We start from the raw sequence: 144,179 nt of genomic DNA on the forward strand, positions 1-144,179 counted from the left end.
TGGCATATATTGAGGGCTTCCCTGATAGCTCAGTTGGTTTGGGCTTCCCTTGTGGCTCAGCTGGTGAAGAATCCGCCTGCAATGAGGGAGATCTGGATTTGATCCCTGAGTTGGGAAGATCCCCTGGAGAAGGGAAAGGCTACCCACTCCAATATTCTGACCAAGAGAATTCCATGGACTGTATAGTCCATGGAGTGGCAAAGAGTCGGACACGACTGAGCCGCTTTCACTTCACTTGGCATATATTGAAATTATGGGATCTTTCCAAGAGATTTGGTACCCAGTAAGAAAGAATAATTTGACATAGGATACATAGAGAAGAGGGCTTACAGGTGGCTCAGTGGTGGAGAATCCACCTGCCAATGCAGGAGATACAAGAGACATGGGTTCAATCCCTGGGTTGGAAAGATCCCCCTGGAATAGGAAATCACAACCCACTCCGGTATTCTAACCTGGAGAATTCCATGGACAGAGGAGCCTGGTGGGCTACAGTCCATGGGGTCGCAAAGAGTTGAACATGACTGAGCAATTGAGCACACATAGGGAAGAGACAATGGATAACAACACTGATTCATATTTATGTTTGAAGTTCACATTTGAATTCCAGTAAATAAAAGTCCTCAGTAAACCAGCTATATCAGCATTTTCAAAAGCATATACTACAGATTTCAGTTCCCCCAACTGGCAAAAGTCTCCATAATTAAACCATAAGTGTGGGAAACATTCTTAGAAAACAGTTAAGCACAATAAAATGTTAAAACATCTGAACACTATAGTAAACAAACCAGTTTAAATTTGTTTCGCTCACTACTTGATGTATTTATTTGATCATGGAAACATTTTTTTTCTGTGTGATTCCTCTTCATAGCCCTCAAAATACATTGAAAATTCTATTCAAAAAAAGTATCAAAGTCTGGCTATAGGTCTAAAATTGAAGTCATATGAATGCCAGTTGGGCAGTTAATGGAAAGAGACCAATTTTGGGGGGTGGAGGTTGTGTTCCTTGCTGTCTCTGTAAGTCCCTCCAGGACTGCAGGAGTTGTGCAAGTCTCAGCAGTATCATTTACATGGAAATCTGTGTGAGGGGTGCATGCCCTCAACAGTTGTTCACACCAACGAAGATCATATGAGAAAACCTGTACTTTATGAGTAGGTTGAAAAGCTGAACGAGGTCTTGTACACTTGAGAGGATTAAGTCCTTTTGGGGAGTATAAGGCTCATATCTGAAAATAAAGTTGGATGCCTGGAAGAAGAGGAAGGTGATCAATGCAATAGCCCCTGAGAGGCTTTTTTCATGTCTTTCCTACCCTGACTTTCATGATCAAGCTTCTACAGGCTGTAAAAAATTAATAAACAGAAACCTCAGTTAAAATGGGCTCAGGAAACCAGAAGAGAGAGCTCTCACACCCCATGGCACTTCTTGTTCAGTCGCTCAGTCCTTTGCAACTCTTTGTGACCGCATGGACTGCGGTACACCAGACACCTCTGTCCATCACTATGTCCCAGAGTTGGCTCAGACTCATGTCCATTGAATCAGTGATGCCATCGAACCATCTCATCCTCTGCCCCCCGCTTCTCCTCCTGCCTTCAATCTTTCCCAGCATCAGTGTCTCTTCCAATGAGTCAGCTCTTTGCATCAGGTAGCCAAAGTATTGGAGCTTCAGCTTCAAAATCAGTCCTTCCAATGAATATTCAGGGTTGATTGCCTTTAGGATTGACTGGTTTGATCTCCTTGCTGGCCCGGGGATTCTCAAGAGTCTTCTCCAGCTCCACAATTCAAAAGCATCAATTCTTTGGCGCTCAGCCTTCTTCATGGTCCAAATCTCACATTCATACATGACTACTGGGAAAACCATAGCTTTGACTATAGGGACGTTTGTTGGCAAAGCGATATCTCTGCTTTTTAATACGCTGTCTAGGTTTGTCATTGCTTTCCTTCCAAGGAGCAAGCGTCTTTTAATTTTATGGCTGTAGTCACCATCTGCAGTGATTTTGGAACCCAAGAAAATAAAATCTGCCACTGTTTCCACTTTTCCCCTTCTATTTGCCATGAAGTGATGGGACCAGATGCCATGATCTTAATTTTTTAACAGGAAGAAGAAAGACTCCTCTTCTTTCCTGAGAAGGACTCAGCCAAAGAATAGCCTTTGTTTACTGTAGTCCTTCCAAATTCCTTTTCCTCTATATGAAAGTGCTCTCTTTTCCTAGCTGTGGGGGACTTGCATGTGGCTCACCATGGTTGCCAGCCCTGAACTGCAATTCTCTGCTGACCCCGAATAAACCATCTTTGCTGGAAAAAGTATCTGCCAGTCTATTTGTTTTAGGTCAACAAAATAAAACAAAAATGGTACCAAAGCCCCGTGAAAGTTGACATATGTACAGTTGTATGAGGGAAGTGCCCAGACAAAGAAGTATGGCAGAAAGTGTTCACACACAGCTTCAGCAAGAGATGACTTCACATCTTCCCAAGAAATGATTTGGGCTTGAGGAAAGATTTAGTCTCGAGCCCTGGTTGGTTCTAGTTGGACAAGCTGGGGCTGCTGAAAGTTACTGCCCAGTAGTCAACTCAGAAGAGCCAACTATAAGAGGCTAAAGAACCAGTAGGAGCCATAGTCCCCGTATTTTCCTGTCTTACCAAAGCCTTTGGTTACCCTGGCTCACACCTGTTTACCAATTGTCTTAGCAGTTGTCTAGAGGTGACTCATTTGTCATGATTTATGACAATTATTTTGAAAACTCTAATGTGCCCTGTCAGAAACTTCTCTGTAATTGATTTGGTTCCTACAGAGATGAAGTATACAAGGAGTACATCCACGCTCAGCTGTGTCTGACTCTTTGCAACCCCATGAGAGTTGGGTCTGTAGCCGCCAGACTCCTCTGTCCATGGAATTTCCCAGGCAAGAAAACTGGAGTGGGTTGCCATTTGCTACTCCAGATCTTCTCAAACCAGGGACTGAACCCACTTCTCCTGTGTCCCCTGCATTGGCAGACAGATTCTTTACCACTGAGCCACCTGGGAAACCTGTACAAAGGGTCAGTTCACTTCAGTCGCTCAGTCGTGTCCGACTCTTTGCGACCCCATGAATCGCAGCAGGCCAGGCCTCCCTGTCCATCACCAACGCCCGGAGTTTACTCAAACTCATGTCCATCGAGTCAGTGATGCCATCCAACCATCTCATCCTCTGTCGTCCCTTTCTCCTCTTGCCCCTAATCCCTCCCAGCATCACGGTCTTTTCCAATGAGTCAACTCTTCTTATGAGGTGGCCAAAGTATTGGAGTGGTAGTTACTTTTTAATTTAAGAAGGAGATATTTGACAAGGTAGCAGTCAGCCCAGACCATCACAGATAACAGAAGCTAGGTGGCATGTTAGAATTTTAAATCAGAAATGTGATGCAGAAATAAATAAATAACAACATTAAAACTTACCTCTTGCTTTTTTCATGTAAAATTAACATTTCACTTTTTCTATACTTGGTTATATCTCCCTTTTCTAAGTTTCTCATAATCTCAGTACTTAATAAGCAAAATGTAAAGGATGAATTAACTGTGATTTTTATGTTGTACTACAAATTCTTTAAATCTTTACCTTCCTAAGTTAAAAATACTCTTCTTCTAAAAGTCCATTTACAGAACCTGATAGTTGAGATTTTATAAAATCAGTAACACAGTTTCTATTTCTAAAGGCATAGAAGAAGAAAAATAAAACTGTTTCTCCTAATTAGGTCAAGATGATGCCAAGAGATAATACAGCATAACTAGATTGAACCAACATAAATTTTATTAATCTTTGATACTTTTACTTTCCTTATGTGCAAAATGGAAGCTTTTACAATACCTTCTGCACAGACTTGTATGTGGATTGAAAGAGATAGTGAAGTGTGGTATACAGTAAGATTTCAATAACTGACAGAAAAACAGTGACATAAAATAAAAACAATGATTTCCTACTTTAGCTATATTTTAGATGCATCCGCTAAAATTTCTCTTGTGAGTTAAACAATCTAACATTGAAAGCACTACGATGGTAAATATACATTCACAATTTTATAAATTCATAGTTATGTATTTAAAAGCATTTTCACATTAAATTTTTAAAATAATTTCTTTTCATTGCTATGATGTGATAGCATCCTTTTTAAATATATCTGGGCACATTTTACACCAGTAAAAAAATATACATATAATTGCTAAGTAGTTCCATCAAATGAATATTAAGATCAAGTGTACATATCACCTTCTAACAAATAGTCTCATCTCCTTATAAATCTAAATATACACAGTAGTAGTATTTGGCTACATATATTGTATTTTATTTTTATTATGACCATATACAATATCTATTACATTATTTAGCAAAAGACAAATTAGGTACAACTTTATGTCCTGTAGAAAATATTTTAAAACTTTATCTTGCCAAGTTAAAAATATTTCTTCCTCAAGCAATGTTTACAAAACATTTACAGGAAATGCTCTGAGACTCTTTTTAGATTAAAAATAGTTTCCATTTTTTAATAAGAAACATGTCTTCGGGCTTTCCCATATGGCTCAGCGGGTAAAGAATCCACCTGCAATGCGGAAGCTTGTCTCAGAACAGCTTTCCTCATATTTTGAAAGGAATTTCCCCATAAATCGGATATGAATGTGTGTGGAATTTTTAATCCTTTAAGAACAGCTAATGAAACCTTTTTTCTTGGTTGCCTCTGGTTTGGCACGCTGTGTGTGGTACTTCCCGTGGTTTGTCATTTTGCTTTAATGACAGGGGGAAGAAACCAGCAAAGTTCAGGAACCACACTGCATATCAAAATGTCACCATGGCAGCATTTGTCCACTTGTCAGAGTCGTTCTGAAGTGACTCAGCCCTTCATTTTGTTGAATCAATATTGAAGCTTTTGAGATTTATTACTTGAGGTTTGGGAGCAGGCGAAGCAAACAAATCCTTCATTTCGATTATCAAATTCTAGTTGGATGTATGACAAAACCCACTGGAAAAAAAAAAAAAATTCTAGTTGGGACAAGATTATGATTTCTATTGATATTTTATTTATGAGCATAGACTATCAGGTTTCTACTCTTTGTATAATTATCTTGTAATAAGCTTGCATTTGCATGACTGATAAAACAGTGAAAAAGAATTTGAAGTTTCTGAAAACATTGTGTGAGCTGTGGTAAGCTTATCAAATGCTGAATTCCAATAGCTAATTTCCTGGGAGTTATGGGGGTGGAGGACAGGAAGGAGAGATTTCCTTGTGATAGAAAAATCTTTAAATCTGTGATATAAGATTCCTTAAATTCCATTTTTATTTTTATTTTTTTTTAATTCCATTTTTATATGTATCCCATCTAGAAGCATAATTACTAAGAATGAGGGTAAGCATTTTATGTACTAAGTCTGTTTAATAATGTTCACTTTCGACAAATACAAAATTATAAAACTTATCTTTTCTATTTTCAAATACTGAGATTTCTTCAAAGACTTTTTTATAATCACATAAGCTTCTAGTGGTTAGGTCACAAAATGAGTCTGCGTTCTCACTCTAAACACTCCCTGTGTGTATTTTCAGTTACCCCCATGCTGAATTCAGTGCAGAGCTCATCAGTACTGTCCAATGATGAAAGTATAAGAAATTTTTGTAACTGTGGGTCTGCCTGGGGAAACCTTGAAGTCTCTCTGAAGCTTCGCTGACACATAGGGCAGGTCTTTGGTATTCTTCCTTTACATCTCTTTCCAGGGCTGAGCAGTCTGCCACGTAGCATCTTCTGACCTAGGCCAGTCCTACAAGGATACGCACAGGATGATGTGATGCAATTATCCTCAACAGGGTGCGTCTACACCAGATAATGTGATGAAGTCATCTGTGTTGGGTCATAGAATCTGCTCTCCCAGGACCCCCTAGTTCTACTGAAGACTTCTTCAAACTGAAGTAATGTTTACTTTACCAATGAATGCAAGGAAACAAAGCCACTGCAAACAAAGCTCCCGCTGTCTATTTCTCACATGGGTGGGAAAAATCAAGCCCAGTGGGAAGAGAGGTTTGACCCATGGTATGTTTGGGGAACATTCAGGGCTTTGCAAAGTATACATATGTGTCAGTGATTGCCTACTGAAAACAGGTATCATGGCCAGGAGGTTTAAGTTCTGAGTGTGTTATCTTCCAGACATCCAGTTAGCTTTCTTTTTTCTTTTCTTTTTTTTTTTTAGAGCATGTTAGCTTTCTTAAACAATTTCATAGGAGTTGAATTCCATACAGCCATAGGAATTTCAACTCATACTGAAATATGTATGAATACTCTGCAATTTCTGGCTAAGGTGATTAAAAAGCTTTTAAAGTGAACCATAGAGATAGCTAACATCATGAATGTTATTAACAGCACTGAACTGCATACTTAAAAATTATTAAATTGGCACATTTTATATTTCTCTTACTACTATTCTTCAATCATAATAATGTTATATATCAAAAACCATTGAACTGTACATTTAAAATAAATGAATTGTGTGGTACTTGAATTACATGTCAAGAAAATGGTTTAAAGAAAGGAAAGAAAACAAGAGTATTCCGCAGAGAGCTTCATCGCTTTGTCTGTAGCTTGTATTGTAAATCAGGTCATAGCAGACATCTTACACTGGAATTGTCTAACTTTTCAGAAAATCTAACTTGTTTCAAGTTTTTCTCTTTGTAGGGTTCTGAACAAGATAAAAGGTTTTTAAGATTGTGCTTGAAAGAGTACTATGCAAAAGAAAAAAAAAAGTACTATGCAGGCAAGTATAGCCTTAGCATTGCATTAGAATAATCCCACATGGAATACTCCCAAACAAAATGGAATTCTCTAATACTCCTTAGTTTTTCTTTTTCCTTTTCTTTTTTCTTCTAAAAGCTGAGAAGTGAGTTGTGAATATTTCCTACAAGAAATGGTGAGCTGGTTAATTTTTTATAATTATAAAATCACGGGTGGTCACTAGTTCAAAGAAAGTCTTTCCCCCCCAAAAAAACCCAATTAAGAAAAGAGATTTTAACTGTGTCCCTTTATCCACTGCCAAAATGCAGTATCAATAGACCAGAATGTGAAAGCTGCAGCTTTGATATGAAAAGTACTGAAAGCATTCATCTTTTGGTAGTTGTTCTGCCACCATATGGAATGGAATAAAAGAAGAAAGAATTATGCAGCATAAACTTGAATTATGCAATTGGAGAAAAGGAAACACAAATCATAACCAGATGTGTCTAAGCATACTTTTTTATTATACAAATCTCCTTTGATATCACCAGGCACCCAACACACTCTACTGGCACCGTAAAGTAATTGAAAACAATATAAAGGAAAAAATTTAGATTCACATACATTATCATTCATTGACAGCAGAGAAATACTATCAGAAATGCCTTTAAAAACACCAGTATTAGGCTGAACCACATGAAACTGATATTTTCTTACATTAAAATGGTCAAATAATGGCAAAATTGTTGACTTATAGCCATTTTATATAACTTGAATACACAGTTTTCCTCCTCATTAAAATGGCAGCCCATTGTGTTCTTTATAATCATCATTCAATAGAATACAAAACAGTTATTTAATTTTATGCAGTTTATTTAATTTTAGACTATTTAACATTTTTAGTCCCTTCCCCTAAACACATGAGTAGATTAATGTTCCTTTTACCCTCCTTGATTAAGAAATATTTTATAAGTTGGATATACTTACAGTTACTTAAAATTTTCTACTTTTCTATTGGGGCTACCCTCAGGCAGTCATGAGACACTTTAATGGAGGCCTTTCTCTATTTGATATGATGGTTAAGAGGAGAAAACACTTTTTCAGATCCACTGTGCTCCTATAACCCTCTACAAAATGATGCCAGGCTTCCTCCATTTGCTACTTTGAGAGGCCCAGAAGCAGGTAGTGTGGGCACATTGAGGGGTTGGAGGAGCTGAGAGGGAGGTGTAGGGCTGCTGGAGTGAGAGTGAGTGAAACTTAATCCTAATGGAAAGTGAAAGTGAAAGTCGCTCAGTCGTGTCCAACTCTTTGGGGTATAGTCCATGGAATTCTCCAGGCCAGAATACTGGAGTGGGTTGCTTTTCTCTTCTCCAGGGGATCTTCCCAACCCAGGGATCGAACCCAGGTCTCCCGCATTGCAGGCGGATTCCTTACCAGCTGAGCCACAAGGGAAGCCCAATCCTAATGGAACTAGAGAGCAAAAGCCAGTCTCACTGTGGATGACCATCCTATCTCCACTCAGAAACACCATGTCTCCTCAAGGTCTCAAGAGAAAGCCTAGTGCTGGAAAGTGGAAGGTAAAGCCAAAGAGGAGAAGCCGGCTCATGTTAGGAGCAGTGTGGAAGGGAGAGAAGAAAGGGAGGCGAGAAAGGGGGCAGAATGGGATGAGTCGAAAGGGACAAAGAACTCTGCCACTGAGTGCTGCCTGAAAGACCTGGCTGAAAGATTTAGGACCAGAGGAGGAGGGGGGAGTGGACAGGCACTATCTATATTCCAGGTCTCAGCGGCCACAGCAGAATGGGGTTCCCAACAAACACCTGCCCCTTGCTCAGACAGCTGCGTTTGGCTCCCATTGTAGGGGCAATACTTGGGCGGTGGTACTATACCACGTTGTCTGTGATAACATCTTCCATTTGACAACTGGAAGAGTTCTGTTTGCAGTTCACACTGCTGGCAATTCACAAAATAGTGCTCAACCCACAATTCTGGACATTGCCCAGGAGAAGAATAACCATTAAACAACTCTTCCTAAATTAAAGTTGAAGATCAGAGGCAGTCCGGCAGTGATGGAGGAGGAAATTGTTTCCCAGAGTTTAATGTAAGACTAACCCGAGGGGAAACACTGGAAAGGAATACTTCCACCCGGAAGGAGCCAGTTTACTAAATGAAGTCACTTATGTTCTTGCTCACCGCTGACTCATTAAAGCTGCACTGCATTCTTTTCTGCCCCAGGATGAAATCTTGGGTGGATCCCATGTTTCACACTCATTTCAATTGCTAACAAATGGTTTTATTCTCAGGTAGTATAAGCAAAGTTTACTTCCCTCCCATTTACGCTTTGAGAGTCTGTCTGAGCTTGCTGGAGTCTGAGCCAGACTATAAAGCGTACAGTGGAGTTGGAAGGCATGGGCATTCTTTTTCTTGATTCCTCCCAACTCTTAAACTTATCCACTCTACTGTGCTCTTTTATGGCTCGTTCTGGGTTGAAAAAACCTGGGAAATAGATGTGTGTGTGTGTGTGTGTGAGTTGCACTATCATGCCCAACTCTTTGCAACCCCATGGACTGTAGCCTGCCAGGCTCTTCTGTCCATGGAATTCTCCAGGCAAGAATATGGAGTGGATAGCCATTCCCTTCTCCAGGGTATCTCCCCAACCCAAGGAAGTGGTTAATTTTGTAGAATCTAGTACAACTGTGTTCAGAACTCTGCTCTACTATTTACTAGTTAGCTGACCTTAGACAAGACACAATCTCTCAGCATCCTTACATACAAAGTATTGGAACCCATAAGAAAGAAAAGAAATACCTACAACATAAATTGTTTTGAAATTAAGTGTATTAAGTACTGAAAAAAGTGCCAGGTCACCAGTAGTGAGACAAAGCTACATTGTGTATCTTTTGATATGATGCCCTGAGAAGTACCCAACATGACCGGTGTAGAATTCTTGCCCCTCAACACTTAACTTGAATTTAATCATGAGAAAATAATCAAACAAATTCAAATCAAGTTACAGTCTACAAAACAATTGCAGGCTAGATTTCTCAATTCCTCTATTTCTTTGCATTGTTCAATTAAGAAAATGGAATTATTTTCTAAATTTTCTTTTCAAATTGCTCATTGCAGTATATAGAAATACTAGTGAATTTTATGCATTGATCTTGCATCCCACAACTTTACTAAAGCTATCTATTGGCACTGACAGGTAGATTTTTATATTTGCTCTGCATTCAGTCTGTTGCTATATATTGTTTTGGCTGAAGTATATGAAGAAAATCCAGCCTCTCAAAGATACTTAGTTAAGATAGGAAAAAAAGAACTCTAACAAGTTTTTTCAGATAATTGTAGGTATTTGTCTTTGATACTATATCAAGTCTCAACAAGTGATAGTTTCTCAAAGGTTAGTTGCAATGTGGCATGTGAAATCATATCAATATGCATTTTTTATTTAGTCACATTAAAATCCCTTGGGCTTACACTTTAAAAAGATCTCTTATCTACACATGGTTTTGTAATATGGTACATTTGGAAAATATTGGGTTTACTGAGTTATGAACATTTTCTAAGTGTTAATACTTTTCATTATGTGATATTTGAAAAATCACCTTATCAATATCATCACTAATTTATCATCACAAAATTGTATCAGTTTGGGGAAGTTGTCAAACCTATAGAGGCAATAAAAGTTTTCTAAAATCAAATTTTTGATTGATATAAAACTTGAATTTTATCAATGGTAGCAATACTGTCTTCTTTGACGTTACTGTCTTACTCAGCTCATTTTCAAGAAAATGTCCATGAAATATTCAAGTCTTGTTGACCATAAATTTGTGATTGATGATAAAAATAGCTCCAACTCAAACAAGGGCAGAAGAGCTTTCCCTCCAAGCAACCACTGTACTTTGATATATATAGTAGAAGAGCTTTGTAGAGCTTTAACATTTCATCAGAAAGAATAATAATAAAACCAAGAAGTCAAAGTTTGAAATATAATAATTAAGGAACATTTTCAAAGTAAATGTTTATTAAAAAAAAAATGAGTATGTGGAATTCCCTAGTGGTTCAGTGGTTAGGATTTGGCACTTTTACTGCTGCATGCCTGGCCGGGTTTGATCCCTATTTGGGGAACTAAGATCCTCCAAACTGCACAGTGCAGCCAAATAAATGAATGAAGAAATAAAATTTAAAAAATGAGTATGTATCAGTGAGCATTATAATATATTGTGCTGTGCTTGGTCACTCAGTCCTGTCCAACTCTGCAACCTCATGGACTGCAGCTTGCCAGGCTCCTCTGTCTATAGGGATTCTCCAGGCAAGGTTACCTGAGTAGGTTGCCATATCCTCCTCCAGGGGATCTTCCCAACCCAGGGATTGAACCCAGGTCTCCCACACTGCAGGCAGATTCTTTACCAACTGAGCCACCAGGGAAGCCCCATGCATTATCATAAGTACTAATACATTATTATTAATAGTTTGATGCCACTGTCTTGAGTGTCCGATTCTTTGTGACCCTGTGGACTGTAGCCTACTAGGCTCCCTCCGTCCATGGGATTCTCCAGGCAAGAATACTGGAGTGGGTTACCATTTCCTTCTCCAGGGGATCTTCCCAACCCAGGGATTGAACCTGGGTCTCCCGCATTGGAGACAGACGCTTTAACCTCTGAGCCACCAGAGAATTCCCTTGATTCATTCATATGAATATAAATGATAACACAGTGAGCCAGATAAATAACTTCTTAGTATTACTGCAAAAATAGTTTTGATCTTGAGGATTCCATGAAGGAGTCTTGGGGATTGACAAGACTACCCTTAGACAAGTTTGGCAGACTACACTTTGACAAAAGCTGGTATAGCTATTGAAATGTCAGTTTTGTATAGACTGCCTTAACTTCACAAATATTGAAAGACGTAGATGTCACCACTCTTATCATAATTTCTTTGTTGAAGCTTTCCAGTCTACTACCAATGTCTTTGGGTGCTCTCATTACACACACCCAACCAGCAGTAGTTGTCTCCACTTCCAATTATTATGAAATTTGAATTTTAATGAGTAAAGAATAGATATTTAGAGAAAGGTGAACATGGCTCGTTGACGGCAGGACAAGACAGGAAGAAAAAAGACTTACAAACACTTTCATGTATTCATATCACGTTCACCTCCAAACTATCCCTTCCAGTTGCTAAAACCAAATAAGATAGAAGAGCTAACACATCTATTTTACCAGACTATATTATGAAATGCTTTTAATGGCTTCATCCTATGAGCAATCATAATATTTTTATACAAAGAATCATTCTTTCTCAAGCTAATGCCTGATTTTGCTGTGGAATTAATTATAAAGTCTATATAAATTGTCTTTCACAAAGCCGAGAGTAACACTCCAGGAATTTTCTTCTGAAGACTGGCATAGTAAAGCAATAAGATTTAGAAATCTTTATACACCAATTATACCAATTATGAGTAATTATAATTATTCATTTATACTATGTTATGCTATAGATAACCAAGTCTGTAATGTGTCTTAAGGTCAAAGTAATGAAAGGGAAGTTAATCAATTTTCTGTTAATACAAATTGATTCTCCTATAAAATAACAGATTAGATTTAGAATATTCAGAAGGAATAAGTCCTTTGTAAAATAATATATTAAAAAAAGATGAGTTTCATGGTGTTTTTTCTTAACAGACTGCTTACCAGTCAACATATACCATTGCCAAACATGCAATTCTGTGGAAAGGAAGGTTCTACCACTCTCATTATATGCCCCAGTGAGTAAATCCAAGTGTGAAACACTCTTTGAAGTCAGCAGGCATTCTTTGCTTCAAACAATTCTGAAGGGATTTAGAAGCCAGATAGGATTAAAGCTTGGGAAAAAAAAAAAAGAAAGAAAAAAAAATCCTCTCAATCTTAACTGTAAATAAAAGAAAACATGGTGAAAAGGGAGAAGGGAAACTTTACTTAGATCAATCAATTGCCACAGTGGTAAATCTGGTTTATTTAGTATTAGCAGAGGAAATGAAGGTATACAAGAAGGAACTGGTGAAAAATATCTTAAAAACCAATATGGAGTAACTTCAGGAATTTGGGTGATTTGAAAAAATTATTTTAAGCCAAGTATTTCTAATACAAATCAATCTGATATTTTATGTGCTCTCTGACTAAAGTCAACCTCTTTCCTGCCCCCATTATGGCCATAGCCTCCTCAGTGATCTACCTGCTTCTATCCTGGCTCTACTAAACAATCCATTTTAAAAGGTATTTAATGTCCTCTTCTGCATCAATACTTAAGACCCTGGTGGCTCAGAGGGGTAAAGCATCTGCCTGCAGTGCAGGAGATCTGGGTTCGATCCCTAGGTTGGGAAGATCCCCTGGAGAAGTAAATGGCAACCCACTCCAGTACCCTTGCCTGGAAAATCCCATGGACTGAGGAGCCTGGTAGGCTAGTGTCCACGGGGTCTCCAAGAGTCGGACACAACTGAGCGACTTGACTTTACTTCTGCATCGAATCCTCCCGTGGTTTCCCACCTTGCTGGGAGTAAAAGCCCACGTCCTGGGAATGGCCTACACAGTCCTATTCTATTTGGTGCCCTCTAACCTCTTGTCCTGCTGCTCTCGGACCTGGCGCAATCCACTCCAGCCATCTGACCAGGCTCTGGGCTCTTCCTTCTGCCTGGCAAGTTCTCCTCCTAGGTGCCAGTGTAGCTCTCAAACAGATTCTCCTCAGACTGTTGTCTATCTACCTTTTCAATCAGTCCCTTTCCTGGGACTTCCCTGGTGATTCATGGCTAAAATTCCACGCCCGGAGTTCGATCCCTGGCCAAGGAACGAGATCCCATGTGCCACAACTAAGACCTGTCACAGCCAAATAAATAAATAAATACATGCTAAACCAAAATCAGGCCTTTCCTTAGCCACTCAATCCCAAAAGCAAACTGCCCCCCCAATCCAAACCCTGTCTATATCTGTAAAACTGAGTCACTTTGGGGTACAGCCGAGATTGGCACAACATTGTAAATCAACTATACTTCAATTAAAAACAACAAAACAACAAACCACTGCAAGCTTCTTTCCTACTCAATTTTTCTCCATGAAATTATCACTATCTAACATATTAATGTTCCATTTATTTCTCTCTCTTCTATCACAAGAATATGAGCTCCAAGAGAACAAGGATTTGGGCTTGACTGCTTACTACAGATCCCTAGTCCTTAAAACAGAGCCTGAAACACAATAGGTGCTTAATTTTTATTTATCAAATGAATAGATGTCATTTCTGTCTATATTTTGTCAGATGAGTACTACCTTCACTTTAGGTATATGCACCTCGCTATTCAATGATTCTTTATCTGGGAATGGAATTTCTATCTTGTTTTTTCAAATACTGTTGGTTAACATGAAGACTGCCATGGGAGTGGTCCTCTAACTATCTGAAAAGACCTAGGCTAGAACAGGAAAACACTTTTGTGTCTTCGTTTTGGAGATCTTTCCATGTACCTCTTCATTTTCTCTTCATGCTTCCATACCTCCTGATCTTCCTAACTCCATGAGTACACTATTGAATACTTAGAAATCTAACTGGATGTCTACTCTCTGGACTCTATTTTGACTTGCTCTCCAATTTTGTACGCTCTTATCCAATTCCATTGACAGGGTCATCTGTTGTGTTTTCCTTTGGTGAAAGTGGACTTAACCATCTATCGTAGGTGTTTGGAAGAGTAGGCAAGACAGCAAGCAGAATACATATTCTAGGGCATTTATCTGCCCCATTTATTTATGTAGCCAGAGTAATTGTAGAGATCACAGGAAACAAGGAATTTCAAATTACAGTCTACTTAATTGTAAACATACAACTATTCCTTTCTTTGTGTAATAACTTCCTAGCTAGAGAATCTAAGAATAGTATTTTGAGTCTAGTTTTCATCTAATAATATCTGTAGATAGAGACATTTGAAGTCATTCAAATCATATTCAATAGTTAATATCCCTAAATTATATTTACTTGCATTTGTAACCACTTACATCTGCATGTACAAATGCATTTATAATTGCATTTGTAAGCAACTCTGAATTCCCGAAGTACACTTGACTCTTCTTTTATACACATTATTGCAGAGCATTATGATAAGTGAAAGTGTTAGTCATGTCTGACTCTTTGTGACCCTATGGACTATAGCTTGACAGGCTCCTCTGTCCTTGGAATTCTCCAGGCAATTCTCCAGGAGTGGGTAGCCATTCCCTTCTCCAGGGGATCTTCTCAACCCAGGGATCAAACTTGGGTCTCCCGAATTCTTTACTGTCTGAGCCACCAGTGATTATGACAATCACTCTGCTTTAGCATCAGAGGAGGAACAGCAGCTAGGGGGTTCATCTGGCTTACCTCGAGTGGAACGTATCTAAATCATGCAGTCTGTTTGTTTTTTTAAAGACTTCTGGAGAAGAGACACAATCATTTTTTTTCTACATATAGATTGTTTGAAGATCAGAGATGAGGGGAGTTTTTTTAGGTCTCATCTCATAATCCAGTTTTAAAGTCCTTTAAGTATTTCCTTGATGTACTACAGTCTTTGCTTCTAGAAAGTAGAATGAGAAGGAACAGCTGATAAAAGGATACAAGAAGGAGCAGAGAGTCAAAAAGCAAGGGTGGGAAAAAAAAAAGCAAGGGTGAAAGAAATCTGGCAGAGGGAAATAAAGAAGAAATATAAAAACAATTAAATGTTCCATTACTCTTTTGTCTTTTGATTCCAAAGGACTTGATCTGGCTCTTTTTTTTATAGATACTCACTACTTGAATACAAAGCACAAAGAGACTCAGGAATGATTAAGTGGTGCATGGTTGACTACTGGCTAACTGTGGATAAAACAAGTCCAGTTATTCAACAATAAAAAGCAGGCTTCCCTGGTGGGTCAGTGGTAAAGAATTCACATGCCAATGCAGGAAGATCGCACATGCCACAGAGCAATGAAGCCCTTGTGCCACAACTATTAGGCCTATGCTCTAGAGCCCAGGAAACACAACTATTGAAGCCTGCATACCCTAAGGCCTGTGCTCAGCAAGAAGAGAAGGCACCGCAGTGAGAAGCCCAGACACTGCATTTAGAGAGTAGCCTCCACTCGCTGCAACTAGAGAAAAGCCCACACAGCAACAAAGACCCAGCAAGCACAGCCAATTAAAAAAAAAAAGTCTTCAGCCTTAATATTTTTCAATAATAATAAAAGCACATGGTAATAAAAATTCAATCTATGTAGAGAGGTCTAAGAAGAAAAGGCAAAGATTTCTACCACATCTAGTCCTTTCAACCACTGTTATAAATTTCTTTAGTAATATCCTAGAAAGAAAAATTAAACACATTTTCCTGTACAGATATATGAATGCGTGTGTGTGAGAGTGGGGAGGATGAGGGGTGTGCATTTAAAATTTTATTCCAAAGCAATGACATCAGACATTCTATGTGGCAACTTACTTTTTTTTTCTCTTTAAAATACATTCTGGAGAACTTTCTTTCCATGTGCCTAGTTATGGAAACCCCATTAATAAGGAAAATTTGGCTTTTTAAGCATTGTACCCCCAATGCCTAGAACAAAGGTTTCACGCATAATTCTTCTCCAGGAAAAACGTGTTAGGTAATTAAATGAATAAATCAGAAAATACGAAAAACAACTTCATTGTTTTGAGCAAAGGCATAATATTGCATTATTTAAAAGTACCAGAAGTTTTCAGTCTGCAATTGATGAACATTTAGCATATTTTCAGATTTTTGGCTATTACTGTAATAAACATTCCTGAACCTACCTATTAGATCTTATACATGTTTATCTGTAGGTGAATCCAAGGTAATTACTTTGCAAAGTAATAATTCAGTCAACTACATTTTTAACTTTCACATTTCCAAGTAACACTCTTAACTGGTTGCATCAATTTGCACTCTTATTAAAATACAGTTTTTATTCTGGGACATACCACAAAACCTAAATGTTTAATGACAGAAATACACATTCCTAGAAACTACATATTATTTTCTCTACAGCCTTTGAATGAAAACTGTCAGAGGAGGTCTAAAAAACTGAAAATCCTTTTAGCCTTGCTCAGTACTAGGGACATCCTTTTTCTCAGACAAAGTATTTGTTCCTACTGGCCAGTTTTTTGGAACTTAGCCAAACTTCATGGCTAACTGCCTCCTTTGTATATTTTTATAATAAAACATAATTCTATTATTGTCTTTTTGTAAAAAGTTCACTAACTGCACCTTTGTTAAATATAAATAATGGTTCAAGAGCATGCACATATCATTGAGAAAGTATTTATACAAAGGAAATAGGTAGCAGTCCTGTAGAAGCGCTTGAAATTCTATCTCCTGGACTTTCACATGGATTCCACTGCCTATTGACATTAAAATAAGAAAAGTAACCTATATGCAGAAAGAAGGTTGGATTCACATTAACATTCATGAAGGCTGAGCTGCTTGAGCCCTACACATCAAGTAGGGAAAATATCCTTTGTCTACTGATGAGAAAATGTCTCAGTGATAAATGGTTACAGACAGGGGTGTCAGAAGGGCGACAGCACACAGAACAGCTCCGACAAACTTAAAAAACGTGTTGTTGTTGTTGTTTTTTAAACTCTTCTACTCCAGTTCTTTTTGTTGCATTGTGGAGCAGAGTGCCTATCTCCAGAAATAAAAGAAAAAATATTGCAATTCAGAATTCCTAACCTTTACTGAGGCACTTCCCAGAAAACAGAAATCTTTGAAAACAATCTTTGAAAATAATCTAAAACAAAGCTTCAAAGACTTCATGATGCATAAATATTCAGACACTCTTCAAAGAAGTACACTGCACCCTGCCTGTTTGGGTCTAAAATGCATACTGTCATAAGAACAGGCTGGTCGTCAAAGTGTAAAGCCTAACGTCAACACTGGGAGACATTACGCACATCATCAAAAACGCTTTACACTTATTTACATAAATTCAAACACGTTATTACCCTCATTCAGTAAACTTCTGAGAAGCACCATGTATGATGTCATGAGTTTGTCATTTAACAAACTAAAATCTTATTGCCTCCAAAACAAACGTGGTAGGCTTTCAGTTAATTTTCCAAACAAATTAAGTTACCATTTGTAAACAGCCTTGTCTCATTGAGAAAAGGAGGCCTGAAAACCCCGGGCTCGAGGGCAAACATTTTCTGGGGCCTAACTCTAGGTGGCTCACTTTCCTCATCTAAGAATATAAAGGTTGAAACAATCGTCCGCCGCCGCCCAAGGGTTTTTTTTCCTCCAGTATTTTGTCTTTTCTGCAGGAGTCGAGAGGATTCAGTTCGAAGAGCAAGAAGCACGGAATAATTTAAAATATGGATGTCAATACTATGCTTTGGGGCGTCCTTCCCCACATCACAGAAACCTTCAGAGGCAAAGAGGAAATGCACAGCAGCCCCGGACAAACCCTCACAAACCCTCAGTACCTCCCCCACCCCTTCAGTGTTTTCCAGCCGGCCTTTGCCTACGCTGTGCGAAAGAAACAGACGACCACACGAAGTCCGCCCAAATAGCTGGATTAGACTGCGGATTTGGCCCCGAAGCTTTTATGTACTGGGGAAAATGAAGGGGCGGGGCCAAAGGGGAGGAGTCAGGGGCGGGGCTGGAACCCGCACCCGACTTCCGGGCTGCGGCGGAATCCCTGCGCCTGCGCGCCCGCGTCGGCTTGTAGTTAGGGATTCCCGGGTTCTTGGGCTCGCCCTCGCGCCCCCGCCCTCCGCCTCCTCCGGGTCCCATCCCACCTCCGCCCACTTGACGCGATGACGCACGGCAGGTTTGCGGACGTGGCGGCAGCGCACGGCACGAAAGGCGGAGACGTTGGTGGTGGTGGTGGTGGCGGTGGTGGCGGCGGCGGCGGCAGCGGCGACGACGGTGGAAGACAGGGCCAGTCAGAGACGGAGGCTCGGCCATGAACTGGCCCGGGACGGCGGCGGCGGACCTGGTGGCGGTCTCCTCGTTGAGTGCCCCCTGCTAACGGGACAGGTAAAGATGGCGGCCAGAGGTGGGTGCGGGGTAAGGGGGTGGCCGGGTCCGGCCGGCGGCGTTGGGGCCCCGGCTGCACCTTCGCTGGAGGCGGCGCGGACCCAGCGGCCGCAGATGTGGCGGGCCGGCTGTCGGGGGCTCGGACCCCGGCACCGCTTGAAAGAGACTTCGAGGCAGCGGAGACCTTCGAGACCAGCTCCACCAAAGCCCCTTGTTACACCCTCGGGGAAACTGAGGCTCAGAGGAAAGGCTTCTCCCTGCCCGAATCCCGGAGCAGCGGATTTCCCAACTAGACACCTTTCTCCCACAACCTCGTGTTTGTGTTGAATATTCGTTGACAGCATCTGGTCCACATCGTCCCAAGTGCGATGACAACATAGGGATCTGAGGTTTAATCTTCGCTAGGTGTAGAGAAAGAAAAAAGAACTAGATGTGTGGAGAGAAGGAGGAGGGAAGGTAAGTTTTTAGAAACTCGATTGACCCTGAGAAAACAGTCTCTCTGATACTGTCCCAGTGCTGAAGTAGCTTGTGACCTGTGGCCCTTTTATTGCTGCTTGCTTAAGGAATGTCAAAGCGAAAACACCCAACAGCATTTATAGAGCACGCAGGCATTGGGGAAATAATTTTCGGTTACCGAGTGAGCTGATGAGTGCTTTAACACGGGGTCCATTGGGTTACTTTTTTGCCAGTTCTTGTAATCTATGTAGCATGCAGGCTTGTTTCAGTTTTCTGAAGGAGGCATTTGTGCTTTCTGTCCTGCCTTGAGAGAACTGTAACAGGTGGAGCAAATTGAGCCAGATGACTTCACTACTGTGTACTTTGTAATCTTTTATATAGTTGGCTCAGATAATTACATGCCAGGGCCAGAGTCTAGCTTTTCATGTCAATTAGGGACACAACCAACTCTTGATTATTCAGAGACAAACTATCCAGTTTGTGGTATTCTACTGCCTGCGTTACTTCAGTACACGGGGAGTGGAGATCGTGAGACACGTACATTGTTTCGCAGTGTATCATGGAGTTGCTCCTGCTAAGTGACTTCAGTCGAGTCCGACTCTCTGCGACCCTGTGGACTGTAGCCCACCAGGCTGCTCTGTGCCTGGGATTCTCCAGGCAAGAATACCAGAGTGGGTTGCCATGCCCTCCTCCAGGGGATCTTCCCGACCAATGGATCGAACCTGCATCTCTTAGGTCTTCGGCGTTGGCAGACAGGTTCTTTACCACTGGCGCCACCTGTGTATTGCATATTATGGAGAGACACTGATATCAGTATCTAAAATGGTTTTGGGCCTTGCTCAGTGAATTTCAGCGGTACTAAGCCACTTTGGGGTTCTAAGAACAAATTATCAGGAGAAAAAGTCTTAAGTTGGCAGCATAACTGAGTTAGTATAGCCTAGTGTAAATTGCTGTATATTAAGTGGTTCATAACTTGTAAAACTTTTTGAGACTATGAAAACAATAAATGTTATCCCCAGAAAAGTGTGCATATGTATAAAATTTTGCTTAGGAATACACAGTATTCACAGATATTTCCGAGATTAAAGACAGTATTGAAAGACAGTTAAATAAGTGGAAATAAAATTATTATCTGTTTTAGGTGAAGGTGAGATACTCTTTCAACTTCTTTGAGAACAAAATAAAAATAAAGCATCCTTAATTTATTACGATATTAAAACAAGTTTCATCTTTAAGCTTGTTAGAGTTGTCACTTGTTAGAATTCCTTGAAGGGAATAGATGTGATTTTAAAACCGTTTTTGAGATGTAAAACGTGGGTAGCTTTCTTTAGTTTGGTGGCTGCTGAGTTAGGAGTTCCAGTTTATGGTAGTAAATAATGTAGCTTTTGGGGGAACAGGTGAAATATGTAGCTATTAGTTACTTATTGAGTAGAAACTTTTGAACTTTTAAAGCATTACCGTGTTGCCATAGAGCAGGGTCAGAAACTGGTTTTCTGGGGTTGGATTCAATGATATGAAATAGTTTCCAAAATTTTAAGTATGTCCCAACATAGTAGGTGATATATTGTGTATATTACAAATTCAGACTTTTGGAGTTGGTCTTTTCTGATTTTTTTCTTTTCCTTGTCCATAGTATTCACAACTGCTTTTGGGAAATCATTTAGTCTTGGCTTTCATTGCTCAGCATGGTCATGATTTCCTCCTCCTCTGATTACTTCTTTTCCATCTTTGCAGGCTGATCTTCCTTCATCTAAATACTAAATGTAGCAGTTCTCCAAGGGTCCGCATTGGACCCACTTTTCTTATTCTGCGTGCTCTCTCTCTAGGTAATCTCATCTATACAGCTTCAGTTTCTACCTGTGTGCAGACGAGTCATGAAATTATGTCACCCAGACCTTTCTGAATTTGACTACATAGTCCACTTGACTATTTGACATTCTTTTTGGTTGTCTTAAAGGAATTTATAATCAAAGTCACCCACTCTCACCATGCTCTTCCAGTGTTCCAAATCTTAGAGAATGGCATCAGTGTTTACTCAGGGACACAAATCAGAAATCTTGGTGTGACCTTTAACTAATTTCTTTTCTTCGTATCTGAGCCACATCGTTAAGCCCTAAGTATTTTACCTTCCCAATTCTTTTTACTACTTCTCTACTCTCTTTCACAATTATTGAAAATAACCTATCCTTCCTTATGTGAAAAATTACTATAAACTAAAACTGTGAGCGTGGAATTGGTTTTTTATGTTCTTTTTTGTTTTTAACACTGATAGACTTTGGTGGGGGAGGGCCTGGTTGCCACCTGGGATCCCACTCTCCTGACAGAGGTATGAAGGGATTTAGAAACCTTTGTGCAGTGTCTGTATTCTGGGGCCCCAGGGCAGGAAGTGGGTAATTGCTGGGTGGCCTGGAGGTGGGGAGGCAGTGCCCTTGCTACCTGCATGCCCACATCCACCCTGAACATGATGGTGGGGTGAGATGCTCTGGGTGGGATGAGCAAGTCCCCAGGCTAGGGCCAAGTTGGCCACAGGGGTTGTGGCAGGTGGCCACCACTTCAGCAGCACTAGGTACCACAGTTACTGGGCATCTTGTTGCTGGCATTGTCAGTGGTGAACCTGTAGTCACACGTGAGCTCCTCACCATGCGGGAGGCAATGCAGGGTAGGTAAAATGACGACGTGCCCTAGCCCTCCACGTGGATGACTGGAGAAAGCAGTTGGGTTCACAGGAGTGGGTGATGACGCAGATAGCATTGCCATACATCGTGGCACCCCTGTGTCAAAGTCATCCATTCGGAACACACAGCACCGAATGCCCCTCCCGTTGGAGAACTTATCCCACTTTTTTTAATGAGAATAGGTCAGCTTGATGAATGTGAGTTGTGAGTGAGTACACTTAAGTCAGCTCTCATCTCCGTCTTAAAATGTCTTTTCTGAAGTAGAAATGAATATAGTGTCTTAAAATCTGTTCACAGTCTCTGTGGACCATAAATTGAGTTTCATGGGGGCTTTGGTAAGCTAAAAGTTTGATGAAAAGCTGCCAGGGAAGAAAAATCTTTGGTGGGAAGAAAAATTCCTGGTTGAGAGCAAAATCATGACCTGTGTAGATGGCACATATTGTACTGAATATAAATAGTGAAATCAGCCTGATCCAGGGAAGTGGGAAGAGAGTCCAAAAGATAGTTCAATCTCGTGGAACTTAAAACTCAGGACAACTCAGAAAGTTTGGGGTTTATAAAAGTATTGTGTGTATATATGTAAAAACTATATATACTTTTTTGATTCCATCAGATCTATAAATTATATATATAATCACACGTTTTTAAGATGTGTGATTTAAAATTATTTTTTATATTTCTTATATCTTCTTCACATACTCAGAATGGGGAAACTTAATTTTTTGACCTGAAATAATATAGCAATTTGCCCTTATTAAAATGTAAGCATCACTATTGTGTGACATATGGTCTAAAAGAATGGATTACCTCTTCCTCCCATCCCATTGTCCCCATTGCCAGATATGCTCATTGTTCTTCAACAGCTACAAAACTTGAACCTAAGTTTTTAAATAACTCAAACCATTCTTTAAAAAATAAAATATAGAGTGTCTTGAATATAAGATTCATGTAAATCAGTCAAATGGATCAGCTACATTCCAAAGTTCTCTCTGCCTTCTTTCCCCACCAGATTTGGACATGGCAGGGAGGCATCAGAATCGTAGTTTTCCTCTTCCAGGAATTCATTCAAGTGCTCAAGTACATACATTTGGAAATTGTACAGACAGTGATATGCTGGAGGAAGATGCTGAAGTGTATGAGCTTCGATCCCGAGGAAAAGAAAAAATCCGAAGAAGTACATCAAAAGATAGACTTGATGACATTATAGTGTTAACAAAAGATATACAGGAAGGAGACACTTTAAATGCAATAGCCCTTCAATACTGTTGTACGGTAAGTTTTAACCTGATTTTGCATAATGCAGCCCCAATTACATTATTTGTTCACAGTACAAGTTGAAGTAAAGTCTGTGCCCTTTCATCTTTGTTCCTTCACCACCCCCCCTTTTTTTCCTCTTTCCACAGAAATCTCTTATCCTGTTGGTGGCTGTTAACTTCTTAAATTTTAAGTGAACACTTGAATTGTTTATTTCTAAATCATGATTCTGTTTTCAGATTGAAAACACTGAAATGTATTTATTTTTCTCCTTATTCAGGTTGTAAGAGAATGTAGAAATATATGAGGAAAATTTTTTTCCTGTCCCAATTCCCTAAGATAAAACACACTGGTGTATTTCTTTCCATGCCTTTTCTGGGGGGAGATGTATATGTATGTGGTGATGTTTTTAAAATTGGTTTATATTTTCCGTGTTACTGTGAAAGTTGCCTCTGACTTTTTCATTTCTTAGTATATCATGGACATCCCTCATAGCCATATAGGTCTAACTCACTATGTTATATAGCTTACGATGTTCCATAGTATGGATATACCACAATTATTAAATTGTTCTCTTATTCATGGGTAGTCAGGATTTCCTCCATGTTTTGCATTGGGCAGTGAATGTTGTCACTACTAATACTTTTGTTTCTGTGAAATAGATTCTCATAAGAGGGATTTATAGAGGAAAGGTATATTTTTTATTTTACTAGGTATTAAGCTTTGTTTAAATTCATTTTATATCTGTGTCATGTCCATCTTGCATCCATAGCATGGAATCTGTTTTCATGTAAACACATTCAAATCTTTTGTTATCAAAGTTTTTATTCTTATGCTCCCAAAAGAATTTTGAAATGTATGTACTAGGTAACACCTTGCACATTTTAAAGTGAACATCTTAAATACATCTTGACTTAAAATTGTCACAAAGAATTTAATTTCCAGAATGTTGTCAATATTGATATTTAAAAATAAGACTATTAGAATATTCTTTAAATGTATGCATGGAATTCTAAATACCACCAGGATTTGCTACCTAAAATCATTCATTTAAAATATAAGCTCTTTTTTTAGTAGCATGAAATTTTATATATTCCTTTTTCTCCTTGATTAATATTTTCATTCTCCCCCTCAAAATCTTTCATACTGTAAAATATATTTATGCTTGAAAACCTTTTATTGGTTACCTGTCACAGTTCCCTGCAGTAGAAACACACATATATTGATAAATTTATATATATATTTAAATTTAATTTTATAAAGTTTCCTATGACCATGAGGTTCTATGTGTTATTTTTTATGAATAAGTACTGCAGTTATTTATGATTGATCAAAACAAATATACATTTTAATTAATAAAATATTTTATTGAAATGCATTTCTTGATGGAGTAAGAAAAGCTGGGTTTGGGGTTTTTTTTGTGATTTGTTCATGTATGGGAACATTATTTATTGTTAGAAAATGATTTTATTCTTTAATGCAGATAAAATTGTTAATATGTATTCTGTAGCGAAATAAGACCATGGAGAAATAAACCTTAGAAGGTTGTTAATGGAAAATAATAAAGACTTTAAGATTGGGGCAAGGCTAAAAATATCAAGATGGAGATCCAAGAGAAGAGTGTGATCTAATAGCTTTATTAGAGAAAGACAGTAGTTTTCTAGAGCCTAGAAAGTTTTCTTAGAAGAAGAGAAATTTGAAATGCCATCTAAATGATCAAAAATAGGTTATATTTTTAATCAGTGAGGTTTTGAAAAGGACAAAGTATTTCAGACATATGACAGTGAAGTAGAAAAGATACCAAGGAGGAAATAAAGTAGACAACAGGAAGTTTATCAGGTGTTTCAGGAATGCGTGACGCCGACTAGGATAAAGCGCTTGAAGGGAACTGAGGGGAGCCTGACATGTAGTGAGAGAGCGCCATTTTACAGTTTTAGAGAGTGCTGCAAAAGGAGGGTGGGGGTGGGGGGTGGGCAGGAGAGCCTGCTGGTGCATTGGAGGGAATCTAAGAAAGAGGTTACTGGAATACCCAGTGAATGGAAGTGTGTGGGCTAAAATATTTATAGAAAGGGTAGAGAAGAAGCTGATAGAAAATGCATTGGGGGGGGGCAATCACAGGATGTGTCTGCTGTTTCCTTAATTAAATGCAGACTGATGAAAGGCATTTAGCTTAACAGAGAAGATGGCATTGGCCATAGTAATGGGAAAATTGATAAAGCGGAGTTAGGGAGGTAAACAGTGCTGTTTGACAGAGCTCAACTAGTGGGAAAAAAAAGATTAATCTTATAAAAAGGATTTATCATTTAAAAATTACGGAAATTAGTGCCATATTCTGCTTATAAATATTCAACCTTAGGAATTATTAAAATATGCCTGTATAAAACAGTGATAAGAGGAACAAAAAGTTCAGGGTTGGAATCCTAAATGTAACCAAGGAAGTTAGCATAACAGAGAAAACATTATAGGGATATTTAGAGAGGTAGAGGCTAAATCTTGGAAGCATGGTTCAGAAAGATTGCTGAGTAGTTATTAGTTGGAATATACAATACCAAACAAAGGAGCATTTAGAGAATAGGGTCAGGCTTTCAGTGAATCCTCATTTGTGTTAAGATTCCTAAGGTAGTAAAATGACGAAGCACCCTTTAACATTCCACTGTCTTCCACTGTCGTCTCCTCTCTTTTCCTTCCACACATGCACTTCAAAGGAATTCACTTTTTCTCATTCTGTATTACACTGGATCAGTAATATGCAATTAATCCAGGTCACTGCTGCTGCTTAAAACTGTTTGATAACCTGAATTCTGCAGGTTTCTGATTTTCTTACTATTAAAGTTTAATAGCTGCTGCTGCTGCTAAGTCACTTCAGTCGTGTCCGACTCTGTGCGACCCCATAGACAGCAGCCCACCAGGTACCCCATCTCTGGGATTCTCCAGGCAAGAACACTGGAGTGGGCTGCCATTTCCTTCTCTAATGCATGAAAGGGAAAAGCGAAAGTGAAGTCGCTCAGTCGTGTCCAACTCCTAGCGACTCCATGGACTGCAGCCCACCAGGCTCCTCCGTCCATGGGATTTTCCAGGCAACAGTACTGGAGTGGGGTGCCATTGTCTTCTCCTGATATCAGCTAACACTTGCATAATATATGTGTTTCACTGCTGTAGGTGTTCTTTGGACATTTTAATAATCTTCACAGTAACCGTATGTGGTAGGTAGTAGTATTACGGTCATTTTACATACATGAAACTGATTTGCAGAGAGGTTAAACAATCTGCCCCAAATCATACAGCTAGACAGTGTCATGGTCATGCTTCAAACCCAGGTAGCCTGTGCTTGTAACCACTATCATATAGTGCTTTCCTGCCTACTGTTTCTCAGTCTCCTTTGTGGCTTTCTCTTACTCAGCATGCACCTCACATGTTGGCATTCCTCAGGGATCTTTCCTGGTACCTTTTTCTAGCGAATCTACTCTTGTGACGTCAATGACCATTTCTGCTGGTAATCCACAAATCTCTCTCTTTAGCTGGGTTCATTCTTCTGAATTTCAGACATTCATCTCTAACTGCCTTTTGCACATCCTCCACTTTCATATTTCAGGCACGTCAAAGTCAACATGTGTGAAATCTGTGTTCATTCTCTCTTACCCCTCTACAGTGTTCCATATCTTAATGAGGGACGTGATTACCCATTGTTGGCCATGTCAGAAACCTAAGTTTTACCCTAGATTCACTTTAACCTCTCTGACATCAATCAGGTGATAAATGATCAGGGCTTAGTTTACAGCTTTGATGGACTAATAATTGAAAAGTAGTTGGAGAACCTGGCATAGTAATTGGTAGCCTGAGAAATACTCCCTTACTCTTGCCATTGTTGGCAGGTGGAACGGATATATAGACAAGTTGAGGACTATATAAAATATACAAGGAAAGCCTTTAAAAATGACTGATCTTGGGAGGAGCTGAATAATGCATTTACAGCAAGAAGTTTAGGGGGAAATGGCTTTCAGAAAACAAGTGAAGGAGATAAATTATCATTTTATTAATTCCAACGTGTATTTTTAAAAATAAAATATTTTAACATCTTTAAATCAGAATGGTGGCATCTTCAATATTTGGTGGGTTTTTTTTTACCCTTATGATACATAAAATAATGGGACACCCTAAGAGTGGATGGCATCTTAGTTTTGATAAAACGTGGTACTTTTTTTGGGTTAGGTTGACATTTGCCTATGCTCTAACTGCCACACAAGAAGAAAGAACTTAAGTCTGTAATCCCTCCTTCACAAATTGTTTACAGGCATCAGAAGTGTGATATTTGTACATGAGGTACAAAGAGAAATATCAGAAGATCCTAGAATCTATTTAAATAACTAGAATTAGTGTTAACAATATATGGGGTGATAGTAGAATATAACTGGTGATTTCTTAAGACTGGTAGATCAAGAGTGGTGTAGAACTGTTATCCACAAATAAAATCTCTCTGGATGTGATAACTCAATACTTCTAATATTAAGCTCATTTTTCCCCCTCTAAAAGTAACGGGTGAATGAATTGTTACTACTTTTATTTTGATTCAGAATTTAGTTGAATGTTGTTTTTTTTTTTTCTTTACAGGTAGCAGATATCAAGAGGGTTAACAATCTCATCAGTGACCAAGACTTTTTTGCCCTTAGGTCTATCAAAATTCCAGTAAAAAAGTTTAGTTCATTGACTGAAACACTTTATCCTCCAAAAGGAAGACAGGCTTCACGTCCTTCTACTGTTCAATACCTTCCAGAACAACAGGAAGTTTTGTCAGCTAATGACTCTCTTTCTTCCACTGAGTCAGCTGGTAGCTTTCTAAAAGAAGTAGACCGAGACATCGAACAAATAGTAAAGTGTACAGACACCAAAAGAGAGAACCTTAATGAGGTGGTGTCTGCCTTGACAGCACAACAGGTCCGTTTTGAACCTGATAACAAAAACATTCAACGGAAGGATCCTTACTATGGAGCAGACTGGGGAATAGGGTGGTGGACAGCTGTAGTGATAATGTTGATAGTAGGCATAATCACACCCGTGTTTTATTTGCTGTATTATGAAATTTTAGCTAAGGTGGATGTCAGTCACCATTCAACAGTGGATTCTTCACATTTGCATTCAGGAGTCACGCCCCCATCACAGCAGAGAGAAATGGAAAATGGAATTGCTCCAACTAAAGGACTGCCCTTTGGTGCACAAGATGATCATAAACTATATAGTCAAGATTCTCAGTTACCTGCTGCTCAACACAAAACGTAGCAGTTGGTTCACAGTTACAGTGTTCCAATCACATGTGCATTTGGAATGTGGTGAATCAGTTAGTCAGTAACCACTTCAAAGGCAGAATTTGGAGAGACTGAAGATGCTTTGTTTTTCACCTTTTGTTGTTATTTGGAGCCACTTACTAATGGGTTGAGTATAAAATCCCTACAGTTGCTAGTTGTTGATATTGAAAGCAGTGAATCTGTGTATCTGTTGTATCAATGCTTAAAGCAGAAATGAATTGTGTCTAGGAAGTTCTTGAAAAATGCATCATTTTTCTTAGTCAAGACTGGTTATGTTTAAATTTTATTTTTTAAGTATTTTTGTTTTGAGGTTGTTAATAATAAATTTAAGCAAATAATGATAGCATCAGATGTCTGCAACTGAGGAAAATTTTAATACTGTGAACCATCAAGATGTTCAGTTGCAAGAAAGTCTGATTCTAAAATTATTTGATAGCACTTAAAATTCTATTTTGAAATTTAAAAAAAACACATTTAGTTCATCCGCTATGAAAGCATAAATAGAACAGAAATGGGAAAGTTATCTATAATGTCTGTAATAGAGGGTGAGATATATCATTAAACCCCCCAAATAATGTGTTACTGTTGGGAAGTTGCTGTTTGGTCACTAGAACACTGGATTATGTCAGGATGTAAAGTTTATCTTTATTTCTTAAAGAATGCTGCCACTGCTTCTGTTTTTTAAGTAATTATATTTTCCTCTGATATTTGAAAGCACTTTTGTTGTTCTATAATGAAAGTGTTACACATGTAAAGATTACCATTATTTAGGAAATATTTCCTTACATACTGTGATACGTTGTTGCTGTATTACATGTAGTAACATGCCTTAATTACATTTAATGCCTTATATAATTTTTAGAATTAAGCATTGTTTCAGATAGTCCAATAGGATTCATAACATAGGCTGTATAAAATTAGCCTCCACCTTCACTATCAAGCACAAGTTGATGGGACGAAAACATTTTCACTGTCTGTCTCTGAGGTCTGTTGCAGAAAAGCAGGGGTAGAGAGACTGTTAGCATTAGCAGTAACAGACATATTGCTTTATTGATCCCTTAGCCTCTAGAGTTTTTCAAAGAGGAAATGTTCAACTTAAATCCTTTTTCCCTGGACTAGAGCATCACATTGGGGAGCAGGGGCCAGAGGTGTATGGTTTGGTCAGAAGGGGTTTATAGGGCCACATTTAAAAATCTACTGTGGATCAGACAGACTCTGGCTAAATAAGCATTTGCATATGGATTCCATCATTTAATTTTTAAAAGTATGTGTTTTTAAAATGTTATCAAAATAATTCATTAGAAGTAAGATTTGGTGGAGTCTGGCTTGCCTGTTTTGTGTATAATAAAGTATGCACCTTAAGATACATAATAACACCTCATTTTCTGGGCATTATTTCCTAACTTTTAATGTTTAAGCTTTTCGACCAGTTGTTCTATATTTCAGATTTCAATCTGGATACAAAGTGAGGTGAACAAATATATATATATATACACACACACACACACACACACACACACACACACACACACACACGAGGCTTCATGTACTTTCAGGAGCAATGTGTCAGATCTGGATACAAAGTGAGGTGAACAAATATATATACACACACACACACACACACACACACGAGGCTTCATGTACTTTCAGGAGCAATGTGTCAGATCTGGATACAAAGTGAGGTGAACAAATACACACACACACACACACACACACACACACACACATGTACTTTCAGGAGCAATGTGTCAGATCTGGATACAAAGTGAGGTGAACAAATACACACACACACACACACACACACACACACACACACACGAGGCTTCATGTACTTTCAGGAGCAATGTGTCAGAAAGATAGGACAAAGAAGTCAAACATTAACGCCCTTCCATACATCACAGGGCCTTAGACAATTACCAAAAAGTGTTAATATGGAAGTCTGTACAAATTGATTTTTAGAGCGACTCTATTAGTTTGAGATTTAAAAAATTGTTTTAATGTGCCTTGGGCATCTTTCTAATTTATGCTCAGTGTTAACTTGGTCAGTTTACATTGTATTTATTAAGTCTGCTGAAAATCAAGTTTTAGGGAAGAAAATAAAGATTATTTTAGGATAGAATGGGCTAGATGGCCTTTGAAGAACTTTTGTTTACATCAAATTGATGAAATTTCAGAGTGTCAAGGATTCCTTTTTGTTTGTGATACTTGGAAATTGACAAAGAGAAGTCTGATTTCCAAAATCATTAACATTTTAAAAAGTAGGTGTACTGTGTTGGTTAAAAACATTTTCTGTCTTGCAGAGTGTCCTGTTCCTTGAAGGAAGTGTAGCATATCCTTATGGCATAGTCAGGCAGTTTTCCTTTGTCCTTACGTTTGAATTATATGTTTTTTACTTGATTGAATATAGTTTGAATTACATATAATTCTATATATATGTTATATAGAGAGAGAATTCTATATGTTATATATATAGAATTCTAGATTTTAATCCTTGTCATTTGTTAAAACAATTTCCTAAGCATTTAATAGATACAATAATTTTAACTTTTAAAAAGTACTAAGTAGTACTACAAAATTTGTAGTAAATGCAGATTACTTTGTAAAACTTAATAAAACAAGAAAAGTTATCATTTGATATTGTGGCTTTTGTGTTGAAACCCTTATTTGAATTTACTTTGAGACTTTACATTAGAAGGTATATACACACACACGTATATACATACAGATGTAAAAGTAACAACTGTGAATCACTGCATTTGGTTCACTTAAAATGTTGGAGTTGCAAGTATTTAAGAAAAACTGCTTATTTTTAAAAAGGGCAGTTCTTTCTTAAAAGTTTGGGTACAAATGGTTAAACTTGTTTCAAACAATGGATGGTATTTAAATAATTTTTGCCATCCTATTCCTAGAAAATTACAGGCTTTGTGTCCTTAAAAGATATATTAAGATCAGTTATAGAGTCATTAGGAATTAGAAGACAGTAATGTTAACTTTGAAAACTTGTTTTTTAAAGCTTGTCTTTTTCTGAGCCCTACTTGTTCAATGGCCTGAAGAGTTCTTTAAATGAACAATTATTTAGTTATTAGTTTTACTAAAATTATCTACTTGGAATATGAAGAATACAATTAATTAGGTTTTAGAAATACCATGAAACAGGATCCAGTCAAAGTGTTAGAGAGTCAAGGTGGAGTTTTGGGAAGTCTGTATTTAAACGGTACATGATGGGAATCATTCTTATTTTGAATTACGTTGCTCAGGAAATCAGTATTTTTCTTCCAAGTATGTGCATATTGCACTGTTAGATCACAGAAATCTGAATGCTTTAATTATTTTATGTATGCAAATTATATAAAATTTTTGTATAACGTATTTTATACAAATGCAGCATGAAATTGTAGAATATTATGTTAGCATGTACATCTGTAAAACTGGGTTTTAAAACTTTCTGCCCCTTATTTTTCATATTTTAAAAGATATACAAAATGTAATAAAGTTTCTATTTTATTATTCAATAAAAAAATGGAAGCCGGTTAATTGAATTGAATAAAGCAAATCTTTTCTCCTCCTCTATTTGATAAAAGAGATACTATGTAAGATAGACTGAATTGCCAAAGATTTACCAATTCAGATTCTCCCTTATATTGAAACAAAAATACACTGGATGACTTATAGAACATAAGTGAAAGGAAATGAAAACAAATTTCAGATGAACGTTATTTGCAATGAAAAAGGCCTTATGAGGCATGGAGATTACAGATTGGTCATGTAATAATATACTCTATTTACATCTAAATTTTATTATGAAACACACTTTTCATCTCAAAATGCTAATTTTTAAAAATACTAGTAAAAATCAGTTATTTGGAGTTATTTAATGGAGAATCTGTGGTGTAAACCTTGGTTTCTTCATTTTTAAAAGCATCTTAAAATTGTATTTATAATTTTTCTTATGAAAAGGTACTAATTTCAGAGTCTTTAAGCATACTAAAGAAAAGCCATGATACTGTACATCTGAAAGTGGGGAAGGAAAGGTTAACAAGGTCCAATGAGTGTCAGCATTCTCTCAATATTCAAATCTCTTAGTTTGTTCTTACAGCTAATTTTAATCACCAAGAGTTTTATTGTTGATGGTGGTTTGTCCAAGAACATCTGATACTGATATCCTGCTCAATGAATATACAGTTATTGTACTAGGTAAAATAAGTATTAACAAATTAGCTTTCGCAAACACACGTATTTCAGTAGGGTCAAAATAAAACATCTTAATATAAAACAAAAGGACAATTTTTTTTTTTGCAGGAATTTAATGTGTAAACAAATACAGAAAAATAAGCATTAGAGCAACAAAACAGTTTTGTATCTTATATACAGAAATTTTATTTAAAGACACTTCACCATCAAGGATGAGGCGAATCTCTGCACTAAAGTTTACCTTCTCACAGAATAATTTCACAGTCTTCTTAGATTTTAAGCCAAATAATAAGATTGCCACTGTTAAAAGCAAGCTGCAAATACCTCCTGCCTGTTCTCACAATTAGTCTACTTTGAACTTATGAAGAGACCTTCCCAAGGAGGAAGGCAGTGCGCGTAACAGACACGGCTGGGCCTCCCCAGCAATCCTCGCCCACAGCAGCTGCTTTATCACCTGTGGGACTAAAACGGTGGCAACAAACTGAAAGCCCGGAACAAAGATTCCTCTATCTTTGGTGTATTTGCCTGATTCACATGTTATCTTCAGATTCATAAAAAAGAAGTAAACAGAACAATAAGGTAAGATTTGTATAAATTAAATAGTATTTAGCTGTAGTACTAAGGAGTTGAGAGAATAAGAAACATGTAAATTACCAACCCTAAATGACTATTGCCCATTACAACTGAAAGGTGAGAATTCTACTCTTAAGTAGACTGCTACTTTAGAGTGTTTCATTCATGTTTTCCATTTATAATCTAAAATTTTTCATAAACTCCTTTAAGAAATCACATAGGATCAACACAATACTGAATAATGGCCCTCGCACCCATAGTGAATTATCTGAGGAAATATTACAATTCAAAGTGGTCTTTTTTTTTTTCCTGAGAAAGCCATATTACAAAATGGCACAAGACAATACACATTTTTTTCCACAATAAAATGAGACAGGAAAATCAAATTTTGATATATTTTTGTGAGGAAAATAAGTCTGTCTCTCAAAACTTTTCAATCACTTTGCCAGTTACAATTTTTTTAGAGAGTGAGAATCAAATTTAAGAATGATCATTTCCACAAGGCGAGAGAATGAACACATATGGTAAACTTTGGTTGGAATTTAAGCAGTTTTTATAGAAAATTGTTTACAAGTGAAGAAACTAAGGCACAGAAAACCTAACCAAGCTCAATTTCAAGGCTGAGTTTAATAGTACAGGTAGAAACAGAATCTAGAGCTCTGGTTCTCAGGTCAGAGGGCAATGGGTGGTATCTTCCCAAGAGGGAAGAAATTATTTCTTTTGGTGAGTAATGTTAACAAATTATTTAAAAAATACATAATATGAATTTCCTTGAAAATCTTTGGCATATGTAAGTCATCAGAAGCTGAAGTTTTTAGATATCCTCCCTCCTACCCCAAACAAAAAGGGGAGCTAGTTTTTAAATGAATCAAGAAAGATTAATCTCAATTTCAAAGTGACCTGAGTTTTATTCTGCATTGTTAAATCAATTGGACAGTTTGAGTCCTATGAAACGTAACAGAGGCCACTACACCTCAAAAACTACACATATATGCATTCTGCAATGAGATTTATACAACTTGAACTTACTCCACATTTTCATCAAGTACAAAATTAAATATCTCAGTCTAATTTTTCATTAACCAATGACTCAAAGATAACAAACTTGTTACAGTGGGATGATTAATTGATCTATAGGATGGTATGAAGTTAGCCCCAAATTCATGTATTTATTTATCCCAGGTCTTCGTATTGGTTTGAGATGTAAGTTATAAAATTAGATTGGCATTTCTCCCTGTGCATGTGTTTCCAATCACAAAACTTTTAATCTCATAAAATATGCATTTTTAAGAGCTCAGGTAGGTTTTTGTAGTCATAATATAGTAGCACAGAACATTCCATGTAAAAGTAAAAAATAAAATTGTTTTCAAGTTTCTTTGTTTCTAAAGTGCTCCATGTGCAGTATTAAACCAACTTTCAGATTATAGAAATCCATTATGATGACTAGTAGCAGTTTTAGAAAAGATCAGCAGTTAAATAAGAATAATTTGTTTAAGTATGAATACATGGATTAAAAGATGCAAAAACTTTTAAAAAAGATGCAGAAACTCTTTAGGCACATTCTAATCCAAAACATAAGAAAAAAAAAATCCACTTGAATACATTAGAGAGATGACAGAGGTGTTGAGAAGGAATGTCAGTGTCAGAGATTAACTGGTAAGGTAACTAGTGTGTAAACTCAAAGTGGTTCTGAATATTTTAATAACAAGTATCTTTCCAACAAAACAGTAACAAAAATAAAGTACTTACTCATGGCTTATCAGAAATAAAATAGAAAATAAGTCTGTCCAAATGTTCAGAAGCTGTATCATAAAAATATTTTTTGAGAAATTCCATAGCTAGTAGGTTGCTTCATCCATGTTGTCGTCACTGTCTGCACCAAAATCATCTCCATCTTCAAAGTAGGAATTAATGTAGTCATTTTCCTAAGTGAAATGATATACTCCTCAGTAAACTTTAAAAGTATGGGTAGTAACATTAAAGAACATAATGTGGGCTGTCCCTTTAAACATATGTTTATAAATACCAAAGTTAGGTAACTAGAAACTATGCCAGGCTTAAAAGAAGTCTCTGTTATTTCAATGCTTAAAACATTACCTTTCACACATCTACCTGTGCTCTTTCTTCCTTGAGACCACCATCCCCTACTAGTCTCAGGCACCAACTAGCTTAGAGAACACACACGGATGCCCGTTACCAGGATACATCTCATTCATTACACCTCAGAGGAGGGATGATACGTGGTTTAGCTAGTTTAACCACTATACACTTACTCCAAACAAATGTACAAACACTCAATAAACGAAGTCAATTTACACTAACATTCATTTGAACTAAGAACTAAGGTTTTCAGTTACAATAGCTGAGCATAAGCAGAGATTTTTGCTTTCTATCCAAAAAAAAAAAAAAAGACCTCAAGATACTGAATCAAACATAGAAGATGACATATTACATTCCATCTAGGGTGGTTCAGTTTCCTTGAAGAGAGATTAATCCCCTGGGAACATTCTAATTCTTATGGGTGAGTAAGACTACTATCCAAGTAAATGACTCAAGATATTTCTGCTTTCTACCAAAAATTCAAAAATCCATTTTGGATATAGATTAAAAGAAATTTAAGGGAGTTATTAACCAACTGCAGCATATGGACTGTTGCTGGATTCCAACTGGAACAAGGAAAAATTTTTTTCCAATCAAAACAATTTGAACACTGGTTTAATACTTGATGATATTAAAGAAATACATTTTATTCTGTTAGCTATGATAATGTTACTGTGATAAAGAACCCTTATTTTTGAGTACATACTCAAAGACTGAAATATTGAAGTTGAAATTCCCAATACTTTGGCCACCTGATGCGAAGAACTGACTCACTGGAAATAACCCTGATGGGAAAGATTGAAGGTGGGAAGAAATGGGGACGACAGAGGATAAGATGGTTGGATGGCATCACCGACTCAATGGACACGAGTGTGAGTAAACTCCGGGAGTTGGTGATGGACAGGGAGGCCTGGCGTGCCGCAGTCCATGGGGTCGCAAAGAGTTGGATACGACTGAGTGACTGAACTAACTGAAATATTTATGGATGAAATGATACAATGCCTGGGATTTGCTTTACAATGATCCAAGGCAGCTGGGGCTATGAAGGGGGTAGGGGGACATGAGTGGACTGGGTGGATGAAAGAGTGGCAGAAAGGCTGGCTATGAATTGATGATTGTTAAAGCTGAGTGATGAGTCTGTAGGTGTTTTTATTACTAGTCACTAGTTTTTGAACATGACTGAAATTTGCCATAAAAAAATTAACCTCCAAGATACTGTTTTGAGGGTGTTAGCCTGCTGTGGCCCCCTTTGCCTGGCAAAGCACAAGCTATTCTTTACTACTTCATGCCCGGCCAAATTAATCTCCATATCTCTATTATCTATAGCAGGAATTATAACAGAGTAATTAAGAAATAGAGACTATTCTCAAAAGAAAGCCTCCTGGATATCATCATTTTTAGGATCTGCATGGTGGGATACTATATATAAATTCATATAAATAATGTAAGAAAGGTAACTTGTATTATTCAGATATGTCTTTCATTACTTTGTCCTCCCTAAACACTTTAATTTCCAACTAAGAGCCTTATCATATCTAGGGTTGTCCTGGTTTCTCTGGTGCTAAGAAATCCAACAGTCTGGAAACCTGGTTGAATCCTGGGAGTAGTGTATGGGGGAGGGGTGGCAGGGTTCAAGTGAGGCCACCTTTACAGGAGACCTTAGTAAGGACACTGGTGTGAAACTGTAAGCTAGTCAGTTTATATACACAGGTGGAAATGAGTAAGGAAGAGACACTGTATTTCAAATTGAGCACATGCTACTTGGGTTTAGACACGAGTACCTCCAAGCATGGTCAGTGATTCACATTTGGTAATTCTGTGAGATTAGTAATTTTGATACATATATTGGTACAGAGTCAGAATCTATCGAAACTGATGGTATAAAGGGTTCATGGCTTCATTTGGGCCCCTGCTTTTTTCTTTAATTACAACATTCAAAAGGCTGAAAAAAAGTCCATATTTTCTCAATTTTACATGTAGGTGTTATATAGATAATTCGCTCCATTTTACTCTTCCAAACAAAATGCTTATCACATCATATATATATATATACACACACACACACACACACACACATATATATATATATCTCGATGATTTAATTAGCAGTAATTTTTCATTAGTTAACTGCTAGAAAGAGCAAAGAGAGTAACTTTAAATATGGAAAGGCTTTGAGCTTGCTTATACCCAGACTCACCTAGCCTCACCCTTAAAATATGTATCATTTGTTTATTAAAGTAGAAAGTTGGGTTTTTAAAAAATGAAATACAGTTATATGAACCCACTGGTGGTGTTTAGTACTCTATTAAGACCCAATATAGAATTCTGAAATTACTAGAATTCTAATGTTTGTTGCTCTTGTTAGAACAAATCTTAATTTCAACACAGCTCAACTCAAGTCTAGACTTTTTATAAAGAGATCATTTCAAAAGCCAAAGAATATTCAGGAAAATTTCAAAAAATAGTAACACGCTCTTAAAATATTAACAAATAATGAGAAGTTTCTATTAATTAGAATGTCTTAGTGATGATTCAGACATAGATCAATGGAACAGAGTCCAGAAATACATCTAAGCAGATGAAGGAATCTAAGAGCTGATAAAGGAGAATTTCAAATCAATGCAGAAAGAAAATTATTTAGTACATGAGGCAGGCAATTGGCTAGCCATTTGGAAGCAGATAAAAATGAATCAGTACCCTTCCTGCACACCAATATAAATCTTTTAAAACAAAAATTTAAGGAAAAGTAATTGTAGCATATAATTAAGATTTCTTAGGTGGAGTAGTTCAGGTGAAAGAAAGATTCAGCAGTGTGGTGTGTGAAGCTGAGATGGAGTGAAGACAATGGTCACTGGAATGTATCAACAGAAGAAACTCAGCCTTGGGTTACTACGTGAGGCATCTACAAAGTCCCAAAGAGGCCGTGACCAACAAACTCACCCTGATTGATTGACTCCAGCTTATTTTGAAATGCACCTTGTTTCTGAAAGTTGGAAATCCCAAATCTAAAACACGGAGTCCTGACTCAGTCATACTTGAGGTTGAATTATGAATGTTCTCTGATAGTGTCCACACGCACTTTGGGATTTAAAACCTGATGGTATTTCTGGGATTCCCCCTCAAAATATGACTAAACCCATAATTTATACCTTATTGCTGACTTAAAGTGGTAAGTAGATAAATCTCAAACTAAACTGAACTATTTCCTTAACTTATGGACTCCCACAGTCAAAGCTATCAAGTTACTCTTACCTCCTACATTCCATTTGGTATCACTACAATTTCAATGCTATAATTCTCCTAGTATCAAAGACTTGATGCCATTGACAATAACATACCCCTGGTTCCCATCAGCTTGGTGTTTAATATTTTAATTATATACCACATATCTGATTCCTTATTAGAGCATCCTTGAGTTTAGGAACTTCGCTACTCTCCCAGGATAGACCCTTACCTCTTCCTGCTCCTCTTCATCATATTCCTCTTGTTCAGCAGCATCATCTTCCTCATCATCATCGCCTTCTTTACTTTTCTCTTTGCTTCCTTCTTTCTCTTCATTTTCCTCATCTGATTTTTCACCATCACCTTTCTTTTCCAATTCCTGGTATCAATGAGCTTCATTAATTTAAATGGAAACCACCAGACTCTGACTTTCCTGCTCAACCTCAAGAGAGCAGTTATCTACCACCTAATTCTAACCCTCCCTTACCAACACCTCCAGGCCCTCACCTAGGACACTGTGAGCTACCTCAAGAAAGGAGGTACTCATTGGGTTGTCATTACATTAGTACCTTCTTTGATTTTGTTATTTCATAACTTGGTCTTGGGGGAATTCCCTGGTTGTCCAGTGGCTAAGACTCTGTGCTCCCGATAGAGGGGGGCTGGGTTCGATCCCTGGTCAGGGAACTAGATCCCATGTGCCACAACTAAGAAAGACTCTATGAAGCCAAATAAATAGAAATAAATATTTAAAAAAAACCAAAAACAAACCTCGCTCTTGGGTAACGCTTCGATTTCGGCTCTATATCATAGTACTTTGTTTTTATGATTACTATCCTACTTCCTTCTAAAATATTTTGATTCAGTTTATGAAGAACTTTCAGAATGTTATTTTGTTTTCCTTCTCTTTCATGAAAGGAGAAAAGAGAATGTAATGGTAACATTTCAAAGTGTCTATGTTTTAGCTGCTAAGTGAAACTGTTTAAAATAATATCAAGTCATCTTGGGGTGAATTATCCTATTTGCAGATTATCCATGTTTTTTTTTTTTCTAACATTTCATTATTTTTTTTTAATTTATTTTTAATTGGAGGATAATTGCTTTTCAATGTTGTGTTGGTTTCTGCTGTAAGGCATGATATCTATGTTTTTATCTCTGTTCTCTCTCGTTATTTACTTCCCATATCCAAGGATTTTTGTTTTGTAATGTATCTGGCAGGTTGGAAAAAAGAGAGATTAAAACTCAAATCTGAGTCAATATTAGCACTTATTAACACCCCTAAGAATGGAGGCAAAGAAGAGATACAGAGTTAGAAAATCTTTGATTATGTGATGGCTCCACTTACCTTGTTAAAATCACTATGCCACCTTCTCATAAGGCACAGATTTAACTTTAAGATTACATCTTTATATTTCTATTATGACCACCAACATTTATTTTCCATTTGATAAAAGACTTGTTTTCATTACTGTTATTATCCATTCACTAATCTGTCCTAAGTTTAATTTGCACAAGTGACAGAATTTCAAAAGTTTTCTAAGAGGTGGGGAATAGCAATAGTTTTATATATTAATACTCATAATTGAGGCAGAAGATCAGTTTAGCTAAAACATTATTAATCAGGAATCAGAACACTAATTCATAAATCTGTAAGTACTGCACCTTATTTTAAGATATTTGCTCTGTAGATTACAGAGAGAAAACATACTTTGTATTTGGCATAACAACTTTATTCCATTTGGCTCTTAAATATTTTTAAAAATCCATTCCCACTTAGCTAGAACAAATAAAATGAAGGTAATAGATATAAGATGATTTATCTTCATACTGGGGCTACTGACCCATGTTACCTTTTATGAATTACTACAATGTAATGTGTGAAATTTCACCAACTGGCAGTCCTGTTGGAAAATTGCAAGCAAACAAAATAGTATTTATAGATTTTTTGAAATGTCTATAAATACACACCTACATATAAAATGATGCTATGTTAATGTTAATGAAGATATAAAATTTTTATTTTCTATTTTAATCAAACCCTAGTAAAAAGGCCTACATCTCACAGACTGTAGTTTAAAGTGAATTGTAGTGCTATTTTAAACTCTGCAAAGTATATGCTATATCCGAAAAATCATGCTGTTAGCTCTTATTTCATAATTAGCAACAGAATTATTTAAACTAGTTATGTGAAAATATTTTTAAAATATAGAATTCATTCAGTCTATGTAGGGAGTGGGAGGTCTTGATTTCCAATACTGCCATCTCAATTATCTTCAAATAAATAACCTCAACTTTATTTCTATCACGTAGACCTAAATCAAACCAATAAAATACCTAAATCAGTTAACAAATATCAGATTTATAAAATTTAGAAAAATGATCTCACACACACTGTCTCATCACTTCATTCCCTTTGTGTTAGGCTATTAGTTTTCATTTGTCTATTTAGTAGTCTCCATTTTCTCTTCTGTGAGATGTAACTATTTACCCTTACTACTTTATGGATTTAAGAACAACGTGAATAACAATGTAAGAAACACAATTTTAAAACAGTTAACTTATGGACAGGAAACAGTCCTTTTTGTTTAAATACTGTAGACCACCCAACAGAGACACCCACCTATAAGCGTGTCATACAGAAATAAGCCCAAATATTAGTGTATGCTGTCTCAGTATTCCCACCATTAGATGTGACTGGATGTCATTCCCTCTCCACAGAAGTTTTATTAAAGAAAACCTGCAATGACTTTTGCTGAAGAAATGAATAACTGAGTCATCTGGAAGCTAGCTGTTCTATTAAAGTTGCTAACTTATGGGGATTTCTAGATTTAAAACTCCAGTTTTAACAATGTACGTGATGAAAAAGGTGTTTAAATGTAGGGCATAAGGAGATACAATTTGTTCTGATGAGAAACCACATCCAGAGGTCCAGACTAAATTTCCTTATAGCACACGTCCTCTAAGCAGCTTCTTTCCAGGAAGTTTTAAGAAAAGTCAGAATCTGTGTTCAGTCAATACAAGGCGGCTAGTTCTGCAACCCCATCCATCATTTCATCCCAGTTAAACCTGACACTTACTATTCCTTCAACAATCCTCCTGGCTTGACTTTCAGACAAGTGATCTTCAGCACCTGTACTGGTCAAAAGTAAAATTTAACCAAGATCTCCAAGCTTACAGCAAAGACGTGGAGGAGCCCGAGGAATAGATCAGGGCAGCAGAGTAATCCGGCAGACAAGCTGTGGCACCATGGCTGACAGAGGTGGTCCTGAGCAGCAGGGAACCCTTCAGAGACTGACCAGAGACCACCACCTTCTGTGTTGCAGCCAACTAAGTCCTAATCCTAAACAGTAAAGTATTTCAGTTCACATCTTACCTTCTTCCGGAGAAGGCAATGGCAACCCACTCCAGTACTCTTGCCTGGAAAATCCCATGGACGGAGGAGCCTGATAGACTGCAGTCCATGGGGTCGCGAATCGGACACGACTGAGCGACTTCACTTTCCCTTTTCACTTTTATGCATTGGAGAAGGAAATGGCAACCCACTCCAGCATTCTTGCCTGGAGAGTCCCAGGGACGGGGGAGCCTGGTGGGCTGCTGTCTATGGGGTCGCACAGAGTCGGACACGACTGAAGCGACTCAGCAGCAGCAGCTTACCTTCTTCCTTAGACACTGAGGTTTTTAAGTCAGAGATTGTTCCTAAGTGCCTTCCATCAGCTGTGCTCATCCTACACCTTGCAGGGAGTAGAAACTTAAAGCAATGTTCACTGATTAAAGGGTGAATGAAAGATTTTTCCATAAAAGAGAAATGAGGGGGAAAAAAAAAAAGTTTCTGTTACCATGTAACTATGCTAACTTGGTCAGGCAAGTTTTAAAGCCTTGACTTCCTCATCGGTAAATAAGGAATACTAATACCTATTCTATTTGTTGTTGTTAAGTCTTAAGGACATAACAGATGTAAATCGCTCAAAGAACCCGCTATATAAAAAGTTCTCAAAAAGCAATAGCTGCTATCATAATTATATCATCATCATGATCATCACTATAACCATCAAGGCAAGGTAATCCATGCATTGACAGTGGGAATAAGGGAATAAACTGGTATAACCTCTGTGGAGAATGATCTGCCATTATTTATGCATACTATCTATATTTTCTATATTATACAGTACATATAATAATTAACCTAGCAAATCTACTTCTAGAAATCTACCTTACATAAGTGAAATCACATACTTAACATGGATTCACTGTTCCACTGTTTATATATATATATATATATTTTTTTTTTAATTAAAAAAAATTTTTTTGGCCATGCCATATGGCATGTGGGATTTTAGTTTCCCAACCAGGGATCAAATGCATGTGCCTTCTGCAGTGAAAGCTCAGAGTCTTAACCACTGGACTGCCAGGGAAGTCCTAGCATTACTTCTAATAGTGAAACACTAAATGAAACACGTGTGTGTGCTAAGTCGCTTCAGTCCTGTACGACTCTTTGCAACTCAATGGACTGGAGCCCGCCAGGCTCCTCTGTCCACGGGATTCTCCAGGCAAGGATACTGGAGTGGGTTGCCATTCCCTTCTCCAGGGGATCTTTCTGACCCAGGGATTGAATCTGCATCTCTTTACGTCTCCTGTATTGGCAGGCAGGTTCTTTACCATTAGTGCCACCTGGAAGCCCTCTGGTATTTCACAGAGCTTCCTATCCTCTGAGAAATACTTTTTAATGAACAATCACAGCTAGGACAGCCATGTATGTAATGTCCATCAACAGGTTACTGATTAAATTTATTATGGTTCATTCTTATAGTGTAGCCAAAGGAAAAAAGAAAGAAAGAAAAGAATGATGGAACTCTTTTGTAGACTGATACAGAAGCCAACATATTTTAAGCAATAAGATAAAAAAGCAAAACAGGGCAATATGTTACTTTTTGTTATTAAAAAGAAAAAATAGTATTTTCTATGTATAAAATGTTTCTGGAAGGATATATAAGAAACTGGTAACATTGGTTGTCTCTAATAGGGGACTTGGATGGATGGCTAGGGGCAGGGATTGGAGGGCATATTTCCAGTTTATTAATTTTTAAAATTTTACATCTTTTTATTTTTCAAATATTTTTTAAAAGGCAATAAAAATAAGTGCCATAAGAAAGGATTTTCCCTCAATAGAATCTTTTAGACCTAAGACAGAATAAAAGCATTAAAAATACACATACACCAATGAGAGAAAAAATGAGAGGTTTTTGGAGATATACATTTGTTTCCTTCCCATGCATAATTCAAGAGGAAAAGAGGAATAGAGTGGAAAAGAGGTAGATGATAGAAGGTGAGGCAAGCTGACAGGTGGGTAGTAGAGAGAATAGGATGAAGCCCTTATAGCTCCTAGCCAACATTGTTCAAACATTGCTAGCCACCCTATATGCTGGGCTTGACTCTGCCAAATTCACAAGTCATTTAAAAGAGACAGAAGGTGGAAAGGCTGCAGAAGACAAAAAGAGGTATGACATTTTCTCAGTCTGTTCTTATAGTGAGAAGAACACCTTACCTCAATTTTTTTCAATACATCCGCAGGATTTGTGAGTGAAGGGCCTTTGCCTGTATCCGTTGCCTTTTTGGATCTGGGGCCTGCTGAAGGAAAACCACTGGTAACACATTTTCGTATAACAGCAATTGTGTATTAAATGTCTTCACCTTTTAATATGCCATCTAGCAGGGTGGTATGCCACACGGGACACATAATTTGCAGGCTGAATTAACTTAAAAGAATGAACAAAATAAACCAGCACACATCAGCAATTTTCCATGATAAGGAGCAAACGATAATCACTTAATAGGATATTTTCTAAGACTGCAACTGTTACTGAAATCGCAAGCCCATGTGCTTGATGCACAGTGAAGCCCATCAATACTAAACATCAGAGTTTGGAACACAGAAAGGTTTATTACAGATTCGTACAAGGAGATGGGTGGCTCATACCCTAGGAACCCCAAAGCTACTGAAAGCTTTCAGCAAGTCCTTTTAAAAGCAAAAGGTGAGGGATGGGTGTGGTTAGTAGTTGCAGACTTCTTAAGTCGGGTCATGACCAGGTAATGATGTTCCTGAAAATCTCTACCAGATGAATGTTATTCTCTCTCCTGACAAGAAAGGGCAAAGTCCCAAGGCACAACGTTCACCCTCCAAGGTCCCAGTCCCGGCTAAGAGGAGGCAAATCTCAGGTGGTGGCTCCTTCGGGGCCAGGTTCCCACATTCTGCCCAGCTGTCACCCCTGAGGGAGTTAGGCGCCCAACTCAACTGGCCCTCAGTCTCCTCAGGGCCCCCAAAAGCGGGGACCAGGTCTCAGGGACTGTGACCCAGACAGACGGCCTCTGCTGTTAGATGGCAGAGACAGGTGTGGGGGAAAGGTTCACCGAAGGCCTGAACCAGGGCTAGTGGAGGGCTTTAGTGAGGGCTCTGGAGCCCAGCAGGACATAGTCCCCAGTCTGTTCCCCGGGCCCTCCTGCTCACCCGCTGGCCCAAGACTGGGTCAGCTGAAGGGCCTCCAGGAGAAGGCCTAAATCTGCCTCTGACCTCACTCTCCACATGATGACCCCCACACCACCAATCCTTGACTGAATCACTTCCCCAGTGGTCCCTCATTGACAGCTGGCTGCTTGGGGACAGGGCCCACTGAGGCAACGAGCAACAGCTGAGCAAAACCTGTTGCTTGGTAACAGCGTGCAGCGTAATGACACACAGCAATAGCTACCTGCTAAAGGCTATGTTCATCTTGGTCTGTTATACAACCAGATATTTTACTAAAAATTTGAACTGGCAATTTATGAAATCAGGGTAAAAACTGCAACAATGGTAGAAGCAGAATATATTTAGAAGAGGTGGCAAGAATACACAGAAGAACTACACAAAAAAGATCTTCATGACCCGGATAACCATGATGGTGTGATCACTGACCTAGAGCCAGACATCCTAGAGTGTGACGTCAAGTGGGCCTTAGGAAGCTTCGCTATGAATAAAGCTAGTGGAGGTGATGGAATTTCAGTTGAGCTATTCCAAATCCTAAAAGATGATGCTGTGAAAGTGCTGCACTCAGTATGTCAGCAAATATGGAAAACTCAGCAGGACTGGAAAAAGTCAGTTTTCATTCCAATCCCAAAGAAGGGCAATGCCAAAGAATGTTCAAAATACAGCACAGCTGCACTTATTTCACATGCTAGCAAGATAATGCTCAAAGTTCTCCAAGGTAGGTTTCAACAGTAGAACTTCCAGATGTACAAGTTGGATTTAGAAAAGGCAGAAGAACCAGAGATCAAATTTCCAACATCTGTTGGATCACAGAAAAACCAAGAGAATTCCAAAAAAACCTGTGCTTCTGCCTCATTGTCTACACTAAAGCCTTTGACTATGTGGATCACAACAAACTGTGCAAAATTCTTAAAGAGATGGGGATACCAGACCACCTGACCTGCCTCCTGAGAAATCTGTATTTAGGCCAAGAAGCAACAGTTACAACCAGACTTGGAACAATGGACTGTTTCAAAATTGGGAAAGGAGCACGTCAAGGCTGTATACTGTCACCTGACTTATTTAACTTATATGCAGAGTGAAAGTGAAAGTTGCTCAGTCGTGTCCGACTTTGTGACCTCATGGGCTGCAGTCCATGGAATTCTCCAGGCCAGAATACTGGAGTGGGTAGCCTTTCCCTTCTCCAGGGGATCTTCCCAACCCAGGGATCGAACGCAGGTCTCCCACATTGCAAGAGGATTCTTTACCAGCTGAGACACAAGGGAAGTCCTTACATCATGAGAAATGCCGGGCTGGATGAAGCACAAGTTGGAATCAGGACTGTGGGGAGAAATATCAATAAGCTCAGATATGCAGATGACACCACCCTTACGGCACAAAGTGAAGAAAAAACTAAAGAGCCTCTTGATGAAAGTGAAAGAGGAGAGTGAAAAAGCTGGCTTAAAATTCAACATTCAAAAAAAGAAGATCATGGCATCCGGTCCCATCACTTCATGGCAAACAGATGGGGAAACAATAGAAACAATGACAGACTTTATTTACTTGGGCTCCAAAATCACTGCGGAAAGTGACTGCAGTCACAAAATTAAGACACTTGCTCCTTTGAAGAGAAGTTATGACAAACCTAAACAGCGCATTGAAAAAAGAGACATTACTTTGCTGACAAAGGTCCATATAGTCAAAGCTATGGTTTTTTCCAGCAGTCATGTATGGATGTGAGATGTGGACCATAAAAAAGGCTGAGCTGAAGAATTGATGCTTTTGAACTGTGTTGTTGGCAAAGACTCTTGAGAGTCCCTTGGACTGCAAGGAGATCCCACCAGTCCATCCTAAAGGAGATCAGTCCTGGGTGTTCATAGGAAGGACTGATGCTGAAGCTGAAACTCCAGTACTTTGGCCACCTGATGCAAAGAGCCAACTCACTGAAAAAAACCCTGATGCTGGGAAAGATTGAAGGCCAGAGGAGAAGGGTGATACAGAGGATGAGATGGTTGGATGGCATCACCAATGCAACGGACATGAGTGAGCAAACTCAGGGAGATGGTGAAGGACAGCAAGCCTGGTGTGCTGCAGTCCATGGAGTCACAAAGAGTTGGACACGACTGAGCGACTGAAAAACAACAAAATCAAGTACACTTTAATTAAAAAACAAACAAGTGCAGAATAAACACACATTTGCCAGTGGTTGAAGAGATGAGAAAGAGGTTCTATTCAGGGCAACACAGCATTATCTTTGAAATGAAGAATAAAATATATAAATGGAACATACCAATCACATGAATCTGAAAACACAAAGCAATAATAAATAATATGTTTTAATGGCTTTGTGTGTGTGTTAATCACTCAGTCGTGTCCAACTCTTTGTGACCCCATGGACTGTGGCCTGCCAGGCTCCTCTGTCCATGGAATTCTCCAGGTAAGAATACTGGAGTGGGTTGCCATTCCCTTCTCCATGGGATCTTCCCGACTGAGGGACAGAACCCAGGTCACCTGCATTGCAGGTAGGTGCTTTACTGTCTGAGCTACTAGGGAAGCCCTTTAATAGCTTTGGGATACATAATTTTTAAGCTGTATCAAATATATTGCATTTTGAGGGTATTGTGAAACTGCAGGGTATAGAGAATTGTTTCACATATAGATCTTGCTAGTCAGTTACCAAAACTGACATGTTACAAAAATTATGATGTTATGTTACAAAATTGATAATGTTACAAAATTGTCCCACTGTGATCACAAAGTATTATTATCCTTTCCCAAAATCAAGCTAAATACTTAGAAATTACTTGGTAACAGGAAAATATGGCTCAAAAAGATGTAATTTTGTTAAAGATTAACATTTAACCTACAGAAAAGAGATTTTTAGATTGTGGTGCATGACCCATAACTGATAGAATTTACAATTTATTGTTTTATACCAAATTGCCCCTTGGGGAATCTCTAAGTTAGAAACTCCTGAATATATATATTAGTGAGGTTTTGCTCAAACAAAAGTTATTAAAAAAAAAAATAGCTAGATTTAATGACGGGTAATTTTCTCTGCTTCCCTTGAGGGCAAAAGCTGTTTAATCTGAATTGTAGCACATAAAATATCATATCATATATGAACAAGCTCTCAACATATATTATTGATGCCAGAAAATACTAGCTAGGAATGTAACTTACATCAAGAAGTCCTTTTGTCTAAGGAACTTTTGTCAAATTATTTAAATTTCATAACACATAAATCTGCTAAATGGATATTATAGAACACAGTCAGGTAAATAAACTTATAAAAATTATTAATCTCTTAGCCAAGAAAGTCACAGCTACATATTCAAGTCCATTCAGCAATTTTTGCTACATTCCATTCTTGTTTTATGTAATGCCAATTCTTTTATTTATAATTGGAAAAGAAGTGTAAAATTACTAAAATCTGTTAAAAGACTGTTTCAACACCAAAATATTTACATTTTTTAAAAAAATCTTTGGCCAATTACATGCATATATTTGAATTTTTTTTTTATTTCTTTCAACACAACACCTGCCAGTAGCTGGCCCTTCAAGAAACAAAGCTTTTCTGTCTTTGGGTCTTTAGGTATTATCTGCTTTCTTGTAAATCAAGGGAGACCGTTTTTAACAAAAGAGAGTATATAAGCTTACCGGGAACAAAACACAAAAATTGTATAATATGCAACAAAAATATGAGAGCAGAATGGAAAAGGAAAGTTTTGCTGCTGTTTCATTTTTCAACAAATGAAAAGCCTGACACGCTGGAAGCTTTTACTAATCTTTAATGCGTCCATGGGCTTCTAAGGATGAGCAGCTGTGGGATGTATTTGAACATGAATTCCTCCAAATCAGATATATTCTTTCCAGCCCTTTAAAGTCTGCTAAAAATTCGTGATCCACTAGGTCATGACCGGTATCCTTCGTGCTGCTGAGTGTGCTTAGTCGTGTCCAACTCTTTGCCCCCATGGATTTAGCCCACCAGGCTCCTCTGTCCGCGGGATTTTCTAGGCAAGATACTGGAAAGGGTTGCCACTTCCTTCTCCAGGGGACCTTCCCAACCCAGGGATCAAACCTGTGTCTCCTGCGTCACCTGCATTGCAGGTAGACTCTTTACTGCTGAGCCACTGAGTAAGTCCATTGATGCAAGTGTTTTTTATTGTGAAAATAATATATTTGCCCAATAAAAGCCAAGGGTATAAAAGAAGGCAGGAAAACTGTATCTCAATATATAATATTCTGTTCTCAATCAAGCTAAATGTTGTAGCTATGAAATGAAACAAAACGAAAATACTTCTGTTTAAAATACATATGTCAAAATTTTTCAAGTTGTATGTTTTGAATATGTGCATTTTATTATATGTCAACTATACCTCAATATAGCTGTTGGGGGAAAGAGATCTCTTTCAAAAGACAAAAGGAGAGGGAATACTTCCTAACTTATTCTATAAGGTCAGAATTACCCTAGTACCAAAATCAGATACATGTTACAAGAAAGAAAACTCTCATGAATAAAGATAGAAAACTCAATAAAATATTCTTAAATCCAATCCAACAGTATATAGAAAGAATTATACATCATAGCCAAGTGGGATTTATCCCAGAGATGTAAGGCTGGTCCAAAATCAATTAATGTAATTCACATTAACAAGCTAAAGAAGAAAAATCACATGATCATATTAATAGATGCAGAAAAACATATGTCAAAAACCAAACAGCCGTTCATGATAAAAACTCTTAGAAATTAGGAACAGAGGAGAAAATTTTCAACTTGGTAAAGAATATCTACGAAAACACCCTATAGTTACATCATGCTTAGTGATGAAAACTAGACATCATTAGTAATAAAAAAACAATTTGACACTCTCCCACTAAGATCAGGAAGAAGGCAAAAAAGTTCCCTCCTCATTGCTGCTTTTCAACATTGTACTTGAAGTCCTAGCTAATACATTAAGATAGGAAAAGGATATAAAAGGTATGTAGATTGGGAAGGAAGAAATAAAACTTTCTTTGTTCATAGACAATATGTAGAAAATCTGAAAGAATGGGCTAAAAAACTCTGGGAACTAATAAACAATTATAGCAGGATTACAGCATACGAGGTTAATACGTAAAATTCAATAGATTTCCTATATATCAACAATGAGCTAGTGGAATTTGAAATGAAAAACATGCTGTTATTTACACTAGTACTTCCCAAAATGAAGTACTTAGGTATAAGTCTAACAAAATATATATATACATGACTTGTATGAGGAAAACTCTAAAACTCTGAATAATGATATCAGAGAAGTAAGCAAATGGAGACATATTCCATATTCATTGGTAGGAAGAGCTAATATCTTCAAGATGTCTCTTCTTCCCAATTACATCTATAAGTTCAATACAACCTCAATCAAACTCCTAGTGAGTTATTCTACAGATATCAGCAAACAGACTCTACTATATATATGGAAGGCAAAAGACTGAGAACAGCCAACACAATACTGAAGAAAAAGAACAAAGTTAGACGATGGTACTACCTGATTTTAAAAACATACTATAAAGTTATTGTAATCAAGACTATGGTTCAGGTGAAATAAATACATTGATCAATGAAACAGAATAGAGAGCCCAGAAAGAGACCCACATAAATACAGAAAAATGTAACTGGACTTCCATGTGCAAAAAAACTAAATTTACACAGACTTTACACCCGTCACAAAAATTAACTCACAATGGATCAGTTCTAAATGTAAAACATAAAATTATGAAACTCTTAAAAGATAGCATAAGAGAAAATTTAGGTGACCTTTAGCTTGGTGATGACTTTTGAGATGCAAAACCAAAGGCATGATCCATGAAAAAAAGAACAGATAACCTGGACTACATTAAAACTCAAAACTTCTGTGTAAAAGACTGTCAAGAGAGTAAGAAGACAAGCTACGGAATGGGAGAAAATGTTTGCAAAAGATATATTTGAAAAAGGACTGTGTGAAATAGAAACAAATATATATTGGTCTCAGCATCTGGTTCCTGGCATAGAACTGCTAAAACCCTTAAAACTTCCTAAGTGATAACAGTATTTTGTTGTTGTTCTAACAAGAATCTACATCCCTTGGAATTTAGTGAAAAATAGGAGTGTCTTTTGGAGTTTCCCTGATGGCTCAGCAGGTAGAAGAATCCACCTGCCAATGCAGGAGACCTGGGTTCGATCCCTGGGTTGGGAAGATCCCCTGGAGAAGGGAATGGCAACCCATTCTAGTAACCTTGCCGGGAAAACCCCATGGACAGAGAGCCACCCATGGGGTTGCAAAGAGTCAGACCAACTGAAGCGACTGCGCACAGGAGTCTCTTGTTCTGAGGAGGTGATTCTCGGGGGGCGGCCGGGCGCTTCAGGATGGGGCCATGACCAGAACCCCTGGAAAAGGGGCAAGGGGCTAGAGACTGAGTTAACGACTGGTCAGGCCTATGTGATGAAGCCCCCATAAAAACCCCCAAGTATGCGGTTCCAGGAGTTTCTGGATTGGTGAACATATTCGTGAACTGGAAGGTGACACATCCCAATTCCACAGACATGCATGGGTGACCTTCCAGACTTGACCTTATGCCTCTTTTCACTTGACTGTGCATCCATCTGGGTCTTTATCATAACCTTTATTATAGTAAACTGGTACATGTAAGTAAACATATCACCACGTTCTGTGAGCTGTACAGGTAAATCAAATCCCACCAGGGAGGGTCATGGGAACCTCCAGTTGGCAGCCAATGCAGAGAGAAGTTGCGGGAAACTTGGGGACACACTATATTTGTGACTGATATCTGTACTGGGGAGGAGTCTCCTGGGACTGAGCCCTTAGTGGGGTCGCTGCTAACTCCAATTAGTGTCAGAACTGAATTAGATGATGACACGTAGTTGGTGTTGCAGAGAATTTTTTGATATGTAGGAAAAAATAACCATCTATCTAGTGTCAGAAGTGCTGTGAATGTGGCAGTGGTATGAGAGGAAAGGAGAAACACACAGCGGGAATGTTTTTCCTACAGATTAGTATCCAAAATACAGAAAGAACTCTTAAAACTCAACAAGAAAAACACATTAACAAAGCCGGTTTCTCCAGCGTCACTCCCATGACCTCATCACAGCAAGCTCGTACTCGTCATTCAATCTGGAGTTCAACTGCATCTCTTCAACAAACCCTTCCCTGACCTCCCAGTGAAGACCGTGTGCTATGCTGAATGTCTTTACTCCATCTGACTGTAAGCTCTGTGAGGGTGAGGATTACTCCTCCTTTGCTCACTGGCTTATCCCTCTTAGCACTGGGCCTGGCAATAGTAGATGCTCAACAGCTTTTTATTTGGTGGAATTATGAAAGAACAGCACAACAAAAACGTTCACTTCGGCATTTTATGTACACCATAAAGTTCTATTCTACCAGTTCCCAAAAGTTACCAGTTCCAAAGGTTGTAGTTAAAAACTTCAAATAAAGCCAGTGTAATCATTTAAAAAATTTCAAATATACAAATGAGAATACCTACATAATTGAAAAGTCTTTCCTAGCACATCAAAATTCTTAATTAAGGGAAAAACAAACAAAAAATCAACAGCAAAAAGCACTAACAAAATAATCAAAATATCAAAAAGACTTTTGGAAAAAGCATTTAGAACATTGAGTGTAACTTTATATTGACAGTTTCATATAGATAGAAGTTAAGCAATAACCTTTTCCTATCTGGATTATTATTACATTAGTTAATGTACCTTTTCTGCATTTTTTCCTTGGCATCAACTCTCTAGGGAGTCTTCTCCAATCTGTGTGTACAAAAGCAGAAATAAAAATGGCTGTTTCCTCTGGGAGTTCCTGGCACTAGGTATATTTAAAGAACGTGACGGTGGCGAGGGAAATAAAATTTAATATCTGTATAGATTTAGCTGGGGATTAAATTATAATAGTGATATATTTTCTCCTCCAAAGAAAAAAATTCATTAAAATACCTTTGAAATAGTTATAAAATTCCTATAATATTCTTTTAAGCTGCATAATATTTATATAATTAATTTCAAGTACAGGAATTTTCATAATGAAAAAACGTAGAAAAATATTTATGGCCATGAGAAGTTATTCATGATACACTGTTAAATTAAAAAAGTTTCTAAAACAATACATATATAGTTCCATTTAAAGAATAAACCTAACATGTAAATGCTTCAACAGATGTATATTTGTGCAGAGAAAGCACTAGGTTGGAAACAAAATATTACAGGAATTCCTTGTGTTGGGATTATAGCTATTTTCCTTAAATGTAATTTATTATTCAATTACTCTGTATGTTGTACATGTCCTGTAGTTGATATGTACTTCTTACGTAATGAAAAAATTTTTTTCAAAGTTAAAATATGTGACCATAATCCTAATATATGCAAAACTAAACAATTTAATAATTATAGGAAAACTTTAAAATTAAAAATAGAAATAGCTATGGAAAAGTAAATTCCTTCCATTTAATGATTTTGCCTGCATTAGCTAAATAATTCCTCTAATTTGTCACTTGTTTTTCTTTTTTAAGCTTAGAAACAATCAGAAAACTGAAACAACATGAAAATAGACTTAAAAAATGCTGCCTGCTAATAAAAAACTCAGTACTGTTTGTAGAAAATACTTATATCTCAAGCTATTTTTCCTGAATTAATAAATTTGCTTTAAATATTAGGTTGGTATAAAAGTAATTGCAGGTTCAGACTGTGAATTTTAAATCATTATAACTAGGCTTAAACACATCTTTATTAAAATAGGAACTATTACAATCAACACATTTTTGCCAATGAGAAATAAGTTTGTTTATTCCTATAGCATAAAAATTCGTGCTTCAGAATTTGAGCAACTCTCGGAAACAATTTTCTGCCTCCAGCTGCTTATGCAAGCATTTTCCCTGCAAAAACTTGTCAAGATGCTTGAAGACGTGGTAGTCAGTGAGAGGTCAGGTGCATATGGCAGATGATGCAAAAAGCCCAATCATTCAACTTCTGAAGCACTGGTTGCACGACGTGCGGTTGGGCACTGCTGGGCAGAAGAACTGGACCCTTTCTGTTGACCAATGCTGGCTGCAGGCACTGCAGTTTTCAGTGCATCTCACTGATTTGCTGAGCTTCTCAGATCTAATGGTTTCGCCGGGATTCAGAAAGCTGGAGTGGATCTGACAGTGGGCATCAGACCACCAAACAGTGACCATGACCTTTTCTTGGTGCAAGTTTGGTTTTGGGAAGTACTTTGGAGCTTCTTCTCAGTCTGACCACTGCACTGGTCATTGCTAGTTGACATGTAAAATCCATACTTCGTTGCACGTCACTCTCCGATGGAGAAATGGTTCACTGTTGTATAGAATAAGATGACACATCAAAATGACAGTTTTTTTGATTTTCGGTCAGCTCATGAGGCACTCACTTATCAAGTCTTTCACCTTTCCAATTCACTTCAAACGCTGAACGACCATTGAAAGGTTGATGTCGAGTTCTTTGGCAACTTCTTGTGTAGATGTAAGAGGATCAGCTCCGATGATGGCTCTCGGCTGGTCACTACACTCCTCATCTTCAAGGCTCTCATCTCCTTTGCAAAACTTTTTGAACCATCACTGCCCTGTAGGTTCATTAGCAGTTCCTGGGCCAAAGGTGTTGTTGATGTTGACAGTTGTCTCCATTGCTTTACGACCCATTTTGAACTCAAATAAAAAATCACTTGAATTTGCTTTTTGTATAACATCATTTCCCTAGTCTAAAATAAATATAAAATAAACAGCAAGTAATTTGTCTTTAGCCAAAAAAAAAGACACATAAAGCAAGAAATGAGCATTAAAATGTAAGTACAACATAACCACATTTATTTAAGAATGTATTCCAATATCAAACAGCAAAGTTCAACAAAGCAAAAAACCACAATTACTTTTGCACCAACCTAATATGTTTGTTTTTATAAACGATCCATAGGTGATCATGACAAAGTACTTACAGAGAATCATTTAGAGACAAATATTTATGTAGTAGAACAAATGAGACACCTAAGAGGAGTGTTTCCAGAGGGACACAACATCATCAACAATTAGCATTGAAAAGAGATGCTGTAACCCAGGAAAGCAACCAATGCTGTAAACGCAACTTAAATTTCTGCATACAGGCAGTTTCTGTAACACAGCATGTCAAAGGGAAGTGAGGTGAAATGAGAAAACCTGGGTTTTACTAGTATATTCCAAGTTGCCTTGACAGGTCACTGCGTTTCTATAGCCACTGTTAATTTTCTACAAAATGAAGTAGATGATATCTCTGCAGCCCCTTACCCTTGCCTCTACCCAAGGCAATTTTATGAATGTTGGGAAAAAAATACTCTCTTAGGTATGTTGAAAGGCATATTAACAACTAAAAAGAGTCTATGCTGGAAAGAAAGGAAGATACACAAGCTTGGCTGAAAATATTCTTAAAACTAGACTTGTTTCCTCCTCAAAAGCTATAAAATCACTCAGGAACACAGAAGTGAGTACTATTAGTATTAAAGATGAAAACTGTGATTGTATCAAATGAAAATGGAAAATCCAATGAGTTTGGCCAGTCCTATTAAAAAAAAAAAAGTATACTAAGAACGTCTACAATATCACTTCAACTATTCCTTGTTACAACATAAAAATCTTTTCATCTTAGTTTTCAAAAGATATATGTTGTTAATTAACTACAGGAAAAGAGCCAGACTCTATTTTCCTATAGTCAAAATAGAAAATAGTCCTAAAAAGACATGGGGTAGGGAGATAGCCTTTGAAGATTATTTTAACATTTTCAGTTTTATAGTTACCTGGTATCCACTCTTCTTTGTACACCTTCATATATCTTTTACTGTATCTTTCAATATCTAGAAAAAGAAAAGATAGAAAAAAAGAATTTTAAAATAATTGGAAAAACCAGGTAATATCTTTTATTTCCAAAACAGGGAGTTTCCTACATTTGTACACAATGTGTTCCTGGACACATACTGAACAGAGTAATACATGTCTAGGGAAGTGGCAGGAAGCACCTGAGAATAAATGGCTGGGGGTGAGTAGAGACCTAAATCCTAATTAAAGTTCTCAGTACCAGATAATCTGAATCATCTCTGAGAATGTTCACAAAAGCCCAAAGGCAAGTCAGGAAGCCACTTACACAAAAAGTCGGGGGTGGGGGGGCGGGGGGAGGGCTATGTATCTTTTTTCTTCTTGTGACACTGGCCTCTAGCTCCCAAGTTTTGAATCTTGTGTAACTGGGAGGTATTAAGTACCTAAGTGAGGATGGAGGGCTGTTTGCTTACCTCTAATAAAGTAAGCAAATATTTAATATACACATCAGTTAGTCTTCTCAGGGAGACACTTTTCACAACCCACTGGGGAAGACAGTGGGGAAAAGGATAGGAGGAGGTGAGGTTGGAGATTCAACCAGTCCATCCTAAAGGAAATCAACCCTGAATATTCACTGGAAGGACTGATGCTGAAGCTGAAGCTCCAATACTTTGGCCACCTGATGCAAACAGCCAACTCACTGGAAAAGACCCTGATGCTGGGAAAGACTGAGGGCAGGAGGAGACAGAGGATGAGATGGTTGGATGGCATGACAATGAGCTACCACTTTATACCCAGTTGGACAGCTAGAACCAATAAACGTTAACAAGGCTGTGGACAAACGGGAACCCTCATACACTGTAGGTGATATAAAATGGTGCAACCACTTTCGAAAATAGTTGGCAGTTCCTCAAAATGTAAAATAAAAACTTGCCATCTGACCCTAGATATACAACAAAAGTGACATGGTACACAAAAACACATACGTGAACGTTTATAGTAGCATTATTCATGAAAACCCCACTGTAGAAGTGACCCAAATGTCCATCAACTGATGAATGAACAAAATGTGGTATATACATATAATGGAATATTATTCAACCATAAAAAGTAATGAAACACTGATAACATGCTTTACTATGTATGACCCAGAGACCATTCTGCTAAATGAAAGACATCAGTCACAAAAGAATACACATTAAGATTCCATTTATATGAAATGTCTAAAACAGACAAAGCAGATTACAGGGTACCAAGGGCTGAGGCAGAGAGGGGACAATAGGGGTTGATTCTAAAGGGTATGGGAGTCTCTTCTCAGGATGATGAACCAATTCTATAAATTAGATGGTACTGTTGCACAATTTTGTGAGTACACTCAAAGGGACTGAACTGTATGCTGTAAAAAGTAAATTTTATATATCTGGATTTTTATCTCAATAAGGCTTCCCTGGTGGCTTAGATGGTAAAGAATCTGCCTGCAAAGTGGGAAACCTGGGTTCAGTCCCTGAATTGGGAAGATCTCCTGGAGAAGGGAATGACAACCCACTCCAGGATATTCCTGCCTGGAGAATCCAACGGACAGAGGAGCCTGGAGGTTATGGGCTACAGTCCATGGGGTCACAAAGAGTCAGACATGACTGAGTGATTAACACTTTCTTTCACTATCTCAATAAAGCTGTTATTTAAAAAGAAAGAAAAGTAATTATTGGGAATTTTAATAAGCATTAAGTAAACTGAAACTTACATTCCACTATTTTCTTGGTTTTGAAGGTATATTTACCCAAAATGAGCAACATCCTTTGAATACAGCTAAGTGTGCATCAACTGTGCATTGTGAGTTTGTCATGTGCAAACCATAAATATAAGTATTTCATATATCCTGATTCTGGATTTCAAATAAATCTTTAATAAATTCTAACATATTACTTCTGGCTTTTCTCGTACCTACACCACCCAAGTGATTCTAGATTACGAATACATTTCTATTAACATGATCTAGCTTATCATTATGTCCAATTCTTCTTGTACTTGCACCATCAAAAAGTAATGCTTTAAAAAACTTTTATGGTTCACACTTCTGTTGAAGAGAGGATGGCCCAGCCATTTTCATTATTAAATATATCATTACCAATTAATATGATCAATCCAATAAATTGTTTCACTTGTACATAATCTATTTCCTTTCAGTCATCTTTGTCTTTGCCTTTGCTTTCAGCAGCTGTCTAGTTAGTTAACAAATATTTGGTACATAAAAACCAACAAAAAAGAAAAAAATATGGTCACATGTCATTTTAGCAAATGGAATTGTCCATGTTCCTACCACAAAATACTATGTGATGAGGTCTGTTTCAAAAATTAACTGTATGAGAACGCCATGTTTCCTTTTCATTCTTTTGAGAGACACTGTTTACTTATTGATTGATAAGTTTGAGAAAATTCATCTAGGATACTGTCATCTGAAGACTCAGTGTGAGACTTTCCTTATACCATCAATTCCACCAGTGAGAGGGTAACAGGCAGGAAGGCCAGGGGTCTCCAAATGGAGGAAATAGGCTGCAAGTGTCAGACATTTTTATCTCTTTTAAAGCAGCAGGAGGAAACAAACTAGGGATATTTTTTTCCTTCTCTATTCAAATTTAAAAGAAGGTTTCTCTTAAAATACTGTGTTGCCATGATACCTGGTTTCACCTGAAACTAACTATTCTCAAACCTTGAGTTAACCAATACATTTCTCTTATGGAAATGTTTGTCTTAAGCTATGTCAATGTACTATGCATTTACCCCAGACTCTGTCTTCAAGTCAGTTCTGCCTAATGACTCAGAACCTACTTGACAAACCAGTATGTTATACTCAGATATTGTTCCCCTAATCTATGTAAATGAAACTATTTGTATGGTAATCTTCCCTTCTACAAGATTCAAGTCAATCCTTTTATGGCCTGGGATGAATCATCTGGTGCCAAGATTATCCCAAAATGCATCTTATGGATGAGGGGCCTGGTGCCATTCTGAGTTTTAAGACATTCCTTTCTTTTCATTACCAGACTGCTAGTGACTATATAACATCCAGCTGAAGACTAGCAGGGGGGTGCTCTTTCTGCCTCCTTCTGATGCCTGTGTCAGAAGCTTTCTCTATCTCTATACTTTAATAAAACTTTATTACACAAAAGCTCTGAGTGATCTAGCCTTGTCTCTGGCCCCGGATTGAATTCGTCTCCTCCGTGGGCCAAGAATCACGGCATCTTATCGTTCAGCAACAACCTTTCACCAGCATTATTAGAATTCAAGGGGCTCCTTTCTATCTCTTTGCATTCCTCTTCTGATTTGTCTAGTAACTGAAACATCCTTCTCTGCCAATTTTCTTCTCTGCAGTTATGGGTAGAAAATGAAAATTTCTGAATTCTAAATTGTATTCTATGAAAGCTAAACAAAACCAAAACAACTATACAGACAGGAGTCTCTCCAGAATTATTCTATATCATCTTAAAAATTAATGTTATACTTTAGCCAACACAATAAAAAAATTAAAGGATGATGTAACAGTGATGAGTTGTTTCAGTACTGCATGATGCTTCTATGAAATTTCATCATTCTTCCATTTTTTATATTTTAGTCTTTTCTAGCATAGTAGAGACTGATAAAAAATGATGAAATAATATCTATGATGATGAAGCAGAAAAATGTTTCAAGATGCAAGAAAAGTAAGATCACTGAAATTCCAAAATGTACTTTAGATTTACAAAAGGGTCCAATGGGCTAATACAGGTAATGCTAAGACAAAATAACTTTTCTTCTCTTTTAAAGCAGGTTCTCTTTGTTCCTTGGAAGATCTCTATGAAAAAATAAGTTATGAATATCAATCATTACATATAGTAAGAAATGCTCCAAAAAAGAAACTAAAAAATTAAAATGAGGTCTCGTGGGCCATGACCATATAGTGAGAGTTAATAAACCAAACAAACTCCATTCATTCAATAAGAGACCTTGTGGTCATAATGTAGGTAGAGGCACGATTTCCATTAAGTTTTGAAGTTCTGAAAACGGCTTACAGAACCATCACCACTGTCACTCCTGTTTCTAGCTCATAGGACCCCAGTGGCCCAGGAACCTGAGCTGGGAACCACTGGACCAGATGTTCTCTATGTACCTTTGGAGCTAAAACTCATTAAAATAATAATATTCATTGATTTTTTTTCTCTTTATTATAAAAATAATACATTTCACTGTAGAGAAAACACCAATCACTTCTATAATTCTACCTCAGAACACTAAAATTAACCCTGGAACACCTAACAACATGAAAAATGTTTATTCTGGGCCCTTGGTTCTTTGTGAAAAATCTCAATGCCCCTGAGCCACCAGGCACTTGATTATCAGCAAGAGATTTCCTACCCTACCTGTTCAAGTCTCCAGAGATTTAGTTCTTTACATTGTTAGTCCATAAGTTGCTCTGTCCTAAAGCACACAGGAAGTCAGTGATGGGGAAAGGGTAGTGAAGATATGGTGATGGAACACTCCCTACCATATGGCTTCCTGTGACAGTTGTGTACTTCTATTCAGTCCAGTCAATTCTTTCCCACTCATGGTTTGTATACATACACACTATTAGTATGTGTATATACACATGCATAATGTGTATCTACAGTATATATTATACTAACCTGTATCCACATATATATGTGTATGTTGTTGTTGTTTAGTCACTAAGTCATGTCCAACTCTTTTGCAATCCATGGACTCTAGACCACCAGGATCCTCTGTCCATGGGATTTGCCAGGCAAATATACTGGAAAGGCTGCCATTTCCTTCTCCAGATCTTCCCAACCCAGGGATGGAAACCAGGTCTTCTTCATTGGCAGGTGGATTCTTTACCATTGAGCCATCAGGAAAGACCATATATGTATATATGTATGTGTATATATATATGTACACATATGTGTATATGTATATATGTACATATGTATGTATGTATATATATACATATGTATGTATGTATACATACCATATATGTATATACTGTATTAACCACAGTTTTTTTTTTTTTAATAAAACATTACATCAGGAAAGAGAGGTAAACATGAGTATATTTGAAGAGAATATACTTGGATCAATTTGGAAAATTCTATGCAAGAGTTTTCTTCTGAAACAGTAGCAAATGATTCCTTATATTTTTAAATACTTCATTAAGCAGTTATAAAAGGTAAAGAGCCTTTTGACCCATGTATAAGACAGCTACTTCCAGAAATCAGAAACAAAATTATGTTCCTGGTCTAAATGACTCAAATAAATGTCTTCACGGTATGATGTGCTTTTAAATTAGATGTGTACTTTACTAACAGTTACATTTGGTTAAGTATGTATGTCCCATAGTCTAGAGACTAATTTTAAAAAGGCTAAAGTATACCCTACACTATTATTTTTTCAATAAAAATGGATATTTATTAGTTCACTTAATCTTACTTATTTAAATCTTTAAAATGAGCTTTAATTTCATTTTTAAACTCAGATAAAAGCAAGTGACATAATCATGAAAGTAAAAAAATTCAGTACTTCTGAGGTAACTTCAAGCAGCTTTCTTTTGAAAAATTAAATAAACCTGTCTAAAATGCTTCTTACAATTATAAGCACATGTGGTCTTACTATATAAGACTTCCTTTTTGATTCTTATCCAATTCTAAGTCTTTTAGAAAGAGGGAAAGGGTATGCATTTTTAATACTAATGGAATGAGATGACACTAAAGGAATTTCTCATGTTTTAATGATGTTGTTTTGAGAACTCAAGGATGATATCGATCTCTCTAATTTCAACATTCAAGGGCAGAAACTAAAAATCAATATAGTTCTACTGTGCTAAATAACTACTCAGGAATGTGTTCCCTTCGTCTGAAACCACTTCACTTTCAGTCTGAGACTGTCAAGCCTTCTTCAACTACAATTTCTCCTCTCTGTCCTTGGCATAATGAATGAAGACATCTTTTACATTTTATATTTGATATAAATGGTGAGTCAAAATATAGTCAAGGCTTTCAAAAATTTTAACCAAAATATTAAATAAACAGAGACCTGCTTCAAAGATTTATGTATAAGGATAAAAATCACAGCATTATACATATGAGCAAAAAAACTAAAAACAATCTTAAATCTAACAGCAGGGAACTAGTTACAATGAATAACATTATAGCCACACAATGGACTACCATGCAGTCATCAAAAATCATATATTCTAAGAATAAGTGAATAAAACAGGTAACTAATAAGGACCTATTGTATAGCATAGGGAACTTTACTCAGTATTCTGTAATGACCCATACGGGGACAGAGTCTAAAACACAGTGGATATAAGTATAACTGATTCATTTCCTGTAGAGCAGAACCTAACACAACATTGTACACCAACTATACTCCAGTACAGATTAATTAAAAAAAAAAGAATATGTGCCAATGCTAATACTATGCTATTGAGGAAAAAAGGAAGATACAAAGTAACATGAATCCAATTTTGTAAAAGGATATACACATAGAAGAAGAATTTGGAATATATAATATCAGTAGTTCTCTAGACAGAAGGAATAAAGGTGATTTTTTTTTTTGCCACTCTGCACAGCATGTGGGATCTTAGTTCCCTGACCAGGCGTCAAACCCACGCCTCCTGCATGGGACTGCATTGGAAGCGCTGAGCCTTAACCACTGGACCACCAGGGAAGTTCCAGGGTGATTTTCACTTTCTTAATATTTCTGTTTTCATAAATTTCACTGAACATATAACACTTTTATTTTGAAAGGTAATCTTAAAAGTATCAAAAAGTTTAAAATATAATTTCCGCTAAGTCAACGCAAATATGCTTTTTCAAGGTAGTTGATAATTTCTGACTACATCAAATCAATCAGCATTAAAGATCATATATCTTACGGTGAAACACTATTTTATCTGTAGACAGTGAATCACATAATCGGAGTCCAATACGCACCTTGTTTTTCTTCAGGTGTTTCTACAAAATAAGGCATTCTCTTCACAGTTTCTCTTAACTCTTGTTTCAAGGCAAGCACATAATCTTCACTCTCTCCTGTTTTTAGTGGCACTGGCTTGTAGTCTGTATCCTGTTTACATTAAGAGGCAATTTTTTTCAAAATAAATGAAACATTTTAATATCCCTTTTGTCTATGTTCTGAAAAAATGTCAGTTTTACTGAAAAACCACATTTTATAGGCATTAAGTTTTACCACCAACTTAAAATATTTTGAGCTTTTATTATCAATTAAACCTTTCCACCCATCTCCTATTTTGCTCTTACTTTATACGTAGAAAAGATACTTAATTTTCCTACTTGCCTAATTTTTCTACTGATCACACCAACAGTCATTTGCTATATAGTCTGATGACTGTGATTCCGTATTTTAAAAATCAAAGCACCCAGATAAAAGCAGCTGCTTTAGTCTCCTACTATGGTGGTTTCCTGTTAGCCATGGTGGTATTAGTAGGAGCAGTAGCATTAAAAAAAAGTAGTAGCAGCTACTATTTAACAAGTGGTTACTACAACCTGGATGTACTCAATATTAAGAACTCATGAATTCATCTAAAGTATCAATAATTCCTCTTTTATAGTGAGGAAGCTGAGACGTGAATAATCTGTAAGTCTATATAACACAAAAGTGGCAAAGCAGAAATTTGAACCTATTATTTTCAATTGTTAAGAATTACATGTATACACACATATGTATTATGAATGCATATATATTTATAATACAACAGGAGATATCATGATGAACTAGTCAAACTTTCTGCCTGTGTGGAACTTATACTCTAGGGGAGAAAAATAAGTAAACAAATGAGGTAATACACAATTTCAGATAGTGGTAAGTGACAGAAGGACTAAAGCCAGGAAGAGGAAAGAGTGACCGACAGAGTCCATGGAGATTGCAAATGGCTGGTCTATCCAGTAAGCATGCATGATCTCTTGGGTGAGTTATCTTTGAGCAGAAATCTGGATAAGAATATGAAGCCATCCATACAAAGAAATGGGGAGACCAATGGCTCTAGCAGGGAAACTAACAGGGGAAAATGCCTAAGGGAAAAAGGAGACCACCACGGCTAAGGAATGAAGACAGTGGTGGGAAAACGGTCAGAGAGACAGAAGAAAGCCAGATCAGACAGAGCCTTTTAGCCAGGAATAAATTTTATTCCCTGTAGAAAACAATAGTATGTACTAATATTCCCAAGCTTTAGAAGTAATCTCACACATGAAGAAGAGCTGTTTTAAAAGGAAATCAATATAAAGTGACACTATGTCTATACCTGAGACATTTACCTTTGTTTTTAGGCTGCACTGAATATCAGAAAGGCAAAATATCAAGGGTAAAAAAGTAGACACTCCCCATGTGAGATGTTCTAGATCCCAAGAACATCTGTTCAGCATCCTCTACTTATATAAATCTTTCAACAAAGGACGTTTCCTTTTGAAAGAGGGAAAAGATTCCTGGAAGGAGTATTTGGTTATTTATGACTTTTTCATATTTTGTACCACAGCACATGTGCATCTGGAAATGTAAGCTTAAGTTTTAAACTAAATATAAAGTCAAGCATTTGATTAAAAATTATATCAATTAAGTTTACAGCATAATTAAATTTAAAAGCAATACTAAATGTAGTAGAAATGCTTATATTTTGAAAAACAGTAACAAAATTAAAATTTACTTTAATAAAATAAGGAAAAAAGCAAAAAAAAAAAAAAAAAAAAAAAAAAAAAAGGCCAAGTGGTATACTAGGGAGCAGAATTAAATTCTATAGATAAAAGATGAGAATAAAGTCATTACAAAATGGGATGTGAGGACAACTATAAAATCTAACTTTACTTTTAAAAATATTATTTTAATATTGAAATATATCAATAACAGCATTATAAGACACAAGAATTAAAAGAAAAATTCTTGGTCACAAAATACTGAATTTATTCAGGGAAAAAATATATATAGTTTTTTGCATTTTAAGAAAGCAATCTGAAAATTAGAAATGTTTCAGAAAAAAACAGTGGAAATATTTAAATTAAAGGTAAGTGACCATCTCTTTTACTTTCTTACAGTTTAGGATATCATAATGATATCATATATTCAAGTCTTACACAGTATTTAAATTCTCTCTGAAACATGAGACGCACCCTGTGAGAATTCTGCTGTTAAATGTACTTACAGGAAATAGTGGGGGTGGTTTCAATACAACATCAGGTAACTTTTCACCTCTGCTAAATCCAACAGCTTCAATGTTAAATGTATAAGCAGCACGTCCTCTTCCTTTATTCCCAGCCATTGGAACTAGTTATACCAGAAAAAGCAGACAAATTAAGACACTATTAATGTTTAGGTTTCATGGAATTGCAAGAAAAATGAAAGCAAAATATACTCCACCCCTTAAGTAGCATGGCTCATTTAAAACACTTCTGGAAAGCAAAAGTTGTAAAGAAACAAATACGGGATAAACTGATTTCTAAACATGTCCTTAGTAAAGTAATGCTCAAAATTCTCCAAGCCAGGCTTCAGCAATACATGAACCATGAAATTCCAGATGTTCAAGCTGGTTTTAGAAAAAGCAGAGGAACCAGAGATCAAATTACCAACATCCGCTGGATCATCGAAAAAGAAAGAAAGTTCCAGAAAAATATCTATGTCTGCTTTATTGACTATGCCAAAGACCTTGGCAGTGTGGATCACAATAAACTGTGGAAAATTCTGAAAGAGATGGGAATACCAGACCACCTGACCTGCCTCTTGAGAAACCTGCATGCAGGTCAGGAAGCAACAGTTAGAACTGGACATGGAACAACAGACTGGTTCCAAATAGGAAAAGGAGTACATCAAGGCTGTATATTGTCACCCTGCTTATTTAACTTAATGCAGAGTACATCATGAGAAACGCTGGGCTGGAAGAAGCACAAGCTGGAATCAAGATTGCCGGGAGAAATATCAATAACCTCAGATGTGCAGATGACAACCACCCTTATGGCAGAAAGTGAAGAGGAACTAAAAAGCCTCCTGATGAAGGTGAAAGAGGAGAGTGAAAAAGTTGGCTTAAAGCCCAACATTCAGAAGACTAAGATCATGGCATCTGGTCCCATCACTTCATGGGAAATAGATGGGGAAACAGTGGAAACAGTGTCAGACTTTATTTTTGGGGGCTCCAAAATCACTGTGGATGGTGACTGCAGCCATGAAATTAAAAGACGCTTACTCCTTGGAAGGAAAGTTATGACCAACCTAGATAGCATATTAAAAAGCAGAGACACTACTTTGCCAACAAACGTCTGTCTGGTCAAGGCTATGGGTTTTCCAGTGGTCATGTATGGATGTGAGAGTTGTACTGTGAAGAAAGCTGAGAGCCGAAGAATTGATGCTTCTGAACTGTGGTGTTGGAGAAGACTCTTGAGAGTCCCTTGGACTGCAAGGAGATCCAACCAGTCCATCCTAAAGGAGATCAGTCCTGGGTGTTCACTGGAAGGACTGATGCTGAAGCTGAAACTCCAATACTTTGGCCACCTGATGTGAAGAGCTGACTCATTGGAAAAGACCCTGATGCTGGGAGGGATTGGGGTCAAGAGGAGAAGGTGACGACAGAGGATGAGATGGCTGGATGGCATCACTGACTCGATGGACATGAGTTTGGGTGGACTCCGGGAGTTGGTGATGGACAGGGAGGCCTGGCGTGCTGCAATTCATGGGGTCACAAAGAGTCAGACATGACTGAGCAACTGAACTGAACTGAATTGAAACATGTCCTACTTAGTCATGCTTGGAAGGTATGGTGATGATGGTCTCAACGACCTCACACAGACTCTGGCTGGAGGGCTGACGCTGGGGTTTCTTTGCAATGCTGCCCCAACCCCTGTGCGGTCAGCTGGTGCAGTTCTCCCCAACACTCTGTGGTTCTGCAGTGGGATCTCAGATATGCATTAAAAATGTGGACCAGTAGGGGCTGTGCTGACGAACGGGGATACCTTGTTTTCCAAATCAGCTCCAAGTCTATCAGCAGTCATACATACTTTAAATGTTTAAATGATTTGTTTATCCCAAAATCTGAGTGTCAGAAAGAATCCTTGAGATCTAGTCCAAAGTCCTCCTTTTAGAAACGGGAATGGACTCATAAGACTTTGAACAGGTCTGTCCAAGCAGAAAAAATTGTTAAAGATAAATCTGTACTCTGTAACTTTAGGGATAAAGTTACCATTATTAGAGAACAATATCATTCTTAAGTTGTACTGAATTTCTGAGTCATCTGAAACATGATTATTCTATATAGTTGATGCTTGAACAACATGGGGTTAGGGGCACTGACCACCCCATGCAGTCAAAAATCCGTGTATAATTTTACAGTCAACCCTCTGAATCCATGGTTTTCTATTCTCAAATTCAACTAACCTCAGTTTGTGTAGTGTTAGTTTTCCACTAGAAAAAAAATCCACATATTAAGAGGATCCACGTAATTCAAACTGTGTTGTTCAGAGTCAACTGTAGTGTGAAAACAGGATTCCTACACTAGGGCCCTTTCACTATAACTCATTGGACTGTAGTGAAGATTATAATGCACATTCTTTAAATCTTTCTCCCAATGATGATACCGAGTATCATTCAACTCTCTAAGTCCAAGAAAGCAAGAATAGGTCCTCCATACCACTGTAACAGTCACCTCCCTTTTTTCCCTAACCATTTATGCGTTGAGGAAACCAGGTCACTATCCGCTACATGCTTCTTCAACTTCAACCCTAAGGCATGTGCAGATTACTCAGAAATCTTGTCAAAAAGCAGAATATGAACCAGCTGGCCAAGGATGAGGCCTGAGGATCAGCATTTCTAACAAGCTCTCTGAAGACAGCAGTGTTACTGGTTTGCAGACCACACTTTGAGAGTAGGAGGGGTGGACAATTTTACATACTGTGGATTTCAATGATTGCATACACGAGACGTGGTTTAACACATTCCTCTACTCCCTGTATTTTCTATAAACAGATGGACTAGAGGCTTATTCAAATTTGGGTTTGATTTTTTACAAAAATACTCAAAAGAGATGTTGTCTTTCCTACTGCATCAAAAGAGATGCTGTTTTTCCTACTGCATCACATGATGCATATAAGTCTCTTTCAGGAATGTTCTCTGGTCATTGGGGTCATGTCCTGTCAGTCTGTTTTTGTCCAGTATAAAATTGAAAAAAAAAAGTCCAAAGATAAGTGGACCCATGTAATTTAAATTTGTGTTGTTTGGAGTCAACTGTAATGTGAAATCAGCTTTCACTTAATGATTTTTAAAAATGCAAGTATTGATGATCATATCCTAGATACACAAGTTCACTACAGATTATAATGTGGTGATAAATAAATTTTATCATTTCTTTCTTAACTAGAATCCCACCAGTAATCAATTCCCCTCATCTACTAGTTACTGTGAAATACAACTTATATAGAAAAGATACTTATTTTAATATCTGGTTGTCCACACTAAGAGAGGGAAAATATACAAATGGCCTTGTTTCAATTGCTGAGTCACTAAAACATACGCTGAGCCTGTAGAAAGCAGGTCTCCCAAATATGAAAATTGCTGAGCACTGGAAAGACTGATGCTGAATCTGAAACTCCAATACTTTGGCCACCGGATGCGAAACGCCAACTCATTGGAAAAGACCTGATGCTGGGAAAGATCGAAGGCAGGAGGAGAAGGGGTCCACAGAGGATGATACAGTTGGATGGCAAGAGTGTACTAGAGTCTGAGCAAACTCCAGGAGATGGTGAAGGACAGGGAAGCCTGGCAAGCTGCAGTCCATATTGCAAAGAGCTGGACGTGACTGAGTAACTGAACAAGAACTCACACCTTCACTCTGAGGAAAACCCACCTAAAAAGAGAGTATATCAGCTGTCATTACTTGATGGAGTATCTCCTGAGAACTATCAAATTCTGCTGACTCTAAAGTTTCATATTTATTAAGAAACCTTTGGGTGTATAAACTTGATTATCATTAGTGAATGTACTGCCCTTGGCAGAAAAATCAATCCTAACTCTTGAGACACCCTTAATAATTACATGGCATTCTGGCCTAGAAATCCATTTCTTTCTAGTTTGGTTATCATGAGTCAGTTCTCATATCTGGAGAAGTTGCTGAATTCATTCTCTTCTCCTGCAGAACTGGGAGGCAATGGCTGGACTCTGGTAACAGTCTCTTGGCAAAACAGACTCACAAGTTATGGCCTAAGCTTCACTGTTTGAATCCCTTGAAATCCCTTAAGTTGATTAAGCCATTTCTGTGGTCTTTTTTCATCCTGCTAAACTGCTTGAATGAAGAGTTTTTTATTTTTTTTTTAATCAGCTTTCCCCATTTTCTCATTATCAAAATCATCCTCTACTTCATGTGGGCCAGTTTCATTCAGCTAACATTGAGCATTCCAGGCATTCAGTGAGCACTCAGCAAAACCAAGTCTCCGCCTTCACAGCTTATGTTTCGGTGGATGGACAGCCATGAGTATGTAACGTAATGTTATGTGCTCCTGTAGTGGGCTGAATTATGTCCTCCCCCAGCCCCCGTACCTGTGAATATGACCTTCCTTGTTTGTAAATAAAGTCTTTTGAGATGTAATCAAATTAACATGAGGTCATAGGAGGCTGGGCTTCCCTAATAGCTCAGTTGGTAAAGAATCCTCTTGCAATGCAAGAAACCCCGGTTCAATTCCTGGGCTGGGAAGATCCTCTGGAGAAGGGATAGGCTACCCACTCCAGTATTCTTGGGCTTCCCTTGTGGCTCAGCTGGTAAAGAATCCACCTGCAACGGAGCAGACCTGGGTTTGATCCCTGGGTTGGGAAGATCCCCTGGAGAAGGGAAAGGCTACCTACTCCAGTTTTCTGGCCTGGAGAATTCCATGGGCTGTATAGTCCATGGGGTCGCAAAGAGTCGGACATGACTGAGCGACTTTCACTTTCACTTCACTTTGATACAAGATAAAGGGGAGCCCTCTCCTAGTGACTGGCATCCTTATAACGGGGGTGTTTCGGCAGAGAGAGGCACCCGGGGGAAACACTGCGTGAAGATGGGAGCTCAGACTGGAGTGCCGTAGCTGCAACCCAGGAACACTGAGGAGCGCCAGGAACCACCCGAAGCTGGAAGAGGCGCACTGAACAGATTCTCCCTCAGAGCCCCCAGAGGGAACAAGCTCCGCTGATACCTTGATTTCAGATTTCTGGCTCTAAAAATTAGAGAATAAATTTCTGTTGTTTTTCAGTCAACCAGTTTGTGGCAGCCATAGGAATTAATATAGCTCTGAAGAAAAATAAATCATAGTAAGGGGGTAAAGAATAACAAAGAGGTGCAGTACTGACTTTTTCACACAAGTGCAGTCTTTCTGCGGACAATAAACCGGAGCGGTGTGCTGTAGAGGGCCTGAGAGCTTTGAGGTGGAGGAAGAAGTTGAAGATGGCTATGGATAGAAGGCAGAACAGGGGCAGGAGAGGAAGCCCCAAGATGCAGTGTCTGAGGAGCAAGAAGCTCATGCAGGTGAGAAGCAAGGAGAGGCTGACAAAGGCCAGCTCTTGTGGAGCCCTGTGTGAGCTGTGGCAGAAGGTTTGCCTTTTATCTTACTGTGATGGGAACGGTACTCAGGCAGATGCTGAAGTGCGAAGGCCCCTAACAGTCCTCAGTGGCAAAACCCACTGGACTCCCCCTTGTTCACGCTCTTGGACTTCAAAAGCATGCTGTTGTTTTTCAGCTGCTCAGTCGTGTCTGACTCTGTGCAACCCCATGCACTGCAGCATGCCAGCCTTCCCTGTCTGTCACTATCTCCTGGAGTTTGCTCACACTCATGTCCACTAAGTCAGTGATGCCATCCAACCATCTTATCCTCTGTCGTCCCCTTCTCCTTCTTCCTTCAATCTTTCCCAGCATTAGGGTCTTTTCCAATGAATCCGCTCTTCACATCAAGTGGCCAAAGTATTGAAGCTCCAGCATCAGCCCTTCCAATGAATATGCAGGGTTGATTTCCTTTAGGACTGACTGGTTTGATCTTCTTAGTGGCCAAGAGACTCTCAAGAGTCTTCTCCAGCACCACAGTTCAAAAGCATCAATTCTTTGGTGCTCAGCCTTCTTTATGGTCCTACTCTCACATCTGCATATGACTACTGGAAAAACTATAGCTTTAACTATATGAACTTTTGTTGGCAAAGTGATGTCTCAGCTTTTTAATATGCTGCCTAGATTTGTCATAGCTTTCCTTCCAAGGAGCAAGCGTCTTTTAATTTCATGGTTGCAGTCACTGTCCACAGTGATTTTGGAGCCCAAGAAAATAAAATCTGCCACCGTTTCCGTTGTTTCCCCATCTGTTTGCCATGAAGTGATGGAACTGGTATATCCAAGGCATACCATTCATTATTGCCTCCATCCTTATGAAACTGTCTATTCTCCAGGCTTTAGTCTGATCGCAGGTTCTTCTAACTCAAGACCAGTTTTTGTCTACTTCTCTTCTTAAAACTTCCTAAATATGGATTTCCTTAAGGTTCAATCTATAGTTCTGCTCTTTATCTTTGGAAAAAATACCCCCTCTCAGGATTTGATAATGTCCTCCACACAACTACCTCTACCATTAACCTCTCTTCTGAATTTCATCCCATTTTCTTACTACCAAAGAGTATTTGGACAGTACCTTAAACTCAGGGCTTCCCTGGCAGCTCAATGGTAAAGAATCTACCTGCCAGTGCAGGAGATGGGTTGGGATCTCTGGGTTGGGAAGATTCCCTGTGAGAAAGAAATGGCAACCCACTCCAGTATTCTTGCCTGGGAAACCCCAAAGACAGAGGAGCCTGGCGGGCTATCGTCCATAGGGTTGCAAACCAACTGGACACAATTTAGAGACTAAACAACAACAATCTTAACTTAAAATACTGAGATCATCTTTCTATAGTAACTCGTTCGCTTTTCATATAGAATGTCCCTATTTCTATCCACAGTATGCTATTTCCCCAATCGCCAACATTTGAAGTTTTGGAGTCAGTCAGGATTGATTTATCATTCTGTTTCACCCCTCCATCAGAATCAATCATCTGTCTTCAAAATGTCCCTTCCTTTCCGTTTTCTCTACCACAATTCAGTTCGGCTTCTTTCCACCTCACTTTTGATGGCTGCAGATTTTGTAGTATCCCCTGTTCTTCCTTTTATTTTATTCTCTCACACTATTCATTCTAAAGCATAATTCTGATTAAATGCTTCTCTTCTCTTCCCTCTTGGCTAGATAATTAAGTCCAAACTCGCTATTCCAAGTATTGAGAGCCCTTTTATGATGGTTGCACTGACTGGCCTGGAATCATTTCTTGACTAGCACTTGCTCCACTGGAAACCACTTCCTCCTTGTCTGGCTGCATCCCTTTTCACCTTAAGATCCAGTTTAACTTGCTCAACATCACAACTGTCAGTTCATCCCACCTTGCTTTTGGAAAGATTCTCCTGTTAAAATACATGGATTTTCAAAAACTGAGGTGATATATGTTGCTGCTTTCTTCAATTCTGGAAGAAATATGGACAATGCCTCTTTTGGGAAAAGAATCTTTTCCAAAGGAGTTTCACTTCCATTTTTTTGTTTCTTCAAATGTATTAACACCAGAAATCTTATATCCCCCATTGTTTAGCAGCATACTCTGCATACAGCAACAGTTTCATAATCAATGTTGTTTCCTTATTTATTGACTTATGGTTGATTTGGACTGGAATGCAAAAGTAGGAAGTCAAGAGATACCTGGAGTAATAGGCGAATTTGTCCTTGGAGTACAAAATGAAATGGGGCAAAGGCTAACAGAGTTTTTCAAAGAGAACGCACTGGTCATAGCAAACACCCTCTTCCAAGAACTCAAGAGAAGACTCTACACATGGACATCACTAGATGGTCAACACCAAAATCAGATTGATTATATTCTTTGCAGCCAAAGATGGAGAAACTCTATACAGTCAGCAAAAACAAGACCAAGAACTGACTGTGGCTCAGATCATGAATTCCTTATTGCAAAATTCAGGCTTCAATTGAATAAAGTAGGGAAAACCACTAGACCATTCAGGTATGACCTAAATCAAATCCCTTATGATTATACAGTGGAAGTGACAAATAGATTCAAATAGATCTGCTAGACTGCCTGAAGAACTATGGATGGAGGTTTGAAGGACTTCTGATGAAGGTTTGGGACACTGTACAGGAAGCAGTGATCAAGACCATCCCCAAGAAAAAGAAATGCAAAAAGGCAAAATTGTTGTCTGAGGAGGCCTCACAAATAGCTAAGAAAAGACGAGAAGTCAAAGGCAAAGGAGAAAAGGAAAGATATATGCATTTGAATGCAGAGTTCCAAGGGATAGCAAGGAGAGATAAGAAAGCCTTCCTCATTGATCAATGCAAAGAACAGAGGAAAACAATAGAATGGGACAGACTCATCAATAGATTTCATCAAGAAAATCAGAGCTACCAAGGGAACATTTCATGCAAAGATGGGCTCAATAAAGGACAGAAATGGCAGGGACCCAACAGAAGTAGAAGATATTAAGAAAAGGTGGCAAGAATACACAGAAGAACTATACAAAAAAGATATTCAGGACCCAGATAACCACAATGGTGTGATCATTCATCTAAAGCCAGACATCCTGGAATGCAAAGTCAAGTGGGCCATCACTATGAACAAAGCTAGTGGAGGTGATGGAATTCCAGTTGAGCTATTGCAAATCCTAAAAGATGATGCTGTGAAAGTGCTGCATTCAACATGCCAACAAATTTGGAAACTAGCAGCGGCCACAGGACTGGAAAAGGTCAGTTTTCATTCATATCCCAAAGAAAGGCAATGCCAAAGAATGTTCAAACTACCGCACAATTGCACTCATCTCACACGCTAGTAAAGTAATGCTCAAGATTCTCCAAGCCAGGCTTCAGCAGTGCATGAACCGTGAACTTCCAGATGTTCAAGCTGGATTTAGAAAGGCAGAGGAACCAGAGATCAAATTGCTAACATCCGCTAGATCATCAAAAAAGCGAGAGAGTTCCAGAAAAATATCTATTTCTGCTTTATTGATTATGCCAAAGCCTTTGTGTGGATCACAACAAACTAGAAAATTCTTTAAGAGATGGGAATACCAGACCATCTGACCTGCCTCTTGAGAAATCTTATGCAGGTCAGGAAGCAACAGTTAGAATTGGACATGGAACAACAGACTGGTTCCAAATAGGAAAAGGAGTATGTCAAGGCTGTATATTGTCACCCTGCTTATTTAACTTATGTGCAGTGTGCATCATCAGAAACCCTGGGCTGGAGGAAGCACAAGCTGGAATCGAGACTGCTGGGAGAAATATCAATAACCTCAGATATGGAGATGACACTACCCTTATGGCAAAAAGTGAAGAACTAAAGAGCCTCTTGATGAAAGTGAAAGAGGAGAGTCAAAAAGTTGGCTTAAAACTCAACATTCAGAAAAATAAGATCATGACATCTGGTCCCATCACTTCATAGCAAATAGATGGAGAAACAGTGGCAGACTTTATTTTTTTGGGCTCCAAACTCACTGCAGATGGTGACTGCAGCCATGAAATTAAAAGATGCTTGCTCCTTGAAACAAAAGCTATTACAAACCTAGACAGCATATTAAAAAGTAGAGACATTACTTTGCCAACAAAGGTCTGTCTAGTCAAGGCTAGGGTTTTTCCAGAAGTCATGTATGGATGTGAGAGTTGGACTATAACGAAAGCTGAGCGCCAAAGAATTGATGCTTTTGAACTGTGGTGTTGGAGAAGACTCTTGAGAGTCCCTTGGATTGCAAGGATCAAACCAGCCAATCCTATAGGAAATCAGTCCTGAATATTCACTGGAAGGACTGATGCTGAAGCTGAAACTCCAATACTTTGGCCACCTGATGCGAAGAAATGACTCACTAGAAAAGACCCTGATGCTGGGAAAGATTGAAGGCAGGAGAAGGGGACGACAAAGGATGAGATGGTTGGATAACATCACCGACTCAATGGACATGAGTTTGAGTAAACTCCGGGAGTTGGTAAAGGACAGGGAAGCATGGTGTGCTGCAGTCCACGGTGTTGCAAAGAGTCAGACACGACTAAGCCAGTGAACTGAACTAATGGTGAACTAATTAACCCACAGAAATACAACTTATTCAGCCCACTATTAAGAATTTTTGTTTTTGTTTGTTATCTTCTGGAAGCGGTTTGGGACCTGGCTGTACACTGGAATCATCAGGACATTTAAACAAACAACAACATAAAGAAAAAGAAAAAGCCTCAGACACCACCCCAGAACAATGAAACCAGATGTTCAAGCTGGATTTAGAAAGGCAGAGGCAGTAGGACTTTTTAAAGCATCCCAGGAGACTCCAATGTGTAATCGAAATTAAGAACCATGGCTTCAGACTGAACTTCCCATTATATAGGAAAGTGAGGCACTGAAAGGTCAATGGGGTGCTTAAAGACAGAGCTAATTCCTAACAAAGTCAGGACTGGGTTAAAAGTTCAGGTTACCTTTCCATTGTCCTTATATTTATATTAGGCTGCCTGTAGCATACTTGAGGTTAGCTGAAGACCTTTCAAATCCCAGCAATATCTTTAATCTTTACAATGAACTGAAATAGTAAAGGCAAAATAGATTGGATTGAAAGATGTAAAATCAGATGGACTACCCTTCCTTTTTGGGATGCCTCCTGAAAATTCATATTCAAAATTGTTCTGAGAGAGCTTCATGGGAGCAGTTCAAGCATCCAGGAGCTGACCTGCGAAAGCCTATGCTAATTAATAACAGAAACAACCTTGTGGCAGAGATTGAGCTCATCTCTGAAGCTCCTCCTCACTCTAGCATTTTGTGAGTTATAATTGTGGCTTAAATGTGCTGTGTTCCACATCTCACAAGGTTAAGTTTCCTGCACATATTACCAAGGTGAATAATACACAAACAGATATAAGCAGGAATGGAACCTAGGAGAGGCACTGAAAGCCAGGTCACAGCATCTTTCCTGATGAATGACACCTAAATTACCCTAATTAGAAACTAATAGTCATGCTGACCTTGTCTCCATCTCCCTTGATTCCCTCATCTAACCATAGAAGACAATCAGCTCTGTGTCCCTTCTTACAAGTCTGCCTTTCTTTACTTCTGCCTTGGTTCAGGGCTTCACCATCTCTTGACTGGATCTCTAATACAGAACTAGTAAACTTCTCATGGCTGCCTGTGCATACTCAATCGCTTAGTCATGTCTGACTCTTCACGACCCCATGGATTGTAGCCCTCCAGGTGTCTCTGTCCATGGAATTTCCCAGGCAAGAATACTGGAGTGGGTTACCATTTCCTCCTCCAGGGGATCTTCCTGGCCCAGGGATTGAAGCCACGTCTCTGCATTGGCAGGCAGATTTTTTACCACTTATCCACCTGGGAAGCCCCTCTAAAGGCTAGACTCATCCTTTCAACCCATTCTCCAGTCATCTTTCTTGAACACAAACCTTAATGTATCATCCTCTAAACTAACAGAACTTTGGTGTCTAACTTTCCACCTCTTGCATACTGCAGCACCCTCCCACCCCAGCTCTGCTATTGCTGCTAAGTCACTTCAGTTGTGTCCGACTCTGTGCGACCCCATCCCTGGGATTCTCCAGGCAAGAACACTGGAGTGGGTTGCCATTTCCTTCGCCAATGCATAAAAGTGAAAAGTGAAAGTGAAGTCGCTCAGTCATGTCCGACTCTTTGCGACCCCATGGACTACAGCCTACCAGGCTCCTCCGTCCATGGGATTTTCCAGGCAAGAGTACTGGAGTGGGTGCCATTGCCTTCTCCCACCCCAGCTCTAACCACTCCCAATGCTGCTATTTCAGCTGTCGCATGTTGCGCTCCTTCTGCCTGGAATGCCACGTGCACCTGACCAAGCCCCATCATCACTGAAAGTACTATGCAAATACTACTTCTCTTCTACCATTTCCTCCACCCTAAGTGGGGGCAGAACCTACCTCTTTCCTGTTTCCCAAGTACTACACCGCTTTGGGGGCTTCCCAGGTGCTGCTAGTGGCAAAGAACCTGCCTGCCAATGAGGGAGACATGAGAGATGTGGGTTCAATCCCTGGGCTGGGAAGATCCCCTGGAGGAGGGCATGGCAACCCAGTCTAGTATTCTTGCCTGGAGAAACCCATGGACAGAGGAGCCTATGTCCATACAGTCTGTGGTCCATAGGGTCGCATAGGTGGTCATGACTGAAGTGACATAGCATGCACACTGCTTTTATTGCCCTTTTAAAAATCATGTTGTAATTGTCAGTTCTTGTCTGTCTCCTCAGTAATTTCTTCAATTATCCACTCTTCAAGTATTAACTAAGTACCCTCTGTGTCAGACCATCTTCTACATAATTTGAATAGTGAACAAAACAAAATCCCTGCTTTCATAGTGCTCACTGTCTATTATGGGAAATGGGGGGGGGGGGAAATGTACTTTATAGAAAGTGTCAGGTAGTGATCAGTGCTATGAAAAAAAAAAAGCAGGAAACATGGGTGCTATTATAGAAAGACTGGATAAAGAAGTTCTCCAGTATCTTGTAATATTTGAACACAAACCTGACACAGAGAAGGAAAAAGCCATGCTGAGAACTAGGAAAGGATATATAGAGGAAAGTGTACAAGCAGAAGGATCTGTAAGTGTGAAAGGCCTCTTTGAAGACTCATTCACCTTTTCGTGTCCTATTACTAACCAGAGCCTGGCAAAAGTCCAATAAAAATTGGGAGAATTATTGCTGAGCTCATAGCCTGGTAAGGATATCACTCCAATTCACCTCCCTTTGACTAGAGGAAAAATAAAATCATAGAGAGGTCTGTATGTCCCTGCTGAGATCGTGCTAACCAACAGTGGTCTTTTAAGGCCAGCTCAAATTGCTACTCCAAAACAGTTCCTTCCATGCATATTGTCATAGAACCTAGTTTTTAACTTCCTCTGGGGAAATATCTCAATTGCTTTATATTGCCAACATTTGTGTGCAAATATTCTCTTCCTTCAAATTCCTTGAGAACCCAGATTGTGATCTTAAAAAAAAAAAAAATCTGTAGTTTTACACATCACCTAGTTTGCAGAACTGAATGTCTGGATAAATTCTAACTAGGTTAGGCAAATATTCAGAAAGGCTACATCCTCATCCCAGACTTAACTGTAGGGGAGGAGAATACACCTCTCCCTCTAGGAAGGCTTATTAGAGGCTGCCACAGTAAGTGTTTTCATAATTATCTTTCATAATGCTGTCTCATGAGTCTTCATAATTTTTCCTGGCTGAGCAGGGAGGTTAGTCAAGTTCTCAAAGGAATTTCTGAAACCTAAATGGGTGTTTCAACAGCGAGAAGATGCGGGATGGGGACAGGAGGAACCTGGTGTTATTAGTGGGGGTGATCTCTGCGGCTGGTGGGGCCACACCCATGTCATTATCCACTTTTCCTGTCTTCTCAAGGTGCGGCTGCTTCCACCTCTCTTTAGTTTAGTCTATCTCTACCAACTTTCTTTGGTCTCTTCCAAGAGCGGACAAACTCAACAAAAACAAGGGAAGGCAGGGGAACGAATATATAATTCTTTTAGAAGAGAAGAAAAACCTTATCAACAACATCCCTCCCTGAGATACAGGATAAAGTGCTAACAGTTAAGAAAACAAACTGAATATCCTTCCTTAGCTGCAAGCCTGCGGCAATGACTCGCGTTTGAGCCCATCACACCGTCGGCATTGAAACTGATCATCAGTAAGAGCATCAATTCCCTTCTAACTCGCCGCAAACAGTCCTAAGAAGTATAGACTAGGTAAACCGTCGAAACTACGATTTTGTAAAAGTGCGAAGGGATTAGGAGAAGGGGAGCTAAAAGCTATCTTCCAACAACCCTCAACCCAGAGGGTTGACTTCCCCCCACCTTCTCCACGTGCCCCTTTAACTACTCCCCCCACTCACACCCCCAACTCCTCCCAAGCCCTCGACTGCCTCCTCAATTACCTGTTCGCTAAGTCTCCAGGCTCGGGGAAAGAGTACAGCCGTAAGTGCCGGCCGGCAACCAAGGGGTGCAGACCTAAGGTTCCGGCGCTCCAAGGCCGGTTCCACCTCTGGAGAAGGCGCGCTCCTCCCTCCACGCGGCCTCTGAGCGGCGTTTGGATCCCAACCAGTTATCCCCGCCCACTCCCGAGCTAGGCCCCGCCCTCCGGGCCCAGAGCTTTTTTAGCCCTCGGCAGGCGCCGTAGTCGTCCAGCCCCGCCCCCCGGCGCCCCCGCCCCCCGGCGCCCCGCCGCCCCCGCCCGAGCCTTGGCCCGACTCTTTCCGCGCCGGCTGGAAAGGCGCGTCGGGGCGCGCGGCGGGCGGGCGGCCTGGCTTTCTCCCACCCCTACTGTCGCTCTAAGGCCTCTGCGGTCCGACCCCCTGAGGTTAGGAAGCGTGTCACTTTCTGGATCTCCCGACTACTGCACTGGCCCGTGCGTTAACGTTCCTGGTGTTGCGGCCAGTCACGGCTGCGACTATTCCGGCGCCCCGGCGCGAGGAGAGCGGCGTCTGCTCTCCGCCGACCCGGCGTGAGGGTGCGGGCGGACGCTCCAGAGGCAGCGCCTCTCCCCGAGTCCTTCCTCCTCGCCTAGCGCGCGCGCGCACACACACACACACACACACACACACACACACCGCAGCCGCATCCCCCGCCCGCCCCCTCCCGGCTCTGCGCCTCGTGCCCGGGCAGACGGCTCCACACCGCCGCAGCCCGCCCGCGGGAAGGCACATACACACGCGCGCGCCTACAAACTCCCGCTCGGCTTGGGCCGCCATACCCCGCGCAGCATGTCGGCGCTCGAGTGGTACGCCCACAAGTCCCTGGGCGACGGCATCTTCTGGATTCAGGAACGCTTCTACGAGTCTGGCAACCGCGCCAACATCTGGCTGGTGCGGGGCTCCGAGCAGGACGTGGTGATAGACACCGGCCTGGGGCTGCGCAGCCTCCCCGAGTACCTGTACTCCTCCGGCCTCCTGCGGGACCGCGCGGCCAGAGACGACGCGGCTTGCCGGCCGCTGCTAGCCGTGGCTACCCACGTGCATTTCGACCACTCGGGCGGCCTCTACCAGTTCGACCGGGTGGCGGTGCACCACGCCGAGGCCGAGGCCCTGGCCCGCGGGGACAACTTCGAGACCGTGACCTGGCTGTCCGACAGCGAGGTGGTGCGGGCGCCGAGCCCCGGCTGGAGGGCCAGGCAGTTCCGAGTGCAGGCGGTGCAGCCCACCCTCGTCCTGCAGGACGGTAATGCGCACCCCCCACCCCGCCTTCTCGGGCGCTCGCTCTCTCATTTAAGGGAAGGGATTGGGGGAGAGACTGTTCCGAGGGATGCTTGTTGCAGACCTGCTCGGCTGTGAGGTTGAGGGGGTGGGGTGGAGGGTTGGTTTGTTTTGTCACATCGCATAAACGCTTGTTTCAGTTTCTTCCCCCCCCCGCCCGGGGCCAAATAGCCCACTCACTCCACCATCGAGTCGCTGGAAGGCCATCGCAACCTTTCCTACCGGAGGCCAGCTCTGACACCGGGTACCGATGCCGCGTATTCGACTGAAAGCCAGCCCCACCCCCTAGTCAGTTTCCTCTTGAAGGTCCACGGTGTGCAGTAACACCACCAGAGACTTGTCACTAGGGTTCCCATTCTTACCCCCTCAGACATGTCCGTCATTTGCAGGCACTTTTCTAGCGAAAAGACTTCTAAGGATGACGCTTCGTGGAGAGAATGCGTGCCGTTGGCTCAGAGCTTTTTGAGAACTGCTGACTCCATCGGCTCGGAATGGACAGTGCCCACCTGTAGGCTTAGAAAGCCATTAGAGAGCAGTGATTCTAATCTTCTCACGCATCTTTAGCTTCCTGATAGGTTTCTGCTCCTGATACTGCCTCACAAGAGAAAAAGCTTAATAGTGAACATATGAAGTAGAATGTGCCTGAGTCTTAACGTTATGACAGCTCTCTGTTCTGGCTGAAAGCCAGGCCTGAGAAAGATGAATAAGGAGGCTGTACCCATAAGGGTGAAGTATGTGGACTAATGCATAGATAATCTTGGGCCTCTTTGGCTCTGCGAAAAACAGAATGGGATTCAGAAAGAAATTAGTGGAATGAAATAGTATAGAGTTCCAACCCTTCCAACCCCCCCCACAGGCACTTAAATGATTGAGCCAGTTGATCACAGCAGTGATATTTGTGTATTAATTTCTTTGTTCTTTTTAGAATGCTACTGTTGATACCATTTTATCTTCCCAACACGTTTGAAGTGAGGCTACTTAAATGGCTTCAATTAAATGGCTTGCCTAGGGGCCACAGAGCAAGATAGAGACAAAAGCTAGGATTCCAACCCAGGCACAATAGATCAAAGCATGTAGATCACACATTAATCCTACCCCCAAAATATGTTTTTATGGTAATTCTGAATAGGATATGAAACCCCCTTGCTTTTCTATCTTGAAACTCTTATTTGCCAGTTTAATTTATTGAACTGTTCTGAGACAAAAAAAAATCCAGTTGCTGCAGTACAATAAGGCTCACTTTATGACCAACCGGTATGACAAATAATGAAGTACTTTATGAAAATGAGTTTATCTTACAGATGAGATCTTGATCACTTGACGTATAAAAAAATAGCAAGTTTCTGTACCTTACACACCACTTTAAAAAACCTATTAATTAAAATTTTAAATCTGAAGATTAAAAAAAGTGGTTTAGATGGGAGCCTTACATTACCTGACACTTTGAGGTGAAAGAAAACTAAATTTAAATTTACACTAAATGTGCTTTTAATTACTATATTTCTTGATGAAATTAATGCTTTTAGAAGTAGGATTTCCTTGTAATTTATGGGTATTCAGACTAATTTAACTCAGACCCCCCCCAACCAAAAAAAGTTTTTCATCAGTATTTAAAATATGTTTAAGTTGTTTAAAAGAATAAATGACTTTTGATTTATTTACTTTGGATCCTCTGTCAGGAAATCAATGATGAAAGAGTGCTAAGAAATACTGTTTTATAGATGAAGAGTCCACACAAGGCTTGAATATTATGCCTGAAATCACATTGCCTGTTAGGGAAAGAGCCTGGACTAGAAATCAGATTTCTTAAATTCCAGTGAGTACTAGAATTATAGGCTTTTGGAGTTGCAGGGGACCTGCAACCTACCTATGTGGTGTTTTAAGCCTTTGAAAGTGTGAAAAGAGAGCTTAATATTTACTAAACACTTGGTAGGTGATACTGTGTTAAAAGTTGTTTTTCATTAGGAGCTGGATGTCTCACCCTCTCAAGTAGAATCCAATATCCTCTTTTCTCAGGATTGTTAATTTCCTGTCTCTTCTGAATGGTGTGGCCTGCTAACTTAATATTATCATAATCCAGGTGCCTGGAAGGAGATATAAAATATTTATATAAAAATTCATATACTAAAAAAATCATATACAGTTACACACACATGTGAACAGCACATACCTAACAGCATAGTCTTCATTGTTTCAGTTAGAAAATAAGGAGGCTGAATTCCTTAGCTTACTACATTTCATTTAGTGTATTGGTGATCACCTGTCATGGAGAAGCATAAGTCTGTACCCTGTATCACTAACCCAGATGCTGACTTGTGTATGAGGGATGAGGAGGACAAGGTGAGGTCATCATCCACTGCATCATTTTTTATGAAAAAAAGCTACTCACCCTACTAATAGTGAAACTGTATCTTCCTATAAAAAGACAGCAATAAACCCTAGATAGATACAGCACGTTCTTCTTGAATGGACACACATGATTCTGTCTATTTTTCACAACAGGCAGGCATTTTGGCTCCTGTTACACATGTTTAAACGATTTTCCCAGAGTCATCCCAGTTGTTTTAGGTAAACTTAGATCATTTGGGGAGATTAAAAACAAAAAATAGATTCCAGAGAGGCAGCAGGTTGAACGAACACTTTTAATTGGACTCCCTCTCAAAATGTCACTAAGATTGCAGCAAATGGACCGTGGTTTGTCTGTCTTATGTATAAATCCACATTGACAGAGGTTCTGTTTTGCATTGTTGTTGTTGTTTAGTTGCAAATTCATGTCCAATTCTTTGCGACCCCATGGACTGTAGCCTGCCAGGCTCCTGTGTCTGTGGAACTTCCCAGGCAGGAATACTGGAGCAGGTTGCCATTTCCTTCTCCAGAGGATCTTGCCAATCCTTCTGATGACTGAGTTAGCAGTTTTATCATATGCCAGCAATAGAAAATTGAGAGCCAGTCCACTTTGTTCTGCAGATTAACAGGCTCAAGAATTAGCAGTAGCCAGTACCTTAGCAGGGGCAAAAGGAAAAAAACTAAAACAAGTAGAATTGATGGAAAGCCACTTAAGAAGCTGTTAGAACTCTGGAATTCTTCTCCCTAAGTGAATGCTCCTCTCCCCAGAGTTAGTTGGTTCTCTGGGGAGAATGAAGCAAAAGGCTTTCTTGATTGAGGGATGCTGAGTACTAATGAGCTCAAGGGTTCAGGTGGAAAATAGGAGGGATAAGTGTATGTATATAAAAATATAGAAAAATAATAGATAATATATATGTTCTTTACTAGTTTCCCAGAAGAATGAGAGCCAGGCCTTTAGCCTCCATACATACCTCCAGGTAGGAAATTGAAAGAATCTTATCTGGAAATCTGTCCAGCCCTGGGGTAAAGATTAAGATACTGATTCCTAGGTAATTCTTGGCTTGAACTTTCTACAATGAAGTCTGCCTCACCAGGTGCCATGCCTTGCTTCAAACAGCTTTTTCAGTATCCTCCAATTCTTAAACAGGCAATCAAGCATTATGAAAAAAATCTGAGAAAATCCTCTCACATGAAGTAAAATACTAAAAATATAAAGCGACTTGAGAAGAGAGGACAATCATTAATATCATTAGGGGATGACAGAAGCTATTGCATTCAAGATACCTGAGAGACAATAGGATGCCATAAAACTAAGCAACAGGCAGAACCATATTCACACTCCTAAAAGAAACCTTGTCAGAAATTATTTAGTGGAAGGTCTGGAAGATGAAGTTGAAAATGTACAAAAGGAGCAGATAGGCAAAATGAAAAACTAGGAGAAACCCAGTAAAGAACCAGTGTGAAAAATCTGATATTGGAATATTAAGAGCACAGATAGAGCAAATAGAGAAAGTAGAGAAAAAGAATAGTAGAGAAAATACAAGAAAATATCCCATGATTAAGGGATGAACATTTCCAGATTGAAAGAGCCCATAGATGAAAACATGTTCAACCCGCAGCACGTTATTATAAAATTTCAGAATGCTGGGATCAAAGAAGAGTCTACAGACTTCCAAATTTAGACACAGAAGTTCATCTATACCAATCATAATGGCTTTAGAGCTAGAAAAGAAGAGCTGTGACTTATTTGAATAAAACCAATTTCCAACTTAGAATTCTGACATCCATTTCAGTATCAGTCAAGCTTTCAAAAAATTATTTCCCACATGCTGTTACTTAGGAAGCTACTAAGATATATCTTAGAGTCCCTGGTGGCTCAGGCAGTGAAGTCTGCCTGCAATGTAGGAGACCCGAGTTCAGTGCCTGAGTCGGGGAGATCCCCTGGAGAAGGAAACGGCAACCCACTCCAGTATTATTGCCTGGAAAATCCCATGGATGCAGGAACCTGGGGGCTACAGTCCATGGAGTTGCAAAGAGTTGGACACGACTGAGCAACTTCACTTTTTAAGATGTATCTTTATCCTATTTACACCAAGAGGAAGACATGGAATACAGAATATAGGAGATCTGTTTCAAGACAAAGTTGACAGGAAGCATCAGGATGATGGCAAAGGATGACACTGACAACAATAGAACCTCAGGCATAGAGGACTCCAGATCTAAGCACCTGAATCATTCTTTTGAGGGGTGGGAAGATGAGAAATGTATACATGTGTGGTTTTGGTAGGTAGGAGTAAAAAGAGCTACTAAAAAATCCTTGTTTCATAGTGGAAGTCAATGAATAACATCTAAAATGCCAAGAAATGATAATACATGAATGAAATCAGCAGAGTATGAGGTATAAGCATTATTTACAAATGATTATACCTAGTAGTCATCTGTAAATAATACTTTGGCTCCAATACTTTGACCACCTGATGGGAAGAGCCAACTCACTGGAAAAGACCTTGATCCTGGTAAAGATTGAAGGCAGGAGGAGAAGGGGACGACAGAGGATGAGATGGTTGGATGGCATCACTGACTCAATGGACATGAATTTGAGCAAACACCAGGAGAAAGTGAAGGACAGGGAAGCCTGGCGTGCTGCAGTCCATGGGGTCGCAAGGAGTTGGACACAACTGAGAGATTGAACAACAAACAACATATCTAGTAGAGGCAGCTACCAGAGGAAGTTGCTAAAATTGTTAAAAGTGGTTGCCTGCTGGGAGCAGGATTGGAGATAGAGCCAGAATGGGGCAAAGAATGTTTTCTTACACTTTAAGCCCTCCTAAAATGTTTTATTTGAAATATGTAATTTAGTTCTTTAATTAAAAGTGAAATAAAAATTAAAAATGGGGAGTGCCAAGTTGGGAAAGGATATTTGAGAAGCCAAGAAAAGTCTAGTATGGTTGGAATGTGGTGACAACTGGGTTAGGGTGAAGGCTTGGAAGGATAGTATGTGATATATGTGTATATATATATATATTTTATATAAATTTATATGTGATATTTATACACTTCATAGTGTTGGTTGTAAGAGAGGTCTTGATGAAATTATATGTGTTAGCATTATAAGCATGGGGAGGTATTTATAAAGCCGTATGGTAATGGCAGACCTAATATTAATAATATTCCATCTCTGGCCTTATCAATTGTTTACAGTTGGTGTCCATTTTGATAAGTGGGTGCTTATGTCTTATCTACTGCTAAGTATTTTGAATATCACCTGGCCTTGAATATCAAAAACCATAAGACTCTATCCCTCCATTGGTAATTCTCTACAGCTTCATTTTGAGCATCAAACTTCCCTCATTCTTCTTCTTTCTGTACATCTATTAAATAGTCTGTCTGCAACAGTTCTATTATTAAATCAACTTAGCTATAATAGCCTTTACCTTACTTATCGGAAATGACAGTGGTTTGTGATCCCCAGAAGCACCTTAAATCTGAAACAGTTATCCTGTGAAGGAGTCTGGCCCCTTATGACTGGAATGTGGGGCAATTTGAGTACCTAATTCTATCTTACTGTATTAATAATTACTGGGATTTGAGACAAGACCAGAGCAACCCCTGTTCCCACCCAGGCTTCACCGACCTGTGCCTCACTGACTGCCATTATAGTTTTGTTTTTCTGAAAACTTTCTACAAAACATAATCACATGCAATCTTTTGTGTCTTCTTTCATTTGGCATGCTGTTTTTGGAGATTGATCCATGTTGTTTTATCTAATAATAATTCCTTTCTGTTGCTGAGAAACTACTCATTTATCAATATAACACATTTTAGATGTTCTCCTGTTGAAGGAAATTTGAACTTTCTAGTTTGGAATTGTTATGACTAATGCAGCATGAAAGTTTACATGTAATTTTTTATGTTGATGCTTGCTTTTATTTCCTAGGTAGATAGCTAGAAATGAATTACTGGGTTGTATGGTAAATGTGGCATACAGCACACACCCACGTGGTAAATGTATGTTAAATGTTTAAGAAGGTGCCAAACTGTTTTCCAAAGTGCTATGCCATTTTACATTCCCAAGTGCAGTGTAGAAGTTGCAGTTTCTCCACATCTCTGTCAGCACTTGCTTTTGTCAGTCCTTTTGATTTTAGGCATCCTAGTGAGTATGTAGTGGTATTTCATTGAGGTTTTAATTTGCATTTCCCTAATGACTGATTATGTTGAGCATCTTTTCAGGCTCTTATTTGCTATTCAGATATCTTCTTTGTTGAAAGATCTTACCAAAATCTTTTTTTTTAATTGAAATTTTGTTTTCTTCTAATTGAGCTCTATGAGTTCTTTATGTATTCTTAATTCAGGTCCTTTATCAGATACACATTTTGCAAGTGTTTACTCCCAGTGTATGTCCTGCCTTTTCATTTTCTTAATAGTATGCTCTTCTTTTTTTCTTTTTTTTAAGTAAGCAAAATTTTTTTCCTGTATTTTTCTGGTTGCACCAGGCCTTCATTACTGCGCACAAGCTTTCTCTGCTGGTGATGAGCAGGGGCTACTCTGTTGTGGTGCAGAGGCTTCTCACTGTGGCGACTTGTTGTGGGGCACAGGCCTGTGTAGATAAGCAGACTTCTGCAGTTGTGGTGTGTGGCTCTGGGCTGCATGGGCTTCCGTAGTTGTGCCACACGGCCCAGTAGTTGCGGCTAGCAGGCCCTGAAGTACTTGTGGTCCACGGGCTTAGTTGCTCTGCAAATCGTGGCATCTTCCCAGACCAGGAATTGAATTACTCAGATGGTGGACAATCCACCTGCAATACAGGAGACCCAGGTTCAATACCTAGGTTGAAAAGATTCCCTGGGGAAGGGAAAGGCTACCCACTCCAGTATTCTTGCCTGGAGAATCCCGTGGACAGTGGAGGCTGGCAGGCTCCAGTCCATGGGATCACAAAAAGCTGGACAAGACTGAGCTACTAACACTTCTCTCCCCTGCCTTGTCAGGCAGATTCTTATCCATTGCACAACCAGGGAAGTCCTTAATGGTATCTTTTTAAGCAAGAAAGTTTTTAACTTGGATGAAGTCCAGTTAATCATTTTTCCTTATGTTTTATGCTTTTTGTGTTATTCTGAGAGCTCTATGACTAGCCCAAAATCACAAAGATTTTCTTCTTTAAGAAGCGCTCACATTTAGGATTATGATCCATTTTGAGTTAATTTTTGTTACTGTTGTGAAAGGTTCAATTCAGTTCAGTTGCTCAGTCATGTCCGACTCTGCGACACCATGGACTGCAGCACGCCAGGCTTCCCTGTCCATCACCAACTCCCAGAGCTTACTGAAACTCATGTCCATTGAGTCGGTGATGCCATCCAACCATCTCATTCTCTGTCATCCCCTTCTCCTCCCGCCTTCAGTCTTTCCTAGCATCAGGGTCTTTTCCAGTGAGTCGGTCCTTTGCATCAGGTGGCCAAAGTATTGGAGTTTCAGCTTCAACATCAGTCCTTCCAATGAATATTCAGGACTAATTTCCTTTAGGATTGACTGGTTTGATCTCCTTGCAGTCCAAGGAACTCTCAAGAATCTTCTCCAACACCATGTTCAAAAGCATCAATTCTTCGATGTTCAGCTTTCTTTATAGTCCAACTCTCACATTCATACATGACTACTGGAAAAACCATAGCTTTGACTAAACAGACCTTTGTTGGCAAAGTAATGTCTCTGCTTTTTAATGTGCTGTCTAGGTTGGTCATAGCTTTTCTTCCAAGGAGTAAGCGTCTTTTAATTTCATGGCTGCAGTCACTATCTACAGTGATTTTGGAGCCCAAGAAAATAAAAGTCTCTCACTGTTTCTATTGTTTCCCCATCTATTTGCCATGAAATGATGGGACCAGATGCCATGATCTTAGTTTTTTGAATGTTGAGTTTTTGTGTGTGTGTGTGTGTAATAAAGTTTATTAAAATATAAAAGAGATAGAGAAAGCTTCTGACATAGGCATCAGAAGGGCGCAAAAGAGTACCCATGAATATTGAGTTTTAAGCCAGGTTTTTCACTCTCTCTTTCACTTTCATCAGGAGGCTCTTTAGTTCTTCGCTTTCTGCCAAAAGGGTGGTGTCATCTGCGCATCTAGGTTATTTATATTTCTCCCTGAACTCTTTATTCCAGCTTGTGCTTCATCCAACCCGGCATTCTGCACGAAGTGCTCTGCATGTGAGTTAAATAAGCAGGGTGACAATATACAGCCTTGACGTATTCCTTTCCCAACTTGGAACCAGTCTGTTGTTCCATGTCTAGTTCTAACTGTTGCTTCCTGACCTGCATACAGCTTTCCCAGGAGGCAGGTCAGGTGGTCTGGTATTCCCATCTCTCGAAGAATTTTCCAGTTTGTTGTGATCTACACAGTCAAAGGGTTTGACATAATCAATAAAGCAGGAGTAGATGTTTTTCTGGAACTCTCTTGCTTTTTCAGTGATCCAATAAGTGTTGGCAATTTGACCTCTGGTTTCTCTGGCTTTTCTAACTCCAGCTTGAACATCTGGAAGTTCACAGTTCACGTACTGTTGAAGCCTGGCTTGGAGAATTTTGAGCATTATTTTGCTAGTGTGTGAGATGAGTGCAATTGTGTGGTAGTTTGAACATTCTTTGGCATTGCCTTTCTTTGGGATTGGAATGAAAACTGATCTTTTCCAGTCCTGTGGCCACTGCTGAGTTTTCCAAATTGGCTGGCATTTTGAGTGCAGCAGTTTCACAGCATCATCTTTTAGGATTTGAAATAGCTCGGCTAGAATTCTATCACCTCCACTAGCTTTGTTCATAGTGATGCTTCCTAAGGCCCACTTGACTTTGCATTCCAGGATGTCTGGCTCCAGGTGAGTGATCACACCATCATGGTTATCTGGGTCATGAAGATCTTCTTTGTATAGTTCTTCTCTGAATGTAGCTGTCTAATACATGTAGCTATTTAATACAAATTTGAATTAGTTATGATTGATTAAAATTAAAAATTTAGTTTCTTCGTTACACTAGCTTTATTTCTCATGCCATTAGCCACGTATAGCTAGTGGCTACCATATTGCCTAGTGTTGATACAGAACATTTGTATTATCTCAGAAAGTACATATTAGACAGTGCAGCTATAGGAAAAATTGAATTTAATTACCATCTTAACAGTTTCGAGTCTTCCAGTCAATGGATATGGCATATTTCTCCTTTTGCTCACATTCTCTTTAATTTGTCTTTAAAGTGTTTCTGTAGTTTTCAGTGTACAGATATAACAAAACTTCTCTTTCATGTACAATGGAAAGGAATGTGTACTTAGCTCTTTTGGCATGAATTATTTTATATATGTCAGCTAGGTCAAGTTGGCTGATGGTGTTGTTCAAGTCTTCTGTATCCATACTGATTTTCTATTTGCTTATATTATGAATTATTCAAACTACTCAAATATCTAACCTCAATTGTTAAACTGTTCATTCTTAATTCTTTTTTATTTTATGAATTTTTAATCTCTATTTTAGGTACATATACATTTATATATACATTTAGAATTTTTTTCATTAGGTATTGACCTAATTTTGTCCTCATAAAATGTACCTCTTTTCTCTAGTAATATTCTTTATATAAAAAACCATTTTGTCTGACAATATAACCACTCTAGTTCTTGTCATTCATATTTATAAGGTATGACTTATCATCCTATTTTTGGCTTTGATTTTATAGTTCCTCTCTTGTAGACTGAGTACGTATCTTGCTTTTTAAATCTAGTCTGACAATCTTTGCCTTTGATTAGAGTACTTATCCCTTTCATATTTAATATAATTGCTGACACAGTTGTTTTTAGGTCTGCCATTTTGGTCATTTGTTTTCTTTGTCTCTTGTTTATGCCTTTATTCTTCTTCTGTTGTCTTCTTTTATATTTAATGATTCCTGATTATTATGCCATTTTAATTTCACTAGTAGTTTTAGCTATATTTCTTTGATTTTTTTCTATATATGTATATGCTTGCACTAGAGATAACAATATGAATCTTTTAATTTATTATGATTTACCTAAGTTTGTACTGATTTAAATCCAGTGAAAGAGCAATTTTGTATTCATATAGCTCAGTTTCGTCCCCACTGTCAAATAACTGGAGGAGTTTGAGATTTTACCCTATTTGTAGGTTAGTAAATTGGGCTGCGACGGTTTAGTGGATTCTGACAGAAGACTTGACGTTCCAGGGTCCGAGACCAAGAACAGTGTGTTACAGCAATCGCAGTAGCCAGAGCATCACCATTTGTACTGATTCCTCAGACCTTAATTTCTGCAGAGTGATAAAGGGGAAAATACCACACCCTTCACTAGAGCATCATTGATGAATTGTGTCATCAGGATATTAGTATAATGGATATTCTGAAAATGAATTTTTTGGTCAAATAAATTTGTGAAACTATACAGTCATATCTCACTTGTGTGTATCCACAATGTACATTGACATATTAAATGTACGTTAGCAAATCTTGCAGAAAAGAAAGCTGCTTATTTTTCATTGAAGGAAGAGTTTTCCAAATTATTTGACCACTGAATCTTTTCTTGAATGTATTATAACAACCAGCAGAAATTGTGTTCCACTGTCTACTTTGGCAAACACTGGTCTAATAAACAACAGAAATGAAATATAGGCAACTTATTTTAAATCATCTTTTATTACTAGGCTGCTTTTACAATAAAAGTAAAATATCATCTTCCCAACACCTTTGAAACTGTTGTGTTCTGCTGTTCTTTAAGTGATTGAAGTCAAATATATAACATGTTTATCTGTAAATTCTGTTTTCATTTTTAGGGGATGTGATCAACCTTGGTGACAGACAGCTCACTGTTATGCACATGCCTGGTCATTCTAGGGGCAGTATTTGCTTGCATGACAAAGACCGAAAGATTCTCTTCAGTGGAGACGTCGTGTATGATGGATCACTGATTGATTGGCTCCCATACAGCAGGATAAGTGACTATGTTGGAACCTGTGAACGTCTGATAGAATTAGTGGACAGAGGTCTGGTAGAGAAAGTACTTCCTGGGCACTTCAATACCTTTGGTGCTGAAAGGCTTTTTCGATTGGCTTCTAACTATATTTCAAAAGCTGGGATATGCCATAAAGTCTCTACTTTTGCCATGCGATCTCTTGCAAGTTTAGCCCTACGTGTGACAAATTCTAGGACCTCACCCTAGTATCTACTTTGATTAATTCTATAAATTATTCCAGTTCATTTTGTGTTGTTTAAACAGTGAGCATTTTAAGAAGTGCTTTTATAGTACTGTTATATATTAGAGAAAAAAAAGATTGAGAATGAATAAGCCAAAAAAGGAACTTCTTAGTTTTTTTTTTCTTTTTTCCAAATAAGAAACCACTTAAATGAGCTTATAATTTGCCAAAGTTGTAATTTGCCATTGTCCTGTATCATTTGCCCTAGAAATGATATAGAGGTATATGGGGAAGCAAGGAGGCATTTTGCAGTAATAGAATTATCTCTGTGTCTCATTTCTTTTATTTCCTAGATGATCTAGGAAAAAAGAGCATAAGAGAATTTTACATTTAAACTCCAGACTTGATATTTTTAGTATATTATTTCAAAATAAAGGTTATTGGGTTTAAGATAAAAACTCAAAACCTAACAAATAAGCTAACATTTAGAATGACAGCTAAAACAATCCATTGTTATGGTACAGAATTTTTATGCTTCCTTTTATTTGTTCTTAATGTAATTATAGTGTACATTATGTGTTGTGTAATTTTACTTACAAAAAGTACAATGAATTTTACTTTATTGAAAAGCTTTAAATATTAATTGCAGAGTGCTTCAGTAAAAAAGCTACAATATATTGTTGTTTGTTATTATGTAAGTGTAATATTTTCAATTGTAGAAACGAAATTCAAATGTTTGTAATCTAACTACAAATTGTCAGATTTTTCAAAAGGACACTGTCAGGCAAATTTGAAAATATACACATTAAGAATAACTTTTAAATTATATCCTATTTTAATAGTAACAGCTATTATAAACAAAATTTTCCTTGTTAAATAGCAGCTTCAGTATATGTATCTTATTTTATAGTACCAGACAACATCCTAAAATAAACCATTCTTTTTCTTAACAAAGCATACATATGTACCACAGAAGGCTTTTCAGATTAATTGCAAAATGTGTGTAAGATACTGACTTAGAATGAATTGCCTTTTTTATCCTGATTCACAACACCTATTCCTGTTCAGTATTCTTTGTCTTGAATGAAAAGAAATTTCCATTTATAAAATTATAGGAAAGATTATCCCACTATTTAGTAAGATGTTTTGGTTTGGTGCTTTTAGTAATTTATTAAAAAGCCTTTTGGAATATTTCATAAAGGTTTTTTTAAACATTTTTTTCACTGCCTTTTTATTATTGACATATCTAAAACCAAACTCAGATAGCTTTGGAAATCAGAAATTTTAGTATTAGGAAGGTCCAGCAATTTTGATTTCTGAAAAATTATGAAACTTTTCCTACCCTACACCCCACTCAGGTTCTTAGTCTTTTAGTCATTCAACACACATGCACATACACACCCCACATACATACACACAGTCACATACATACATGCATTCATTGTGCTAAACACTGTGGAAGCTTACAAAGTCAGAGACTGTATCCTAGCTGGAAGTAGAAGACAAAACATGAGTAGAAGTATATGCAGTTGAAGTTTATACAAATTACACATGAGTGTCAGGGACATAAATGGAGGAGTGTGAAGTTTGGTTAGGGAAAGTTTCCTGGAGGAGAAGTTTTTGAGTCAGGTTTGGAAAGATGATTTATTAGCTGGTGAGGATAGAAAATAAGAATAGGGTTGTTTCTGCATCTTTTGGAGCTAAGAGTAGGGATGGAAGTGTTGCTGTCCAGAGTAGGCTATTCCCTTGTGACGATTTAGTTTTCAGGAGCCTTAGATCTTCTAAGCACCAAGCATTTAGCATGAAAAAGTGATTATGTATGTAAGAATCATCCGTAAGACAGACAAGCTTATGGCCTATATGGCCACATACCACCAAATGATCCCTTACTTAAAATCAGTAGGGAGGCCATGGTTGTTGAAATGAAGAATATCATGGGAATTTCTCTGTGATAGTCATTCAAGGCAGTAGGTCTGTTTTAATAGTGCAACATCAAGACTACAGATTTGGTTCAGGGCAACTACAAACTATCACTTAATGAGCCTTAAATATAGCCATTATTTTTATATCAAAGCACAAAAGAAAACCAAAAGTCCTTAATCATTGATCATTTTATCATATTTTAGGACTTTTTTTTTTAAATCAGGGTATAGTAGGCACTAAGTTTTATGGGAAATATTTAAACCTGATGAAGGCTTTCCTTATTTCTTGAAAGTGCAATTTTTCAAAGTACACTGATTTTATTTTTAAATTTCCCATTTTTTTTTTTCTAGATTTTTCAAATTGTACCAGAACATAAGACTGTGATATTTTGCTTTTGCTTCAATGTGAGTAAATTAGGGAAAGGAGGTATCATTCATTTAGTGCCCGTGCTATGCATTTTAAAATAGGCATTATTTAATTTAATCCTGGCCCCAGTGCCAAGAAGTAATTGACCAGCCTAACAACAGAACTTGGAAACAAAGCTGGTAACTGAACACAGGTCTCTCTGCCTCCCAGACTGTGCTCTTTCTCTTACACCTGCACAATAACGTAAAATTGGCAAAGTGTATTTTTACTTTTCAAAATGCCACATGTGCCAAGAATAAATCAAGTGATGTTAAAGCTTAATAGCGTATTTTAAAAAAGCTTTAAAAATATGTATTTTCACCCTGACAGTGACCCTTGTTGTAATTTATGGTTTGGAGAAATAATAGTATGTAAGTATAATTCAAAGTTGTCAAAATATAAGACATTTAGAAATAATTTTTATTATTTATTTTGTTAATAACTTAATTTTTGGAAATTCAGTTTCCTTATTTGGTGTTTCCTTTTAACTGAGAAGTCTAGAGCAAACAAAACCTTGTGTGTTATCCTGATGTAGTTGAATAAATGATTGTGTGTAGTTGTTCTTATATGGATAGTAACATGAATGTGACATGCACAAATTGTTCTCATAATTTTCAGATAACTGTAACTAAACATTTGTGTGATAACTATTAAAGTGAACATTTTATTTCAATCTACAGTTGGTATTTTTTATAAATGTTAGCAAATTTCTATTTAATGTCTTGCAAGGTTATTTTCTGTATGAAGCACAATTTTGAAAAACTTGAGATAAAGAAGATGTCAAATCCCTGGGAAAGAATATTAGAACGTAGAAACTGAATAATACCTATATAAACCTTGTTGTTCTTTAGTCACCCAGTCGTGTCTGACTCTTTGTGACCCATGGACTGCAGCACCCCAGGCCTCCCTGTCCTTCACCATCGCCCAAAGTTTGCCCAAGTTCATGTTCATTGCATCCACGATGCTGTCCGGCCATCTTATCCTCTGATGCCTTCTTCTCCTTTTACCCTCAGTCTTTCCCAGCTGCCTTGTCATGATGAAGGGGCTTGTGTAACTCGATGAAGCTGTGAGCCACGCCGTGAAGGGCCACCCTAGACAGATGGGTCATAGCAGAGAGTTCTGACAAAACGTGACCAAATGGAGGAGGAAATGGCAGACCACTCCAGTATACTTGCTGTGAGAACCTCATGAACTGTATAAAAGGTGAAAAAGATATGACACCAAAAGATGAGTCCTCCAGGTCTGAAGGTGTCCAATATGCTACTGAGGAATAGCAAAGGAGAATTACCAATTCAATTCAGTTCAGTTCAGTTGCTCAGTCATGTCCGACTCTTTGTGACCCCATGAACCGCAGCATGCCAGGCCTCCCTGTCTGCCCGAGAAGAAATGAAGCAGCTGGGTCAAAGCAGATAGAAGCCTTACTAGTTCATAAATATGGCCTTTCAAATAAATGGATAAAAGATGGACTATTAAATATATATTTCAGTTGATGTGGGGAAAAAAATCAATGTCATCATAAAAATGTTGATCATAAAGATAAATTCATCATCATAATAAATTCCAAATGGATTTAACATCTAAAGCAGAATCATGTATATTGAAAGAAAATTTTAATCATGTGTAAGCCATTAGAATAGGGAAGATCTTTATATAGAAACACAAGATAAAACTATATTAGAATTTAAAATGTCATAACTCAGATGTCATAATGAAAGTTAAAAAGAAATTTTAAAATATTCATTAACTTGTGTAACAGGAAAAAATTTAAGGCAAATATAAAGAATGCCTACAAGTCAACAAGAAAAAGATAAACTAATGTATGGCAGGAAAGACCTTTTCTCTACCCTCTTAGATTCTGAGGCTGGGCCTGAGAATTAACCATACAAGAGAGAGTAATAGCAAAGCATACAAATTCTATTTGATGTTGATACTTTTATATGTACATGGAGGTCTTTATATATAAGTAAAAAAGAGGAGTGGATAGGCTTGAGGGCATACATACCATTTTAACAAAGAATGACAGTCTCTAGATGCATCCACATCTCTACAAATGACCCAGTTTTGTTCCTTCTTATAGCTGAGTGGTATTCCATTGTGTGTAGGTACCACATCGTCTTTATACGTTGCTCTGTTGGCAGACATTTATGTTGTTTCCATGCCCTGGCTATTGTAAATAGTACTGCAGTGAACACTGGGGTGCATGTGTCTTTTTTAATTATAGTTTTCTCCGAGTATATGCCCAGTAGTGGGATTGCTGGGTCATGTGGTAGTTCTGTTTTAGTTTTTAAAGGAACCTCCATACTGTTCTCCATGGTGGCTGTACAAATTTACATTCCCCCTAAAAAATCTTAGAAATTGATAGTAGCAGGTACCTCCAGGACTACGAGTGAAAACCTTTTCGCTTCAATTTTAGTTTGCAACTTTGACCATCGAATTCCCCCTAATTCTATACTACTAAGCACTTTCTTATCCCCCACTACAGGGAAGATTGGAGGCTAATTTAGATTTATCATGAAATTAAGTAATCTTTAGCTTCATGGTGTAGGACTGGTATGGGCCCCTTCGAAGACCCTGGGAGGGGCTCAAGAAACGTGTTCAAATGGCCATTTTTTTTGTTTAATTTGTAAAACTAAGCTATTTTTTATTCTCTGTTTCAAAGCCTCCAAATTTCATAATTTTCAGGTCCTGAAAAATGGATCTGTTCCTGGATAGAGGATTATTATGTGAGGAGGATAAAATAGGATCTCTACTCGAAATAAACTGGACATTGTTAAGTCAGGGTCCTATACTGAAAAAAAAAAAGGGATTTAGCAAACTTCTGCATACAGTGAAGTTTGTTTACTAAAAGTTCACATTCCCAGACTTCTCTAACCTAGCTTAAAGAATGCTAGCAATCAAGATTATACTTTCCCGGAGTAGATTTTTCAGGCCTTAAAAATTTGAATCCCCAAAGAAAAGACTTAATGATACTGAATCTGGAATCCCCAAAGAAAGGTTCCTGGGAGATTACCCTGCAATGCAGTGCGCAATTGCTGAGTCTCCCTTCCTTAGCACTTTCCCACATGGAATTGTAGTCTTTTACTTAAAGTTAAATATAATACATACATCAAGAGCCAGCATGTTCTGGAAAACTAAAAGAATAAATGGAAATAAATGGAAAAAAAACCCCACTTAAAGCAGGAAGAGAATTTAACAAAGTAGCAGCATATAAAATTAACATAAAAAATATATGGTCTTCACCAAAGAAGATATACAGATGGTAAATAAGCATATGAAAAGATGCTCCATATCATATGTCATCAGGGAAATGTAGACAAAAATAAGATATCACTACAGACCTATTAGAGTGGCCAAAATCCAGGATATTGACAACACCAGATGGTGATGAGAATGTGGAACAACAGGGACTCATTCATTGCTGGTGAACACACAAAATGATACAGCCACTTTGGAAGAATGTTGGCACATTCTTACAAGATATATTCTTGCTAAACGATCGAATTGTGCTCTGCCATATTTACCCAACTGAATTAAAGATTTACGGCCACACAAAATCTGCACATGTATGTTTATAGCAGCTTTATTCATAATTGCGAAACCTTGGGAGCAAACAAGATGTCCTTCTGTAGGTGATTAACTGTGGTACATCTAGACAATGGCATATTATTCAGTGCTAAAAAAAAGAAATGAGCTTTCAGGGAATGGCCACGTCAGATTAGGTAGACCCTGCGCCCCCTTCCCGTGGGCACACCAAAATTACAACTAGATTATCTAAAGAGCAACTGTTGATGAGAAGGACCAGTAGACTAGCATAAATGATCTTCTACAACTAAATATGTAAAGAAGGAGCCACAGTGAGACAGGTAAGAGGGGCAGATATGTGGTATAATTAATACCTCTGCCCACCAGTGGGCAATTCTATAACAGGAAAATAATTACAACTGCAGAATAAAGAATAAGGAGTCTGAGCCCTACAATGGACTCCTCAGCCCAGGACTCTTGCATCAGGAAGACCAGCCCTCAGAATGTTTGGCTTTGAAGGCCGGGATGGCTCACTTTTGGGAGACCCAGAGGGCTGTGGGAAATAGACCCCGCTCCTAGAGAGGGCATACAAGATCTCACATGCTTCAGGACCCAGAGCAGAAGCAGTCATTTGAAAAGGATCCTTGCTCAGACCTACATGCTGATCTTGGAGAGCCTCCTGGAGAGGTAGGAGGCAATCGGAGATCACATTGCGACAGATACTGACTGCAGCCACTTTGGGGAACTCATTCTAGCATGATGACACACGTGTTGGCAAGAAGAACTTAGTAGATGTTATAGAACATTCCATCCAAAGGCAGCAGCACAGGTTCTTTTCAAGTGTATGTGGAGCATGCTCCAGGATAGATCATCTGCCAGGCCCACAAAACAAGTCAGAGTAAATTTAAGAAAATTGAAATATCAAGCACCCTTTTCCAACCACAATTCTGTGAGACTAGAAATCAGCTATAAGAAAAAGAAACTGTGGAAAAACAAAAAAACCACACACTTGTGGAGGCTAAATAATATGCTACTAAACAACCAATGGATTACTGAGGAAATCAAACAATACCTGGAGACAAATGAAAAAGCAGTTCCAAGAGGGAAGTTTAAAGCCATGCAAACCTACCTTAGAAAACAGGAATAATCTCAAATGACCTCACGTTATACCTAAAGGAACTAAAAGAGGAGAATAAACAAATTCAAAGTTATTAGATGGAAATACATCATAAAGAACACAGCAGAAATAAATGAAATAAAGACTAAAAAAATAGGAAAGATCGAACAAAGATCTAGTTTTTTGAAAAGGTAAACAAAATTGACAAATCTTTAGTCAGACTCATCCAGAAGAAAAGAGAGAGGGCCCAAATCAATAAAATCAGAAATGAAGAAAGAGAAGTTCTAAGGATAGTATAGAAACATAAAGGATCATGAGAGATAGCTATGAACAGCTATACAGTAACAAAATGAAAAGCCTAGAAGAATGTACAATCTCCCCATACTGAACCAGGAAGAAACAGAAAATAAGAACAGACCCACTACCGGTAATGAAACTGAATCAGTAACAAAAAACTCCCCCCAAACAAAAATCCGGAACCAGATGGCTTAGCAGGTGAATTCTACCACACATTCAGAGAAAAGTGAACATTTTTCCCTCTCAAATGAAAGTGTAAGAAAGTCTCAAGAAAGTGCAGAGAAAGAAACACTTCTGAACTCAACCTACAAGGCCAGCATCACCCTGCTATCAAAACCAGATAGACAAATTTTTCAATGGTGTTTATATAGCAAACAGCTTTGAAAAATGACATGATATCTCCTCTACAGCAAAGGGAAGTTTTTCTTACTGGCCAATGTAAAAACTTTGGATCCCTAAGCTAACAGTTTCTTTCCTGTGGAACAATTCACTGTGTATGCAGATGTTACCTGGCTCTCTTTACAACTAGTGCTTAGGGAACCAGTGTAAGAATATTATAATATTGTAGCTACTGCCATTGCAGTGGGTAATGAAATCTTTTGTCTCTGATTCAGAAGTTTCATATCTTCTGCCTGCATTCATAAAACTGTAACAAGCTGACTTGTCAGTTTGTGAATGGGGCAAAATTTCATACCCTTCCTAGTTTTTGACAAGCAAGATTCCATATCATAAAGATATCTATACTAGCTATTTACAAATTTAATGTCATCCTAATATATGTTAATACCAAAAGAACTCAAAATTAAAGAAATGGAAAGTTGGTGCCTATGGAGTCCTTTTAGGAAAGCTGGCCTGTCCCTGACTTACAGGGTCACTGATATATACTGAATGTTTGTGTCCCCCCCAAAATTCAGATGTCAAAATCAAATGTGCTGGTGTTGGGAGGTGGTGCCTTTGGGAGATGATTAGGCCATGAGCAGCCTGCATGAATGGAGTTAGTGCCCACATAAAAGAGGTTTCAGAGGGTTCCCTTGCCCCCCTGCCATGTAAGGAAACAACGAAAAGGTAACCGTCTATGAATAAGGAAGCAGACCTTTACCAGAAATGGAATCAGCCTTTATCTTGTGCTTCCCAGTCTTCAGAACTGTAACCAATAAATTTCTGTTGTCTATAAGCCACCTAATCTATGGTAGTTTTGCTACAGAGGTTAAAGGGGCCAAGACAGTTCCACACTGACAAGTGGTAAGGAAACTTTCCTTCCCGGCAATCCAGGAATATTCCAATATTTTGGAGACTTCAAGAACGAGGGATTTCCACAAATTTATAGGTACTGTCTATAAAACTTGGCTCAGAGAGTTGCTTGGGTGTGATATCCTAACCTTGGAAGTCAAGAGCATTGCATAAAATTCTTATCTAGCAATGCACATACATTTTTTTCTGGTGGAAGGACAATAGGGACCCTCTCACTCCCAAAAGCAAGCTTTTGGTCCCTCTGCAAATTTGTTTCATATTTCTGATTTATACATATCTCCATTCTTTAACTTTGCCTTTGAATCAGTTATGACATTTTCCTGGTTCTCTCTTTAAGGACAAGTTAAATAGAATCTTTGGTTGTTGTTGTTCAGTCACTATGTCATGTCTGACTCTTAGCAACTGGAGATCAATCCAGTCCATCCTAAAGGAAATCAGTCCTGAATATTCATTGGAAGGGCTGATGCTGAAGCTGAAGTTCCAATAGTTTGGCCACTTGATGTGAAGAGCTGACTTATTGGAAAAGACCCTGTTGCTGGGAAGGATTGAGAGCAGGAGGAAAAGCGGGCAACAGAAGATGAGATGGTTGGATGGCATCAGCAACTCAAAGGACATGAGTTTGAGGAAACTCTGGGAGAGAGTGAAGGACAGGGAAGCCTGGCATGCTGCAGTCCGTGGGGTCACAAAGTGTTGGACATGACTTAGCGACTGAACAATAACAACGATCTTCGACTGCAGAAAATATAGGCAATCTGATTTCCATATTGATCATTGGTGATGTCCATGTGTAGTCTTCTCATGTGTTGTTGGAAGAGGATGTTTGCTATGCCCAGTGCGTTCTCTTGACAAAACTCTTATACCCCTTCCCCTGCTTCATTTTGTACTCCAAGGCCAAACTTGCCTGTTATTCCAGGTATCTTTTGAGTTCCTACTTTTGCATTCCATCCCCTATGATGAAAATGACATCATTTTTTGGTGTTAGTTCTAGAGGGTCTTGTGGTCTTCATAGAACTATTCAACTTCAGCTTCTTCAGCATTAGTGGTTGGGGCATAGACTTGCATTACTGTGATGTTGAATGATTTGCCTTGGAAATGAACTGAAATTCTGTCATTTGAGATTGTACCCAGGTACTGCATTTTGGACTCTTTTGTTGACTATGAGGGCTACTCCATTTCTTCTAAGGGATTCCTGCCCACAGTAGTAGATATAATGGTCACCTGAATTAAATTCACCCATTCCTGTCCATTTTAGTTCATTGATTCCTAAAATGTCAATGTTCACTCTTGCCATCTCCTTCTTGACCACTTCCAATTTGCCTTGATTCATGGACCTAACATTCCAGGTTCCTATGCAATATTGTTCTTTATAGCATCAGACTTTACTTTCACCACCAGACACAACCATGATTGAGCGTCATTTCTGCTTTGGCCCAGCCTCTTCATTCTTTCTGGAGCTATTTTTCCACTCTTCCCCAGTAGTATATTGGACATCTACTGACCTGGGGGGGGCTTATCTTTCTGTGTCATATATTTTTGCCTTTTCATACTGTTCATGGGGTTCTCAAGGCAGGAATACTGGAGTGGCTTGCCATTCCCTTCTCCAGTGGATCACCTTTGTCAGAAGCCTCCACCACATCCAGTCCATCTTGGGTGGCCCTGCATGGCATGGCTCTTAGCTTTGTTGAGGTCCTTTCACCATGACAAGACTGTGATCTTTGTGAGGTCTGGGTCAAGTAGTGGAGTAGAAGAATGTGTGCCCATGTTCTCCTTGAGAACACCAAAATCTCAACTAGCTGTTGAGCTACCCTCAACAGGAGGAGGTTGGAACCCACCAAAAAAAGGTACCCCTTGTCCAAGGACAAAGGAGGAGCCACAACAAGATGGTAGGAGGGACGTAATCATGTTAAAATCAAATCCCAAACCTGCCGGGTGGACGACCCACAAACTGGAGAGCAATAATACCATAGAAGTTCTCCCACCGTTGAGGAGTTCTAGGTCCTGCATCAGAGTTCCCAACCTGGTTATCCAGCAAAGGGACTGGAAATCTCCAGGGAGTCTGACTTTGAAGGCCAGTGGGATTGGATTATATAACTTCCACAGGACTGGGAGAACAGAGACTCATGGGGGGCACAAATAAAACCTTGTGTGCACCAGGACCCAGGGGAAAGGAGCAGTGACCCCATAGGGGACGGAGCCAGATCTGCCTCTGAGTGTTTGAGGGTCTCCTTTGGAGGCATGGGTTGGCAGTGACCCGCTACAGGGACAGGGGTACTGGCAGCAGCTGTCCTGTGTTGGCATATGTCTTCTTGGAGGTCACCATTAGCCCTACATTAGCCTATAGACTCCAGGGCTGGGTTGCCTCAAGCCAAACAACCAATAGGGAGGGAGCACAGCCCCAACTATCAATAAACAATTCGATTAAAGATATACTGAGCATGTGCCTGCACACAGAGTAAGACCCAGTTTCCCAACAGCCAATCCCTCCCATTGGGAGGCTTGCACAAGCCTCTTATCCTCATCCATCAGAGGGCAGAAACAGAAGAAACAAAAACTACAATCTCACAGTGTCCAGAACAAAAACCACAATCATAGAATCTTTTATACATGTTTATTTTATTTCCATATCAGAGCTTGATTTTAATTGTTTTTAAAAAATATCCTTTAATAGGACATACCACATATACATCTGCTTAGATAGCATTTAAAAAAAATTTTTAACAGAATTTATCATATGCCCAACTCTGTTTTGCTTACATTATTTGCTCCATACAACAAAATACTATAAGTAAGTACTATTGCTGACTTGCAATCTTTTGACATTCCATTCTTTAGTGTCAGATGAGGAAGCTGAGACAAAGAGTTCACAGATAAGTGAGATAGGATTAATACCCAAACCAGTTTGGTTCCAGAGTCCACACTCTTAACCACAACTTTATATTCCCTAGATATACAGAAGACTGGCGCCTCAGAGACAGAGATTTCTCAAGATAAATCTATAAATTAGCTTCTCATTTTGATTTAGCTTTCATTGGAGCTTGAAGATTAGCAAAACTGAGTTAGGTTAAGACCAATATTTCCAGGGTGAGAAAGTAAGAGTTACAGACTTGGTGTCCTTGTACTATCCCTCCTGGCAGTAAGTATTTTATGAATTTAATCTTGTGTGATCGTGGCTCTGGGCTGTGGTAAAAGCAAGAAAACAGGATGAAAATGGAGCTGCTTATTCTAAGCCCCGTATCACCAAACCAAGACAATTTAATTACAGTTTCAGCACTACCAGAAATGGAATGTTCAGTCAATCAGGAATTGCTTGTTCACCACTAGTTAGGTAAACTACTTGGTAGATCCCACCACCATCTCCTAAAAAAAATTAACCTTGCCATAATCATCTGCTTTTTTGCCTAGTATAACTTCCTGCTCTCCTAAAGCTATAAAAGTCTTCCATTTTGTATAGTTCCCTGGAGCTCTTTTCTATCTGCTAGATTGGATGCTGCCTAATTCAAATTGATTTTTGCTGAAATAAATTCTTAAAGTTTTTAATATGCCTCAGTTTATCTTTTCTAGTCATCTAGTGAAAGTCGCTCAGTCGTGCCCGACTCTTTGTGACCCCATGGACTATACAGTCCACAAAATTCTCCAGGCCAGAATACTGGAGTTGGTACCCGTTCCTTTCTCTAGGGGATCCTCCCAACCCAGGGATCGAGCCCAGGTCTCCCGCATTGCAGGTGGATTCTTTACCAGCTGAGCCAGCAGGGAACAGCTTATAATAAGAATGAGTCTCTGGACCTTCAAGTTAGGAAGCCAGGTTCTATTCACCTTGGACAACCCTGCCTCACCTCACCATCTCCACCTTCCTTTATAATTTCTTTTTTTTTCTTCAAAAGTTAACTATGGTACTTGGAAAACTCCCATCACCCTCTTAATTGATTTATTTATTTGGCTGCACCGGGTCTTAGTTGTGTACGTGAGATCTTTTTGCCTCATGTGAGATCTTCACTTTAGTTGTAGCACACAGGCTTAGTTGCCCCGTGGCATCCTTATAATTTCTTGACTGATTACACCACTGTAGTTGAAAATGATTAAGAATCTATATTAAAAGGGATTAAATTATACTCAGTAAACTTCTTTGGAAAAAATAATGAATCTATAACACATTTGAGAATTATTTGCATCCCCAGTAGTTTTAGTTTTCAAAGCTTAAAGGAAGAATCATACTGCTCTCTAGAAAACTGCCACCCAAAATGCTTTATTTCCCAAGGTGTCCAGCTCCCAACTTTTATCTCATCGGTTCATGGCCTTCCCAGTGCTGCATGGAAGTTCATTGACCAATGTGAAGTAAAATCCTGCTGTTCTTCACTCTGGAGTACGCTATGCTGCATAAGCCTTCTTTAAAGTTGCACGAATCAGCTCGAAACATGTTGATTCCTGCAGCTGTTCTGCAAGTGGGTGCCTATCTTTCTCAGGGAATCCCAGGACTCGACCGAAAGTGAATTGCAAGTCTATCATTAATTCTAAAGTTTAAGTCAGACCATTACAGACCTTCCCTATAAATTAAAAAAGAAAAAGAAAAAAAAAATCCAGAGATATTTGGGAGATAGGAAAATACTTTAATATCTCTATTTAAAGGTGAGAGGAATCACAATTCTCAGCCTATAACATAATATAATATATAGTAAAATATAATATTTAAATATAATATAATGTATATTTAAATCTGGTAGGAGTGTGAAAAAATATGAAGATATCCAAGGTCTTTTGAATTGGAATAATCAACATATTTTTAAATTAAAAAAAAATCCAGTTGTGACAAACGAAGACTTGGTCAGTCTCCTTTTCTTTCTTTTTTTTTTAAGTTAATTAATTTATTTTAATTGGAGGCAAATTACTTTACAACATTGTAGTGGGTTTTGCCATACATTGACACGAATTAGCCATGGATTTACATGTGTTCCCATCCTGACCACCCCCCCTTCCACCTCCCTCCCCGTCCCATCCCTCTGGGTCATCCCAGTGCACCAGCCCTGAACACCCTGTCTCATGCATCGAACCTGGACTGGCGATCTGTTTCACATATGATAATATACATGTTTCAATGCTATTCTCTCAAATCATCTCACCCTCACCTTCTCCCACAGAGTCCAATTATACAGAGTGAAGTAAGTCAGAAAGAAGAACACCAATAGACTATATTAACGCATATATATGGAATTTAGAAAGACAGTAACGATGATCCTCTTCTTAAATTAGGCAAAATGCCCACAACAGTTATCCGATCTGGTTTCCTTTATATTGGGGACTGACAGTGACAGTTACCTTGGCTGGTTAGCAGATGGTCTATGCTTGAGTGAGAAAAGTGTAGCTGGTGAATGCAGACTAGAACCAGCTGCATTTCTGGTGATACAGTAACTCAAGAAATTTATTTTTTTTACCTTATCTGCCACTAGCCTCTTTTTCTCACTGCCAGGTTTGTTGTTTTTTTTTTTAAACTTTGTTTTTTGGTATCATCCATTAAAGACTGTATAGTCTCAAAACTTGGAATTCCATTTAAGAGCCTTTTCTGACAAGCAAGGAAGTTGAATTTCTTTGTCCTGTATTATGGCTTGTAAATATAGTAAAGCACTGTTCATCTGTATTCAACCAAGTTGCTAAACATTCTTATTCAGGTATGTATTTGGCTATGTTGACTAATTTTCTATGTGTGTCTTAGTACAGGTGTTATTTGTTAGAAACTAAGATTTTATGTGGGAGTTGAAACTTGTGATTCACCATTTATATCCTAGACCCATTAGCCCAAGATTTCTCGTGTTTTTATTTTCTCCAGCAGACAAAGTACAATCTGAGCTGAGGTTTTGAATCACCAGAACAAAAAGTCTGTTCACAGGATCAGCTACTTAATTTGTGGGGCCCCAGTGCAAAATGAAAATGAATTTCATTCAGAAATTATGAAGAATTTCAAGATGGCCATAGCAGAACATTAAACTGAGTGTAGAGGCCTTCTAAATGCAGACCCTCCTGCACGTGTGTGTATGTATGTGTGTGTGTATTGTATGCGAATGTATATGTACTCACATAAACTTTTATATGAAAATTAGATTTTTAAAGAAAAATCCCAAATATATATGCTTTTATACATACATATACACGTGTATACACACACACACGCATACATGACTTTTTTTTTTCCTTAAAAATCTTATCTCCTCTTAAAACTTGAGCTGTTACTTCTGGGATGATGACTACAATATTTGTGCCTCTATTGTGTATTCATTCAGCAAATATTTATTCTTGGCCAGAATTCGGTTCTAGGCATTTAGAGTGGATATAATGATTCAAGTCCAAAAGCCATCTTGGACCATAGAGGAAACTTAGGAATGAAAAAGCGCATGGTGTGGCAACAAGATGAAACGACCCTGGGTTATTGACATTGTGGGGCTGTCATGCCAACTCTGGACTGCCTGTCTCAGACTTCCATGTGTTTTTGTTATGTAAGCCATGGACAGTCAGAATTTTTCTATTACTTTAACTGAATCTAATCCTAACAGTAAAATAGACATCTCAAATTTAATGTGTCTAAAAATGGACTTTGGATTTCTTTTCTCTCAAACCTCAGTAACAGCATCTGATATCCTTTCAGTTGCATAGGCTGAAATCCTCTTGAAAAGGGGTTCTTAACTTTGGGTTCATGAAGGTTCAATGGGTGACAGACCCGATCAACTTGGACGGGGAAAAATTTACACCTATCACACCATGAACCTATAACTGAAATGCAACATTTCCTTCTTTTAAGATCATAGGCAATCAATCACATTAGTGTTAGTAGTATCTGTGACAATGTCACGAATAATGATAACAGACATCTTTATATCATAGTACAGTTGTTGCAGAGATTTCAAAATATTTTTAACACTTCTCATTACTTTGAATTTTATAGGAGCAATTATGAAGGAACACTCATATCACATATTTTCTAATATTTTGATAGTAATATTTTAATAGAATTAGCTTCCCATGTAATCTTATGTATTTCATTTCATACACTTAAAATACTGTTCTCAGAAGGTGGTTCATAAGCTTCCCTAAAGGCTAAAGGGGTCCATGCTATATGAGGGGTAAAAGTACTTTCCTTCTGGTCCTCCTTGACCTCTCAATTTATCTCACCCATGTGTCAAAGGAACTAGTTATGACCAGTATCCATTCTTCCTATTTCCTTAGTATCAGAACCCCAGGGTTTTTTTGGCAGAGAGCAACAATATTGTCACCTGAGAGACCTCATTTCCCAGACACGTCTTGTAATTAAGCATAGCTTTGTGACTAAGCTTTACCTTAGGAGTTATAAGTAAAAATGTTTTATAAGACTTCTGGAAAGGTTGTATAAAATGTCCAGGTTATACCACCATTGGATAGCCTACTTCTAGAATTACTTTACATTAAAAAAAAATACTCTAGGTAGATTTCTGTTCCTAATGGCTTAATGTAGTTCCTAAATTCCTAACTGATACATTCCACTTTTGACAAATCCTACTAATTCTACCTTCAAAATTCAAATTCAGAGTTTGAGTACTTCTCATCCTCTCTACCACTGTCACCCTTGTCTCAGCTCCCATCAAAATCTCATCTGAATTATTGCAATAACAAATTATTATTATTTTTTTTGCAATAACCAATTCCAACTGGTCTCTCTTCTCCTGTGTGTCTCCCCATGGTGTTTTCTCACCAAGTGTCCAAAGTGACATTTTAAAATTCTTAAGGTGAATCGTATCACTCCTCTGCCCCAAGCGTTTCATGCTTTTTTTTCTCATTTCAAATGAAAATTAAGTCCTAGTGACGGTTTGTGTACTTTTATAAGATGCTACCAATCTACTCCCTTACCCCTTTGAATTCTTCCCACTCTCCCTCTGCTCACATAATTCCTGTCCCATCTACCCCTTTGTCATTTTTTAGATAGCATAAATGTGCTCAAGGTAGGTGCTTAATAATATATTTATCTAATGAATAACTGAGGGGAAAAAAAACAATACAAGATGCCTAGTTCAGGCCAATTTTTACTGTAGGTTGGAATTAGTCAATGTGAGCAAACCTGATTGTTCTAAATAACTGGGTTCTTAGGTGTAATATTGATAAAGTACCATTTATGGTGCCAGTAAGATAGAGAATAACAAAGTTTTCACTGATCATGAGAAGAATTGTCATATCATCACTCTAACTTAGGCAATCTTGCCACAAAACCATCTCTCTTGATATCCCCTTTTCTCTCATAGGTACTCCGAAGCAAACATTCAGTTATCCTGATTCTTTCCTATCAGAAGTACCATCATCTTTATGATGCTTTTCAAGCTGGTCTCTTACTTTTCATCCCTTCAGCTTTCCATCTACTTCAAGGCTCTATCCTCTAACACACAGATTACTGCAGGAACCTCCTATGTAGTTCCCATCATCTCCCTCTCTTACTTTGAGTGTTACCAATAGAATAATTTCCCTAAAAGACTGGTTTTAATAGACCCTCTATAGTACAGTGTCAGGAGAAGGCAATGGCACCCTACTCCAGTACTCTTGCCTGGAAAATCCCATGGACGGAGGAGCCTGGTGGGCTGCAGTCCATGGGGTCGCAAAGAGTCGGACACGACTGAGTGACTTCACTTACACTTTTCACTTTCATGCATTGGAGAAGGAAATGGCAACCCACTCCAGTGTTCCTGCCTGGAGAATCCCAGGGACGGGGGAGCCTGGTGGGCTGCCGTCTATGGGGTCGCACAGAGTCGGACACGACTGAAGCGACTTAACAGCAGCAGCAGCAGCAATACAGTGTCATTTAATATTTACTTACCGATGGTAAAAACTAATGTACAATGAAGCTTATTACTAGAGATAAAGAAGCTACGGAGTCTATTTGTTCTTATTGCTCTACTAAGTTCATAGCAAAATAATAATGATGAAATTTAATTATCCACCACATTATTCTCCACATAGTTGGTATAATTAGATATGATTACAAAGCTACCTGCCAGTAAAAGACTTGAAAAAAGATTAAAAAAAAAATCTATGTTTTGGGGGCTTCCCTGGTGGTCCAGTAGTTAAGAATCTGCCTTCTGATGCAGGGGTCATGGGTCCAGTCCCTGTTTGGAGAACTGAGATCCCACATGCCCTGGAGCAACTAAGCCCATTTGCAACTAGAGAACCCATACACCACAACAAGAAAAAGCCCACGCACCACAGTGAAGACCCAGCTCGGCCAAAACAAAACAAGTCCTATGTTTTATCATTCATTTCAATAATAGATTTATAATATAAAAACAAATGCAACTATGATCATAAATATTGTTTTATAATTCATTTCTACAATTCAATTCTTACATTTAACATTATAAGATACAGAGTACTGAACTAAATACTATGGGAACTGACAAATGAATACACAAATAGAGAATATTGGTAGTACCTTCTATATTATCAAGCTACGTAGAGATTCTGGTAAGGTATTAGGGAAAATGTGAGACATAATGGGAAAGGGGGACAAAAAGTAATTGAATCACTGATCTATGAATCAAGGAGAAATACATTTTGTAGATAGTTTGTTTCCATTGAACTATTTAGGTTATTTCAAGCTTTTAAAAATATCTGGCCCTTAAGTAGACAATCAAATGAACTAACTTTTAAATATCTAAATGCTATTTCTTATGGCAAAAACTGCAAAAATTACAATCCTTGAATGTAACCCTAGCAGTCATCATGATATTTTTAATAGAAACGTATGATGTTGACAGAATTATGGAGGAAATGCCAAGGAAGATTCAGTTTGACCCTGAGGTACTATTTCATGTCTTTTAGCAGCACTTTAACCCTCAGACTCAAAACGATAAAAAGTACTTGAGAATCAACTGTAAGAATCACCATGGAGACCACACCGTGTTCTCAGGTCACATTAATGAGGTCTCTCCATTCTGCCAAGGACAAGCTCCCCGCATCTGACACTGCCGCAGCTAGTAGACAGAGAATTGTGTGGTTTCAAGTGACAAACACACACTCAAAACAGCATCAATAAAGAGGATTTATCGAAGGGATGAAACTGGCCATTTCAAAAACACTTGAAGAATAAAATACAATTGGGTAATGAAGAATAAAATACACCTGGAAAATGGAAAAGAGACTGCTATAAAGCCAACAACTTCCTTTCATATCCCTCTGAGCATTACGGACTCTGTTTTCCTCTGTGCCTCTGGGTTTACTTGTGGCAGCTCTGCTCCCCCATAAATTATCTTGTAGATGACTTTGATTTCTTGTCCTTTGTCATGTCTTGCCTTGACCTTTCAGTTGGAGCATTTAGCATCTTCTGACTCGTTGACTCAGTACCTGTATTCAGAAGTCCTGAGAAAAAGAATCTGATTTTTTCAGTTTAGGTCGGGTGTCTCCAGGTGGAGCCATAGGCTGTGGTGGGTGTGGTGGCCTTTGTATATGACCTTACAGGGACTGTGACCAGTTAAAATACACATCATCCACAGTTTCGTGAAATCCTTAAGGGGTAAAAAGGGTTGTGGTAACAATATATTCCCAGCTCCATTTTGGAATCTTACCATTTATTCTTTCACACCTTTTCTTCCCCATTGATTATAAGAAATTAAGAATACTCACAGACACAAACACACAGAGTCCAAGTTATAAAAGAGCTGACAAAAAATTAAGGTTGTTATTTTGATCCTTCTGCTTGACTTATTATTTGAATGAAAACTCAGTGAGATAATAGTTATTGATTCCCTTCAGTGAGCTCAGCACTGGATAACTTGGGGTGGGAGGGGTAAGAAGGACAATAAATGATAAAAGTGGTCTTTGATGTTTTAGATTTTTCTAAGCTACGTTAAGTCTAACTCCCCAAAGGATCCTCCATTTCCAGTAATTCCCAATGGGCTCATAAGCGTGTAGTCTACACATACTTACTGTTGACCTGCTCATCTCTGCTGCTCAATTCTTACCACTACTTCTCAATCACACTCTCACTTCTCAGAACTTGCTACTTCAACAGGCTTCACATGAGATAAGGATTCTAGAAAATTCCCTTAGGCAAGTTTTAGGGAAGGAAGGGAAGACATATGATGTTTATTTTATTTTATTTATTTTTTGGTTAAGTAGCCAGCATTAAAAAAAAAAACCCAGGAGAATTCACATAACATGTTTTTCTTGTTTCTCTTGAAAAATATGAAAACCCAGTGTTTGGTTATCTGTATTTTCATACATGCATGCGTGCTAAGTCACTTCAGTTGTGTCTGATTCTGTGCGACCCCATGGACTGTAGCCCGCCGGGCTCCTTTGTCTGTGGGATTCTCCAGGCAAGAATACTGGAGTGAATTGCCATGACCTCCTCTGGAGTGTCTTCCTGAGCAGGGAATCGAACCCATGTCTCCTGTGTCTCCTGCATTGGCAGGGTTGGTTTCTTTTTTTAAACTACTGGTGCCACCTGGAAAGCCCATATTTTCATACGCTTGGACCCAAATAGCAATCTCCCTCTTTAGATGGGTGCAGCTCCCCAATTTGTCACAGTTCCCCTACTATGTGCTGTACGCATTCAGCCTGCTTTTCTCATTTTACTTAAATGCCTTGCCCTTACAGGCATTTGTGCGTGTATATCTTGATCTTTTTAGTTTATAAAATGTACTGTATTTCTTTTTCTTTTTTTCCAGGTCTAACCTCTGGAGAAACTGTGACCCATCTCCAGATTTTGAGACTATTATATGGCACCACATCACACTCAAAACAGTGAGCCAAGTCAGAGACAAGTAATTTCTATTCTCTTTTACTTTAGGGACAATTCTTTGCTTACCTCCTCTGACATCTGCTTTCAGAGCTAAGGAAATTCATTGTCTATTTAATTTAATACAAACTTTATGACAGTGGGGCTTTCCTTGTGTCTCCGCTGGTAAAGAATCTGCATGCAATGCAGGAGACCTGGGTTCGATCCCTGGGTTGGGAAGATACCCTGGAGAAGGGAAAGGATGCCCACTCCAGTTTTCTGGCCTGGAGAATCCCATGGACTAAACAGTCCATGGGGCTGCAAAGAGTCGGACACAACTGAGTGACTTTCACTATAACTTTTTTCATGACAGTGTCCTTGATTTAATCGTTGGTCCTGGTCACCATCCGTGCAGTAAATCTAGTGCAAACAGTGCCTCCTTGTGGTGTGCCCTAATATTACAGCACATGGAATAAGGCTCTTACTGCAACTATGTTGCTCATCCCAACAACATCGCTATTTTTAAAAATTGTCATGTGAGCAAAAATTGTCCACGACTTGGAAATGGGCAAAAGAGATCACTGAGTTTAGCAGACTTCCTGGGGGTTATCTGATTACATAACATTAAGTATCTTTGATCGACTTTCTACTGAAGAGGCTGTTTGACATCTCAATATTGTAGAAATTAACGTACAAAACTACTAGTAAAACAATAATTCTTGTACATAGCAGTGCAAATTAATTGATTTTGTGTTACAGATATAAAACTGATTTTTGCCTTATAGGAAAGATTACCACAAACATTAAATTTTATTGCCCTATTGGTTATTAACCAGTTTTGTATCTATTAGCAGATTCTTTTCAGCATTCCTTACTGTGTGTGTATGTATGTCTGTTTTTGAAATTTTCTTTTAAACTGATTCTGCCATTACTAATGAGCTGAATAAAATCTTTCACGTGTGTTCATTTTATATTATATATACATAAAAGTGAAAAATATATTTTTTCTTTTTGGATATAATGCTTTAGCAATTAAATATCTGATGTTTTGATTATTGCATTTCAGGAGCTTCAGTTGAAAAAGAAACTCAGGTTACTAAATATATAAACCTAAATTGCACAAAAATTAGCTGTAGTGATCTTCAGGTAAAAAGAACATTTTGGGTATAGTGACGATAGTTTTTCCATGCAGTATGTAAACTTTTCTGTGGTAAAGGGATCTCCTCCACAAAGGTGATTTGCTCTCAAACCCTTCCTTCCACCCTTGTCTGTATTTTTTAATGCAGAAAGGAGAAAGAGAAGTGTTAGAAACAGTAGAATTAGATGAGAAAGCAAAAAAAAAAAAAAAAAAAATCAGTTGCAAGAAAAGAAAACAGATTCAGGAACACTGTTTCAGCTGTGTCTTTTTGTATAGAGCATCCTTACAGGCACAAAATCTCAGAAATTTGTGTGCTTCAAAGTGAATTTTCACCTCAGTGACCCAGTGACACCTCTGGTTATTAAGGAAGGATGTTAGTTTACTACCTGAAATACAATACAGCATCTTTAACTGGACTTCAGTTTTTTCCTCTGTAGTTTTCTTTCCTTAAAATTGAGGAATTGCATTTTGGTAGCTGAGGTTTAAGCTTTAAAAAATATGATAACTGAATGTTTTTTTCAAGAGCCATTGTCTAGTGGATTTATAAAGAAACAAAGATATTGCCATCTAGTGGTTTAATTGAAGAAATTCAGTGAAACAGTTTTTCTCCTGAAAATTCACATAATACTCTCTCTATATTAAGTGTAATTTAAAAAGAAACCAAAAAACCTTGACTTTTAAAATTTTATTTATTTATTTTTAATTGAAGGATAATTGCTTTACAATATTGTGTTGGTTTCTGCCATACATCAGCATGAATCAGTCATAAGTACACATATGTCTCCTCCCTCTTGAACTTCCCTCCCAAACCTTGATTTTAGAAAGAAATTATTAATATATTTTAATTGATTTTTTAGATTATTCACTCTTTTCAGGTTATATTCCCTAATTATTAAGCTCTGTAAAGTATTAATCAGAACAAGCAAAAATGTTTTCATAATTTGAAGAAAATATTAATAGAAGACAAAGTCCCACTGGTTAAACAAGCCACAAACCAAATGTTAAACCAAATCATAAAATCAAATTAATGATCAAATAAATAGTTCATACCAAATTTTAGAAAGGAACTGTATATAGTAAATAGGTACACATTACATACAATTATAATAGCAGTATTCTCTAAAGTATGGTTTAAAGCTAGGCTCTTATACCAGGATCCTTTGCTTGTATTAAATAGCTCCATTATAGCAAATTCTCTACAAAAGAATATTCCATTAAGTAAAATATCATTCCATCATTTGTTTTGATCATAAAAGAAGAAATGTATTTCTATAAAACTCTCCAACCCCAAAACTTTGACATTTAAACATAAAAATTATATGTAAAAGACCAGCAAAATTTTATTTAGAGGTAAACAGAAAATTCACAGATATTATCATTCCTTTCTGCATTGGTATGAATTTTTATAGTATTGTATAAAGGAGAATTACTCTGTTGTACTGTAGAAACATTTCATTTCTTATAGCAGCGTGAGAGACAATAGCTCCCGAAGATACTCTGACTCCATCTAGCTGTGATAGGGATTTTCCAGGTTCCTCTTGTATTTTCTTTTTTTTTTTTTCTTTTTTTTTTAATTAGTTGGAGGCTAATTACTTCACAACATTTCAGTGGGTTTTGTCACATATTGATATGAATCAGCCATAAATTTACACGTATTCCCCATCCCGATCCCCCCTCCCACCTCCCTCTCCACCCGATTCCTCTGGGTCTTCCCAGTGCACCAGGCCGGAGCACTTGTCTCATGCATCCCACCTGGGCTGGTGATCTGTTTCACCATAGATAGTATACATGCTGTTCTTTTGAAATATCCCACCCTCACATTCTCCCACAGAGTTCAAAAGTCTGTTCTGTATTTCTGTGTCTCTTTTTCTGTTTTGCATATAGGGTTATCGTTACCATCTTTCTAAATTCCATATATATGTGTTAGTATGCTGTAATGTTCTTTATCTTTCTGGCTTACTTCACTCTGTATAAGGGGCTCCAGTTTCATCCATCTCATTAGGACTGGTTCAAATGAATTCTTTTTAATGGCTGAGTATATTCCATGGTGGTATATGTACCACAGCTTCCTTATCCATTCATCTGCTGATGGGCATCTAGGTTGCTTCCATGTCCTGGCTATTATAAACAGTGCTGCGATGAACATTGGGGTGCACGTGTCTCTTTCAGATCTGGTTTCCTCAGTGTGTATGCCCAGAAGTGGGATTGCTGGGTCATATGGCAGTTCTATTTCCAGTTTTTTAAGAAATCCACACTGTTTTCCATAGCGGCTGTACTAGTTTGCATTCCCACCAACAGTGTAAGAGGGTTCCCTTTTCTCCACACCCTCTCCAGCATTTATTGCTTGTAGACTTTTGGATAGCAGCCATCCTGACTGGCGTGTAACGGTACCTCATTGTGTTTTGATTTGCATTTCTCTCATAATGAGTGATGTTGAGCATCTTTTCATGTGTTTGTTAGCCATCTGTATGTCTTCTTTGGAGAAATGTCTGTTTAGTTCTTTGGCCCATTTTTTGATTGGGTCATTTATTTTTCTGGAATTGAGCTGCAGGAGTTGCTTGTATATTTTTGAGATTAATCCTTTGTCTGTTTCTTCATTTGCTATTATTTTCTCCCAATCTGAGGGCTGTCTTTTCACCTTACTTATAGTTTCCTTTGTAGTGCAAAAGCTTTTAAGTTTCATTAGATCCCATTTGTTTAGTTTTGCTTTTATTTCCAATATTCTGGGAGGTGGGTCATAGAGGATCTTGCTGTGATTTATGTCGGAGAGTGTTTTGCCTATGTTCTCCTCTAGGAGTTTTATAGTTTCTGGTCTTACATTTAGATCTTTAATCCATTTTGAGTTTATCAAATTAACAAAGATCAACACGAAGAACAAATTTAAAAGCAGCAAGGGAAAAAACAACAAATACACACAAAGGGATTCCCATAAGGATTAACAGCTGATCTATCAATAGAAAACCCTCCAGGCCAGAAGGGAATGGCAGGACGTACTGAAAGTAATGAAAGAGAATAACCTACAACCTAGATTACTGTATCCAGCAAGGATCTCATTCAGATATGAAGGAGAATTCAAAAGCTTTACAGATAAGCAAAAGCTGAGAGAATTCAGCACCACCAAACCAGCTCTTCAACAAATTCTAAAGGATCTTCTCTAGACAGGAAATGCAGAAAGGTTGTATAAACGTGAACCCAAAACAACAAAGTAAATGGCAACGGGACCACACCTATCAATAATTACCTTAAATGTAAATGGGTTGAATGCCCCAACCAAAAGACAAAGATTGGCTGAATGGATACAAAAACAAGACCCCTATATATGCTGTCTACAAGAGACCCACCTCAAAACAAGAGACACATACAGACTAAAAGTGAAGGGCTGGAAAAAAATATTTCATGCAAACGGAGACCAAAAGAAAGCAGGAGTCCAATACTCATATCAGATAAAATAGACTTTCAAATAAAGGATGTGAAAAGAGACAAAGAAGGACACTACATAATGATCAAAGGATCAATCCAAGAAGAAGATATAACAATTTAAATATATATGCACCCAACATAGGAGCACCGCAATATGTACGGCAACCTAACGAGTATGAAAGAGGAAATTAATAGTAACACAATAATAGTGGGAGACTTTAATACCCCACTCACAACTATGGATAGATCAACTAAACAGAAAATTAACAAGGAAACACAAACTTTAAATGACACAATGGACCAGCTAGACCTAATTGATATCTATAGGACATTTCACCCCAAAACAATCAACTTCACCTTTTTCTCAAGTGCACACGGAACCTTCTCCAGAATAGATCACATCCTGGGCCATAAATCTAGTCTTGGAAAATTCAAAAAAACTTGAAATCATTCCAGTCATCTTTTCTGACCACAGTGCAGTAAGATTAGATCTCAATTACAGGAAAAAAATTGTTAAAAATTCAAACAAATGGAGGCTAAATAACACGCTTCTGAATAACCAACAAATCATAGAAGAAATCAAAAAAGAAATCAAAATATTTATAGAAATGAATGAAAATGAAAACACAACAACCCAAAAGCTATGGGACACTGTAAAAGCAGTGCTAAGGGGAAGGTTCATAGCATCACAGGCTTACATCAAGAAACAAGAAAAAAATCCTCTTGTATTTTCAAACCATCATGTATCCAGTTTTCTTCAAATGGGAATTTTTAAATAAAACTTTCTGAGTATCCTGATTCCACTTTTAAAGCAGACTTTATACTCTGGGAACCATATGCTTACTTTGAACTTAGTAGAACCTTCTCATCCTTGGTCATGAAAGCATCATGATGCAATCCATCCAGCTGGGGACAAACAAGAGAAAGGATGTCTTTTCATGGCATCTTCTGGGGTAGATATAAAAATCTAAAGGAGAGACACAGAAACTAGACAGAGGGACATTTATGATCAAAGGCTCTGTTTATGATCCTTATGTGAAAGGATGAAACCTTCTACTCCCAAAATGGTTCAGGGGCACAGATTGTCATATGACCTCTGGGCAGCCCATGGACTGTACGCTCCTCTGTCCATAGGATTCTCCAGCCAAGAATACTGGAGTGGGTTGCCATGCTCTCCTTCAGGGGATCTTCCCGACCCAGGAATCAAACTTGCATCTCTGTCGTCTCCTGCATTAGCAGGGGAGTTCTTTACCCCTAGTGCCACCTGGGAAGTGCCACCCGTATATGTATATAGACATGAATAACTGAATCACTTTGTTGAGCAGCAGAAGTTAACACAACATTGTGAATCAACTATATATCAATAGTATATATGTACACATACATATAATGATGATTGATGGTAATGGAAAAAACAAACAGAAAGAGAAGGAAGGAGTATTACTGTGCACACTCATTCTCATCCTGCCTCCCCCACGCACACTGCCCCCAACCCCCCCAACACACAGTTATTGTCAGAGTTCAGGTAAGTACAGATCCTGTTGTGGTTTTTGTGGAAAATAAGTACAGACTCAAGGTTTGGAGTAAGATTTGATTCACTGGGTAGCATGGGAGCACACACAAGCCAAAACTAGATAACCACATTGCTAATCCTTGGCTACATTTCCAATTTTATTGTCAAGAAGCTGTTTAATAAAAGCAAAGGATTCTGGTAGATTAAGTTTATAATCTACATTTGTATCTATCAAAAGTGAAAGAAAAAATTTAGGCATGTGTTTTCGTATAAGTTTCACATAAGTTTCCAGGCAAGTCAATCAAGGCAAAATATTGTAGCACTGTTAATTCAAGACCTGTTTGCAAAGTGTGTTGACGACCTCTGTTGAAACAGGTCATACTATTTAACTAGAAGAAATAAAACTTAAGTATCAATCAGTTTGTAGAAAAGTCAGTCTTTTCTCTGTCTATGTAATATGAAAATCTATTTATTATAGGGAGATCCCCTGGAGAAGGGATAGGCTACCTACTCCAGAATTCTTGGGCTTCCCTTGTGGCTCAGCTGGTAAAGAACTGCCTGCAATGAGGGAGACCTGGGTTCGATCCCTAGGTTGGGAAGATTCCCTGGAGAAGGGAAAGGCTACCCACTCAAGTTTTCTGGCCTGGAGAATTCCATAGACTGTATAGTCCATGGGGTCACAAAGAGTCGGACATGACAGCAACTTTCACTTTCATTTATTATAGGGGATAATTTCTTCTTCAAGATCTTATTAAAAATAGAGTTTGCCCCTCCTCTCTCAAATGTTACTGAGCTAGAATCTGTGAGATTGAGGCCACACCTATTTTTAACAAGCTCTCCAGGTCTTTATAATATCTATTAGTTTGAGAACTATTCTTCTAGATGTCATTTTAAAAAACCAGTAAGACTAAATAATTTCCATAGAAAAGGTTAAAGTCTATCAAGGGTGAAAGAGTGGAACAACTGGTCAAATTTAATAGCCACTTAGCTGGAGGACTAGCAGATCACCAATAAGAAACCCAGTTTATAACATCATTGGTACAAGAAATAATGAATATAATGTTTAATTAATGAGTCATATTACCATTGGTGGCAACCTGATAAAATCTCTTTGAGAGTAAAAATACTTAAGATGTAAACAGTAGTATTGATTAATCCAATAGTTACTTATTGAATGTCAACTACATGCTAGATGCTATAACATGCACTAAAATTATTGAGAAACAAGTTTTCCGCTTAGAATGCTCTTGGTATGATAAAATGATTCTTAGTCTTCAGTAGGAATAAAGATAACCCTGGATGCTTATTAAGAATGCAGATGCTCAGTATCTGATTATGAGGAAATTGGTCTAATTAGTAAGTTAGAAAGTAAACAGACATTTGTAATACAAGTGGTAAGTTTTACGAGACATACAGATGCTATTTGATCACTGATCTAGACCAAGAAGGAAGGGTAAATATCAGGGATAGTTTTTCATAAAAAGTGGTACCAACTTGAATTCCTGAATAAAAACTAGCTGTTTTTTACAAGAAGAAAGGTGGTGAAGAGCATGAAAAATGGCTCTGAACTATGAGATAGTGTGGCATATATGAGGAACCAAGGAAGATTTCTTATACCTGGAATTTAAGAGTTAAGAGTGAGGCAAAAGGGAAATGGGATTGGAGAAGTAAGCAGGACTAGATCATGAACAGTCTAGTATCCTAAGCTTTGGGGTGTATTTTTGTCCCCAAATAAGTGGTGAACCATTGACTTATTTGAAGCAGTGAATTGAGGGTAATTCCATCTGAGTTGGATTTTAGAAAAAGCATTCTGATAGTCCTGAATGAATGGGTTGAGTGAGGGTTGGGGTGGGGCAAAAAAGTGAAATTAGCAGGAAGGCCAATTAGAAGGTCATCTGATAATTCAAGCAAGAAATGTGAAAAGCCTACTTGAAGGAGTGTTGATAGAGAAGAGAGAGAGGAAACTGTTAAAGTGATTCGATTGGTGAGATGAGAAGAAGATAGTGTGAAGGATGACTTCTAGGTTTTGTTTTGAGTCCATTCATCTCATCCCCTTGGTAATAGTGTCTCTTCTTTTTAATTGGGAAGACTTTCCCTCTGCCATCTTAGTATTTTGTATTTTAAATAGTTAATTTCATTTGTTAGTGCTGGCTATGTTCCAAATGCTACCATGACAAACACACTATCTCATTATAGAGGATGCTGTCAATGCTCTGCTTATACCCTCTCAGCCCCCTCCAGGTCAGCTGTAGCCTTGGTGGACAATGCCTGGAAAAACCCAGAGCTTCTTACTTCAAGCCTTGGACCTTTCTCTGTGGGGGCTGCCCCCGGATTGGACCTAATCTCTGCTCAGGGTCAGCCAGAAGTGTCAGACAATTAATATCCCAGGGGCAACCCTCATCCAATAGGGAATACAGACTGTGGATAATTACCCTTCCGAGCTTTCCTAGCCCTTTATCACCCTCACCATGTTTCCTGGGATCAGCTCGCAAATAAACTATTCGAAATTTGAGATTGTCTCAGAGTTTGCTCTGGGGGAAACCCAAGCAAAGGTACTCAGTTCTCATACCAACTCAGAGAGAGAGGTAGAAACAATTCCTATCATTTTTTTATATATGTGCAATTTAATGCTTGGAGAGGTTAAATAAATTGTCTGTATCACTTAGCTGATAAATGCTAGAGCCTGGATTCAAACCCAAACTGTGCTCTATCGCCAGTCTCAAATTCCAAGACGCAAACCAGGTATCACCAACTCACAGTAAAAACCAGAGGCAGCCTATCAGTCCCTTTCGAGCAATATTGAGACTGATTACTATTTTCAGATTCTGACCCTTATTATTACAAAGGTTGAGCCTGAGATTGCAGGCCAGCATATGTGAATGTCCACTCTGTTGTTGTTCAGTTGCTAAGTTGTGTCTGACTGTTTGCAACCTCATGGACTGCAGCAGGCCAGGCCTGCCTGTCCCTCACCATCTCCTGGAGTTCAACCAAGTTCATGTCCATTGAAATGGTGATGCCATCCAACCATCTCATCCTCTGCCACCCTCTTCCACCCTCTTGAAAGAAAGTGTTAGTTGCTCAGTCATGTCCAAGTCTTTGTGACCCCATGGACTGTAGCCTGTCAGGATCTTCTGTTCATGGAATTCTCCAGGCAAGAATACTGGAGTGGGTTGCCATTCCCTTCTCCAGGGGATCTTCCTGACCCAGGGATCGAGCCCGGGTCTTCAGTATTGTGGGTAGAATTTTTACCGTCTGAGCCACCAGGAAAGCTCCTGAATTTCCCTGATTTGGGAAGATCAAGTTTCCCTGATCTGGGAAGAACCCACATGCCTTGGGGCTGCTAAGCTGGTGAGCCACAACTATTGAGTTTATGTGTAGCAACTCCTGAAGCCCATATGCCCTAGAGTCTGTGCTCTGCAACAAGAGAAGCCAGCACAGTGAGAAACCCATGCACCTCCAGCTAGAGAGTAGTCCCACTCACTGCAACTAGAGAAAGCCCAAGTGCAAGAACAAAGACCCAGTGCAGCCAATAATAATAATAATAATAATAATAATAATAATAATAAATAAAAAAGAATTTGAAGTGGAAATGAGTGATGAAAGGAAAAGGGAAACTGCTACTTGAGGTTATTAAAAACAATATATCCAGAACTCAGCTCATATTTTCTTCTCCTTGCATATAATGTAAACAAGCCACATTGAAGGGAAGTTATGAAGGAAGAATATGAGAAATTTAATTTAATTTTAATTACTTCACCAATTAGCTGTGTTACATTAAGCAAATCACATTTTGTTTGGTATCTGTGGGAAGAAGGGTTTTGGGTATAGATGAGCTGTAAGTTCCTTTCTAGTTTTAACATTTCTGTGATTCCATCTGATCCTCATGGAATAATAGAGTTACTGGGATCAAGGAGTCTCAGCTCTAAATTTACTAGTCTACTTTCCTAGTCCTTCCACATATTTTGTACTTTCCTAAATTCATGCATTTTTCCTTTGATTTTTCTTCCATCTGAAATGTTTTTGCTTCAAATAAAATTTCAGCACAACTTTAGAATTCTTTGCCTTAATGATTGCAGAAATAATTGTGGCCTCCTCTGAATTCTCAAGCATTTATTATTATACCATTCATTCACCTGGCAATTAACACTTATAGCACAAGAAAACTCTGCAAGAGACGTTACAATAGGCACAGAGTGTGGGATTGATTGCTAGAGGAGTGGTTTGGACTGTAGTTCTCAACATGTGGTGGAAAAATCATATTGAGTTTCTATGCCTCTATTCTTTCTCCCTGATCAGAGCCACACTAGTGTGTCCTAACACTCCAGGTTGAATATAATTAGTATATAAATGAACTCAGGTATTTATACAGGCCATAATGCACAAAGTGAAGCAGTTCGTTCACAATAAAACAGGTGAAGAGGGCTCTGGCAAAAAGGAGAAAGCTCAAGTCTCACACAAAGAGGGCAGCAGTGCCTTGACTGTGAGGGGGGTGCAATGTTGGTAATGCTAAATCTTCCATTCTTTAAGACAAATTGGAAATTGAAAGTTTTTGTTCTTCGTTTTCTGGTTCCTGGTTTAAATGTTAGTAGCAAAATCAAACATTTTAAACATACCTTTTGTAGGTCTTATTTGGCTAGTAGGTGGTCTCTGGCCATCTCTCCCTTAGCCCATTACTTTTTCACTCTGGCCTTTCCAGTGAGATTACTAACCCAAAAGTTACCAGCTTTGTGACTCAAGAAAAATAACACGTCCTAGCATTTTTTTGTGTGTGTATGTACATATGACCACATAGGATGTATGATCAGTAAATGAGAAAACACCTATAAGACATAGCACCACAGAAATAAACATTCCATGAATATTGCTACTATACCTAAATCACACTACAATCTGGCTTCCTTCAAACCCCCACGGGCCATCTCTTCCTCTGTTGGTGCACAATCTCCTCTCTTTACCCTCTGAGTTTTAACTCTTTTGAATAAGACCCTTCTTAAGTTGCGTGTAAATTTGGGTTTTTTTTTTTTTTTTTAATGTTCTGCAGCATGTAGGATCTTAGTTCCCTGACCAGGGATCAAACACATACTTCATTTGCTTTGGGAGTGTGGAATCTTAACCACTGGATCATCAGGGAAGTCCTAAGTCGTGTGCAAGTTTTTTAATGGTAAAGACTATCCTGTTCCTCCCCAACACTTAAAAAATCTTTTTATTCTGGATAATCTCAATCATATACACATGTAGAAAAATAGTAGTATAATCAAACCCTGAGCTGATTATCCTCACGAATTTTCAACATCTGGCCAATTTTGTTTCTTCCACACCCTCATCAAGTCCCTACTCTCCTACCCTACACACATGCTGGATTATTTTGAAGCCAACTGTAGACATCACATCATCTCATTTGTAAATACTTCAATATTTATACAGTTTTCTAAGGGATGAGTGAGAAACAGTGGTCTCGTGGGAAGATTCTTCGTGATGATGGGCAGGGGAAGTACGAGCAAGAAGGGATGGTTTCCTAACAGAGTTAAAGAAAGAAATCTGTCTGCAATTATTAGGTAAACCTAAGCATTTAAGTAGTTTTCTACCTTATAGTTCTCTTACTTAGAAGAAAATTTCAAAATACATTTTGCATAAATCTTGATCGACAATAGAAATGCTATGCCTATTTTAAATTAATCCAGTCTGGCTTCCAGCAACAACCTTCTACTAATGTGCTCCTACTGAAGTTACCAATATTGCCAAGCTCAACGGAGCTGACCACTTCCTCCTATTTGGCTTCCAGTTTCTCCTGGTTTTCTTTCTTACACTGACCATTCCATTCACACGCTTAAGATTTCATCTTAAACTTTCTTATTTTTTTTAAACACAAAGTTTATTCTAGTTGATTTATCTAGTTATATAACTTTAACTACAATTTAAATACTGATGACTCAAATTTATTTCTAGCCTTCACTTTTTTTCTGAGGCATCATACACCCACACATGTGTTTATATGAAGATTCATGCATTTTAGAATAAATTTTAATGATATAAGGAATATGTTGCACTAAAAACAATATTCTTTATTAAAAATTCCATATAGCATTAGTTCTTGCAACAGTCTCTCATTGATTTTTGCCAAACCCTTGTATCTGTATTCAAACTATAGTTGCACCTGATAAACAAATGTAGTTCCAATATGAATGGACATTAATTCTTTTCATTATGTCAATAAGTAAGACAATACTAGCCAGCTCTAGTACTCCACTTACATTAGAATTCTCTTTATTCCTGGATTATGCCAAGCTTATTCCTACTTCAGTACTTTTGCATTTACCCTTCCTCTTCTCTTTTTCAGCTCTTCACTAGACTGGCTTTTGATCCCAGCTCAGGTGCTGTGGAGAGGCTTTCCTTGACCACTATACCAATGCAGCTTTACACACTCCATCTACTTTCTGTCCTACTGTTCTCCATTATTTTGTTCAAAGATATTTAGCAATCGTTATTTTTTAGTCACTCAGTCGTGTCTGACTCTTCACAACCCTATGAACTGCAGGCCTCCCTATCCTTCATTATCTCCCGGAGTTTGCTCAAACTCATGTCCATTGAGTTGGTGATGCCATCCAACCATCTCATCCTCTATAGCTCCCTTCTCCTCTTGCCTTCAATCTTTCCCAGCCTGAGGGTCTTTTCCAATGAGTCGGATCTTCGCATCAGGTGGCCAAAGAATTGGAGCTTCAGCTTCAGCATCAGTTCTTCCAGTGAACATTCAGGGTTGATTTCCTTTAGGACTGACTGGTTGGATCTCCTTTCAGTCCAAGGGAACCTCAAGAGTCTTCTCCAACACTGCCATACAAAGGCATCAATTATTTGGTGCTCAGCCTTCTTTATGGTTCAACTCTCATATCCATACATGACTACTGGAAAAACCATAGCTTTGACTGTATGGACCTTTGTTGGCCAAGTGATGTCTCTGTTTTTCAATATGCTGTCTAGGTTTGTCATAGCTTTTCTTCCAAGGAGCAAGCATCTTTTAATTTCATGGCTGTAGTCACCATTATCAGTTCTAAAAAAGCAAGGCCTGTACCTATGTAGCTATTTATTCATTGAATGGATGATTCATGCTTTGAGTGAAACAATTCAAACAGTGCAAAAATATACCAGGAGACTTCCACTTCCAGGAGAATGGAGTAGCTGTACTTTTCCAATTACAAAAACAAAAACAAAAAACAACTCTTGGCATAACATAACATAACACAAATACATGAAGATTCTAGTAGATAAAAATAGATCAGAACAGCTAAGGAATTCAGGATCCAGACAGCAAACAACATGGTGAGTTCCTTGGATTTCTTTTTTTAATGCATATCATCCTAGAATGAATACTGGAGAAGCAGACAACTTGAAAATGACAATGGGCGCTGACAAAGGTCCAACCAACGCCTTATCCCTTGAACCAAATGACCAGAAAAGGGTAGCCTAGCAAGACAGAAAGCTTTTTGAAAGCAACTAATTTACCACAGGAAAAACTATGGCTTCATCCCCACCCATGCCAGCAAAGGCCAAGTGGGAAACTGCGACTGTTCAGTTGTCTCTTTATCCTCCCATCAGCTGTCCTCGCTATAGATGAAATTCATTCAGACACCCACTCATATAGTTGACCCTGCTTCCTTGGACCCCCTCAAATTACCCATTCAGAGACAAGTCCTTCCTTACACTCTTTTTCTGAGATACCTCACAATTCTCTCACTGAGCTTGCAGCAAATATAAATAAATAAATTCACTTGTTCAACTACAGTTATTTCTGGTAGTCTTTGGCTGAAGAACACTGACATTGTGAAGTGGCCTTAATCTCTCTTTATTCTTATTGTTAATGTTATTTTAACTCAAATGATAGTGTATTATATACACTAGTTTGTACTTTTATTTTACTTAAGGACATATTTGAAACATATTACGTATTAGTATGTACAGATCTGCATTATCTTTTTTAACAGGAGCATAATAATTCCATACTATGGACGTAAATTAATATATTTAACTACCTTCTGTTCATGGACATTGAATGTTTTCCCAATCTTTTTCTAAATGGCAGTGAATAGTTATGCACATATTTTATGCATTGTTGCTGCTATTTAGTCTCTCAGTTGTGTCCAACTCGTTTGCTTCCCCATGGGCTGTAGCCCTCCAGGCTCCTCTGTCCATGGGATTTCCCAGGCAAGAATCCTGGAATAGCCATTTCTTTCTCCAGGGAATCTTCCTGACCTAGGAGTGGAACCCGGGTCTCCTGCATTGATAGGTGGATTCTTTACCACTGAGCCACCTGGGAAGCCCCACTTTCTGCAATTATATTTACAACATAATTTCTGAGAAGAATAAATCTTAGTTTAAATGGTATGTACATTTATAATTTTGATACATATGATCTCCAAGACTCTCCAAAGAGTTTGTTTCAAATTACTTAACAATGCTTAACGAAGGCTTTTCTGCTAATTCTCCATAGTTAAGTTTGTAATACCAAACTTGGGCTTCCCATGTGGCTCAGGGGTAAAGAATCTGCTTGCTGCTGCAGGAGACATGGGTTCAATCCCTGGGTGAGAAAGGTCCCTTGGAGAAGGAAATGGCAACCCGCTCCAGTATTCTTGCAAGGGAAATCCTACGGACAGAGAAGCCTGGTGGGCTACATTTCATGGGGTCAGAAAAGAGTCGGAGATGACTTAAAGACTAAACAACGACAACAGCAATACCAAACTTAGACATTTCTAGTAAGTGAAAATTTTATCTCCGTGTCATTTATTTGAGCATTTAATTTATTTTTAGAGAAGATGAGTAAGTTAAATGTCTAAAAGCTATTTATAGTTCTTTTAAGGCAAGCTGTCTTCCTTATATTTCAGGTTCTAATATAAAAATATATCAAATGTTGGGCTTCCCTGGTGGCTCAGCTGGTAAAGAGTCTGCCTGCAATGCAGGAGACCCTGGTTTGATTCCTGGGTCAGGAAGATGCCCTGGAGAAGGGGTAGGCTACCCACTCCAGCACTCTTGGGCTTCCCTTGTGGCTCAGCTGGTAAAGAATCTGCCTGCAATATGAGAGACCAGGCTTCCATCCTCGGGTTGGGAAGATTCCCTGGAGAAGGGAATAGCTACCCACCCCAGTATTCTGGCCTGGAAAATATAATACAAAAGCATATTAAATGTTATATTTAACAATACATAATATACTATATAACATATAAATTTTGATCTTATTTCATACAGTATTTTACGTTCTGTCAAATCTGACTTGCAGGGTTTATTTGGAAATATAAATATATTGCTATTCCTCACCTAAGCTACTATTGTGGTTCATCTACAGTGAGAAAATTTGTCTTTACTTTGGTATTCAGCTATTGACTTGCTCAAACCTAAACATAATTATTTCAGTGTTTCATTTCTCTTCTAGTTACTAGTTACCACATTTTACTTTTTAGTCAAAATACTTTTTTCTTTTAATCATTTTTCTGTTTAATAGCCTAATCCACCCCCCCACCTCCTCCTTTTTTCCCTCTCTTTCTCTTTTTTCTTTCTCTAAATATCTTAACTGTTGCCACAGTAATCACTTTATATAATTAGATGCCCCAATTTTGGGAGGAAAGAGAAGAATTTTGCAGGAACATTATGATTTATTAAACTAAAAGAACTATTACTTCCCTCCTGCTCTTGATGCTGTCTGCCTGTAGTATGTAGGTGGTAGCTAAAAATAACTCTATTAATCTTCTCTATATTGTATTCAGTAGCATGTTTAGTGCCTCATTACTAAAGAGAATTCATCCAAAAAAATGCAAAATCCTTTGTTTCTGACTGTTGTGATAAGAACACCATTTGGGTTCAAAGACATCCTGTGAATCTACAAGCATGGGTATCTAACTACAACTTATCTGGTTTTAAGAAATGTAAAGCCAGACAAAGAAGCCATGAAATTTCCTTTTCTTTAGCTAAAGCTCCCCAAAGCTGGTTACCAGACCCCTGCTGCCAACTAAATATTCTGATTTGAAGAGTAGCTCTGAGATTAATAGATAATTTTCAGTTTTATACAAGGCTTCATAGGGAAACTTTCAATCCATCAAAATAACTCAAAAGGCTAGATGGCTTACTTTTCAAGTAGAAAGCATATGTTCTATTCCATTCTTATTAAAAATTTCAGCATATTTTAATCTTAAGTTTTTTTGTTCTTTCTAGTTAATGTGATTAGAGATATTATGTATATTCAGTGCTGGACGCATGAAGTGCAGATAATCCTAGACTTCAATATGACTAGCTACACTGCCCTTAGCTCTAGGCACAAGAGGTCCCTGCTCAGGGTTCCATACTTTGGAACCCACTCTGGCCCTTCTTCAGCTGTACTTCATATGAGGTGAGGCATCTCAGGGGCCTAAGACATACCCATCTGAGGAGCAGCAGAATACGTTACCTTAAAACGTGCCTCTGACAAAAATTTTTTGAGCCAGAGACAGTTAAGAAGCAGCAGATGGAGGAAAAACTCTCTTGACCCACCCCTTAAAAGGACACAAACCCTCTCTTTGTTAGAGACAGACCCTTATTAACCCAGAGATGACACCAGAGGAATCTGCAGACCTTATTCTATTAGTTTCCTCTCATATACCCACCTTCCCAGTTTTCTGCCCTTGAAAGCCTAAAATTGTTTTCCTTTATCCTGTAACTTCTCTGCAAATGTACTGTTCTTTGTTGAATATTTTATAATAGCTGGAGTTCTAAGCCACTTTTTAGAACTACTCATTTTCCCCTGGATATCTCCCAGGTGTATAGGGGGTAAACATGTTAACAAACTTCTGTTTGTTTTTCTCTTGTTAATCAGCCTTTTATTACAGGGCTGTCAGGCAAGAACTGAAAGGGACAGAGGGGAAATTATTTTTCTTCCCTACACACCCAAAGCCCACACACCCACTTTGTGTACAAGTTCCAGAGACTTGGGACCCCAGAAGTCCTTGTCCAAATGGCTCTGAGTCTTCCTCTAGGATTTTTGCCTCGCAAGAACCATGCCATTGGAGTGTATAACCCTAAGCTCACGGGTGGCCAAATGCCTATTTTTTGCCAAGGGTGAGAATGAAGCTTGGGCTTGCAGGCTGGAGTATCTACACATGTACACTAGAGGCCCTCCACAGTGTGGGGGCAGAGTTGGAAAAAAGAAGAAAAGGCTGAGTCTGTCTGGATCTTCCCCCATTACCAAGATTCAGTATGAAAAACTAAAGAATCAGAATTTCAACTTTGAACCTGGACTTCAGGTCACCATGAAGCCATGTTTGACAAAGTAGGATGATAGAACATATTTTATTTAACAGCTTGCCAGCCTGATTTATGGGCTTCCCTGGTGGCTCAGATGATAAAGAATCCATCTATCTGCAATGCAGGAGACCTGGGTTTGATCCTTGGGTTGGGAAGATCCCCTGGAGGAGGAAATAGCAGTGTTCTTGCCTGCAGAATTCCGTGGACAGAGGAACCTGGCAGGCTACAGACTGTGGGGTCGCAAAGAGTTGGACACAACTGAGTGACTAGTATACATACACAACTTGATTTGTAACTTGGAAATATTTGTACATTTGCACCAGCCTTCCCAATGCTGCTGGGGACTCGGTTCCTTGTTCTCTGTTGCATCTTTTGTCCTGACTCCAGATTATTCAATTTGTTTGTCAAACAACTCATGAATAATAATTTTCTGCAACTATGGTCCTTTTTTTTAAAGGAGAAACTAACATTTACTGATTGTCTTAATGGATAATTTAGATTCATTAATTGACTTACTCTTCAAAGCAACTTTGTGAAGTGTGATCCCCATCACAGGGATGAGGAAACTTAAAAAGAAAAAACTAGCCCCTCACAGCTAATAAAAGAGCTAACTGGCTTCATCAAAACTTTCACTTTACTTCCTGTCAACTTTTCATCCCATATCCTGACTTTTAGTGGATATCCCAACTTCCTATTGTACTTACAAGTTTGAGAACAAGTACAGTGAAAGTTCTCAAATTATATTCTCCCTCACAGTCTCTGAGTATCTTCACCCTACCTCTCTTTTATCCACTCTAACTTCCTTCTCTTTAATCCACTCTAACTTCCTTGTCTTTATGTAGATAATCCTCCGCTTTGGACTCTAAGAGATCTAAATCGTATCAACTTTCTCTTCTCCTGCTTCACTCCCACCTTTAACCTGTATCTCTCAGTTGGCTTCTCATCTGATAAAGTGTTTCCTGTTCCAAAGGAATATTTAAAACTTGTTGATATCTTTATTAATTCCTCAATCTTCTCCTCTTCATAGCTGAATTTCTTCAAAGTGAAGTTAATCACTATCTCATCATTCTTTAACCCTCTACAATCTGTATTCCCTAATTCTACAAAAATTGCATCCAAAGGCCCTGTGAAAAACTAATATTTTTAAGTAGATAACATACCTAGTAAAATGCATAAAGCATGGTAATCTTAAGTATGCAGTTAGAAGATTTTTGTACATGCATACACTCTTGTAGCCACCATGTAGATTAAGATACAGAATACTTCCATTACTCCATAAAGGTCCTTTGTGCTTTTTTCAGTACATACCACCAGCTACTATCCCATCCCCACCTACCCAAAAGTAATGCTGTTGTGATTTTGGTAAACATTGATTAGTTCTGCCTGTTGTTGAACTTTATACAAATGGAATCATGCTACAAATTTACTTGCATATACTTTTTGTCTTATTTCACTTAAGATGGTATCCATGAGTATCCGTCTTTTTGTTGACTCTATGAATAGTTCTTTATTTTTTTCAGTTGTTTATAATTTTTTTCTTTTATCCCTGGTAATATTCCATTATATGAACATACCTCAATTTGTTTGTTCTTTAGCCTGTTAATGGAAATCTGGTTTGTTTCCAGCTTGGAGTTATTATGAATAAAGTTGCAATAAACATTCTTTCAAAAATTGTTCTAGGGAGACATGCTACTTTTCCTGGGTATATACCTAGAAATGAAATTGCTGTGTCATAAGTTGAGTGAGCTTGACATTAGTTGAGACAGACAATTTTACAAGTGGTTGTTTTATTTTATGGTCACAGGAGCAGTGTTTAATAGTTGGCCATATCCTTCCGGCATTGGATATTGTTAGTCTTTCAAAAAACTTTAATATTTTCAAATTTTAGTCTTTTTGGTGCATGAGTGATGATATTCATTGTGGTTTTTTTTTTTTTTAATTTATTTTTTTTTTTCCAGTGGGTTTTGTCATACATTGATATGAATCAGCCATGGATTTACATGTATTCCCAATCCCGATCCCCCCTCCCACCTCCCTCTCCACCCGATTCCTCTGGGTCTTCCCAGTGCACCAGGCCGGAGCACTTGTCTCATGCATCCCACCTGGGTTGGTGATCTGCTTCACCATAGATAGTATACATGCTGTTCTTTTGAAATATCCCACCCTCACATTCTCCCACAAAGTTCAAAAGTCTGTTCTGTATTTCTGTGTCTCTTTTTCTGTTTTGCATATAGGGTTATCGTTATCACCTTTCTAAATTCCATATATATGTGTTAGTATGCTGTAATGTTCTTTATCTTTCTGGCTTACTTCACTCTGTATAATGGGCTCCAGTTTCATCCATCTCATTAGAACTGATTCAAATGAATTCTTTTTAATGGCTGAGTAATATTCCATGGTGTATATGTACCACAGCTTCCTTATCCATTCATCTGCTGATGGGCATCTAGGTTGCTTCCATGTCCTGGCTATTATAAACAGTGCTGCTATGAACATTGGGGTGCACGTGTCTCTTTCAGATCTGGTTTCCTCAGTGTGTATGCCCAGAAGTGGGATTGCTGGGTCATATGGCAGTTCTTCATTGTGGTTTTAACTTGTATTTTCCTAAGAACTAATACAGTTGAACACCTTTTTATATGTTTATTGCTCATTTAGATATGTACTTTTGCAAAGTGCCTACAGATATTTTATGCAATGTTTCTATTTGATTTTCAGCATTTTTATAATTGATTTCTAATGCTTTCTCAGATATATGTACTATAAATGTCTTTTCCTGGTTTGTGGCTTGCCTCTTCACTTTCCTGATGGTGTCTTTGATGAGAGAAATGTGAACTTCTGATGCTATCTAATTTGTCAATTTTAAATTTTATGATCAATACTTTTTAAGTCCTGTTTAAGAGATCGTATCTGCCCTAAAGTCATGGAGATATTCTCCTATATTTTCTTTTAGAAGCTTGAAAACATTTTCTTTCACTTGTAAGTCTAAGACTCATTTCAAATCAATTCTTGTCTATGCCAAGAGATAGGAATCAGGTTAATTTCTCTTTTGTGTGACATTTGGTTGCTGCAGTACTATTCATTGCAAGATCTTCTTTTTCTCATTAAATGATATTGGTGCCTTTGTAGTGAATTAGTTGACTGTATGAGTAGGCATCCCAGATGGCCCTAGTGGCAAAGAACTTGCCTGCCAAGGCAGGAGACGTAAGAGATGCGGGTTCGACCCCTGGGTCACGAAGATCGCGTGGAGGAGGGCAAGGCAACCCACTCCAGTATTCTTGCCTGGAGAATCCCTTGGACAGGGGAGCCTGGCGGGCTACAGTCCATTCATAGTGTCTCAAAGAGTCGGACATGACTGAAGCGACTTAGCATATGTACACACGGGGCTAAAATGGAGCAAAACGTTAACTCCTAGATCTTTGCAAATGATTTTTGTCTGATAGAGAATATAAATGTAAAGGCTATGATTTATTTTGACCTGTAAAAACATTAACCAACAGGACATTGTAACAGCAAATTTATTTCAGCACACCTTTTGTGACTATCTACATATACTCAAGTTTCTCTAATTTTTTTGTGAACCAGCTTTATCATCTTGCTGGTTTCCTGATTAAAGAATTAAATAGAGCTTGGAAACATATTCACTTTACATTTGTACAGTAGTCATGCCTTTAAGTTTTGAATATTATACTTTGACAATAGTGAGGAGTTAAATTTATTCCAATGAGTTACATGAACTAGGTGACTGGTGAGGCCGTTATGCAAGGTAGAGCGTACATAATAAGTCTTTTAGGAGAAATGACTGTTGTTTTGGTATACTATTTTCCATTAAGATGGACATGCTAACACACAAATGATCTAGGTTTGAAAACTGAGAGTAGAGGGCTAGAGGAACATTTTTGAGAAATTTTAGGTGATTGTTGGAATTCAGAAGATGAGAGGGCCTAGGATAGCATGGAAAAACTAAGGATATGATTCTGCCAAAAATAAACATTTAGAGAGTGGATGAAGAAAAGTCATCAAAGAAGGAGTAGTAAAAAGCAGCCATGAGAGTAATTTTAAAGAGTGAGTGGTCAGTGTGCAGATGCAACCCAGGGGACAACTAGGATGGGAATTGAAAAAAAGCAATTGAACCTAGCAATTAAGAAGTCTTTGGTGACCTAGTAAAAGCTCTTCCAGTAGCGAGGTGAGGATGTAAGCTAGATTTGCTGTGGGCTGGGAGAAAATGAGATATGAGGAAATGGATGCTGTAAATATAGATTGTTTCAGGAAGTTTGGCTCTAAGACCTAAATCAGATCATAATAATTCACTGCTTAAAACATGCTGATGGGTTTCCATTACACTTGAAATAAAATTCATCTCCTTATCATAGTTTATTAGTTTCCCATGTGATTAGGACTCTATCAATCTGCCTTCCTGTACAACTCTGCCACTCTCATCATGCTTCAGACGTATTGAATTCTTTTTTTTTTCCCTTGAATATGCCAGTCTTGTTCCTATCTTAGGACCTTTGCTAGTTTCTCTTTTTGATATACTCTCCCTCCAGACCTTTGTAACTCTTGTACGACAGTAATGAAGGCATCCTTTAAAAGAACTTTTAAAAGAAAGTTAAAAAAAAAAAATCCTGCTGTGAGGAGCATAGGAACACCTTCCAGCTGTCATACCTTCAGATCCACTCACACTGAGACCACACTTAGCCTGGGCTGCACCTAGCTGGTGAGTACAGCATGGATATCAGAGCTAGTTAGTGTTAGGCTATTTCTGCCTACCATCAGTTCAGTTCAGTCACTCAGTCATGTCTGACTCTTTGAGACCCCATGAATCGCAGCACGCCAGGCCTCCCTGTCCATCACCAACTCCCGGAGTTTACTCAAACTCATGCCGATCGAGTCGGTGATGCCATCCAGCCATCTCATCCTCTGTCGCCCCCTTCTCCTCCTGCCCCCAATCCCTCCCAGCATCAGGGTCTTTTCCAATGAGTCAACTCTTCACATGAGGTGGCCAAAGTATTGGACTTTTAGCTTCAGCATCAGTCCTTCCAATGAACACCCAGGACTGATCTCCTTCAGGATGGACTGGTTGGATCTCCTTGCAGTCCAAGGGACTCTCAAAGGTCTTCTCCAACACCACAGTTCAAAAGCATCAATTTTTCTGTGCTCAGCTTTCTTCACAGTCCAACTATGGTAGTAGGGCTCCTCAAAAGGGCAGTTCTTGCTTTGGGGCTCGTCACTGGCCCCAGGTTTTCTCACAACTATGTTTCACTCTAAAGCTCTTCCAACCTGATTTTCCTTCCTTCCTGCTCTCCCTTCCCAGGTGTCACAACTAGACTGTGGTTTGAAGACTCTCTTGACATCCTCTTGCCACACCTTTACCCTCACAGATGTTTCCTAGTCTCTTTCACACCTAATCCTATCTTCTCTTCTGCACTTAGAGGATCTGTGACACAGCCGGCAATCATTTTATATGTCAAATCAAAAATCACTTTCTCAGAGCCTTCCCAGATCTGTGGTGCTCAACCTCTGAGCAGTAAACTCACCTCTTACCTCATTCTCCTGTCTTAGTTTCTTCTTAGAATTTATCATTGTATTAAAAAAATTTTTTAAACAGATTTTAGTGTGCTATTTTAAAGTAAATTATAAACATTTTAAACATTTCACTTCTAAATACTTTAGTTTGTATCTCTAAATAAGAGAGCATTTTCATAGATGGACAGAATATTATTAGAATATTATTAGATGGACAAAATAATAATTTGTTTATATCTTTTAATTCCATGTCCATATTCAAATTTCCTCGGTTGTCTACATAATGCCTTTTTTAACTGCTTGGTCCAAATCAGTATTTAATTGAGGATAAGGAATTCTATCTGATTCTAATATCTTTTAAGACCCTTTGAACTAGGTCAGCCCCCTTTTTCATGCACTAACTTAGTATTATTTTGAAATTTACCAATTTTTAAAATTTTTTATTTATTTATTTTTCATTTATTTTTATTAGTTGGAGGCTAATTACTTTACAATATTGTAGTGGTTTTGGCCATACATTGACATGAATCAGCCATGGATTTACATGTGTTCCCCATCCTGAACCCCCCTCCCACTTCCCTCCTCATCCCATCCCTCTGGGTCTTCCCAGTGCACCAGCCCTGAGCACTTGTCTCATGCATCCAACCTGGACTGGTGATCTGTTTCACATTTGATAATATACATGTTTCAATGCTATTCTCTCAGATCATCCCACCCTCGCCTTCTCCCACAGAGTCCAAATGTCTGTTCTATACATCTGTGTCTCTTTTTCAGTCTTGCAAATAGGGTTATTGTTACCATCTTTCTAAACTCCACATATATGCATTAGTATACTGTATTGGTCTTTATTGTTCAGGCTTACTTCACTCTGTATAATGGGCTCCAGTTTCATCCATCTCATTAGGACTGGTTCAAATGTATATAGTCTTTTTAATGGCTGAGTAATATTCCATCGTGTATATGTATCACAGCTTCCTTATCCATTCGTCTGCTGATGGGCATCTAGGTTGCTTCCATGTCCTGGATATTATAAACAGTGCTGCGATGAACACTGGGGTGCACGTGTCTCTTTCAGATCTGGTTTCCTCGGTGTGTATGCCCAGGAGTGGGATTGCTGGGTCATATGGCAGTTCTATTTCCAGTTTTTTAAGAAATCTCCACACTGTTCTCCATAGTGGCTGTACTAGTTTGCATTTCCACCAACAGTGTAAGAGGGTTCCCTTTTCTCCACACCCTCTCCAGCATTTATTGCTTGTAGACTTTTGGATAGCAGCCATCCTGACTGGCATGTAATGGTACCTCATTGAGGTTTTGATTTGCATTTCTCTAATAATGAGTGATGTTGAGCATCTTTTCAGGTGTTTGTTAGCCATCTGTATGTCTTCTTTGGAGAAATGTCTGTTTAGATCTTTGTCTCATTTTTTGATTGGGTCATTTATTTTTATGGAATTGAGCTGCAGGAGTTGCTCGTATATTTTTGAGATTAATCCTTTGTCTGTTGCTTTGTTTGCTATTATTTTCTCCCATTCTGAAGGTTGTCTTTTCACCTTGCTTATAGTTTCCTTTGATGCATGCAGTAACTTATTGAAGAGAATGTCCGATTACCTTATAGAATGCTTTTTCTGGACTAGCCCCCCTGCTTTTTTTTTTTTTTTAAAAGAGGTTTCTTTATCTATTTCCTATAGAATGGAAAATTAGATATTACAATGTAATAAAATTCAAGTTAAACATTCTAGGCTAAAAGATGTAAGAGGTTGGGTTGGCTACTTCATATTAATAACATTAGCAGATATTTGATACCTGGTAATATTGCAATTGGTGTTGTTAATTTAGACCATTATATCAGACTGGTGATGCATGCGTGTGTGCTAAGTCGCTTCAGTGGTGTTGGACTCTTTGCAACCCTATGGACCGTAGCCCACCTGGTTCCTCTGTCCATAGGATTCTCCAGGCAAGAATACTGGGGTGGATTGCCGTGCTCTTCTCCAGGGGATCTTCTGACCCAGGGATCAAACCTGTATCTCTTATGTCTCCTGCACTGGCAGGCAGGTTCTTTATCACTAGTGCCACCTGGGAAGACCAGACTCATGGTACCTTGTGGTAAAAAGACATTTCCCTCCTTGGGACAAGAAAATCATCTATGTGGTATTACTTTGGAAGTGTATGAAGATGTATTCATAGTTCTCCATCACAAACCAATGAACCAAGGTGGTATGAACCCACCTTTATCTCTTCTGCAAGGCTACTCAATTGTTCCAACACAACTTATCTAACTACTAGGGAAAAGTAATGGACTAGACATAGTTTTGCCACAGATTTGACTTTTTAATACCAGAAAGGAAATCATAATCATAGGGACTTAGTCTTATGACTTAATCAACAATGAAAAGCAAGCTATAAGAGATGCCCTAGACAGAGAGCAACAGGAAGGAGAGATTGGGTAAAATATACTTGAAAGCAGTACTTGGAGAACAAGAAAATAATCTTTTGGTTTGGAACAGGTCAAGGTCAGATTATAAACAGTTTTCAGTTATATTATGAAAAATAATACCCCCTTGTCCTTCATGTATTTGAAATATTTTTTCTACTTCATTATTTGCCTTAGTTCCCTGATCAGGATCTTAGTTCCCAGATCAGGGATTGAGCCCAAGCCACCTGCAGTGGATGTGTGAAGTCTTAACCACTGGACTGCCCCGGAAGTCTGCCGTTTAATTTTTTAATCTTTATATTTTTAGATCTTTATTGGTTTTAATATCATACTTGTCTTTTACACACACACACACACACACACACACACACACACACATTCTATCTATTGCTTGCAATCCATTCAATTTTTCTTCTTGAAAACACTCTAGGTGTCTATTTTAGGTTAACTGCTTTCTAAGCCTTTTGTATCTTGCCTTTTCGCTTTTCATTAAATTATGAAATGTATTAGTTTTCTTTTACTGCCATAAAAGATTACTTCAAAGTCAATGACTTAAAACAACCACTCACTATGTCTCAAATTTATGGGTCAAAAGTCTAGCACAGTGTGCTTCAACTGAGTTATCTGCTTAGGGTCTCACAAGGCCTAAATCAAGGTGTTAGAAGTGACATGCTTCTTTCTGGAGGCTCAGAGGATGAATCTGGTTAATCAGATCACTGCCAGGATTTAGTTCCATGCTTTTGTAGGACTGAATCCCTGTTTCCTTGCTGGTTGATGGCTGGAGGTTGTCTCAGCTACTAGAAGCTGCTCACATTCTTTGATTCATGACATCATTTCTTCATTTTAAAGTCAGCAATGGTGGGTCGAGTCCTTCTCATTTTGCACATCTCTCTGATCTCTTCTCCTTCAACAGGGAGAAAGTTTCCTAATTTTTAGGGCTAATGTAATTAGATTGAGATTACTGGATAACTGCCCTATCTTAAGGTTGGTAGTGTTAATTACACCTGCAAAGTTCCTTTTGCCATGTAATATAACACATTCACAAATTTCAGGAATTAGGGCACAGACATTTTTGGCTAGCCATTCTATTTCCCACACTGAGTTATAATTCTTGTGTTTTACATCTATCTTATTTTTTAATTTCACTCATTTTTATGGAGTACACCGCTTAGCATAGATGATGATTGAGTTTACTGATATACTTATCATGTTCTCACATTTGATTTTTGTCTTGACAGGGAATAGAATTCTAAATTCAAAATAATTTCCCCTTAAAATTTTGATGGCATTGTGGTCTTTCTAATGCTTCTGATAAAAAATCTAATGCTAATTCAATTATTATTCTTTTATAGAAGATCAGATTCTTGTTTCTGAAAGCTGTTAGGCCTTTATCTTTTCTTTATGATGTTATGAAATATCTTGTTGATGTGGTGAGATGTGGTTTCTTTTACCATTTATTTTGTTCCGCACTAGGAATGTCTATCAATCTGAAGACCTGTGCTACTCTTCATTTCCTTGAAATTTTTCTTCAGTTAATTATTACTTTGATAGTTTTCTGCCTCTTCTCCAGTTGTTACTGTCTCTTTCTGGAATTCTTATTTGTCATATGATGGACCTACTGAATTAATCCTCCACATTTTTTTTTTTTCCTTTCAATTTTTTCATGTTTTTGTCTGAATGCTCTATGTTCTGAAATATTTCCTCAATTAAATCATCTCACTAATGTATTAAAATGTTAATTTCTGTAATCATTTTTAAGTCTTTTCTTACTGTCAGGATGCTTTCCTTTTTCAAAGTATCCCATTCTCCAATACAATATTTTCTTGACTCTTAGAAAGCTTAATATTATTACTTTATCATGAGTTTCTTTTGGTTCCTAAGTCCAGTCTTCTTAGATAGCTGTTTCCTTAATTTCATCCTTCATACCATTGATTTTCTTCAGATTTCTAGTGGTTTTTTATTTTTTCATTCACTTTTTAAGAGTGGGGTTCTAAATAGAGGTGAAGAGAGAATAACAAGGAGGGGAACTTGGAGAAACTGAAGAGGAGTGGTTTCCTAAAGAGTTTTTAAACTTACATTTTTATTGAGCCTTCTTCTCATTTCCACCCTCTACTTTGTAACTCTAAACCTAGTGTCTCTCTGGGACTCTGCCAGGCAGATCAACTCTCTCTGAATCATTAGTCACCTCTTGCAAATTCTGAGATGCCACTTTGGTGATCTGTGTCATTTGTTAACAGGTTTCCATATCTCTTTTGATATTTCAGATATCTTTTTGAAATATCTTGTCTGTAGATGGTACTTCTCCGAGTCACTTCAGTATTAGAAATTAATTTCTCAACGATTGTTTCATTAATATTTCAGGAGGAAGACTAAACAAACAACTAATGCTACTGATCTTCCTAAACCAGTTTATCTACTTTTGGCTCTGCTCTGGCTCATCATGGGCTTCCCTGGTTGCTCAGAGGGTAAAACGTCTGCCTGCAATGTGTGAGACCTGGGTTTGATTCCCTGGAGAAGGAAATGGCAACCCACTCCAGTACTCTTGCCTGGAAAATTCCATGGACGGAGGAGCCTGGTAAGCTACAGTCCATGGAATCTCAGAGTCGCACATGACTGAGCAATTTCACTTCTGGCTCATCATGGAGCACGCATTCACTGACTTTAAATGCTTTTAAAATGCCAAGTGGAGAAGGAAATGGCAACCCACTTCAATATTCTTGCCTGGAGACTCCCATGGACAGAGGAGTTTGGGATTGCAAGAGTTGGACATGTCTTAGCGACTACACCACCACCACCAAGATGCTAAGGGTTGTGCTCTCTTAAATTAAGCTAAGAAGGTCTCCATCATGCTTTGGATTTAAAGCACAAGAATCAGCTCTTCAAGAATTTTAAAACTCACCCATAAATCTGAGTTGGCTGGATGCCTTTTTGTTTTGAGATAGAGTTTTGCATAATTTTAAAGTCTTGTCTATAGCTTCAGTTTTCTTTTTTGAGTCCTTATCTTTGTTTTCCCTGAAAAGTGACTATTTCATTTTACTATTAATATTTATTGGCAGAATGAAGTTGTATAAAGTATTTTAATAGTTTTTAAAACTCCCTTTAAACTATTGACTTTATTAGTGGCAATATTTCCTTTCTTGTTACAATTCCCTATTTCTGTCCATTTTATTGCTATTGCCAAAAACCAGTTTATTATTAGATTATGAGACTATTTATCAATTATTATTTTAACAATTTTCTTCTAAAAACCTATTTTCTTTTGTTGTTTTATCTTTAGTAATTTCTTCTTCCTAATTTCAATTAGTTAATTTTGTTTATTTCTAAAATATTCAAATCAGTGTTGGTTTATTTTTATTCTTGTTTAATAGTAAAGTAACTTTGTTCTATAGCTTGGTCTATATCTTACAATTTTAACATAGTTTTCCATTGTCATTACGGTCTAGTATGTAATCACAATTTTATTGTCCTTTTAGACTCAAAGGTGATTTATACTTTAAAATTTAGAGTTTTTTACTTCTGTTATTTTTGGGGGGCTATCCTGTAGCTATTAATTCTTAGCTTTACTCCATTATGCCATCTTTGCATGTGTGTTAGTCGCTCAGTCGTGTCCGACTTTTTGTGACACCCATGGACTGTGGCCTGCCAGGCTCCTCTGTCCATGGAAATCTCCAGGCAAGAATACTGGAGTGGGTTGCCATTTCCTACTCCAAGGGATCCTCCCCACCAAGGGATACAACGCAAGTCTCCTGCATTACAGGTGGATGCTTTACCGTCTGAGCTACTGTACCATCTTTCAGTTCAGTTCAGTCCAGTCAATCAGTCATGTTCAACTCTTTGCGACCCCATGGACTGCAGCACACCAGGCCTCCCTGTCCATCGCCAACTCCCAGAGTTTACTCAAACTCATGTTCATTGATTCTGTGATGCCATCCAACCAGCTCATCCTCTGTCATCCCCTTCTCCCGCCATCAATCTTTCCCAGTATCAGGGTCTTTTCCAGTGAGTCAGTTCTTCATATCAAGTGGCTAAAGTATTGGAGTTTCAGCTTCAGCATCAGTCCTTCCAATGAATATTCAGGATTGATTTCCTTTAGGGTGGATTGGGTGGATCTCCTTGAAGTCCAAGGGACTCTCAAGAGTCTTCTCCAATACCACAGTTCAAAAGCATCAATTCTTCTGCCCTCAGCTTTCTTTATAGTCCAACTCTCAGATCCATACATGACTACTGAAAAAACCATAGCTTTGACTAGACAGACTTTTGTTGGCAAAGTAATGTCTCTGCTTTTTAATATGCTGTCTAGGTTGGTCATAACCTTTCTTCCAAGGAGCAAGCGTCTTTTAATTTCATGGCTGCAGTCACCATCTGCAGTGATTTTGGAGACCCCTAAAATAAAGTCTCTCAGTGTTTCCATTGTTCCCCCATCTATTTGCCACGAAGTGATGGGACCAGATGCCATGATCCTAGTTTTCTGAATATTGAGCTTTAAGACAACTTTTTCACTCTCCTCTTTCACTTTCCTCAAGAGGCTCTTAAGTTCTTCACTTTCTGCCATAAGGGTGGTGTCATCTGCATATCTGAGGTTATTGATATTTCTCCCGGCAATCTTGATTCCAACTTGTGTTTCATCCAGCCCAGCATTTCTCATGATGTACTCTGCATATAATAAGTCAGGTGACAGTATACAGCCTTGACGTACTCCTTTCCTGATTTGGAACCAGTCTGTTGTTTCAGGTCCAGTTCTAACTGCTGCTTCTTGACCTGCATACAGATTTCTCAGGCGGCAGGTCAGGTGGTCTGGTGTTCCCATCTCTTTCAGAATTTTCCGGTTTGTTGTGATCCACACCGTCAAAAGCTTTGGCATAGTCAATAAAGCAGAAGTAGATGTTTTTACCATCTTTACTTAACCAAATTTAGATCATCCTTCTAGGCTTAACATACATGCCATCTCCTTCAAGAAGTCTTTCTTATACCTTCTGTGTTCTCTCCCTTCTCTAAATGTGTACATGTATCTTTTTATATTTATACCACAGTTTTATATATTAATACCTTCCCTCTTCCCTTACTGGACATCTACTGTCCCGCTATTTCATTCCTTTTTGAGATTTGCCGCTTAGCTCAGTACCTTGTGATTTTTCACAACAAGATTCCATTCAATTCAACAAATATTTATTGAGCAGAGGCATCAGACACTTACAACGCATCAGACATTGTTTTAGGCACTAGGAATAGTGTTAAATGAAGGATATAAGCCTTTTAAGATTAGTAGGAGAGATGAACAGGTAAAGATATTAAATGTCCAAGTGAGCTTTAAGAGACTTCTCTTCGTAGTGAAGATAACATGAGTTTAAGCAGCTTATAGCACTCGAAAATAAAGGACAAAAACGAACAAACCCGTTCAAAGGAGGAATAGGGGAGCAAATGGCCCTTCAGGCACAGCTTCAACCGTAAATAGCCTAATAATCCAACCCAGTGATTATCGAAATATAATCCGCAGTATCTGCTTCAGAATCATTTGAAGTTTGTATTAAAAAAAATGCAGATTCACACCTACTAGAAATTAGAATGAGTGTTATTTAAATCTGCGTTTGAAACAAACTCCCCATGTACTCAAACCATCCAAAAATGTACAATACAGTAGAGTCAAGTTTCGCAGACACCGTTCGAAAGCCGCTCCCTCCTTCTAGCCGGAGGAGAGCCTGCGGCATATCTCATCTCTTTCCTTTCCGCCGGGTCTCCGGACACTGGGCCACACGCCACAGGCTTTCTGGTCAGAGGCATAGCTCAGCCACCTCCCACCTGAGTCCAGCGAACACTCAGCAAAGGATTGGGGTGGAGGGGGGGTGGGGGGCGGAAAGCAACAGGCCAATCTAAAGGGCGAGAGGCGTAGCAGGGGATGCGGGAGATCTATTTGATTGACGTGAAATATGCCCAATGAGAGCAGAGGACAAGTGACGCTTTCGCCTCAATGGGCAGGACGTTAGCGATTTCAACCAATCCAGCTCAGAAGTGTGTTGCTTTGTGGGAGGTTTTTGAGACCGCTGAGGGTCGTTGGCGTCTGTCGAACGGCTTGTGAAGTCTTGCTGCTTTGGGTAGGGGGTTAAAATCGTTCTCGAGAGGAACGTCTCAGTCCGAAGAGAAAATGAGTTTAGCTCTGAGGTCGGTAATGAGGAGGCGGCAAATGCACTCCACACCTCGCAGCGGGCCCCAGGGCGGTTGTGTGTGGAAGGGAAGCAGCTGGGGGCCGAAGCGAGGAAGGGAATGCAGTTTGGGACGAGGGACGGGATGCTTGGTCAACTTTCCCGGGCCCAGAGCCCCTCCCATTGGGGGCCCTGTTGAGCTCCGCACTTTAGCTGAGGTGGTCATTTCTGTCAGGGCACTGGCTTTAGACCGCCAAAAAGCCGGGCTGTGGTAGTCTTGAGGAGGCAGGGAAATATCGCGAGGTTTCAGTGCGCGGTGTTTGTGCGAGAAACCGGGAAACCAGGCCTTGGAGCATCACTTGGTTCAGTGCCTGGTCCATGGCTCCCACCTCAGCAGACCTCCTGCTAACGTGCGTGCTCAGTCGGCTCAGTCGTTTCAGTCGTGTCAGACTCTTTGCGACCCTATGGCCTGTAGCCCGCCAGGCTCCTCTGGGTGTGGGTTTCTCCAGGCAGGAGTACTGGAGAGGGTTGCCCTGCACTCCTCCAGGAGATTTTCTCTTGCATTGCAGGCATGTTCTTTACCCACTGAGCCACCTGGGAAGCCCGCTGCTAACATATTTACCCATAAATTTTGGAAATAACGCAAAACCTCTCCTCTGTCTTCAGGGGCCCTGCAAAAGGGTATAATGAGAGGCCCCCTTTAGTGATTTTAATTGGTAATCTCTTAGATTTCCTAAATTTTCTCATTTTACCTTTCATTCATTTCCAACCTCTAACCCACTGTTTTTTGCTCCCTCTCCTAACCTCAGCTAGAAGTTTTACCTTAAAAGTGTTTATGTAGTTGCGCTTCAGTAAAAAGGAAGCGAGTTCTGAAGAGGGATAATCGTGGTATCCTTGAATG

General features: G+C 38.5%; 4 protein-coding genes across 8 annotated transcripts in view; 3 read left to right on the plus strand and 1 right to left on the minus strand.

The window, feature by feature from the left end:
* Positions 1-18,577: 18,577 nt before the first annotated feature.
* On the plus strand, positions 18,578-28,873 carry LYSMD3 (LysM domain containing 3). Its single transcript, XM_043464676.1, has 3 exons — positions 18,578-18,728; positions 22,869-23,131; positions 27,722-28,873. Exons 2-3 carry the CDS (start codon positions 22,877-22,879, stop codon positions 28,385-28,387), a joined length of 921 nt encoding a protein of 306 aa, XP_043320611.1. The 5' UTR covers positions 18,578-18,728; positions 22,869-22,876; the 3' UTR covers positions 28,388-28,873.
* Positions 28,874-32,697: 3,824 nt separating this feature from the next.
* POLR3G (RNA polymerase III subunit G) lies at positions 32,698-79,755 on the minus strand. 5 transcript variants are annotated; one of them, XM_043464679.1, is made up of 8 exons: positions 79,626-79,755; positions 65,010-65,131; positions 62,794-62,923; positions 55,810-55,866; positions 52,737-52,787; positions 44,039-44,121; positions 38,732-38,878; positions 32,698-35,102 (listed from the first exon to the last, which is right to left on the minus strand). In XM_043464679.1, exons 2-8 carry the CDS (start codon positions 65,124-65,126, stop codon positions 35,016-35,018), a joined length of 672 nt encoding a protein of 223 aa, XP_043320614.1. In that variant the 5' UTR covers positions 65,127-65,131; positions 79,626-79,755; the 3' UTR covers positions 32,698-35,015. The 5 variants fall into 5 exon arrangements, with proteins under 5 accessions (XP_043320614.1, XP_043320615.1, XP_043320613.1 ...); XM_043464680.1 differs by lacking the exon at positions 79,626-79,755 and adding an exon at positions 78,811-79,045 and having other exon boundaries at positions 44,039-44,118; XM_043464678.1 differs by lacking the exon at positions 79,626-79,755 and adding an exon at positions 78,811-79,045.
* On the plus strand, positions 79,145-94,630 carry MBLAC2 (metallo-beta-lactamase domain containing 2). The gene is made up of 2 exons (XM_043464677.1): positions 79,145-80,089; positions 91,270-94,630. Exons 1-2 carry the CDS (start codon positions 79,636-79,638, stop codon positions 91,653-91,655), a joined length of 840 nt encoding a protein of 279 aa, XP_043320612.1. The 5' UTR covers positions 79,145-79,635; the 3' UTR covers positions 91,656-94,630.
* A 48,506-nt stretch (positions 94,631-143,136) lies between these two features.
* Positions 143,137-144,179, plus strand: part of CETN3 (centrin 3) — a 17,433-nt gene continuing 16,390 nt past the window's right edge. Inside the window, exon 1 of the mRNA XM_043464683.1 lies at positions 143,137-143,297. Coding sequence (XP_043320618.1) covers positions 143,281-143,297 — 17 coding nt within the window. The 5' untranslated portion in view covers positions 143,137-143,280. The remainder of the gene's footprint in view (positions 143,298-144,179) is intronic.

This window comes from Cervus canadensis, chromosome 4 (assembly GCF_019320065.1).
Source record: "Cervus canadensis isolate Bull #8, Minnesota chromosome 4, ASM1932006v1, whole genome shotgun sequence".
NCBI lineage: Eukaryota > Metazoa > Chordata > Mammalia > Artiodactyla > Cervidae > Cervus > Cervus canadensis.

Excerpts from the sequence above, each read along its gene's own strand:
- POLR3G (XM_043464679.1), bottom strand. The coding sequence starts at position 65,126 with ATGGCTGGGAATAAAGGAAGAGGACGTGCTGCTTATACATTTAACATT. Across the intron at positions 52,788-55,809 it reads CAAAGAAGAGTGGATACCAG|ATTGGAGAAGACTCCCTAGA; the intron begins GTAACTATAAAA and ends TTGTACACACAG. Across the intron at positions 38,879-44,038 it reads ATGTATTGAAAAAAATTGAG|GAATTGGAAAAGAAAGGTGA; the intron begins GTAAGGTGTTCT and ends CATTGATACCAG.
- LYSMD3 (XM_043464676.1), top strand. The coding sequence starts at position 22,877 with ATGGCAGGGAGGCATCAGAATCGTAGTTTTCCTCTTCCAGGAATTCAT. Across the intron at positions 23,132-27,721 it reads CCCTTCAATACTGTTGTACG|GTAGCAGATATCAAGAGGGT; the intron begins GTAAGTTTTAAC and ends TTTTCTTTACAG.
- MBLAC2 (XM_043464677.1), top strand. The coding sequence starts at position 79,636 with ATGTCGGCGCTCGAGTGGTACGCCCACAAGTCCCTGGGCGACGGCATC. Across the intron at positions 80,090-91,269 it reads CACCCTCGTCCTGCAGGACG|GGGATGTGATCAACCTTGGT; the intron begins GTAATGCGCACC and ends TTTCATTTTTAG.